Below are 144179 nucleotides of genomic sequence, written 5' to 3'. Positions count from 1 at the left end.
CTTTTAAGGCCTATTTTTGAAAAAAAAAAAAAAATTGATTCTGCCATCTGATCAAGCATATCATCTATTCTAGGTATGGGAAACCTATACTTGACGATAATTTTGTTAATTGTTCTATTCTTGATGCATGTTCTCCAAGTGTCATCTTTCTTGGGAGTGAGGAGGACAAGGAAGGCATATGGACTTATGTTTTCCTGAATAAACTCTTGTTCCCTTAGTTCATTCATTTTTTTCATCAACTCCTCATGTTTTCTCAAGTTCACTCTATGATGTGGTAAATTAGGTAGAGATGAACTAAGGACAAGGTTACGTTGAATATCTTTTATGGGAGCTAAGTCACTAAGTGGCTTAGAGATGACATCCTTAAATTTGGAAAGTATAAGTGATACTTCCAGTGGCGTTTCATGCTCAAGAAGGGGTGTCTTAGTCTCCCTACTAATAACCTCATACACTACCTGTGTATCTTGATTCTCCTGCTCAAATTGATTTTTTACTTATGATATTCAATGATTCTCTACTAGTTTTTGTCTTTTCCATCTTCTTTTTCTCACATTTTGGCTCTAGTGGACTCAAGACAATCTTTTTTCCCTTACACCTAAAGGTATAGGTGTTGTGTGACGCCCCCAAAATAAATCCATAATAAATATAAAAAATGACATCATCATTACGGGCACCTGTGACGCCCTGTGCAATATTCCATACAAAATCTCTGTATAAAATACACTATAGTAACCTGTGATGCCCAAAGTGGCACTAGGTACAAAAATCCTCAACCTATCATAATTTAATCAGCGGAAGCATCTAAATATATGTACATCCCAACTACAATACCAAAGTTCTTATATCTCCAAAATACATACACAATTCCCAAAAATCATGTCACATCCATAATCCCTTTCCAAAAACATCAAGTACGTCAATATACATCCCTGTGTCTCACTAGTACTCAACTAGGACAATGCAATCTAGTCCTGCCCTTGAACGCTCTAAGTCTTGTCCCCTGGATTCCCTGAAATGTTGAAAAATTAAGGGAGTGAGACACCTCTCAATAACATGAGTTTTAGTTTTCTAAATATACAATCATTATTCATCTCTTCCTTCATTGTGAAATCATTTAACACTATACTCACGTATATATTTCAAAATGCTTTGTTTTCTTTTCAAATCATACTCTGACATGTAAATAACTCTGTTTAAGTAAATACACATATATTCATAGAAGGCTGCCTTGGATGGATAAACAATCAACATCATGAATTCCCCCGCATTATCCGAGTTGTGTGGCCCGAAGGCGGGACTTAAGCATAGCTGGCTTAGCCAGTCTAAGTTTATCATATCTGTGTCTGTATCTATATCTATATCTATATCTATATCTGTAAGCCCGATTTGCCTACCCAACTGGTCTGGTCTCTAGGGTGTAACTCTACTCTTATATGGCTAAAACGACTATATACCACCAACACACTCACAGCAGTGTGACTGCACTGGTATTTGTGAAGCTACGATACCATTCTTAGCTATGGTCCATTAGGGTTCTTGAACCATATGATGCGATTTCAAAAACAATAAAGTAACATGATTTCATATTCACAATTCAGTGGAAAGCTATCATACTATAGTTTTGTATTTAAATCACTGTAATATTGTATCTCTATATAAAAGTACTATCATATTGTAGTTCTATATAGAACTCTATCATTCTATATTTCTGTATCAAAGATCGTCATACTGTAGTTCTATATAGAACGTTGTCATACTGTAAATCTGTATACAATCTCTATCATACTATAGTTCTATATAGAACGCTGTATCTTAGTATAAATTTGTATAAAAATACTGTCATAACATTATCCTATATTGCATCATCTTTCTGTCTATATATATATATCCATAGGAACTGACAAATTAATAATTTATAATATTCAACTTATGCCACTCGTTTTAAGTATTAAGCTATACTATAATATTCTGCTGAAAATATTGGTATAAAAATTTCTAGGGTTTTACTCAAACTCAATATACCAATTTTCTCAAAAAATACATATATTACTCATAAATCACATATTATAATTTAATCAGTAAAATTTCTGATAACGCCTGATGTAATCTATTCCCCTTTCCTGTAACCAGGAGAAATGCCAGTAAGGATCCTAAAACAATGCCCGTGACATTCGCACAATACCCTATATCCATATACCTTAATTTAATTAGCTCAACACTAGAATAATAACCATTTTAACATTCTGTAGGCCCACACATTCCCAATAATTTTTAGATCAAACTTTAAAAACATCTTCTTACCCTAGTTTTGAAGTGATTTTTGGAAAGCCTAAATCACAAAACCACTTCGGTTAAACTACAGAGAATTGACGCTAGGATCCCAAAATGTCATTTATCCTTCAATTTGGGCTTAAACTGAGTGAAAAATCGAAGAGAGAGAGAGAGAGAGAGAGAGAGAGAGAGAGAGAGAGAGAGAGAGAGAGAGAGGGAGGGAGAGAGAGAGAGGAATGAAATAAACCTTAAAAAATGACTTGAATCCCATTTATAGGTTTCTCACCCACAGCAAAACCGTCGATGGTTTCCTGAAACCATCAATGATTTGATTTTAACCAAACCTTTATCTTATTGTTTTACCCTTACCTGGCCACAATAACAAAACCTAAAACCAAAAACACTTACTTATAACTAATTACTCTACACTATACAAGTCAATAGTCAAAAACAACCATTTACCTTTACCTTTACTAGTTTAATGCAAGGCCCCGCTGAATAGGTGTGGATATTTCCGATGCATTTTATCCTTTAACTCCCATGAAGCTTCCTTAACTGCATGATTGTGCCAGAGTACTTTTACCAATGAGATCCTTTAGTGCGTAGTTCCTGTTCCTTTCGGTCCAGAATCTGAACGGGCACTTCTTCATATGACAAGGTATCTTTGAGTTCCAGTGATTCATAACTGATTACATGTGAAGGATCTGAGATGTACTTCCTCAACATAGATACGTGGAATATGTTGTGGATTCTAGATAGTACCGGGGGTAACGCCAACCTATAGGCAACTGGGCCAACGTTTTCTAATATTTCAAATGGTCCAATATACATAGGGCTTAGCTTACCCTTTTCCCTAAATCTTATAACTCCTTTCATTGGTGCAATTTTTAAAATCACGTTATCTCCTACACCAAACTCCAGCGCTCGTGAGCAGGTATCTCCATAACTTTTCTATTGACTCTGAGCTGTTTTGATTCTGTTTATGATGAATCTAATTTTCTCAAAAGTCTGTTGTACTATTTCTAGCCCAAAAATATGCTTTTCACTAATTTTATCCCAATATAATGAAGATTGACACCTCCGACCATACAACGCCTCATACGGTGCCATTCCAATACTAGCTAGGTAGGTGATGTTATAAGAAAATTCAACCAGTGAAAAATACTGGATCCAGCTACCTCCAAAATCTAACACACAAGCCCGCAGCATATCTTCCAATATTTGTATGGTCCTCTTTATCTGTCCATTGGTCTGAGGATGAAATGTTGTATTGAACGTGAACTAAGATCCCAAGGCTCCTTATAAGCTCTTCCATAATTGAGATGTGAACCATGGATCTCGATCAGAAACGATGGACACTGGTACTCTTTGACTATCTCCTATATATACAGCTCTGCCAATCAACCTAGGGAGTAGTTAAATTCTGATGGGAAGAAAATGGGCAATCTTCGTCAATCGGTCACCGACTACCCAAATGGCATCCTAACCATGAAGTGCCTACGGTAACCCTATGATGAAATCCATAGAAATGTATTCCCACTTCCATTCAGGGATGTGAAGTGGTTATAATGATCCTATCGATCTCTGATGCTACGCCTTTATTTGCTGCTAGGTCAAACACTACTTTACATATCGGGCAATTTCTCTTTTCATATTGCTCCACTAGAAGAATTCCCGCAAGTCTCTATACATTTTCGTACTTCTTGGATGTACCATATACAGGGAACGATGCGCCTCTTCCAAAATGGTCATTCTAATTTTAGTATCATTAGGTATGCATAACATGATACAAAACCTTAAAGCTCCATCATCTAAGATATTAAAATCTATCTCCAGCCCGCTCTGTACTTTATCCACAAGCTTTACTAATTCTGCATCTTTCATTTGAGCAGTCTTAATCCTTTCCAGTAAAGTGGGATGAAGTACCGTATTGGCAATAAATGCCTAGTGATTACTCTCTACTAGCTCCACACCAAGTTTTTCCAAGTCAATTCTGATCTGATATTATGCCACCACTACGGATATTTCCTAACTTTCGACTCAAGGCATCAACTACCACATTAGCCTTCCCTAGGTGGTAATTGATCGTACAATCATAATCTTTAATCAATTCCAACCACCTCCTCTATCTCATATTTAACTCCTTCTGCGTGAAGAAATATTTCAAAGTTTAATGGTCCGTAAAGATCTCACATTTCCCGTCGTACAAATAATGCCTCTGAATTTTTAATGCATACACTACTGCAGCCAACTCCAAATCATGGGTAGGGTAGTTCTTCTCATACTTAAGTTGCTGAGAAGCGTATGCCACAACTTTTCTCTGTTGCATCAGAACACACCCCAGCCCTTTCTATGACGCATCACTATAAATCATGAAACATCATTTCCTGATGGAATGGTCAAAACTAGGGCAGTGATGAGTAGTTGTTTCAGTTCTTGAAAACTTTATACGCAACCGTCATTCCACTTAAACTTTACACTTTTTTCTCTTCAACTGTGTCAGAGGACCCGTTAGTTTCGAAAATCCTTCCACAAACCATCGGTAGTACCCTGCCAGACCCAAGAAATTCATTACCTCTTGAACATTCCTTGGTCTTACCCAGTCCACTACTGCCTCTATCTTGCTCGGATCTACAAAGATACCATCTCCGGATATCACATGCCCAAGGAAAGTAACTTGTTCCAACCAGAACTCACACTTCTTGAATTTGGCATATAGCCTCGTTTCTTTGAGCACCTAAAGAACTATCCTTAAATGATTCTCATGATCCTCAGGACTCCTTGAAAAGACTAGAATATCATCAATGAAAACCACTACAAACTGGTCCAAGTACTGATGGAAGACCCTATTCATCAAGTCCATGAATGCAGTAGGAGCATTAGTTAGATCAAATGGCATAACCAAAAACTCATAATGGCCATACCGAGCTCGGAACACTGTCTTTGGATGCTCTGCCTTAACCTTCACTTGATGGTACCCAGATTGAAGATTAATCTTAGAATAGACCCATGTTCCTTGAAGCTGATCAAACAAATCATCAATATGAGTGAGAGGATACTTATTTTTAGCTGTCACTTTATTTATTTCCATGTAGTTGATACACATCCTTACCGTCCTGTCCTTCTTTTTTACGAATAGAACTGGCACTCCCTAGGGTGATACACTAGGTTTGATAAATGCCTATCTAGTCATTCCTACAACTACTTCTTTAATTCTTTCAACTCTGCTGGAGCCATTCTACAGGGACCTTTAGAAATTGGCGCCTGAATAACAAAATAAGTAAACCCTGCAATCATCCAATTGAATAACAATTTTAACTTTAAATGTAAACCCAAGCAAGAATACACTCTAAATAAAAACACCAACTTTAATAATAAAAACATCCAAGGAAGATAATTAAATACCTATAAAAACTTTAAACAAGAAGACAAATTCAAATTAACAATAATAATATTCAAACAAGAATTTAAATGCAAAAGAGAGAGAGAGAGAGAGAGAGAGATTTAAACAGAAATTTATTTAGTGAAAAGGAAGTTCGTAAATTAAACAAACTATTTTTAAACAAAAATTAATCCAAACTTTGAATAAATAAAAAAATTAACAATAATATTAATTTTAACAAAATTGAGTTCAAAGGAAGAGAGAGATGAGAGAGTAAGGGAGAAAAGAGAAGAGAGAAGAGAGAGAGAGAGAGAGAGAGAGAGAGAGAGAGAGAGAGAGAGATGAGAGAGCTGGCTGTGGGAGAGAGGGGCTGCTGTGCAGCTGCTACTACCAAAAACTAAAAAAAAAAAAAACTACAAAAAGCTACCCTCAAAGAAAACCCTAAAAGCCTATATATAACCCCCTCCAAAAAGCAAGCCTCCAATTTTGACTTTTTCCTTTTCTTTATATCTCAATTTAGTATATGGTGCCTTTGTGATTTCTCCAATGCCCAGTACTTTAAGGAACGGACCCGGCTGCATGGCCGGATCAAACCAACTTATTTTATTATTATTTTTCTTCTTTCTTCCTTTTGTTAACACATAATCAGTTCTAAACTTTCAAGGCCAATTATGAACTAGTAAATGTCTGTATATCTCAAAGCTTGAAACATGAAAGTTGTAGATATTTTTCTTAGATTTCCTTATAATTTTGAATAGTCTTGATTAGAGCTCAGATAAGGAAGTTACACCCAAATTACGAAGTAATGTTGAAATAGTTCATAAAACAGCGTATGGTAATTTCATATCCAATTTTAACCTTGATGCAACCAGTATTTCTCAAAATGCAAAACATGAAAACATTAGAGTTTTCTTATCTTTCTATAGCATTCTGAATCATCTAAATCGGAGGTCGGATGACAGAGTTACGCACATATTATGAAGTACCATTAGTTTTTAGTTTCCAACAGTCGCTCTGCAATAAAAAAAATACCAAAAATTCATAAATTATTCAATAAAACCCAAATATTATAAATATGACACAATGTTAAATATTGAGAGTAATTCGGCATTTAATTCAAAATATAATTCATAATGTATGAATTAAAGCACCTAATTACGCAATTTAAGCGCGTAATCACAGCCCCCCAACTAAAGTTTTGCTAGTCCCTAGAAAAAAAAAAAAACAAAGAAAGCTACCAAATCCTATCTACCTCCTCTTTCACGGGAAACACGGTTGCATTTATTGAATGTTACAAGGCTTTAAACCCCTACATTGATCCTAGTGGATGAGTTGTAGTCTTGTGAGGGTTTCCAGGGTGACACCCACAAACACCAATTCTAATGAATATTAAATGAATGTACATTCAATACGAATATACCATTTCACGTACATGAATATCACCATATTACACAAAAGCTTATACACAATTCATGCAATTCCGAAGCAAGTCATTCATGCAAGTTTCATCATTATATAAACGTTAAGAACAGTATACTCACATAAAGTTAACTAGTAATTACAATTCAGAGTTAATGTAGCCATATAAATTCAAGTATAAATAGGCGAAATCTCGAGGTATATGTAATGTGTATAACTCATTACACCCCGGATACCAGTGGACACCTACAGAACGGTTATTTTGTTTCGGCCTAATTGGTATACCCTTAAAAACACTCAAAAAGGACGGGTTCACTCGTCATATGTGAGGAGGAGTGTCACGATCAAACATCCCACATATTGTAAGGAACAAATGCTAAATGTATGGAGTGGACTAGTTTGAAAAGGATCTAGCCTATTTGTGAGGTGTTGGGTCCTTCACCCTAGCATCTTCTCACCTACTCGCCATATCCAACCAAGACCACCCTAGATCAACTTATTCACAAACCAGGCATGAGTACATCTAAAGCATTAAGCGGTTGAAGAGTCTTCATATGTGGAGAACATGTGTCGTGTCCCTGACGTTTTATGGTAGTTGTGTGGAGCAGGTATTAAATTTTTTTTTCTCATTCTGGTGCAATTTTATTTCTCTTTTTATTTCCTCTGCTCATTCTTCAGTTTCTTTCTTTTCATGGTGAATTAGGACAATCATTACACTTCTTTTGCTATCTTCATACCACCCATGTGAATTAAGCTCAAACAGTAGTCCATGAACTAAGTCTATTTCTAGGGGTGGCTCAGTCTTCACATTTGAGTAGGCTACAAGACCTAGGTTTCTATCTCCCCATTAGATGTCACCTCTAGGCTAGCAAGTCAAAAACATAGACTGGTGTACAAATAATATCTAGAAAAAAAAAAAAGCAAAATTTGAGTTTCATGAACTCTAAGCTGACGTCAAAAACTCAAACGAACGATAAATGGCTCAATAATACCTCACAATGTGTCAGAGTCGTCACGAGCGCTCTCTCAGTGCCCATAAGGAACCCTAAGTGCTACAAGTCACGTGAATATGTATTTTTAGTCTCATGAGATACCCTGTAAATACAAGAGTTTATATAGCCAAATTAACACGAATGAACTACTAGTCAACCTACATAGAGTTACAATTCTTAGATTAATCATATAAAGAAAAACTACACATAAATAACCCACTATATAGCTTACGCGTGTAACTCCTAGGTTATATGCAAGTATGTGAAGAGTATAAGTCAGTATTAATCATGGCCTAATCATCTATATTCAACTTTTTTTTTCAATGTAATTTCTCAACCCACCCCCCCCCCCCCCCCAACTAAAGTGGAACATTGTCCTTAATGTGAAAGCATAGGGGAAGCAGAGCGTACTTGGGTGGAGAAGTAAGGGAAAAGAAAAACTGAAACTAAGGGAAAATGTACCTAAAAATTAACTAAAAATAAAATAAGGTAAAACAAAATGAAAATAAAGGAAAGAAAAACATCACAGTTTGTCTAGTGCAAGCTCTCAAGGAATTTCATCTGGTGGGTGCAAGTCTATAAATTGAACAGGCGAGTCTCCAAATTTGAGTCGCCACAATGAATCTATCTTGTTACCTGCACAAAAGTTAGCCTCAAATAAATTAATACACTCTAAGGTGTCAGACAAAACATGTGCAAACTACCTTCTTTGTTTTAACAAGAAAGGATTTTATTTAGCATATTTTTCAGGAAATTTACTTCTTTAAGAACCGGTTTTTAAGGCAAAGTTGTTAGAGCAGTTATCTTTGGTTCTTCAGAAGCATCAACATTAAGATTTTTACCTAGTTCCTTGAAAATTAAATGTTCACCATTCTACTCACCCTCTTTATCGGGTGTACCCATCACCGTACCACTACGAGGATTTGCTTCAGTGTTGCACTCCATGACATTTACTCTAGTAGGGAGTGATGGTTCCACAACTGTCAATCTCTAAGGGTAAGGTGCCACAGGTTGGTACTCCTCACTGGTCATGGTCTCCACATTAACTGACTTCTTAAATTCTGGGCTCGCTTGCTTTGATTTTTCTTTGACCTCATCTATCTCAATTGTAACTTCAGGTACCAGGACAATTGTTTTTCTGTTGATGATTATCTCAGGTTGGGAAACTTCTTTTCCACTTCTCGAAGTAATAACGACCTCTACTATATCAAGAGAAACATTATTTATTTATTGCTGTTGGTGATGGTATTCTTGAGGATTAGGCTCAAGTTCTATAAAAAAATTCCTTTTTTTCTAATATTTTCAACTGCGTGCTCATCTCATTAATGGTGTCCCACAATTCATTTATGGCCTAAGTTTACTGATTATTTATAGTGGCTTGAATTTGTATGAACAAATGAAAGGCATCCTCAAGAGACTTCTCCAGTGGAGTAGGTGCTGCATTAGATTGAAATCCTGAAGGTGTATAACTCTGCGAGATCTGTTGTGGCTGGTACTAATACTGAAAGACATCCTAATGATATGACGACTGATAAAGGGGTGCATAGGATTGGGAAGGTTGATTCCAAAGTTGCTCTGTACTATTCTCCTTGTCCATCTCTATAGCCTCCACTCTTCTGGTGAGTTTAGCTAGACATGCCTCACCATCAAAATCATCTTTCAATTCATACCACTATCCACCATGTATTGCTCTCAATGGCTGAGCTGCAATTGGTCTTCTGTCAATCCTAATGTTCCACTACTGAGCATAGTCAGCTAAATGATCCAAAAAATCCAAAGCCTCATCAGGCTCCTTATTGAAGACATATCCCAAACACTTAGTATGAACAAACTATTTCGATTCAAGAGTCAACACAGTGTAAAAATAGTTGACCAGGCGCATGATTCAAATCCATGGTGTGGACCCATGTTAATCAGATCTCTAAATCTCTTTGTTAGCTTTATCATGAACCCAAGAGAGGGAGTGAATTGGTATTTTCAAAAATTAATGCCCTAGGTAAATCCCCTAACAACAGTATTACATTTTATGGTCAATCTAATGCAGATAAATTATATCAATTTAAATATGCAGGGGATATTAAATTACACAATAAAATTAATTAAGCATGCACCAGAAAGCAGTAAATAAGAGATGACACCCAGAAATGTTATCGAGGTTCGGCAAACTACCTACGTCCCCACCTTAGCTAACAACCATAAGAATTACCACTATAAGGTTCACTTAACGGGTGGAGTGACACCTAAACAACCAGCTCAATTAGCACAAGACTGGCCTCAACCTTTACAGACAATCCTTACCTAGCTAAATTACCACCCCCTCAGGCCATGCTTGGAATACAATAATATTTTCTCAATATGACAAGGTACAGTGATTATGCTTCTCAGTAAAGTAGATATGTACCAAAAGTAATCAATCACAAGCACATCAATAGTATAGAATATGTAAGCTCAGTGATGTGAATATTTGTGCAAATAACACTCAACAAGATATGATCACCAAAATGTTCAAGAGTGTTCTAATCAAACTATATTTTTGAAACAAGTTATATCAAATATCAATAACAAATCATGGTCTCAAAGATGCTAATCAGATAATCAAACTAGCTCAAAAGATTTTCCTTCAATATAATAAGCACAAGAGTAGTTTGAAAAGTATTATAGCTTGTAGGAAATATTTTTTGCACAACAAAAACAAAGCTATAATAATCTTGCAATGACAAAGCAAAGATCCTTAAGCTTGCTAGTTTATCCCAACACAAGATTTATAAAATTCAAATCTGCGAGATAAACCTGAGCCAAACTCTCCAAAATAAATATCAAATAATCAATCAATACTATGGGAGTATTAGCAATATCTAGTAATCACAAGCACAGTCAATAAGCTCTCACACTACTAAGATGTTTCAAAAGAATGAGGATTTGAGAGTATTTGGGCAAGGTAGGATTTTGAAAAATAAAGAGAATTTTTGCTAATGATTTTCTTAATTAATTGCTAATCCACACAAATGAACCTATATATATAAACTAAGGTCAAATTATGATAGTTTAGGACATGTAGGGTATTATTAAGAAAGTTTTAAAACACATTGGGACATTTAACCTGGTTTAACCTTTTTAACCTCCGTAAATAATTACATAACCCGAGAAGATTCGGGTGGCTAAACTTTAGTTCAGTCGCCCGAATAGACTTAGCTAAAAAAGGCTTTGTAAATGCTTCGAGTACCTGAAATTAAACTCAGTTGGCTAAACTAAAGAAAAAAAGTTTTGGCGCACGATTCGGGTGCCTGAAAATACGTTCGGTTAACCAAACAGAGGGATTCGGTCGCCCGAGGCCTGTTTTGAACTGAAAAGTTAAGTAGTCTGAGTTGGTGAAAAGTCATTTTCTAAGGGTTCGGTCGCCCGATCGCCCGGGGAAGATAGGGTCATTTTAGGTTCAGTCACCCAAAGCCTAGTGAAATCGTTAACATCCAAAAGGTTCAGGCACCCAAGGTGTTTTAAACACTTGGGGCTCGGTTGCCCGACCTCTCTCATTTTAAGCCTATTATGTTCAATCCATTTCAATTTGATCCCTTGATTGAGCAAGTTATTATAGGGAATGATTGTGCATTTTTGTTGGGACCTAAGGTCTCACTAGGGTCATACTAAGCTTACAGTATATCCTATATGCGTGACATGCAGGTAATTATTATAGACCTTATATCTTATTTACTATTACAGACCCATATTACATAAAATGAATTTACAACATGAAACTAATCTTCAGGGTCTTCATGCTTTGCTTTCATGTGCCATTACTTGATCTGCTAAAATGAACCTGCACATACACTTGAAAGCCATCAAATACCCGAGCATTCGTCATTATCAAAATTGGGTGTGACCAATAAGGTCATCATTCTCCCCCCTTTTGATGATGACAAATACACCCGTGCAAAAAATGGGTATAGCCTTAGAAGGCTCCCCCTAAAAATATGCATAATGTAAAAATTTTTCAATGCAAATAATTTTTCATTTAAGTTCAATTCAACCCAATTTTTGCCCTCTCTTATATATCTCCCCACTTTGGCAACAGCAAAAAGGGCTATGAAATTAATAGCCTTAGGCATTGGGTATAAAACATTAGTATACAAGAGAAGTTTGGGAATTTTAAAAATTTCAGCAACATGTCATTTAAAAATAAGACATTTCCCAAAAATTCTTGTATAAAAATGACCTGTTTTGAGTTTTAAGATTTAACAGTTTATCCACAACTACTCAACTCAAACAGTTCCAATATGATCAATACATAAAACATAAATACAATCATCATCATGCAGTAGATAAAACATAGCCAATTATATAAATTCCAAGCCAATGAAAGATACCAATCAATTGTGATATTAATTGTTAGACTTTGAAATTATTAGAAAGCTCCCCCTAAGTTTATGCAAACTATGAAATGTCTAGGAAGCATCTCTACTATGCATAAGACCTAGTTCACGTCTAATTTGTATGAACCTGTCTTCTAGAAGTGGTTTAGTGAAAATGTCAACTCGTTGTTTATTTGTGCATACAAACTTAAGTGCCACATCCCCTATCTACACATGATCATGAAGAAAATGATGTCTAATCTCAATGTGTTTAGTTCGTGAATGTGAGATAGGATTTTTTGAAATATTGATTGCACTAGTATTATCACATCTAATCGGTACTGTATCGTAGTGCAACCCAAAATCCATCATTTGTTGGTTCATATAAAGAGTTTGAGCACAATAACTTCTAGCCGCTATATATTCTGCTTCGGCTGTAGATAGGGCAACTAAATTTTGTTTCTTGGAGAACTAAGAAATGAGAGATTGTCCTAAATAGTGACAGGTTCCGCTAGTACTCTTCCTATCAACCTTACTACTGGCAAAGTCAGCATCAATATAACTCACAATCTCAAAAGTAGTGTGCTTAGGATACCATAACCCTAACTCTACAGTTCCAACTAGATACCTAAGGATTTGTTTTATTACCAATAGATGAGATTCCTTAGGAGTGGCCTGAAACCTAGCACATAAGCACACACTAAACATAATATCAGGCCTACTAGCTGTAAGATATAGAAGATTCTCAATCATGCCACGATACAATTTCACATCAACAGGGATTCCTTGCTCATCTTTTTCAAGTTTGATGGAAGAACTCATAGGAGTACCAAGAATTTTACTATCTTCCATATTAAATTTCTTTAGCAAGTCCTAACATATTTAGATTGGCATATGAAAATTCCATATTTAGCTTGTTTAATTTGCAACCCTAAAAAGAAACTAAGTTCACCCATCATGCTTATTTCAAATTCACTTTGCATTCATTTGGAAAACTCATTACACAACTCATCATTAGTGGCTCTCCAAAAATGACGTCATCAACATAAATTTGAACGATAAGTATATCATCATTTTTGGATTTGCTGAAAAGTGTAGTGTCAATCTTGCCATAAGTAAACTCATTTTCTAGTAGAAACCCACTATGTCTCTCATACCAAGCTCTAGGAGCTTGCTTCAATTCATACAGGGCCTTAGACAACCGATATACACTAGATATTTGTGATTTTCAAAACCGGGAGGTTGTTCTACATACACTTCTTCATTAATATAGCCATTAAGAAAAATGCTTTTAACATCCATTCGAAACAATTTAAAATTTTTAAAAGCGGCATAAGCAAGTAGCATACGAATGACTTCCATCCTAGCAACGGGAGCATAGGTTTCATCAAAATCAATCCCCTCTTCCTAATTATAACCTTGGGCAACTAGTCCTAGTTACTACCCCATTCTCATCTTTCTTATTTCTATACACCCATTTGGTTCCAATAATTGTATGATCACTTGGATTAGGAACTAGGGTCCACACTTTGTTTCTTTCAAATTGATTAAGTTCTTCTTGCATGGACATCACCCAAGACTCATCCTCTATGGTTTCTTTAATATTTTTAGGTTCTTCTTGGGACAAGAAGGCGAAATGACACACTAGATTTTTCAAGGAAGATCTTATAGCTACACCACGGGAAGGTTCACCTATGATTTGATCCAGAGGATGGTTTCTAATAAATTTCCAATCTTTAGGCAACTCCTGAACTTCATTTTCATTGTCATTATCTTCAGATGATTTATCATTTATTTCTGAATTTTCACTTGTATTATTTTCAACAGAAAACTTCTCTAAGCATTTTCTAATGTCAATGTCATCTTCATCATCTTTCTTAGAAAATGGATTAGATTCATCAAATACAACATGGATAGATTCAATAATAGTCAATGTTCTTTTATTGAAAACTCTATATACTTTACTATTAAGAGCATAGCCTAAGAAAATGCCTTTCTTTAGATTTACAATCAAATTTCCCTAGATGTTCATTATCCTTAAGCATAAAGCATTTACAACCAAAAACATGAAAATAGGAAATATTAGGTCTATGGTTGTTCCACAATTCATAAGGGGTTTTATTAAGTGACGGTCTAATCAACACCCTATTCATGACATAACATGCAGTATTTATGGCCTCAGCCCAAAATTATTTAGGTAGTTTATGCTCATTCAACATGGTCCTACCTATTTTTTCTAATGACTTATTCTTTCTTTCTACCACACCATTTTGTTGAGGGGTCTTAGGTATAGAGAAGTTATGTGAGAAACCCTCTAAGTCACAATAATCTTCTATGTCTTCATTTTTAAGTTCAATGCCTCTATAACTTCTTATGTGAGTTATCTTATAGCCTTTTTCATTTTGAATTCTCCTGCAAAGCTTAGTAAAATGTTCACATGATTCATTTTTATGTGAGAGAAATAGCACCCATGTGAACCTAGAAAAGTCATCAACAATGACAAAAGCATATGATTTTCCACCAAGACTTTGCACAGAATTAGGACCAAACAAATCCAAGTGAAGCATTTCAAGTGGTCTAGTGGTAGATATAAATTTCTTATTCTTAGAGCTAGATTTTGTTTGCTTACCCATTTGACATGCATCACAGATTTTATTTTTCACAAATGGTGTTTTAGGTAAGCTTTTTAATAAATCTTTTCTTACTAGTTTTGACAATATATCCATGCTAGCGTGTCCTAATCGCCTATGCCATAACCAAATAGCTTCATTTATTGTAGAAAAATAAGTTACTTGTTGTGAGGCTAAATTGTCAAAAGTAGTAGTATATACATTTTCATGTCGATCTGCAGTGAAAAGAATTTCATGAGCTGATTTATTTTTAACTATGCATTTGTCATTTTCAAATGAAACCTTATATCCTTTATCACCCAATTGACTAATGCTCAACAAATTATGCTTCAAGCCATCAACTAACATAACATTATCAATAATTAGAGAAGGATCCTTACCGACCTTACCTATGCCAATGATGTGTCCCTTTGCATTGTCGCCAAATGTCACGTACCCTCCATCCTTGGGAGTGATTGAAGTGAACTTTGCCTTGTTGTCGGTCATATGCCGTGAGCGCCCGCTATCCAGGTACCACTTGTCCTTGGAGGAGGATGATTTCAAACACACCTACAAGATGGACTAAGTAACTGACATTGGTTCCCAAATTTTGTTGGGTCCACGGGGGTTAGTGACTGGATCACCTTTAACTACCCACACCTTTCAAATTTTTACACGTCTATTTCTAAGTGGGCAATCAAATTGAATGTGACCGATTTATTTGCATTTAAAACATTTCATTCTACACTTAGGATCTTTAGGTGGGATTTGAGATTTTGATTCACGAGTGAAATGTCCCAAGTAAAGATTAGGTTGTCTAACATTCTCAACGCCATTAAAACCAAGACCCTCTTTACTAAGAGAATTTCTTTGGGCTCCAAGTAGTTTTTCAAAATTACATTGGTCCTCGATGAATTTTAAAAAAAATTTGGAGCTATCCTCCAATTTTTTCTCAAGCTCAGCAATAGTCAAATTTTTTTTCTTTCAAAATCGAAACATAAGAGATTTTTGCAATTTCAAACAATTTTGACCAATTTTCACATTTTTTTTTCAAATCATTATTTTATTTGGTCATTTTATTCAACAATTTAGAGACACAAATATATTCAAATTGCAATTCTCTAAAAGTAGGTATGCTATCAGATTCACAATCATTAAAAGAATAATATGAAGACAAAGAAAAAGAAGACGATACCTCATCATCATGTGCCATCAAGCACAGATTAGAAACCTCTGAGTCACTATGATCCCAATTTGAGTCACTACTACCTAGTTTATCCTATAAAGTGCCTACTTTCATAGCTTTCTTCTTTTTCCTAGCATCCTATTTCAGTAGCGGGAAATCTAGCTTGATATGCCAAACCTTGTTGCAGTTATAACATGTATGAGCATTTGACTTATCCTTTCTTTTACTCGACCCTCCCTTATCAGATGCAGATTCCTTATATATTTTGTATGGTTTTCTATTCTTCCTTAAGAATCTGCTGAATTTTCTAGTTAGCATTGCCATATCATCCTCAGAGTCAGGTTCGCTACATTCACTAGACGTTTAAGTGGAAGTTTTTGATGCAGTCACCTTTTTCGCCTTATTATGTTCATTGAGTCTCTCATTTATGGCTAATTCATAGGTAATCGGGGAACCTATTAATTCATCTAGAGTCATGGCCTTAAGGTCTCTACCCTCAGAAATGGTCATAGCCTTTACTTCCCAAACAGGAGGCAAACCTCTAAGGATCTTCCTAATCATCTCATATGTAGGGTAGGTCTAATGCATGCAGTGAGTTTATAATGTGTGTGAATCTAGTGTACATGCTCTAAATGGACTCACCTACATTCACCCTAAAGACCTCATATTCACTAGTCAACATATCTATCCTAGTATCTTTTACATCCCTAGTACCTTCATATGTGACTTCTAATTTATCCCAGATTTCTTTTGCAGTAGTACATGTCATTACTCTATTAAATCCATTCACATCAAGACCACAATACAGATTATTCATAGCAGTGGCATTTAAACTAACAGCTTTCATGTCATCATCATTATATTCTTCCTCAGTTTTAGGAACTCTAGTTGTACCCTCTGTTTTCATAGGAACATAATTTCCCTTAGAGACAACCCTCCACACCTTCCAAACTATATTTTGAAGGTAGATGCGAATCCTCTATTTCCAAAAGGTGTAATTAACACCACTAAAAATTGGAGGTCATGTGGAAGATGGTCTCTTAGGGAAAGGGGCCACAATACTATGAGTCATCTAAGATCTTTTGCAAATTAACTATTAAGTCTATACTACGTGGCTCTGATCCCAATTGTCAGCTTTACCGTGAACCCAAGAGGGGGGAGTGAATTGGTATTTTCAAAAATTAATGCCTTACCTAAATCTCCTAACAGCAGCATTACACAACCTTATGGTCAATCTAATGCAAATAAATTAAATCAATTTAAATATGAAGGGGATATTAAATTGCACAATAAAATTAATTAAGCATGCACCAGAAAGCGGTAAATAAGAAATGACACCGAGAAATGTTATCGAGGTTCAGCAAGCTACCTACGTCCCCGCCTTGGCTAGCAAGCACAAGGATTACCACTATAAGGCTCACTTAATGGGTGGGGCCTGTAACTTCCTGCTTATATACTCATATAAGAAAAGAAAAATAAATAAAACAGTCAACCCGAACTAGTGGGTAGCGGGGACACCTATCATACACAGCGGAACCTAGGCAGTAGTAAATGTAAATCATCAACCTCATTACCACAAAATACAAAATACCAGAGTTAACTGTAATCCCAAAGCACAATATTTATATACAGTCTCCAAAAATTTCCAAACATACACTTATGTCTAGGGACCTACAATATGAATTTCCCGCCTTTAGATCAGAACTTACCCTCCTAACGGGGTAGTACCACTCTATCTCAACGGCGGCCTCGATCTGCCGGTCTTTCTGGGTTCCCTGAAAATAATTTAATGTTTGGGGGTGAGATACTTCTCAGTAAGGGAAAATAAACTAAGTATAGCTGTATGACAACATGAATACTTAATGATAATATAGATATAAAGTACAAACTTCATACCAGAAAACATTCATCATTTAATAATTGCAAAAACATATACTTTCATATTTCTTATACATCATACTAATCATAACTGTCTAGTATAGCTAATAATACAAAAAATATACTCAGGATGAATAACTAGTTGATGTCATGTATTACCCCCCATGAAGGGTTGTGCAGCTCGAAGACGGGACCCGAAAATGGCTGGCCGACCACTGTAGAGTCAAAAATGTCTGTAAGTACGATGGGTCTGCCACACCCTGGTCTGGACTTCCATGTGGACGTCTACAACTCTACACTGAAAGCCACACCGACTATCCATCTCCCACCCCCTCGTGAGGTGGTTAGTACCAATCTGAACATAGATATCTGATCTATAAGTTACGGTACTGTTGACTTGATTGGTCTCACCCAGTTTTGATTATGACAAATACTCTTGGTACTAATGGTTGTACTAAGAATTGTATGCAGGATCACCTTGTGCGCGCTTCGGGACTAAAAGACTTATTATGATGGCGTGCGGTGTTCGTGCCGATGAATGAAGAATCTTGTGATACATTTGTATTTATTTTTCAGTTTCTTCATTCTAGGATGTAATTTTATTATGGATTGTGCACTCATATAGCTTGTAATAATTTGCATCATGCATGATAGGTAGGTATGCTCAAATTGACCTTAGATTGACCATAGGACCTCCAAATAACATGAAAAACTTTTGTCATAAAATGCCTAACTTATACAAAGGTTTTTCAATGGTTTTAAAGTTAAAAGAAGGCAAAAACTAAAATTTTCAAAGGGGTCGGTCAACCGGCTAGTCAACCAAATGTTAGAAATGAACAATTTTCTTACTCAATTGGACGTCATATCAAATCATGTTCAAAATGAAAATTGTGTAATTTTACCATAGCTTGATTTTGATACCAAGAACGTCCAAATTGGAGTTACATAGAAAAAGTTATGGCCAAAACACTGAAACGTGTCCGTAAGAGAAAAACTCCCTTCATGTTTCTTCCGTCTCATTGATGGACATTTTTCTCAATTCCAAAGTCATTTTCTTAAAATTTGTTCAACATAAAAGTTGTGGAATTTTCTCTTACCTTTCCATTTGTATTAAGAACATTCAATTTAGAGTTGTATAAGAAAAGTTATGGCCAAAACACTGAACAGTGTCTGTGTAGAAAAGTAGAGGCCGGTTGACCGAGCCTTCACCACGGTCGACCGAAACTCGTTGATTTCAGCCCCGGTCGACCGAGCCTTCACTACGGTCGACCGAACCTTCACTACGGTCGACCAAAACTCCTTTTTTTCAACATTTTAACTACCCAGTCGACCAATACTTGTAGTTCAAAAGGCCCTGGTCGACCGAAACCCTCCTAGGTCAACAGTTGACCATTCGGTCGACCGAGAGCTTTTGAACTACAACTACCTGGTTGATCGGAAGGTACTCGGGAGAATTTTCAGTGGTCTGGTCGATCGAACCAGGTAGTTCAAAATGCCCTGGTCGACCGAAACTCGGAAAATTGGGAAATTGCCCTCTCCGATCGACCGAGCCTTTCAGTTCAAAAGTCCCCTGGTCGACCGAGCCATTTGAGTCCTGGTCGACCGAACCATTTCAGGTCGACCGGACCTCTCGGGTTGCCGTGATTTTTTACCGCAGTTAATATTTTTTAAACAGGGTTAAAATGCTTTAAACATCATTAATCTTTCTTAATAATACCCAATAGGTCCCAAACGGTCAAAAATACCTCCTTGCCTATATATACCCATTCATTTATCATTATTAGCTAGGATTAGAAAACTTGATTAGGGCAAAACTCTCTCAACTCTTAAAACCCTATATTAGCCAAAAACTTCTTGCAAACACTCACATACTCTTCAATCTTTATTTCTCCAAGCATTGTGAGTATTTCTATAAGGCTATAGTGCGTAATCTTTCTAGCTAATACTCTCTTTTGGTATAAAGGTTGATTGATTTTATTTGAGAGTATAGCCTAAAGTTCTTCCACGGATTTCATTTGATAAATCTTGTGTGGGAAGACTTTGAGGGTTGTGGTTCTTGCATTGTTGTTGCAAGATACCTAAACCTAGATTTTGTGTGCAAAAATCCTTTTGTGAAAAGCTAATCTTTCAAACAACTCCATTGTGCTTTAGAAATTGAAATATCATATTGAGTTTGTTTGATCTATCTTGCTTAGCATATTTGAAACCCTGATCTAATTTTGTGATATTCGAATATTGTGTTTCAAATCTTTCTTAGATACACACTTTAGATCTTGATTGATTATCATACTTGATTGAGTATTTAGCACACATTAGAGCACTGAGCATATCTACATATCATTCGTGCTTGCTTTATTGATTGAGCTGTATTAGTGCACACATCTGCTTTTCTAGAAGCATATTTCCGTGTACAAATTTTATACACATTTGTTGTATTTCTAGGAACGGGCCTGAAGAGGGAGACTAGCCCTGGAATAGTCCCGGATTGGCTTAGACCCAGTTAGGAAAGCTAGGTGCGTCGTCCTGTTAAGGCGTGTAGGTTGAGGTCAGCCCCGCTAATTAACCTGGTTAAGGTTGAGGTCAGCCCTGTGTTAATTTGACCTGGTTGTAAACGGTGCCGCTCCACCCTTAAGTGAGCTATTAGTGGAATCCTCTTGCTTGCGATCTAGAGGCGAGGTAGGCACAGTTGGCCAAACCCCGATAACATATCATGCGTGTTCTTTACATTTCCGCAATTTACTTACTGCACGTGTATGTTATATTGTAAATGATTAGATTTACATTTGCATAGACAGACCCTAGGTTAAGTAATACTGCTTATCTGGTTTAACTTAGGTGATAAATTTTAAATACCCAATTCACCCCCCCCCCTCTTGGGATTGCATCAAAGCTAACAGGTACCGTGCTTCTGAAATTGAACTAAACTGACATCCGGGTTCTGATAACATATAGTACATGATAATATAACATTTAACATAAATAGATTGATAAAATTTCGATAATTTCATAAATACGGCCTCGCGCCGAACATTTCATAAATACGGCCTCGTGCCAAAATCATATGTAAAACACGGCCTCGCACCGGCTATCAATCACGGCCTTGTGCCAAATATCTCATACATATCATTCGGAATAAAATAAATCATTTATTGTGTACTTTAAAATCATAATGTATATTATTCTTTCATTATCTCTAAAAAACATACTTCATCCATAGCATTGTCATATCATAATACTTTCACGTAAAGTAATATTCATGCCACACATTTGCTGTATAAAACCATACATTATATTCTAAAATCATAATTTCTGGCATCTCATACATATATATACATTTCAACATAATAGCAGTATTTCCCCAAATGTGCATTTCCTTCATAATATATAGATATAATACATGCTTTCCTGAAAATAAATTTACTGATAAATAATAATAATTTGTATGGAAAATAATTGCTTTAGTTTATTCCCTTACCTGACACTGAAAGAAACCCCCTAAAATTTCCGGTCTTGCATTCGTAGGGTTCCCCATTCAACTCCCTGAAAACAATAACTTGCAGAACTAAACTTCGGTATTTTAGCGTGAACATCATTTTCTATAACTAGAGTAAGGCCAAACATGGCATAAAAATCCTTACCTCAACTTAGGGATGAATTTATACTAGCTAGCTTCCACCAATGATCTGCTCCGACAGATTTGAAGAGAACTTCCTAAGGAGCGTCATAGTGACCTCAGATCGTCAATCTGGCGAATGATGGAGCCGAAATCGAAGAGAGAGGTGAGAGAAACCAAAGGGAGAGAGAGAGAGAGAGAGAGTGAGTGAGTGAGTGATTTTTCTTAATTTTTGCGTTTAAATGCGGGATTTGGGTTATTTGTAGGGCTAGATTTGTCGACAAGGCACGTCACCTCGTCGATGAGTCCTGTAGTAAGTTCGTCGACGAACCTGCACCTTCGTCAATGAATTTAAGATTTCCCCAAAATCCTCTCTCGGTATCTTCTCGTCGTTGAAATTTGTCTTTGTCGATGAGGCCCTCTTATACCCTCGTTGACGAATCCCCTGTGTTCGTCGACGAGGACCTAATAAATTTCCTCAGTTATTACTCCCAAAGTGCAATGTCATTGACAAACACAAAGCGTTCGTCGACGAAGTCTGCTGCCTCCTTTTGTTTCTATTTTCATTTCCCTCCCTCTCTATTATTTAAATATCATTATTCTTTGAGTCATTACAGGGCCGCACCTAAACAACCAGGTCAATTCGTACAAGGCTGACCTCAACTTTTATAGACAATCCTTATTGGACTGAATTACTGCCTCCTCAGGCCACGCCTGGAATACAACAGTATTTTCTTAATACAACAAGGTACGGTGATTATGCTTCTCAGTAAAGTACATATGTACCAAACGTAATCAATCACAAGCACATCAACCGTATAGAATATGTAAGCTCGGAGATGTGAATATTTGTACAAATAACACTCAACAAGATATGATCACTAAAATGTTCAAGAGTGTTCTAATCAAACTATATCTTTGAAACAAGTTATATCAAATATCAATAACAAATCAGGGTTTCAAAGATGCTAATCAGATAATCAAACTAGTTCAAAAGATTTTCCTTCAATATAATGAGCATAAGAGTAGTTTGAAAAGTATTATAGCTTGTAGGAAATATTTTTTGCACAAAAAAAACAAAGCTATAGGAATCTTGCAATGACAATGCAAAGATCCTTAAGCTTGCTAGTTTATCCCAACACAAAATTTATAAAATTCATATATGTGAGATAAACCTTAGCCAAACTTCCCAAAATCAATATCAAATAATCAATAAATACTATGGGAGTATTAGCAATATCAAGTAATCACAAGCACAATCAATAAGCTCTTGCACTACTAAGATGTATCAAAGGAATAAGGATTTGAGAGTATTTGGGCAAGGTAGGATTTTGAAAAATAGAGAGAATTTTTACTAATGATTTTCTTAATTAATTGCTAATCCACACAAATGAACCTATATATATAGACCAAGGTCAAATTATAATCGTTTAGGACATGTAATGTATTATTAGGAAAGTTTTAAAACACATTAGGAAATTTAACTCAATTTAACCTTTTTAACCTCGGTTAATAATTAAGTAACTCAAGAAGATTCGAGTGGTTGAACTTCAATTCGGTTGCCCGAATAGACTTAGTTAAAAAAGGCTTTGTAAATGCTTCGGGTGCCCGAAATTAAACTAAGTTGGTTGAACTAAGGACAAAAAATTTTGGTGCATGGTTCAGGTGCCCAATAATAAGTTCGGTTAACCGAACAAAGGGATTTGGTCGCCCAAGGCCTATTTTGAACTGAAAAGTTTGGCAGTTTGAGTTGGTGAAAAGTCACTTTCTAAGGATTCAGTTGCCTGGGGAAGATAAGTTCATTTTAGGTTCGGTCGCCTGAAGCTTGGTCAAACCGTTGACATCCCAACGGTTCAGGCGCCTAAGGTGTTTTAAACACCTTGGGTTTGGTCGCCCAACCTCTCTCATTTTAAGCCTATTATGTTCAATCCATTTCAATTTGATCCCCTGATTGAGCAAGTTATTATGGGGAGTGATTGTGCATTTGTGTTGGGACCTAAGGTCTCACTAGGGTCTTACTGAGCTTACAGAGTATCCTATATGCGTAACATGTAGGTAATTATTACAGGCCTTATATCCTAATTACTATTACAGACTCATATTACATAAAATGAATTTACAACATGAAACTAATCTTCAGGGTCTTCATGGTTTGCTTTCATGCGCCATTACTTGATCTGCTAAAATGAACCTACACATACACTTGAAAGCCATCAAATACCTAAGTATTTGGAATTATTAAAATCGAGTGTGACCAATAAGCTCAACACTCTCCTATCTTTCATGAAATGTCTCATCACATGAATTGACTGATCTGTTCTTACAAAAATTGAGTTCTCTGTAAAGGAAAAAATCTATGTAGAAATTGGTTTTGCATATTAGCCCAACTAGAGATAGAATTAGGCCTAAGAGAATTAAACCACGTCTTAGTTTTGTCTTTCAATGAAAAAGGAAATAGACTCAATCTAATTGCCTGATTAGTAGTAGCTCCATCTATGAATATAACACATGTAAGCTCAAAATCAGTTAAATGCTGATATGGATTTTCACACTTCATCCCATAAAATTGAGGTATCACAGATATCATTCTAGGCTTAATGTTAAAGTTATGTGCATTCTCAGGCAATATGATGCAAGATGGTTGTGTGGTTCGTGTGGGCTACAAAAAATATATAAGTGTGTGTGGTGCAGGTGCAGCCATATTTTTTCAAAACTCAAATTTTTTTTCTTTTTTATTTTTTTTATTTTTCATGAGAAAAATTAAAATAATGAGAAAAACACTAGTTTGAAACTAAAACTGACATTCCTCGGCAACGGCACCAAAAACTTGACTCACTCAAAAAATGAGTAGCTCGGAAGCTATCCCAAGTATAAGAGTTCAATCGTGTAATAATTAGCTCAAGGGTCAGATCGTCTTCTCAAGGAATGCATTTTAATTCCAAACTCATATAATTCCAAAAGAAATTAAGAAAATAAAAATTTACTGAACACAGTTCAGATTTGGTTTCCTGGGATTTTTGAGATTTTGCAATGAAATTTAAGCCTTAACTAAAAATTAAACACGCGCAAAATAACTATCTAAATATTAGATTTAAATACCGAAATAATGAAATAAGTAAACCTTGCAATCATCCAACTAAATAAAAATATTAACTTTAAACGTAAACCCAAGCAAGAATACACTCTAAATAAGAACATCAACTTTAATAATAAAAACACTCAAAGAAGATAATTAAATCCCTATAAAAACTTTAAATAAGAAGACAAATTGAAATTAACATTAATAATGCTCAAACAAGAATTTAAATGCAAGAGACAGAGAGAGAGATGAGAGACGAGAGAGCTAGCCATGGGAGAGAGCGGCTGCTGTGTGGCTGCTACTACCAAAAACTAAAAAAAAAAAAAAAAACTACAAAAAGCTACTCTCAAAGAAAACCCTAAAAGCCTATATATAACCCCCTCCAAAAAGCAAGCCCTCTAATTTTGACTTTTTCCTTCCTTTTCTTTATATCTCAATTTAATATATGGTGCCATTGTGATTTCTCCAGCGCCCAGTGCTTTAAGGAACGGACCCGACTACATGGCGGGTCAAATCAACTTATTTTATTATTTTTTTTCTTCTTTCTTCCTTTTGTTAACACATAATCGGTTCTGAACCATCAAGGCCGATTTTGACTTAGTAAACATTCTTATCTCTCAAATCTTGAAACATAAAAGTTGTAAAGCTCTTTCTCAGCTTTTCCTATAATTTTGAATTGTCTCGATTGGAGCTTGGATGAGAAAGTTACGCCTAGATTATGAAGTAATGTCGAAATAGTCCATAAAACAGTGTATGATAACTTCACGTCCGATTTTGACCTTGATGCAACCAGTATTTGTCAAAACATGAAAATTTTAGAGTGTTTTCTTATCATTCTGCAGCATCCTGAATCATATGAATCAGAGGTCGGATGAGAGAGTTATGCACATATTACGAAGTATCGTTGGTTTTTAGCTTCCAATAGTCGCCCTGCTATCAAAAGTTCATAAATTACTCAATAAAACCCAAATATTATAAATAGGACACAATGTTAAAATATTAAGAGTAATGCATGAATTAAAGCACCTAATTATGCAATTTAAGCACGTAATCAGCGTCGTCCCTAAGAGTAGATCAATAGTAAATTCAATCTCATGGTCGGGAGGCAACCTAGGTAAATCCTCTAGAAACACATTAGATAATTCTTGAGTGCTTTCTTAACACAAGCTAAATACCCATGGCATCCCTCCAGTAGTAGTCTCCTCGTTTGAATAGCTGACAATAACTGTGTGAGGAGCGCACACATGACCCCATAAATCTATACTACTGCTCCCCAAGAGGTCTGAATACCACCTCTTTCTAATGACAATTGATGCCAGCATAGTTGGCGGCTAGCCAATCCATTCCCATAATTACATCAAACCCATGCATATCGAGTACCACCAAATTAGAAGATAGTGACCTTCCTTGAATATTGATTAGACAATCTCTAAGTATTTTCCTACACACCATTACGGTTCCTGTTGGCGTAGCCACTAATAAACCTACATCCAATGGCTAAGCTTCTATTTCACATCTCTTGTCAAAATCTTGGGCTATGAATTAGTGAGTCACCCCTAAATCAAACAAAATGACAACTTTATGTGACAAAATATAAATGATACGTGTCACCACATCGCCTGCCGCCTCTACGTCTCCTGGTGTAAATGCATAAACTAGCGTCAGGGCGGTGTTCCTCTGCTGATTGCCCTAGGGTGCTTGGTTGTTTCCCTGGTAACGATTAGGATTGGGTGCATTAGCTAGTGGTGCTCGACAGTCTCTCATAACATGGCCGGGCTAAACACACCGATAGCAGGCATTCGACCCAATTTGGCATTCCCCTTAATGCCTCCAATCACACCTTGTAGGGATGCTGGAATACCCAGAAGGACTCGATGTCCCGCTGCCTGCCGCTAACCCACATTATATCTCCTCCACTGCCCCTGACTAGTACTCATCTAAAATCCAGGAGGTGTGGGTCTCTTCCTCTGACTTTATATTCCTGTGCCCCTCTACAAACTTGCCTCAACTATAATGGCTTTATCCACCAACTCTGAAAAATCCAGTACCTGCAGAACTGCCACTTACTCATATATATATATATATATATATATATTCCTGTCTCAGCCCTATCTCGAACCTCTATGCCTTTATGAACTTATTTGGGATTATCAATGGGGTGAAACGGGACAACTCCATGAACCCAGTGACATACTGTGGCACTGTTAGATGACCTTGGGTCAGATTCAGAAACTCCTCCAATTTAGCATTCCTAACAAAGGCGAGGAAGCAGAGGTCGAAGAAGATCTCCTTAAAATGTCCCTAGGTCAGTGTCACTAGTATAGGCCTCTGCTCCTCCAGGAGCTTCACTACTGACCACCATCGCTTAGCCTCTCTTATCAGCTTAAATGTTGCATACAAAATTTTCTGCTCTTTAGTGCAATGCAGTACTGCTAGGATCTTCTCAATTTCTTGCATCCAGTTTTTTGCCATAATCGGGTCGGTACTTCCTAGAAAAACCATGGGATTCATCTGGGTGAACTACTCTATAGTGCAGCCTTGGTCTACTAGCGGACAACCCTACTTCCTGGAACTCTGTACTATCTCCGCCATAACCTGCTGAGCAATGCTACGCAGGACTTGATCAGAGTCACAGGCACTTGAGCTGGAAGCCCCTGCATAGCCACTACCTCCAACATTCGCGTTATTATTCCCGAGGCCCATCCTAAAAGAGGACAAACACATTCTTAGAATTCTAATATCTTAATGTGGCGGGTACTATTATGTAACTAAGAATACAATTAACCATTTCAAGGACCAAACCTCAAATCCATAGAAATCCCAATCCATCCAACCAACTAACGTTCAAATTCTAGTTTCTCTGTTCAAAAACAAAGACCATTAATGGTTTGCCGAAATTTTCCTGAAACCGTCATCACAGGAAAATCACAGAAGACCATCAATGGATTCCTGCTTCTAGGCTTCGAAACCAAAACCCAAGATTTTATCTTAACTCCCAATAATGATTGACTAAATTCCTAGTCTACCCATCTCCTACTGTGCTGCTCTATTTCTTTCTTTTTTTTTTCAACCAATTAGCTCGGATACCATAATAATGCTAATAATAAATACAATCGAGTCAACCTGGAGCCAAAATGGGGTACTTGGAATACATCTGTCCACACACATACTTGATCTATATAGCAGAAAAACATAACACATTTCAACTTTATTTATAACACCCGAGTACTACATGTCTCCAAAATATAAACATAACCCCTAAAATAAGTCAACCACTAATTCAAGGTTTATGCACCCATAATCGTGTTTTTCAAAATAAACCTACATACCCTGCACTATAGGGCGATGTATCCTTTATCTCGAAGCTCACTCCGCCTGATGTTTCAAATTTCTTGAAATATTTAAGATCTATGGGGTGAGACAGCTCTCAGTAAGTGGGAATAAATTATTATTAGTGTGTGGCTGTGAGTTTCAGTGTATTATATCATCTTTAAAAAAATATTAATTTAACTGCATATCATAGGAATTTATACTCATATCCATAACATATATGCATATTTGCAACCATATACTTTTTTTGAAAATATAATCATGCTCAATAAATATTTCAGTATACAAAGTATCATATAGGTCAAAGTAATATCATATGAGTGTATCGCGTTAGTAATAAGGAGACCCATTCATATCATCGTCATGTAATAACCCCACATGATTGGGTTGTGCGGCCCGAAGGTGGGACTTAACCCTGGTTGGCCTACCAGGCTAAGTCAAAATACCTAGTTTGTAGTATGATTGACCCACCGCAGCCTGGCCCGGACCCAGGGGCAATCAACATCTCTCCAAAGACCCAATCGACTTCTAATTCCTACACGCTCCCCGAGATGTGTGGTTGTACTAATTTAATCACTAACAATGGTACCGTACTCTCATATCTTTAACCAATCGGGTTCTTATTTCGATCACTCATTACACATAAAAATCTATTTCCCAAAAACTTTCAATTCTCCTAAACATGTTCATGTTCATAAGTATCCATGTGTAACATATCTCGTCTGTAACTCATGGCGTTCAAGCTCATGAGTATCCATGTGTAGGTAACACATCTCATCTGTAACTCATGGTCATTCATCATATTAGTAATTATAAAACTACCGCATCTGTGTATATCTCAAATCATCACATCATATCTTATAAGAATCAAGTTTGTTTAAATCTTATATCGACATAACTTTTTAAAACATATCTGTTCATATCTCATAATAAACCCCATTCATCATATAAAATATTCACAGATTCATTTTTCAGTAATCACAATCATTTCTCATGCCACACAGATTTTCAATAATATTTAACCATATAATAATTTATCCAGTAATACGTTGGATATTTCCAAAATTACCATTTCATATATATTTATACCTAATAAGTCAGAAAAATCACACAAACACACACACACACACACACACACACACACACACACACATATATATATATATATTATATTCACATCATATTTTAATTTAATCAATTAATTTTCAGAAATTCCTAACATAATTTAATTCCCTTTACCTGACTTACTAAGAGGCTTGCTAAAATACCTAATCCCACGCCCATGGAGTTCGAAACTCAAAACTCTTAAATTCACATTTTCCTCAAACCAATCAATTCAAATCTCCAGAATAATAATTATTTTAATATTTCCTAAGCTCACACACTCCCAATAGCAATTAAACTTTAAAAATAATTAACGAATATAATTCCACTATCCTCACCCTAGCCTAGGAGTGGTGCCTAGGAAATCCAAATTAAAAATATGCTCTGGCTAACATGACTAAGATCGAACCTAGGACCCTATGGTGGTGTCTGATCATTGATTTCGCTAGAGATTTAAGGAAAAATTGAGGAGAGAGTGAGAGGCTACTTTACCCTAGGAGTGGTGCCTATGTCGCTCCTACGACAAATCTACTCCGGTTAAAATGTTGGTGGCAGAGAATGGAACACAAAGGTATCTTCCGATTTTTGATCGGCGCCTGTTTGGTCGAGGAAATCAAGGAGAGAGAGAGAGAGAGAGAGAGAGAGAGAGAGAGATAAGATGAGGAGAGAGACGGAGAGTTGGCGTTTGGGGGCGTTACACCTACACTCCTCAAGATCCATTCCTATACTCTTGTATTACTGTTTGTTGTTTGCTAAAGTCTACAGAACCTAGCAACCTAGACTCTGATACAAAACTTTGTGACACCCCCAAAATAAATCCATAATAATATAAAAATGACATCATCATTATGGGGACCTGTGACGCCTTGTGCAATATTCCATACAAATTTTTTGTATAAAATACACTATAGTAACCTGTGATGCCCAAAGTGGCACCAGGTACAACAATCCTCATTAATCAGCAGAAGCATCTAAATATATACATCCCAACTACAATACCAAAGTACTTCTATCTCCAAAATGCATACACAATTACCCAAAATCATGTCACATCCATAATCCTTTTCCAAAAACATCAAGTACATCCATATACATCCCTGTGTCTCACTAGTACTCACCCTGGACAATGCAATCTAGTCTTGCCCTGGAACGCTCTAAGTTTGGTCCCCTGGATTCCCTGAAATGTTGGAAAATTAAAGGAGTGAGACACCTCTCAATAAGAAAGAATAAATTATTATCAATGTGTGGAAATATGAGTTTTAGTGTTCTAAATATACAATCATTATTCATCTTTTCTTTCATTGTGAAATCATGTAACACTATATATATATATATATATATATATAAAATTCAAAATGCTTACTTTTCTTTTCAAATCATACTCTGACATGTAAATGACTCTGTATAAGTAAATACACATATATGCATAAAAGACTACCCCAGATGGATAAACAATTAACGTCATGAATTAACCCCGCATGATCCAGGTTGTGCGGCCCGAAGGCAGGACTTAAACAAGGCTGGTTTAGCCAATCAAAGTCAGCTATATATATGTCTATATCTGTATCTGTATTTGTAAGCCCGATTGGCCTACCCAACTGGTCCGAACTCTAGGGGTTAACTTTGCTCTTCTATGGCTAAATCGGCTATATACCACCAACATACTCATAGCAGTGTGGCTGCACTGGTATCTGTGAAGCTATGGTACCGTGCTTAGCTATGGTCCATCAGGGTTCTTAAACCATATGATGCGATTTCAAAAACAATAAAGTAACATGATTTCATATTCACAATTCAGTGGAAAGCTATCATACTATAGTTCTGTATTTAAATCATTGTAATATTGTATCTCTGTATAAAAATACTATCATACTGTAGTTCTATATAAAACGCTGTCATTCTGTATTTCTGTATCAAATACCATCATACTTTAATTCTATATAGAACATTGTCGTACTATAAATCAGTATACAGTCTCTACCATACTATAGTTCTATATAGAACGTTGTGTCTCAGTATAAATCTATATAAAAATACTATGACAACATTATCCTGTATTACATTATATCTTCATCTATATATATTTCCATAAGAACTAATAAATTAATAATGCATAATATTCAACTCATGCCATACGTTTTAAGTATTAAGCTATATTATAATATTCTACTAAAAATATTTGTATAAACATTTCTAGGGTTTTACTCAAACTCAATATCCCAATTTTCTCAAAACATACATAACTTATTCAAAAATCACATATTATAATTTAATCAGTTAAATTTATGATCATTCCTGACAAAATATATTCCCCTTACCTTTTTCTTGGAGAAATGCCTATAGGGATCCTAAAAAAATGTCTGCGGCGTTCACACAAAACCCTATATCCATATACCCTAATTTAATCAGCTAACCCCAGAATAATAACCATTTTAACATTCCCTAAGCCCACACATTCCCAATAACTGATTAAACTTTAAAAAAATCTTCCTTAACCCAGTTTTGGAGTGGTGCATAGAAAGCCTAAATCACAAAATCACTCCTGTTAAACTGAGTAGAATCGACGTCGAGATCCCAAAATGTCATTTATCCTTCGATTTCAGCTTAAATCGGGAAAAAAATCAAAGAGAGAGAGAGAGGAATGAAATAAACCTTTAAAAAAATGACTTGGGTCGCATTTATAGGTTTCCCTTACCTGGCTGTGGTAACTCTAAACCGTCGACGATTTTCTCTGAGCTTACAAAAACATCGATGGTTTGGCTTGTGCCAAACCAAATTTCCTCTTTTCTTTATTATTTCATTATTTATTATTATTTTCCTTTTTCAAGTCTCTACATGTTGGCACGACCATTGTGTTAAACATCAAGGTCATAAAGCCAAGGTCTTCTTAAAAGAATATGAGCAACATCCTTAGGAAGAAAATCACACCAAATATTGTCCTCATAATCACCAATATTAATGGGGACTAGACATCTATGGCTCATGGGCATGGTAGTGGCATCAACCCAAGCTACCTTATGTGGCTGTGGGTGCAGCTTAACTTTCAAATTCAACTTTTTAGCTACATATTGAGACACAACATTCATACAAATTCCACCATCAATGATCATTTTGCAACTTTTATTCCCACACTTGATGTAAGTATGGCAAATAGAAGTGCAGTACCAATTCTCTTGTTCTCAAGGAGTCACCATGATGCATCTCATCAAACTCAGCCTAGCACTCTCATTTAGTTCACTTGATAACTCATATATTGAGGTATCTCTCTCAACATCAATCCCACAAACTAGATAAGGATTCCCAACTTGAGTAGACATCTTAAGGCTTGGGGAAGGAATCAGACAATACTAGGGAAACACTTGGATGGTTTTTGGTCACACAAAGTAGGGTCAAGTGTAAACCTAACCAAACTAAGTTCCAAATAGCCAAAACTCAAGAATCTGCACAAGATGTACAGGGCCAATTCGTCAACTATTTTTTGAAACTGTCGACAGTTTCAGACAATACTGAAATCCTCTAAGTTGCTAATGGATGGGTAATTTCACCCGCGAACGCCCTCTAGTATTTGGGGCATAACCTTTTTTTAGAAAATTCCAAATAGGGTGATCTTGGTATCAAAAGAAAACTAAGAGAATTTCCCACAACTTTTATTTTTTACCTTTTTGAATATGGGAAGTTTTTTATTCAGAAAATTACACATCAATTCGACAATAGAAAAAATGAAGATGTTGGGACTTAGAGGGTTCGCCTAATTCGACCTAGGCTCTGATACCAAGATGAAGTTGGACGAGATGGATCAACCGAATCCTATGGTTCAATACTAGTACAAGAACATATACTCAAAATACTTTAAATTAAGAATTTAATTATCTGAACATAAACACCATAAATCATGCTATATTTGACATGTTGTTGGAATTTTGAGAAGGTGTATGATGCTGTTCTGAAATAAGTCCCAATTGGTCTTTCACAAAGGAATCAAGTTACCAAGATAATTGTTTGGATGACTTGATGTTTGTTCAACACAAGTTAGACCACGCGGAGGTCCTTCAAACAAGCGTTGAAGTACCAAGACAAACGCAGCAATGTAATGAAGGGAAGGTGGTCCTGGGGTGTATTTTGTGGTGGTCGTGTGGATGTGTTGGAGGGGAGACCATGTGGGTTAGAGAGGAGAGGTGGAGATGGAGTCACTAGATAGAATAGTGGTCTCTCACCACCTGATCTCCAGAGAGAACGCATTGCCTCACACTACCCAATCAAATTATGGACAAAGCTTTCAAGCTTTAGCAAAGGAAATTTCTTTCAATATTCATCAAATCTTAGCTATATTTTCAAGTATTACAATGGAGATATATAAGCTAACATGGGGGGGAGGGGGAAGACAAGACATTAACTTAGCTAATAATTCCCACACAAGCATGGGAGACATGGCTAAATAATACACACAACTTACTAACAAATTAAATACTAACACAACTTACTAAACTCATACATTAAACACTCTCACATGCAAGCTAAGCTTAAGTGTCTTGCAATATTACAAATTAAAATATAGAGGCACAAGTCAAAAGGGAGGCCCAATCTGTGTGGGGCCTACATGGGTCTTGAACTCAAACTTGCTTCAATACTTCATTTGGGGTCTTCAAGTACCTAATTAGTCTTGAAATAGCATATCCAAGAAAAATGTCAAATCCAAACTATCTAAGCAAATACAAATCATCATAATAATAAAGTCTTCAAGTAGATGCATAATAATAAAGTCTTCCATCCAAATAGTAGATGGTCTTCAAATCAAAAGTCTCCAAATCATCCCACAGGAAACTAAAAAACAGGTTTAATGATAGTAGACACCTGGAAGTCATCCACGTGTCACAATATCTGCAAAAGAAATGGGTTGATCCCTATCAATTATAGTATTATTGGGTCCCTATTCTCTTTGGGCTAGGGATTGAGATTTGTCTGTGGGACAATTCCTTGTCATAAAAGTAACTAAATTAAAAAATAAATAAAAATGTGTCAGTTTGGTTAGGCATCTAAGAGGGAGAGTGAAGGGTGACTTTAAACTTCTACTTTTTATTGCAAATTGTATGATATGTACAAAATTTAATTTTACTTTTAGATGAATGAGTACAATAAGATATTCAATGAAATATTCAATTTATGCAATAATTGAGATGGTTAAAAAAAATGACTAACATAAAGTACACAACCAAAACGTAAAGTAAAGGAGAGATAAGAGTGGCATGCAAAATTTATAGTGGTTTGGTTGTTGACCTATCTCCACTCCCCATGGTTTGAGCTCTCCAATAATAATTTTGATATTACAATTTTTAGGACAACCGTCCTACCATTGTTGGATTCAACAACCAACAACTATGACATAACACCAGGGACAACAAAACCCTTTGCAGTCAACATAGCCCCAACTATATGGCCTTTGGCCAACCACAATGCCATAGAACTCTAGGACACACCAACCCCACTAGGATTATACCCAAACAATTGATTGTTGCAACACTCCAAGACACATGTCCGCCGAGATTACACCCAATCAACATAGTGCTGTAACACTTTGGGACACAGGTCCCATCGGGATTACACCCAATCAGCACAATGTCATAGCAATCTAAGACACGTGTATCTTATCAAGATTACACCTAATCAATGACGTGCCTTAGCATTTTGGGACTCATCCATCCCATCGATATCACACCCTAATAAAGAACAAAAATAAGAATAGGAAAAACCTACAAAGTATTTTTCTAGTTTGCACAAATATGTTTTGGAATTTAGAATCTCTAAGATTAAAAAAACTTAATAAAGTCCCAACCTGTTAGGAAGATATTCAATGAATGCACTATGAATCATATTTAAGAAAACAGTTAGCTCAACCAAGACAGTAGTGAAGGCTCCTTCAAGATGTGTATTTCGATTAATTTTCTTCAAGTTGGTTGTGCTCAATTTATAGATTGCATTAGGTCCTTAGCTTTGACTCAACCATAATTGTCTAATGATTAGGAAGTTACATGCAAAAGGAATGAATTTTGATCCCTAACTAATATGGAAACTTCAACTCATTAAATCATTCTTCTTGGTTTCTTCATTTAAAATATGAACTTGAATATTCTTGTCAAGGAGCAATGACAAAATCTATTTTAGATCACAAATAATATTATAGAAAATATTTCAAGTGGATCAGTAAGTTGTAGTACAGCATCTCCTAGTGCATCCATAGATGAATATATAATTACGTCTATGATTTTGTGTATAAGTGCATCTTTGACTACATATGTAAGTCAAACTAGTTTTAATTTTGAATTTCCATCTCCAACAGATGAAATTCTTCAAGATATGAAATTAGAGCTCAATAAATTCCAAGGATTTAATCTTCTATAGATATGACAATTCTAATAAAGTTAAGTCAAACAAAAATTTGAATTTGAATTGTATCCATTAAAACTCTTGTCATTAGCTTAATAAGAAACCTAATTAACATCATATTGAAGCTATAATATAGGAAATATATTAAATAAAAATAGTTCAGTGAGTTGTTAATCAAGTCTCATAATTGTCTTTTGTTTGCGGTGTATCTATAAATGAGTCTATGAATGTCATGTTGACACATTAATATAGGGAAAGTAATAGTGCGACTGATTTTCTTACTAAAGAAGGAGAAATGAGAAATAATGTAATTTACGAAAAATAACACCGTTTATCACGTTATCTGAAAGGTATTCTTCGGATGGATAGATGGGATCTCACTTCGTTCATCATTAGTTCAAATATCGAGTTTTGTTTGGTGAATTTTGATTTCTCTATGTTTGTTTGTGTTTTTATCTTCTTTGTTAGCTTTATTTAATTTTGTTGTCCTGATTTGGTTGGTTGCTTGTGTTGTTTCTGGGAGGGTTTTATTTTATTTTTCTATTATCTCCCTTTTGCTTATCTTGTAACCACGGTTTTTTTCCGTCAAAAGTGAGGATTTATTAATAAATAATTGGAGGTACCGTCCTCTTTTAATAAAAAAAAAAAAAAAAAAAAGTTTGTAAATGCATATGTAAAGTTTATAAATGAGTCTGTAAATGCATATGTAAAATTTATAAATGAGTCTATGACTCATATATATTTATCACATAATTAGAGCATATCACACTATATGTGTATATCACATGATCAATACATCTCTCTCTCTCCCTCTCTCTCTCTCTCTCTCTCTCTCTCTCTCTCTCTCTCACACATCATCATCATCATCATCATCATCAAACATATCACATGGTCATGAATAAGGTTTGTTACTCATCAAAATTTAACTTCTATAGTGCTAGATGTTTGGACTTTTATTACAAATTTTAAAAATTGTAATGCTTTCAAGTGTGAATACTTCATTATCTTTAACACAATATTTGCCCATTTAAATGAGGTAATGTATAAATTCGTTGCAAATAGCCTCTAATATACAATAAAATTACTAAAAATATGCAAGTAGGAAATATGAAAATTTCTTTTTAGAACTTGTGTAGAAATATTATAATATATTTGACTGAGAAAAGAAAAGAGAGAGTAAAACAATATTTTTTAAAAAATATTTTCATTGTGTTCAAATGCATATTAAGATCCTTCATTTGTAGAAGTTGAAATATTATCAATAACATATTTTAAGCAAATAATGCTGTTTAATTTGAATTTAAGTTGGCAATTTTTTAAAAAAGTTATGAAGTCTTAATTATACAAGTGGCAAGCACCAAGCCTCGGCCAAGTTGGTCCAAATCTTTGTTCCTTAGTTTGGGACAAAATGTTTAAAATCTAAAAGTTATTTTGGGATTGAAAGAGATGAAGGATGAGAAATAGTCTATCTACCATTATATAACATTGATCTACTTGGCCTCTAATGAATCTAAAGAAAAAAAAAAAAAAAGTTGGGCTAAATCCATCCCAAGATAAGTTGGTCCAACAAAGAATTGGTCTTAGTACGGTACAATTTATGTGCAAATAGTTATCTTAGGCAAGCCTACCCATTCAAATTATATGAGTAGCAAGATGAATTTGGGCCAATTCACATGCCTCTCATTTTGTGTAGCTAACTCTAACCAATGATGTTGCCAAGATGAGAGTTTGTGAAACCTAAAACATATAAGAGGCTTGTCAATCTAGAAAATGTATATGTTGTGACAGTATTGTGTCTCTTTTATTAATATCGAGTTGTACAAAAAATGTAACCTGGACATAATTCTATACTACATGGTTTTTGTGAATTGATAGGGCATCACAGAATGCCTGTTTAATTGTGAAAAATAATTTTTTACTTTTTTTTATAAAAAATTCAACTTATTTTCTAATTTTCTAAAATTCATATTAGAAAGGTAGAAAATACATGTTTTCTTTGGTTGTTCAAAACTATTTTCATTTTTTTTTGTTTTTGATTTCAAAATAATGTAAAAAAAACAACTTGTTTTTAAATTTTCTGAATATTATAAACAATAGTGCTTAGGAACATAAATCTTGACGCTTAAATTTGGATTTGTGTGGATTTGAAAGAAAGTCAACATAATTTTATATTATATTTTTATATAAATCTAAATAAGTCCAAATTTAAGAATCGAATTCCATGTTCCCAAAATGCGAGGTGAGATATTAGAAATGCAGAAATTTAAAAAAAAAATTAAAAAAAAAAGGTGAAATTTTTGTAATTATTTGAAAAATAGAAGTGAAAAATAAAATTATTTACACAAGTGAATACTGCCAGCATTTTTATTATTTTTCATATTTTATTCAAATATTATAAAACTAAAAATTTAACTAATTTATAATTTTTTTGAAAACTAAAAGTAAAAATTGAAGACTGTTTCCACAATTAAACAGACCCAATTTTTTTCTCATTAATATTTCTAAAATGGGATGAACTCAAATCAATTGATTATCCCTAATCTTCACCCATGCAAGATTCTTTGATTTGTCTAATTTTGTGTATTGAGCACATCACCACTTTCCATTCGTAAGTTACAAACATACAACAAGTTAAAAGGTTCCACCGAACTTAGTGCTTGAGATCTATCAAACAGATAGTGGTAATGTGTTTACCTCTCTGCATTGAAAGATAATTTCAGTTATTTGAACTTTTAACCTTTTAATTTGGATGTAATAACCTTATTCTTAGGTGACTGCCCCACTTCATATGATATTTAAATAGTACCTTGAGATACCAATATATATACAAGATGAGATGTCCATCAAGCTTTAATTCTAATTTTGAAAAGGGGAAAAGAAATTAAACCTATATTTAGAGAGGTCTTAGATTTGAATTTATATTGGATTCAAATAAGATGTAATATAAAACTATATTAAAATTTGTTCAAATCTACTTAAATCCAAATTTAAGGTTCAAAAATTCTACTTTCAAACATATTGTAAGGGAATAGGAGATAAGCTGACTACATGTACCCTCATTGTTTGGCTTAGACTCAATTAACAATCCTCCAACCTTTTTGTTTTAAACTATGAAGCGTATTTTAAAATACACAAAATTTTGAAGCTTTTCTAATGAAGTTGTCCGATGCAATATATGAATTTGGGTTTAAAGAGAAACATGGCAATGCACCATATATATAATCACCAAAGTTAAAGAAAATTACCTTCAAGTTTGGATTTATATGAATATGGATAAAATGTATTATAAAATTATTGCAAATACTCGAATCCTGAAAATAAAAGAAATAAATAAGAAAAAAAGAAAAGGGAAATTTTAAAAGGGCAAGCAGTAGGACTCATCAACGAATACCCTATTTTTGTCAACGACTGCCCTTTTGTGTCTCGTTGACAAAGTTTAGGCATCGTCAACGAAGAAATCCCGAACGACAGGAAATTTTAGGTTTAAGGTTCGTTGACGAACCCCTCTTTTCGTCGACAAACGTCCTTCTACAACTCGTCGACGAAGGCTCCATTTCATCGACGAAGTTGGTTGAGTTAACAACCTATAAATAGATTTTTAAGTTACTTCTTCATTAAGAAATCACATATTTCTCTCTCTTTAAACCGCGCCCCACCCCTTCTCTCTACAATTTCTCGCTGTTCGTCGCCCGAATCGACGATCGGGAGTTACCACGAGGATCTAGGGGCATTTCTCTATAAGTCTAGCGAAGTGGATTTTTGAACTAGGTCTTTCCAAGCATCACTCCAAAATTGAGGTAAGGGTAAAAATGGACTATCTGTCTAGCATGTAATTAGTTAAATGGGGTGTATGGACTTGGGGATGTTTAATGGTAGCTAATCTAGGCTTTGAGTTCATTAAGTTGGGGAAAATGTGTTTTCAAGGTTTTTGAACTTCGTATCGCCGTAGGATGGGCTATAGGAGCGTTGTAGGAACTCTTTTAGTACACAGGTAAGGAGATTAAGTTAAGTTAGCTTTTTAGCGAGTTTAGACCGATTGAAATGTTTTTAGTGTAAGTATATTTATGTTTTTAGTTGTTACTTTGAAAATCGACCATTCTCAAATGGACCTTTTTCAAACCTAGGATATATGATATGGTATTCTGAGTAAAAATGAATGGTGGAAAGTTTGGTTTGACCTTATAAATTAAATATAATGTGTTTCTTGGTTGCCTATGGGTTATGTTCAAAATACTAAAATCATGTGGCAAGTGAATATTTTTTTGGAGGTTATTGTATAACCGAGTTTGTGAATGTTTGGGAAATATTGGAACTGTTTGTGAAAAGTACAAGGATTTGATAGGACGACTATAGGCTGGGTTTTATTTGACGACCAGCGGCTGAGTTCTATTTGATGGTCGGGGGCTGGGGTTTTGTTTAGCGGTTGTGAGCCGAGTGATACATGACGGCGGGGGTCCAAGGTTTTTTTTAGCGCCTGTGAGCCAAGATGTATATGACGATTGGGGGGCAGGTTTTATAATATGATAGGTTTTAATATGAAATGAGTTTGAACTATAGTTTTTATTACTTAAATTGCCTGATATGCTTTAGGAACCCTAAAGACCAGTTGTATTAGGAGCACGGTACTGTTGTTAGGGATTCAATATTTGGTCATGTGTACCTACACTGTTCTGGATAGAAGTGTAGGGTGGTTTTAGCTGATTAGCCTACGAAGAGATGGTACCTTCCCTGGAAGTCTGGACTAGGAAGTGGTAAGGCAATCAGATCTGTAACTGGGTTGCAGATGCCTGCAGGTGTATTAGTATATGAATGTTTTGACTTAGTCTGGGTTGATCCCCCAGGGCTAAGTCCAGCCTTCGGACCGCACAACCCGTACCATGGGAGAAGTAAATGGTGTTTAGTCTCAGGGAGTGTCTTTTATGCATATTTGTAGATTTTTGTAAATTATGTTACTTATTTTTATACTATGGAAACGAGATGAGTATTTTCAACTGGGTAAAGTGAGTACAATGTAAAATAGCTATTTTCGGTTAAATGGAGGATGAATGTTTTCTATAAACACTAAATGCATGCTAACCACACACTAATATTAACTTAATCTACCTTACTGAAAAGTGTCTCACCTTAATATACAAATTATCTTTTCAGGACCATCTCGAGGTTGAGTATAGTGAACCCCAGGTTTAGTGATAGCCAGTTAGTTTTTGTGAATGCCTGTAAGAACTCTACTGTATTTAAGTTTCAGGGAAGTTTTCTGGATAAGTAATATGGTTGTACAATCGGAGTTAGTCTCTTTATTTTGGTTGGAATGTAATATGATCGGAAGACTTTTATATATGATATGTGATGACCCAAAAATATATATACGATTAAAGCATAATAATAATAATAATAATAATAATAATAATAATAATAAAAATGGTCATTAAGTTAATATCAACACAGAAGTACTTTTCTATAGGATCATTGATTCTATGTTTGATGTCTAAGAAAAACCTTGTCTTAGCGAGTGTTCCGAGACCATTGCAGTTCAGTCACTCTCTCGAGGTCAGCTTGATCAAAATGGAATTTCATAGGATAAACAGGTTAGACATTGTTTGTACACATAAATAAATACATATACATAAAATAGTGTTTTGACAAACATAATTTGTAGAAATAAATAGTATAATAATAATAATAATAATAATAATAATATAGGTATCTTATATGGGGCCCACAAGACTTTGTAGGGTCCACTTGAGTCCCAAAGTCGTGTATGAGTCTTGAAACTATGTAGGGTATATAAAATCGTGAGCACTATTAGACTTACGTAGGACCCACTTAGGTCACGAAATTGTGTGGGGTTCACATGAGTTTTTGAAATTCGAACCTAATTCTTCTTCAAAAAAAAAAATTACTAAAATATAACTTAAAAATAATAACAATGATAATAATAATGATGATTTTTAAAAAAAATTAAATTAATTAATTAAGTAATTAATTAAAAATTAATTAAATGGAAGTGTTGGCAAGCACTCTCATTTCTCCCACATGACCTCCATCCCCATTGCATACCCAACTCATACCTAACTCATCCATACCCATTCCATAATTTTAAAAAAATTATAATTTCACCCCTCTCCTATACTTTTACAAATTCATTTTTCTTCTCCAAAATTTTCTTATAAATAGGAAGCTCTCAATATTCATTTTTCACAAAAAATTTCCAAAAAAAGAGAAGGATTAGTGAGTGAAAGAATTAGTGGTGGATGGAGAATTTTTACTATAATTAAAATTTTCACTCACCCACTCTTTCCAATCTCATTTTTTAAAGATATTCGTTGTAATCGTAGCACAAGATTAAGTAAGAGGCAAATAAATTTGATTATGTTAGACTTTTATTAAAATTCATACCCGAGTTTATTTGTAAGTAAATTTGATTATATTATATTTTTATTTAAAATTTATACCCGAATTTATTTTTAAGTAAATTTTGATTCGTTAGTTATTTTCATAAAATTCTTCCGAATTTATTTTTACGCATATTTAATTATATCAATTGTATCTTTAATATACTCGCATTTATTTTTAAGTCAAGAAATGTTCCAAACCCTCGGGTATTTTACAGCATTAATTTTTATTTAAGAAAATATTTTTAACACGAAAATTGTGTGGCATTAATTTACTTTTACGTTACATATTTCACGAAAATATGAGTAAAAATGACATGAGTTAATTTTTACGTTGCGTATTTCACGAAAATATGAGTAAAAATGAAATTTTTATGATATTATTGTAATTTTATAAATTCTATAATAAGATATTTTCAAAACCTTTTATGGCACAGACGATATAGAGAATTACGAATGTTTGGTACTGCAGCTTAAAATTTAAACGGATCAGAGTGCACCCACGCTATTGCATAGTAGTTTTTTATAGTAGTGGATTTCTCCTCAGTGCACGCCTAGGTCGGACCAAGGTTTAATAGGAAAAATCTCACTTAATGATGATGTACGTTGATTTAGTTTGGACGGCCAACCAACTAAGTCCAGTCTTCGAACCGCATAACTCAGTCATTGGGGTAAACATGACTTACGATTAATAGGCTTAAAGGTGATTTTTACAGTATATATATATATATATATATATATATATATATATATATACATATTTAATTACGTGTACAGAATTATTCATGATTTGAAGGTAAAGTATAAGTTTATATGAACAATGTCATTTTTGTACCTAAATGATGATCTAAAAGAAATGTATAAGGAAAAGTACATATATGTATATAATTAAAAATTATAATTACAGTTTTTAAAGTTAAAAGTTTAATGTAACAATTATAGTATATGATTATAAAATTTTACTGTTATAGTTAATGGCAAAAGTTTTTATGCAAAAATTTTTAAATTTACATTTATTTTAAAAGTATTTTTGAAATTATAGTATTAAATATTATTTTACAAAATTATGAAAGCTCATTTTGGTCACACACTAATAATAATAATCTTATTTACTTACTGAGCGTCGTCTCACCCCAATCATTATTTTACATTTCAGATCATTTTGAAGAGTATACTAGAAATCTAGCGTATCAAGTGCATGGGTGGGAATAGAAGGAATAGAGTAGAATAAAAATTTAGGATAATATAATTTAGAATATGTTTGTGTATTTTAAAATTTTAGAAATTTGCTTTTTAATAATTGAGACATATATTTGTAATAAAGCTAATTAGTGTTCTACTAATAAAAATAATTTAAATTTATTTGCATCTACTGAAAAATTTATATGTAGGAACTCACTTGGGTTCGGGTCCTTACAATCGATATAAGAGAATAGGATATAGGTTCTGCATACTCTAACATATAGATTTTACTAGAACTTAAGCATGAAACATGATTTGAGTAGGATTTGGTAGTTTAGAATATTTATTTAGTTTATTATATTATTATACATTAATAATAAATTTATGATTTTAAAATAACATTTGATCATTGTTTAATAATGGATCCTAAAGATAGTAACATTGGAGGAAATGACATTAACGTGAAGGTCCATAAGGACAGGTAACAATCTTATATTCTCTAAAAAAAAAAAAATGGTAGTATTATTAAAGACAAGTTAATTAAGTTAAATATACTATTTATGTTTGTAGAAACACGTACACATATTGATAACTCATAATTAATTGTTAGATCATATGCATTAATAATTTAAATTTTTCATATATATAAATTTAATAATATAATAATATCCAAGATTTATTTATTTTTCACTGTTATTATTTTCACTAAAAATATAAGAAGTGGCACATTAGACCCTACTGGGTTTGGAGGTGCTACACATAAATAGATATGAACAAATGGTTTATTCTGAAATCTGAATTTATCCAAAATTTCTTTGCATGTGCAAGTTGGATATGAATATGTATTTTTACATTGCATATTCATTTCTTATCAAAACATTCAAGCTTAATTTAGGAATATATATTTTGAAAAAATTTAATTTTATATTAGTTTATAAAGAATTAAATACAATTTAAATGTTACTATATTATATTTAAATTCAAAAAAAAAATCTCTTAGCATATATATATATATATATATATATATATATATATACATTGAATATTCAATTTCTATCAAGTATCTAAGTTTGATTTAGGAATACAAATTTTGACGGAATCTTTATTTTTTATTTTGTATAAATTTATAAAAGTTAATACAACTTAAATTTTACTATATTATAAAATAAAATAAACTTTATATAGTAAAAAATATATATTAATGAAAGCAATATAAAAATTAACTAATCTTCTTCAAATAACTAACCAATGTCAAAGCATTGATCGGTCAAACATACCCAACATATATTTGATCTAATAATAATAATAATAATAATAATAATAATAATAATAATAATAATATTGGAATATATATATATAAGGGGTACTCTCGTAGTAAAAAAAAAATAGCTTTATGGGTGGAAATCATTGGCTATAGCTCACTTACCCCTGAAGTAAGGTCAGGGCATGAGACTACTTGGGCATAATGGGGATTCAAACACACAATCACATGGATGCACGGGTGGTTCCTTACTATTAGGTCACCCACCCAAGTGGTGACCTAAGGATGAGATTAATTATAGTTAAAGCATTAATAAAGATGTAGAAACATGAACAGAACCTTGAATCCGCAAATTTTGCAATACGTGTTGCTCACTCGATTTCTGCAACACGCATCACTCTCTCTCGATTTCCACGACACATATCGCACTCCCTCGATTTTTGAAAAATGCGTCACTCGAGGCACGCGTCGCTCTCTCTCGATCTTTCACGACACACATCGTTCTCCCTCGATTTTTTCAAAATGCGTCGCTCGATATCGGTCACACGCGTCGCTCTCTCTCGATTCTCGTGGCGCACGTCACTCTCCCTTGATTTTTGCAAAACACGTTGCTCGATATCTGAAACACGAGTTGCTATCTCTCGATTTTCGCGGCACACGTCGCTCTCTCTCAATTTCCACACCACACAGCCATTCCCCTATAAAAAGGGTATGCCCTCCTCGAACTCTAAGCATCACAGCTTTCTACCATCTTAAACAATCACATTTTTTGTTTCCAAAGATTAGTCCTTCCTAACTTTTCTATTGGTTGTCTCATTACTCGAAAATGTTTCCAAATCACCCAACGCCCCAAGTTGCTGAGAGTAGCACTAGATCGCCAATCCAAAGATGGAAACCCAGCAAGGCACAACTAAAGATTTTAGAGGAGGCCTTCCGCAGCAGTCAAGGGGAGCTCCCTTCTCTAGAGTGAGCTATCTTGCTTGCAGCACGATTCCGACGATATGGTCCAATCAAGCCGAGAAATGTACGTTTTTGGTTTGAGAACCATAGGCATAAGTGGGGATCAGTTGAAGAAACCATTATTCCAACTACTGTCCCACCAATTATCCATCTTACCTCATCCACCACTACTGCCCCGAGCAGTGCCCCTACCATTTTCCCAACCACTTGTACCCTCATTCATATCAACAATATTCCGTCTATGAAACTTACAACTAACATCACACCAATGAGTCATACCCCTTAAAATGGCAGCATAGCAGTCACCACACTAAGGGTTTGTGATAATGCTGGCCTACTCCACCATTGCCAAGGAATCCAAAACGCGTCGAGACTCATGTACGGGCCACCGATGGCTCGTTATGAGCATCCCCACCAAAGGCCACAAGGGGAAGAGGGTAGCTCTTCATCCCTTGTTGAACAAATGGGCGTTCTCTTCTTTTTTCCGACCCAAGCTGGCGACATTACAAGAGGTCAACTCTACCAAGAAAGAACCCAAGCAGTTAGCAGTGACACCGCTAGCACTTCGATAGATGTTGATGTTGAGCTACGATTCTAAAGGCCAGATTTCATTTCATTTTATTGTATATATATATAATTATCCTTTTCCACATTTTCTGAATTTTTTTTCCATTTCAACCCCTACTAGACCGACGATTTACACCTCTGTTCCCAAAATAAAATATTTCGCCAAATTGACCTTCAATCTATTCCAAGACTTAGCCACATCGTTCATCAATTTACTCTTTCAAATAACGCAACTAATTATACAGTACTCATTTTAAATTAGCAAATTTTGATGACGAAATTTTTATAAGGAGGGGAGAATGTGATTACCCAAAAATATATATACGATTAAAGCATAATAATAATAATAATAATAATAATAATAATAATGGTCATTAAGTTAATATCAATACAGAAGTATTTTTCTGTAAGATCTTTAATTCCATATTTGATGGCTAAGAAAGAACTTGTCTTAGCGAGTGCTTCGAGACCATTGCGGTTCAGTTGCTCCCTAGAGGTCGGCCTGATCAAAATGGAATTTCATAGGATAAATAGGATAGATACTGTTTGTACACGTAAATAAGTACATATACATAAAATAGTATTTTGACAAACATAATTTGTAAAAATAAATGGTATAATAATAATAATAATAATAATAATAATAATAATAATAATAATAATAATATAGGTATCTTATGTAGGGCCCACATGAGTCCCGAAGTTGTGTGGGTCCACATGAGTCCCAAATTTATGTAAGGCTCATCAAATCGTGTGAGAACTATTGGAGTTATGTATGACCTACTTAGGTCTCGAAATTGTGTGGGGCCCACATGAGTTTTCAAAATTTGAACTTAATTTTTTTAAAAATATATATATATTAAAACATAACTTAAAAATAATAACAATGGTAATAATAATAATAATAATTTTTAAAAAAATTTAATTAATTAATTAAGTATTAATTAAAAATTAATTAAATGAGAGTGTCGGCAAGTACTCACATTTCTCCTACATGACCTCCATCCTCATCCTATACCCAACTCACATCTAATACATCCATACTCATTCCTTAATTTTAAAAAAAATTATAATTTCACCCCTCTCCCTAAACTTTTACAAATTTAATTTTTTTTTCCAAAATTTTTCTATAAATAGGAAGCTCTTGACATTCATTTTTCACAAAAAAAAAAAAAAATCCAAACAAAGAGAAAGATTAGTGAGTGAAAGAATTAGTGGAGGAGAAACAATTTTTACTATAATTAAAATTCTCACTCACCCACTCTTTCCGAACTCATTTTTTAAAGATATTCGTTGTGATTGCAACACAAGGTTAAGTAAGAGGTAAGTAAATTTGATTATGTTAGACTTTTTTAAAATTCATACTCGAATTTATTTGTAAGTAAATTAGGTTATGTTATATTTTTATTTAAAATTTATACTCGAGTTTATTTGTAAATAAATTTTGATTATATTAGTTATTTTTATAAAATTCTTCCGAGTTTATTTTTACAGATATTTAATTATACCAATTGTATCTTTAATACACTTGCATTTATTTTTGAGTCAAGAAATGTTCTAAACCCTCGAGTATTTTAAAATATTAATTTTTATTCAAAAAAATATTTTTAATACGAAAATTGTGTGGCGTGAGTTTATTTTTACGTTGCATATTTCATAAAAATATGAATAAAAATGACATGAGTTGATTTTTACATTGCATATTTCACGAAAATATTAGTAAAAATGAGATTTTCATGATATTATTGTAATTTTATAAATTCTATAATAAGATGTTTTCAAACCCCTTATGGCACAGACGATACAAAAAATTACGAATGCTCAGTACCGCAATTTATTGTTTAAACATATCAGAGTGCACCCACGCTTTTTGTAGAGTGGTTTTAGATGGTAGTAGATTTCTTCTGAGTGCACACTTAGGTCAAACCAGGGTTTAATAGGGAAAATCTCACTTAATGATGATGTACGTTGATTTAATTTGGCCAGCCAGCTAGTTAAGTCCAGTCTTTGGACCGCACAATCCAGTCATGGGGGTAAACATAACTTACGATTAACAGGCCTAAGGGTGATTTTTATAGTATATGTATATACATATTTAATTACGTGTACAGAGTTATTCATGATTTGAAGGTAAAGTATAAGTTTATATAAACAAGGTCATTCTTGTGCCTAAATGATGATCTAAAATAAACGTATAAGGAAAAGTATATATATGTTTATAATTAAAAATTATAATTACAGTTTTTAAAGTTAAAAGTTTAATTTAATAGTTATAGTATATGATTATAAAATTTTACTGTTGTAGTTAATGGTAAAAGTTTTTATGCAGAAATTTTTAAATTTACATTTATTTTAAAAGTATTTTTGAAGCTATAGTATTAAATATTATTTTACGAAATTATGAAAGCTCATTTTGGTCACACACTAATAATATTCTTATTTACTTACTGAGCGTCGTTTCACCCTAATCATTATTTTACATTTCAGATCATTTTGAAAAGTATACCAAAAATCTGGCGTAACAAGTGCATGGGCGGGAATAGAAAGAGTAAAGTAGAATACAAATTTAACATAAGACAATTTAGAATTTTAAAAATTTGCATTTTAATAGTTGAGACATATATTTGTAATAAAACTAATTAGTACTCTGATAATAAAAATAATTTAGATTTGTTTGCGTCCGCGGAAAAATTTATATGTAAGAACCCACTCAGGTTCGGGTCCTTACAAGATAGCAATTTAGAACTTTGGTAATGGATTTTGGAGAATTTTTTATTTACTTCCGCTACATTTATATAATGAATATGGTATTAGGTACATAGAAGTCACTAAAAGTAGCACCCCGAGCCCACGTGGCGGGTTGAGGTGTTACAGGTGGTATCAGAGCCTAGGTTTGCTAGGTTCTACAAACTTGGATGATTAAAGATCACCGTAGTATAAGTTGAGATAGGATAAGAGTGGGTAGATTAAGCGAGTCTTGGTTTGGAAGCTTAGAGATGGTGATCTTTCGACGATCTTTTGTGTTTTTCTTGGAATGACGATTTCAGGAAAACCATGGTAAATCCATCGATGATTTCATTTCTGGGTTGAGAGACTGAAACTTGGAAACTTAAGGGGGAACGTTAGGTCGGATGAGTATCTGCGTAGTTTCAGTGTTAAACTTAGAGGCCAGTACCTTGACAGTTTTGTGGCAGGATTGTGTAAATGATTTCTGTTATCTACAAATTCATATGTCATTCCATACTTGCATCAACCGTGATAAATGTGGAATTTCTAAGTCGACTTTTATCCTATCTTCAGGATGGATCCCAAGGGAAAGGACATCGTAACTGGAGGGGATAATCATGTGGATACTTCTAATGAGGATGATGTTGATGCCTTGGTAGTGTTACGAAGTATAGCGCGACAGGCTAGGAAAGAGAACTTGAGGGATTCTAGGAAGCAGGATCAGCCACTGATTGGTCGGGGCTGTACTTTTCAGAAGTTTACTCAGGTAAATCCTTCGGCATTTGCAGGAGGGGCGAATCCGATCATAGCTGAAGACTGGGTTCAGAAGATTGAGGAATTACTAGGTGTGCTGGAGCGCACAGAGGAGCAAAAGGTGTTGTATGTCACCTTTAAACTAGTGAGGGAAGCAAAGAGGTGGTGAAGATCGGCAAAGCTGGTGGAGGAACAACGGCTAGGACCTGCAGCTATCACCTAAAGCCATTTCAGGGAGGTTTTCTTCGATAGATAGTTCCCTACTACCACCCGAGAGGCTAAAGCAGAGGAGTTCCTGAATCTAACTCAGGGACACTTGACCGTATAGCAGTATGCGGCAATGTTTATGGAGTTATCCCACTTCATTCCATATATGATCCCAGATGAGCAAAAGAAGGCTCGAAAGTTTGAGAAGGGCTTGAGGCAGGAGATACGCGCACAGGTGGTGGCGTTGTTGATGCAGGGTTTTTCTGAGTTAGTAGATAAGGCCATGGTAGTTGAGGCCAGTATTTAGGAAGGTAAGAGAGTAGTAAACCAGAAGAAGAGGCCCTTACCTCAGGGGTTTCAGACCAGCACCAGCCAAAGTTCATGGTAGTGGCCTGAAAACTTTACGGGCCAGTGACAAGAGATGAGATCTCGAGCCCCTCAGGGGAATTCTCAGTGTTCTACCTGTCCCAAATGCCATAAGAGGCATTGGGGCAAGTGTAGGGCTAGATCAGCTGTGAAAACTAAAGTGTATTCCCAAAAGGGGGTGAATTAGATTTAGAAATTTCTTTTACTTCTTTTTAATGTATTCTTGACTTCTTGTTGATTTACCAAATACACAAACAATACTTAAAATAATATCCAATCCACAACCATATACCAATAAAGTACTTAAACAATCAAGTAATCAATCAATCAACCAAACCAATCAATTTTTCCAATCAACCACAATATCCGATCAAGATGGTTATTTTGTTTGCAACCCTTCGTATATGAATTTGTAAGTCCTACAAAGAATGTAATTTGTTTCTCAATTTAATATTCAACCAAAACATTCATACTCTTCCCAAAATTCAGAATTCAAATAAACTCTTAGTTAATTTATCTTTGGGATGTTAACCAATTAACGTACTCCCTTATGGTTTCCGCAAAGTATGGTTTAACCAACATACTCCCTTTCGATTTTTGCAATCCAAATCAAAATTAGACTTAAAGTTTACTTGATTTTCAAATATACGTAGTATATATGATTAAAAATTAAATCACCCACGCAATTTATATGTGCTGAAAATAAATAGTAACAGAAAGAGAGAGTGAGACCGTTGTTTTTACGAGGTTCGACTTATACCTAACCTATGTCCTCGCCTTTAGAAAACTGCCAAAGGATTCATTAAAACCAATTCATTTTCCGAGCGAAACAACACCGTTTACACACTCCTTCAGTAGGATAGTGCCTGCCTTTCCAAACAATATACCCTCGTTCGATCACTCCTTCAATTAGGCTAAAGCAGCACCTCTCTAAGCAATATCTCATCGCTTAGCCAACGATCTAAACACCTCAAATCGTCCAAGAACTACACAAGATATGAAGAAAATACTGCGTACAAAAGCACTCTCAAAACAGAGTAGATTAGTACAATTTCAGCACTAGGTACTTTAACAATTTAAATACCAATAAGAAATAGAATTGAAACTCAAGAGTAGAATTCACCAAGGGTTCCTTTGTGATTTGAGAAAACTCAATATAAGAACCTTAGGTTGGTGTTTCAGCAGCAATTCAGATGATTTCTCTTCAGCAAGAGTTTGAGCAATATGGAGTTTTGAGAGAGATTGAGAGATTTGATGCAAGTATGATGTGTGATTGCTTGTGTATTTGAATTCTTGGGATTAAAGGCGAATTTATAGGCATTTTAGGTTTAGTTTCCTTGTTTCCCAAGTAACTTGGAGTGTCCACCAAGTTTTTATAACGTTCATATTTGAAAAACCAATTTTTGAAATTTTTCCGTTGGAATTTTAAAAGGTCAAAACCCATGGCATCAGTCGGCTAGACAGGTGGCTAACACCCTTTTGTCTCCCAAAAATTAAATTAAGAAATAGTCAATCGGCTGGCATGACACAGTTCATTTTGGGTCAGTCAGCTGGGTACTTTCAGTTTATTGAGTCAGTCAGCTGGACAGTTGATTTTTCTATTGTTTCTCTATCAGTCGGCTGACTGAACCAGAGTGTTTCTGGTCAGTCAGCTGGGCAAACCCTTTACTGATTTTTCCTTTTTGGTTTTTCAAATTTAGTTTTGCTCATATGTTTTGATCTTTCATAAAACATTTCCCCAGTTTTAAAAATAGGTCTCTAAGTCCATAAATATCCCCTAAAGAGTTTCAACAATACTTCAAAAGATATTTAAATATTAAAGCACTTACATAAAAACTTCTAAGCTATTTGTCATTCTTGAACACTTTAAGTCTTCATGCTTTGGTCTTTTTCTCGTCTTCAAGCTTTAAGATACTTTGAGCTTTTCATTGAGTTCTCTTTAATAGACATGCTCTCATTATCTTCAAGCCTTAGTCTTTTGATGCTTAACTACTTAGAGAAGCTTTCACTTGACTTGTCTTTGATTTCTGGTTTTCATCCATGACAAATGTTAGTGTTGAGTTAAGTATTCTTGAAATAAATTCATTCAACAGCACATGTTAAAACATCTTCATTTGTTATCATCAAAACAAGATTGAAAAGCCTAGTTACGCCAAGAAGCTGGCTGTTACTGGTGCGATGAGGCAAGACATTTGGCGCGGGACTGTCACGCGACATTGAGCTATGCACCTCCATAGTATCAGTATAGAGGAGGTAACCAGGCACCCCGAGGTGGTCACCATAGGGGCATCGCCCAGGCACGGGTGTACTCACTAATGCCGAGAGATATGGAGGATGCTGGCAATGTGGTGACAGGTATGATTCCATTATGTCAAATAGTGCTATTGTGTCTCGGGGATTCATTAGATTGTGCAGGGTAAAGACACAGTCATTAGATGCCGAGTTAGGTGTGGTCACGCTGATAGGGTCGGTTATTGTATACAGTAAGGTGATTAAAGACTACCTAATAAAGATTCAGGGGAGAAGGCTGCCTGCAAGTCTAATCATTTTTAATATGTATGGATTCGACATTATTCTGGGAATGGATTGACTAGCATCCAGTTATGCTAGTATCGACTGCTACAGGAAGGAGGTAACGTTCAAACTCCTACGGGAGCAGGAATTCAAATTCGTCGGGTCGTGTGTGTGCTCTCCACCGTAGATCCTTTCAGTGATGCAGGCAAGAAGGTTACTTCTGGAGGTTTGCCAGGGGTACCTGGCATGAGTGAAAGAAGCACCGAAGGAGGGACCTAAACTGGAGAATATCCCATTGATAAGGGAGTTCTGGGATGTGTTTCCAGAGGACTTATTGGGATTGCCTCTTGATTGCAAGGTGGAGTTTGCCATTATCTTAGTGTAATGACCCAGAAAATTAAAATTATTAAAATAATTAGGAAGTATAATGAATAAAATGGATTAACGGATAATAAGGGGAAAAAGGAAGAAAGAATTTTAGAAGGAACAGCAGGCCTCGTCGACAAATGTCCTTTCTTCGTCAATGAGTGTCCTTCTAGGGATCGTTGGCGAATTATGTTCCTCGTCGATGAAGGAATCCCAAGAGAGTATACTTGAAACTTTCAATTTTGTCGACGAATGTATCTTCTCGTCGATGAAGTTTCATCAGTGCCTCATCGATGAACCCACATGTCTCGTCAGCAAAGCCCTGCCTATAAATAGAGTTTTTTTCATTTCAGCGAGGGAATTCATGAACCTTCTTCCCTCTCTCTCTCTCTCCAAAACAATTTTCTAGCCTTCTCTCTTCAATTTCGGGCTAGATTTGACCCAGTTTGACGATCCGGAACCACCATGAGGTTCATAGGATCATTCTCTGTAAGGCTATTGGAGTTGATCGTTGGTTTGAGAGATTTAGGAATCATCCCAAAATCAGGGTAAGTGAGTTATTTTGGGATTTCCTTAACGAATATTGTTATTTAGAGCCTAAGAAGTATTAAATAAGCATTTTTCTTAAGGTTTGAGTCAGTTGGAGTTTATTTTAATTAAACTAAGATTTTTGGATTCAAGGTCCAAGTGAACGCTACGAATATCAGTTTGAGGATCCTACCAACGTAGTTTAAAAGTTACGTAAGGGGAAATGATATATTAAATCAGGTTTTTATGTATTAAATAAAATGGACCATGTTATATATGTGACGACCTGCTATTTATTCAACATTTTTTTTTCTGAATATAATAAATGTCACCTGTCTGAATGCTGATAATAACATCTCAGCCCCAAAGAGCACTGAGGAAACTCTGTCTGTCATACATCACTAAATAGTAGTACACAAAACTAGGAAATGCTATATACAATACAATACCAAGAAACTATAGAGTTCTGAAATATAATCACAATACAAAATACCCAGTGACAACATCCCAAAACAATCTACCCCAAATCACTAGCATAAAAAATAATACACCTACCCTTCCTACTAGGGTAGCTCAAGACAATCTCTAACCACGAGTCTGATCTGTTCGTTTAGTGGGGTCTCCTGAAAAATAATAAGTCACTAGGATGAGACAATGCTCAATAAGTGGAAATATGCTATTACTAGTGTGTGCCGGCTGAGTTAAATAGTTAAAATACTGAAATAATACTGCAATTTGAGAAAACTGATAAACTGTACAAAATATATATATTTATCATGTAATCTTTAAAATATGATTGTGTCTCTGAGTTTGCTATCTAGAGGAACTGCTAGTATAATAATATAAATTGTTGTTGTGTGATATATTTGTATATAGGAACTTCTGCTATACCCTAAGATCTGTATATCATGATATATCCCCTCATGATAGGGTTGTGCGGCCCGTAGGTTGGACTTACTTTGGTCGGCCCTCCAGGTAAGTCAATCTCTATCATCCGCCAATCTGTAATGATCTATGAAGATCCTAGCCCACTGCAATCTCTCTGAGCTGTATCAAACATCTATCATCATCTAACCGGCTACCTCAACCCAGCGTACTGGGGAGACTGCAATCTCTCCTAGCATGGTTAGACGGAATCTACATGCTATCTGAGTCATGTGGTTGCACGTGTCTGTAATGGTACCGTGCTCTGCTATATATCTATCTGTCTGTAATTTCCACAGGATTCTGTAACTGTGTAATACTGGATACATATATAAAGATATAATAATCTTGCTGCTTTTAACATGATTTAAAAAACAACCATAACACTATATTTCTGAGCTATATTATCTAAGATATCTGACTAAAATATATATATTATCTATCTGTATCATATGTGCTTTGTAATATCTGTATAAAATATCTATATATAATATATGTATACTTTGTATATAATATCTGTATTCTCTGTATATAATATCTGTATGCTCTGTATATCTGCTGTAGCATTTTGATTCTATCACTGTATAATCTGTCTAAATAAACTGTCTGAGTGTTATGGTTTAGAAATCATGTTTTCTAAAAGATACCGTAAGTCTCATTCAGTTCTAATATTATGAAATATCTGAATATCTATATATTTGTAATACTGTAAAATCTATATGTATTGTACTGTAATAAACATATGCCACACATTTGAATAAACGTAATCTCATGCTCAATTTCTGTAATTCTACAATAAAAATAATATTCATAATTCTCTAGGAAATAGTTTGATATACATGCTTGTAAATACACTTTCATGATCTTCTTTATACATATTAAAAATTGCTAGCATAGCATATTTCCCTTACCTTAAATCTGAAAAGCGCCTATAAAATTCTAGCTCCATACCCGCAGGGTTCCTAACTCAACATCCTGAAAACAATATCCCCCATAACAAAACATCAGTATTTTCTTACCTACAACATTTCTTACAACTACAAGGAAGGCATAATCTGAATAAAATGTCTTATCCTAGATTTAGCATGGATTTCAAATCAACTTTCCCCACGATCTAATCCGACAGACTTGTAGAGAACTTCGCCAGGAGCGTCGTGGCGCCTTAGATCTTCAATCCAGTAAGAAATGGGGCCAAGATTGAAGAGAAAAGGGATGGGGGTTGTAGGAGAGAGAGAGAGAGAGAGAGAGAGAGAGAGAGAGGAGGGTTCTACGCTAAATATTTTGGTTAAAAATCCGAGTTCAGCTATTTATATGACTTGATTCGTCGACGAGACACGTCACCTCGTCGACGAGTTCTTAAGTAATTTCGTCGACAAACCCTACCTCCTTGTCAACGAAATTCAGACTACCTAAAGACGCTCTCTCAGTATCTTCTCGTCGACGAGGCATGGCTTCATCAACGAGGCCTACTTATGCACTCGTCGATGAACTCCCTGTGTTCGTCAACGAGGCCTTGTGTAAAAATTTTTGAGTCATTATATTCAAAGTGCAATGTCGTCGACGAAACCTGCTGCCTCCTTCTGTTTCTATTTCCATTTCCCTCTCTCTTTATTATTTAAATACCATTATTCTTCGGGTTGTTACAATATATATGTATATGGGTTTTCATTTGGGTATAAAATTCCAATCATGTAAATTATGTTTTCTGAGCTTAGGATTGCTTATATAGCTATGTATATGTGAAAATGAACCATTGAAAGTGAATAATGTTTTCATGTTTATTATGTAAGAAATGAAAGGTATATTTTCAGTATATGAACACTAAAAGTTGATTGACCTATTTTTCAAGAATATGTATAAACTATACTGTTAAATTGTGTGGCATAAGTAAATGTAAATTTTATGCAAATATATGTTAAATGTATAAGACGCAAGCTAAGTAAATAAAGCATTAAGAATAAAATATGTTATGGACTATGTTGCTTGTGTATGTTAATGCAACCATGTAAATGTAAGACAGTTGAAAAGAGTCATGTTAGCAGATCTAGCACATTTCTATGTAGACTAACTGATGACAGCTAAAAGGAGCTGTTGACTAACTGATGATGGCTAAAAACTAGCTATAGTACGAAGGAAAGAAAGGAAAATGCAATGTAATGGCAATAAAATGATAAAGAAATGAAATGTGAAATGTGAACGATATAAATGTAAAAAGTCACTGAAAGTGAAATATAATGTTATGTTTAATCTATGAACATCAATGGATATGAATGATTGAATAACGACAGAAAGAATAATGTATTATGATATTGACAGTATGTAGTGACCCAAAGAATAATAGCATTTTAATAATAATTAGAGGAAGAGAAATAGAAACTGAAACAGAAGTAGGTTGTAGACTTCGTCGATGAACGCTCCACGTTCGTCGATGACATTGCATTTTGGAGAATAAAATAAATTCAATGAATTGTCAGGACTCGTCGTCGAATACAGGGCTTCGTCGACGGGTGGTTAAGGAATTTCGTCGACGAACACAAGGCTTCGTCGAAGAGAAAATATACCGAGCGGGGTTTTTGGCTACACTAAATTTCGTCGACGAATACAGGGCTTCTTCGACGAATTTAATGAAGGACTTGTCAACTAGGTGACGTGTCTCGTCGACGAATCTGGCCCTATAAATAGATAAAAATCGAATTTTTATTCATTTCTCGCACCGCTCTCTCTCTCCTCCCTCTCTCCTACGTCTCTCTCTCCTTTCTCTCTCCGATTTTGGCCCCGTTAGTCGCCGGATCGACGATCTGAAGCCACCACAACACTCCTAACAGAATTCTTTTCAAGTTTGCTAGGATGGATCATCAGTGGGATTGAGTGGGATTTCATCCCAAATTTAGGGTAAGGCCTTTTAGCCTGTTTTCGGTCTTATGACAGTTATAGGAAATGTTATAGGCAAGAAAATACTGATATTTTGTTCTGTCAAATATTATTTTTAGGGTATTTTGTAGGAGGCCCTGCGGGTGTTAGGCTAGTATTCCCTAGGGGCTTTCTAGTAATCAGGTAAGGGAAATACGCCATGCTAAGAACTTTTGAAATATTATATAGTCTATTTAATCATGAAAATTATGTATTACACTATCGTGTGGCTTGTGAATACGAATTTAGTATGGAGATATGTTTTATGATATTTCAGTATCTTGATTTTACGATATTTCAGTATCTCGATTATACGATATTTCAGTACCATGATTTTATGAATTTCAGTACCATGATTTCATGAATATTAATATTATGATTATGCAGTTTCAATATTATGATTATGCAGTTCTCCGTATTACGTATGAACTACAGTTACAGTTTATGCAGCATAATGGTTATTTCAGTACTTCGGAATCATGGTAAATCAGATAGATATATATATATATATATATATGTATAGAAATATATTATATGATATCAGACCCTGTTGGACTTGCAGCTATAGAGCACGGTACCATTGCTACAGATACTATGTTACTTTATGAGTGCAACCACTTATTTAGATAATACGTGGCAAGGTCGATCACCTAGGCCCTTGAAGAGGTTAGGCCCCCCATCCACATATGGGTTGAGGTGGGCAGATCAACCGACGAAGTATAGTGATTTATTCCTGGTTGGCCAGTCAGGGTAAATCCAGCCTACGGGCCGCACAACCCTGTCATGAGGGGGTAAGTCATGACACACAGATAGCTACAGGGAACATTTTCAGTTACTATTACATATGTACAGATTTACAGAAACAGGGAATATACCTATGTATAATAGAAGTATTTTGATTAGTAACCTATGATACTGTTATGTTAAGCAACATGGGAAAGGGGGGTGTACTTTATCACTTGTGTTTTATTTATATACTCAGTTATACATGTTTCATTGGAACAAATTTTCATGATACAGTAGCTCATTTGCCACGCACTAGTAATAGCATATTTCGTCTTACTGAGCGTTGGCTCATCCCCGTGTTCAATTATTTTTTAGGAAATCCAGGTAGGCGAGCGGACCAGGCTTGTAGATAGAGGGATTTCTGTAGTGCCCTGTCAAAGAGTGAGTACATTTTTGGGAATGATTTTGTATACCCTAACTAGTAGAGGGTATTTTGGGGAACAGTGATATGTATATATTTTAGGAATCATGTTAGTACTCTGGTATTGGAATTGTGTGGTAATGGTGTTGTATTGTATATATTTTCATATGGTTATGTCTATGTAATTTATGCTTCTCGCTGCTTAGGTTGGTGATTGATTTACTCCCAATATGGTATCAGAGTATATTCAGTATTATGGTATATATATATATATAAAAAATCAGTTTATTAAGCAGGTCGTTACAGTTTGATATCAGAGCCTAGGTTTGCTAGGTTCTGTAGACTTTAGAGTGCAGCAGAAGCAATACCATAGTATAGGAAAAAGATTTGGGTTTGTTCTGTGTTTGGGTACAAGATTACCGTAGTGGTTTCTGTGCTTTTCCTGGGATGATGATTTCAGGAAAACCATAGTAAACTATTGTCGAGTCGTGTGTCTAGGTGACAGAACTAGATATTGGTTAAGGTCAGGGAAGGTAGTTAATTGTGAGTTAGTATAGGATAAGCTCGTATAAGAGATAAAGTACTTAAGTATATTTCTTGTTTTCAAGATGGACCCAGGAAGCAGTGGCACGAATGTTGGGGAGGATAGGCCAGGACCTTCCAGCATAGGTGGAGGAGATATTGATGCTGTGCTGCGCAGTGTCACTCAACAGGTGATGGCTGAGATGGCCCGGAGTTCTAGGGAGTGTGGCTGTTCGAATGAACAGTTTATACATATGAAGCTCCCATCTTTTGCCGGAGGAGATGACCCGATTCTAGCTGAGAATTGGGTCCAGGATATCGAGGAGACGTTGGCAGTGTTTCCATGTACTGTTGAGCAGAAGGTAACATTTTCCACATTCAAGTTAACAAGGGAGGCGAAGCGCTGGTGGAGAGCAGCGTGTCTGATAGAGGAGCAGAGGCCGGTTCCAGTTCCAGGACGTGGGACCGATTCAAGGATATGTTCTTCGAGCGGTATTTCCCTGCTATCGTTCGGAGTGCAAAAGCAGCAGAGTTCCTGCATTTGGTACAGGGGCAGTTGACTATATCCCAGTATGCGGTTCAGTTTGTCGAGTTGTCGCATTTTGCTTCACATCTAGCACCTGATGAAGAGAAAAAGACTAGGAAGTTTAAAGAGGGGCTGAGGCAGAATATGTTTGAGCAAGTGATTGGTTTCAGGGCTCAGACATTCACAGAGGTTGTAGATGAGTTGCGATTATCGAGAGTGGTATTCAAAGGGGTGTGGCAGCTCAGAGTCAGAGGAAGAGGCCGGTGCCTCAAGGTTTTCAGCTGGTTCCAGTAGGGGACCATGGAGAGGAGGTCATGATAGGGGTGACTAGAGGCAGATGGCGGGACCTCGTGGGAACCAAGGTGCACAGACTTACCAGGTGTGTCAGACGTGCGGGAGATATCATTTAGGGGAATGTCGGGTAGGCAACGGCATATGTTATCGTTGTGGGAGACCCGATCACGTGATGCGTGAGTGCCCAGATCAGCAGGACCAGGTCCCAGCTCCCAGCTCCCAGGCCCTATCAAGGAGGACAGCAGGTAGCTCGGGGAGGATACCAGGGACCTCGAGGTGGCCAGCAGAGGAATGTGGCCCCAGCACGGGTATACGCTTTGTTAGAATTGGTGTGATCCCAAGAGGGGGGGTGAATTGGGTTTTAAAAACTTTTTGGCTAATTTTAACAATTTGACAATCCACCACAGTATCATATCCCATTCAACATGTATACGTGTATGTAAAGCGAGTTTAACAATAAAAACAAACATACACATGTGCGGTATCTTATTTAAATCAAATGTGTGCATAAGAATAACTTTGACATTAAATAAACATTCATACACATGTTGAAATTAAAGTGCAAGAATTTAAATAAGATAGAAAGAGCGACACCAGATTTGTTATCGAGGTTTAGCCAAACCAGCCTACATCCCCGCCTTAAGCTTACCCCCAAGGATTCCACTATACCTGCTCACTTAACCGAGTGAAGCAAAAGCCTTTTATATCCTCTCCTTACGGGGCGAGGAAAATCTCAGCTCAATTGCTAGGCTGAGCCAAACTAGTCTCACTTACGAGGCTGAGACTCCCCAATTTAATTTCGGGCTAAACCGAATTGGTCCCACTTGCGGGGCTGAGATTCCCCAGTTCAATTAACGAGCTAAACCGAACCGTTACATGAAAATCATTTTGTACATAAAATATGCTTCTAAACTAAGTAGGGATATACAACATTAAAATCTAATATGCATTCTTATATGATTTTAAAATGAAGCTCATGTAGAGTATGGGCATTCTGTCAAAATATTTTTCAAGTAAAACTTGAGAGTTTGGAAAATAATTTTCTTTTCTAAAATGATTGACCTTTATAAAATAAAAGGAGAAGCCTTTCAAGCAAGTATATATATTAAATTGATATATGCTCAAGGCTCCCTTTTGTATAACCCAAAGAAATTCTCCAACAAATGTATTTCAAGATAAGAGTAGGAGAATATTAGGGTTTTCTTCAAAATGATTGACCTTAGAAAAATTAATCCCAAGAAGGCATTCAAGCAAAATATATAAGCAAGAATATTAGCCCAAGCCTTCAAGACATTATTCACAAAAAATTTCTCCAAAAAATATTTTTCCAAATAAAAAAATATGGGAGAAATTTAATCTTTGAAAACATGAAAAATAGAAAGGCATTCAAGCAATATACATATAGAGAATGTTATATGCTCGAGCCTCTTCAAATATAACCCCAAAAATATTTTCCCTAAAAATGGTTTTCAAAAGAAGAGAATATGAGACATTTTAATCTTTGAAAATATATCACAAATGAAAGAAGAAGACCATCAAGCAATATATATGTATATGATATATGCTTCAAGCCTCTTCATATAAAACCCCTAAGAATATTTTCTCCCAAAATGATTTTCAAATAAAAGAATAGTATGAGAAAAATGAGAATTTAAAGAACAAATGAGGTATAGAAGTGTGGGAGAATCAAAGAATGATAAACTAAATTAACAAAGGGATTCTCCAATAATTTTCAAGTGTTTTGAGGTTGTATTTATATGCAAAAACCCCTTGTGACCGTTATATAGCCGTTGGGACCTTAAAATATATTTTAATTTTAAAAACTAGTTTTTCAGTCGTTGGGACATTTTCTCAAGAAGTTCGGTTGACCATGCTCAAGGTACGGTCGACCGAGGCTTGAAATCCATGAGTTTCGATCGACCGTAGTGAAGGTTCGGTCGACCAGCCTCGACTTTTCTACGCAGACACTGTTAAGGGTTTTGGACATTGTTAAGGGTTTTGGCCATAACTTTTTCTATAAAATTCAAAATTGGATATTCTTGATATCAATAGAAAGGTAAGAGAAAATCACACAACTTTCATGTTGAACATTTAAAATAATGAAATTTGGATTGAGAAAAATGCCCATCAATGAGATGGAAGAAACATGAAGGGAGTTTTTCTCTTACGGACACGTTTCAGTGTTTTGGCCATAACGTTTTCTGTGTAACTCCAATTCGGACGTTCTTAGTATCAAACGCAAGCTATGGGAAAATGCCACAATTTTCATGTTGAACATGGTTTGAGATGAGATTGAATTAAGTGATAAAATTGCTTATTTCTAACATTCGGTCGACTGGCCGGTTGACCGACCCCTTTGAAAAATTTAGTTTTTGTCTTTTTTAACTTTAAAACCATTTAAAAACCTTTGTATAAGTTAGACATCTTATGAAAAGAGTTTTTCATATTATTTGGAGGTCCTATGGTCAATCTAAGGTCAGGTATAGCTTCAATTTTAAATCATGTAAGATGTATGCACATTCAACCCTAATTACTATTACAACCTAGAAAATAAATAAAGTCTTCGTGTCTTCTGCTCCTCAATGCTCCATGGAATATGTCAATTGGTGTTCTTTTCAGTGCTCTTTACGACTTCCATTTTGCATTCATCACTTGTACTTATAGAAATATAAACCTGTTCACACTCAGTTACACAAGTCGGATATTGTGGTTTGTCATTATCAAAACAGGGATCGGACTCAAAAAATCAACACGCTTTGACGCCAGGAAATGCAGAGGCTGCTACGGATGTGGTGACAGGTACATTCACTGTTTCATCAGACCCAGTTATTGTTCTTTTTGACTCGGGTGTTACTCATTCTTTCATTTCTATATCTTATGTTAAACTATCTGAGAGTGAGACCCAGTCATTACATATATTGCTGTCGGTAGCTACATCATCAGGGTCAGTAATCAGATGTCAGAGAGTACTTAAAGGCTATTCGATAGAAATTTAGGGAAAAGTATTACCAGTAGATCTTATTATGTTTGATATGTGTGGGTTCGATATAACACTGGGTATGGACTGGTTGGCTGTCACTTACGCCAGCATTGATTGTTTCCGGAAAGAAGTAATTTTTAGACCTCTTGGAGAGCAGGAATTCAGATTCGTTGGTTCGCAGGTACGTGCTCCAACGCAGTTAGTGTCAGCCATGCAGGCGAGTAGATTACTCTTGGACGAAGGTCAAGGGTTTATAGCCTTTGTGAACGAAGCATTTGTAAATAAGTTGAAGATTGACAGCATTCCAGTAGTATGAGAATTTTTAAATGTATTTCCAGAGGAACTACTAGGGTTGCCTCCTGTGCGCGAGGTAGATTTTCCTATAGATTTACCTCCAGAGACTACGCCGATCTCTAAGGTTCCGTATCATATGGCTCTAACTGAATTGGGGGAATTAAAGGAGCAATTGCAGGATTTGTTAAACAAGGGATTTATACAACCTAGTGTATTGCCATTAGGAGCTCCAGTGTTGTTCGTAAAGAAGAAAGACGGGTCCATGAGGATGTGCATTAATTACAGGGAGATAAACAAGATTACTATTAAGAATAAATATCCTCTACCCCGTATAGACGATTTGTTTGATCAGCTCCAGGGTACGCGGGTATATTCCAAGATTAACCTCAGATCCGGGTATCATCAAGTTAGAGAAAAAGTGGAAGACGTCGCGAAGACAGCCTTCAGGACCACGTACGGGCACTATGAATTTCTCGTTATGCCGTTTGGTCTGACGAATGTCCCGGCTGTGTTCACGGACTTTATGAATAGAATTTTTCACCAGTATCTAGATCAGTTTGTAGTAGTTTTTATCGATGATAGACTGGTGTACTCGAAGAGTTTTGAGGAGCACGAGGTGCATCTGAGGCAGGTGTTGCAGACTCTCAGGGAGGAGAAGTTTTATGCTAAGTTTAACAAGTGTGAGTTCTGGATTGAGAAAGTGACATTTGTAGGTCATGTGATCTTAGGAGACGGTATAGCAATGAATCCCAGCAAGATTGATGCGGTGGTAAATTGGGTTAGGCCGAGAAATGTGCAGGAAGTTAGAAGCTTCTTAGGACTGGCAGGTTATTACCATCTTTTGTTGAGGGGTTTTCAGCCTTGTCAGGTCCTCTCACGCGGTTGACTAGGAAAAATGTCAGATTTGTGTGGGATGAAGAGTGTGAGCAGAGCTTCCAGGAATTAAAGCAGCGACTCATTACTGCACCGATTCTGACCATTCCATCGGCAGGCGATGGTTATGTTATCTACAGTGACACGTCCTTGAAAGGGCTCGGTTATGTGTTGATGCAGCAGGATAGGGTGGTAACGTATGCGTCCAGAAAGCTGAAAGAATATGAAAAGAACTACCCTACTCACGATCTAGAATTTGCTACGGTGGTACATGCACTGAAGATTTGGAGACATTACTTTTATGGTGAGAGGTGGGAGATATTCTCTGATTATAAAAGCCTAAAGTATATCTTTACACAAAAAGAATTGAATATGCAACAGAAGAGGTGGTCGGAACTCATTAAGGATTACGACTGCACCATCAGTTACCACCCAAGTAAAGCAAATGTGGTAGCTGATGCGCTGAGCCGTAAGTCAGGAGATACAGCACAGTTAGTAGCAGTAATTCAGCATCCGATTCAGATGGACTTAGAAAGACTCGGTGTGGAGTTAGTAAAGATGATTCTCAGACGCTTATTGCCAGTTTAGTTATACAACCCACATTATATGAGAAGATTACAGTTGCTCAAAGAGATGATCCAGAGTTAGTGGAAGTGATAGCCAAAGTTCAGGATGGTCAGGGGGAGAAGTTCAGTATTTCTGATGATGGGGCTCTAAGATTTCACATCAGATTGTGTGTGTCTGCAGATAACAGCATCAGGAGGACGATTTTAGAGGAAGCACACAGATCTCTATACACTGTTCATCTTGGCAAGTACGAAAATGTATAGGGATTTGCGAGATTCTTTATGGTGCAGTGGCATGAAGAGGGAGATAGCAGAGTTTGTACGGTAGTGTTTGATGTGCCAGCAGGTTAAGCTTGAGCACTAGAGGCTGGCTAAGCAGTTACAGCCACTTTTCATTCCTAAGTGGAAGTGGGACCATGTATCCATGGATTTGGTTACTAGGCAACCGCCAGTGTTGCATGGTCAGAATGTCATCTGGGTGATAGTTGATAGATTGATGAAGACAACACATTTTTTGCCTATTAAGATCAGCTACCCTATGAACCGGTTAGCAGAGATTTATATACAGGAGATAGTTCAATCCCATGGAGTGCCAGTATCCATAGTCTCGGACCGTGATCCACGTTTTATAATGCGGTTCTGGAGGAGTTTGTAGGAGGCACTAAAGACTCAGCTAGCGTTCAGCACAGCTTTTCACCCTCAGATCGATGGACAGACAAAGAGAACCATCCAGGTATTGGAAGATATGCTGCGTGCCTGTGTGCTAGATTTCGGAGGTAGTTGGATTCAGTTTTTTTCGCTAGTTAAATTTATTATAATAACAGTTATCAGCATCGGCATGGCACCCTATGAGGCATTATATGGTAGGAGATGTAGATCTCCTTTCTTCTGGGATGAAGTAGGCGAAAGGCGAGTTTTGGGTCCAGAGATAATTCAGCAAGCATGTGATAAAGTCCGACTTATTCGAGATAGGATCAGTGCAGCGCAGAGTCGGCAGAAAAGTTATGCAGACACTCGTTGTCGAGAACTGGAATTTTGAGTAGGTGATCATGTTTTTCTTGAAGATAACTCCACTGAAGGGGATCTTGAGATTTGGGAAGAAGAGGAAGTTGAGCCCTAGGTTTATTGGCCCTTTTGAGATACTTGAAAAGATTGGGTCAGTGGCCTATCGGCTAGCTTTATCGCCATCTTTATTTCAAGTTCATGACGTATTTCATGTTTCTATGTTGAGGAAATACATCCCAGATCCTTCCCATATCATCAATCATGCAGAATTAGAAATCAGTGAGGCTTTAGTGTATGAAGAAGCTCCAGTACAGATTTTGGACACGAAGGTTCAGATTTTACGTACTAAAGAAATACAGTTAGTTAAATTTTTATGGAGGAATCATACTATAGAGGAAGCTTCTTGGGAACTTGAGGAGCAGATTAGACAGAGATACCCGCAAGTATTCCAAAAGGTATAGAGGTATTTAGGTAAAGTATAATAGTTAGATAAGTTTTTCTTGCAGGTACATGTATTATTTTTAGTTAGTAGATAGTTTTTAGTTTATATATATGTGTAATCTCCCATGACGTAAATGTAACCACAGTATTCCTCCGCCATAAGTGAGGGCAGGTAATAAAATAAGTACATTATTTTGCCTTATGGAATGATAGAAAGGAATACAGACAGTAAATTTCGAGAACGAAATTTTATAAGGAGGGGCGAATGTAGTGACCCAAAGAATAATAGCATTTTAATAATAATAAAGGGGAGAGAAATAGAAACAGAAGGAGGTCGTAGACTTCGTCGACGAACGCTCCACGCTCGTCGACGACATTGCATTTTGGAGAATAAAATAAATTCAAGGAATTGCCAGGACTCGTCAACGAATACAGGGCTTCGTCGACGAGTGGCTAAGGAATTTCGTCGACGAATACAGGGCTTCGTCGATGAGAAAATACCGAGCGGGGTTTTTGGCTACACTAAATTTCGTCGACAAATACAGGGTTTCGTCGACGAATTTAATGAAGGACTCGTCGACGAGGTGACGTGTCTCATCGATGAATCTGGACCTATAAATAGATAAAAACTGAATTTTTATTCATTTCTTGCGCCGCTCTCTCTCTCTCCTCCCTCTCTCCTACGTCTCTCTCTCCCTTCTCTCTTCGATTCTAACCCCGTTAGTCGCCGGATCGATGATTTGAAGCCACCATGATGCTCCTGCCTGAATTCTCTTCAAGTTTGCTAGGACGGATCGTCAGTGGGATTGAGTGGGATTTCATCCCAAATTTAGGGTAAGGCCTTTTTAGCCTGTTTTCGATCTTATGAAAGTTATAGGAAATGTTATAGGCAAGAAAATACTAATATTTTGTTCTGTCAAATATTATTTTCAGGGTGTTTTGTAGGAGGCCCTACGGGTGTTAGGCTAGTATTCCCTAGGGGCTTTCTAGTAGTCAGGTAAGGGAAATATGTTATGCTAGGAACTTTTGAAATATTATAGTCTATTTAATCATGAAAATTATGTATTACATTATCGTGTGGCTTGTGAGAATTTAGTACGGAGATATGTTTTACGATATTTCAGTATCTTGATTTTACGATATTTCAGTATTTCGATTATACGATATTTCAGTACCATGATTTTATGAATCTCAGTACCATAATTTCATGAATATTAGTACTATGATTATGCAGTTTCAGTATTATGATTATGCAGTTATCAGTATTACATATGAACTACAGTTATAGTTTATGCAGCATAATGGTTATTTCAGTACTTTAGAATCATGGTAAATCAGATATATATATATATATATATATATTATATGATATCAGACCCTGTTGGACTTGCAGTTACAGAGCATGGTACCGTTGCTACAGATAGCCACAGGGAACATTTTCAATTACTATTACATATGTACAGATTTACAGAAACAGAGAATATACCTATGTATAATAGAAGTATTTTGATTAGTAACCTATGATACTGTTATGTTAAGCAACATGGGAAAGGGGGGTGTACTTTATCACTTGTGCTTTATTTATATACTCAGTTATACATGTTTAATTGGAACAAATTTTCATGATACAGTAGCTCATTTGCCACGCACTAGTAATAGCATATTTCGTCTTACTGAGCGTTGGCTTATCCCAGTGTTGAATTATTTTTCAGGAGATCCAGGTAGGCGAGCGGACCAGACTTGTAGATAGAGGGATTTCTGTAGTGCCCTGTCAAAGAGTGAGTACATTTTTGGGAATGATTTTGTATACCCTAACTAGTATAGGGTATTTTGGGGAACAGTGATATGTATATATTTTAGGAATCATGTTAGTACTCTGGTATTGGTATTGTGTGGTAATGGTGTTGTATTGTATATATTTTCATATGGTTATGTCTATGTAATTTATGCTTCTCGCTACTTAAGTTGGTGATTGATTTACTCCCAGTATGGTATCAGAGTATGTTCAGTATTATGGTATATATATAAAAAAAAATCAATTTATTAAGCGTACCGTTACAAAGTATCTATGTATATAGAACATGTTACGACTGGACGAGGCATACTCTTTGCCTGAGAGCTTGCTGAGTAAAGTAAGTGCGCTAGTTATTTCAGATGTGACAGTAGCTCCATAACGAACTAAAGCAAAGAAAACCTACTTGTGTGAGCAGATAGATTTCCTTATCCTTGGGGCCTTTGTTGGTAAACTTTTGTTGAACTGTGTGAGTATGAGGTTAATTGAATACTTGAGGGCTTACTGAGTAAGGTGAGTGCCCTAGTATGCTTCAGTAATGACCCTAGGGTTGCCTAAGTATCAGAACAGAGGGGTGCTACTTGTATGGGCGGCTAATCACCCCTATCTTCTGGTAATCTCGTGGGTTAAATCTTTACATGTGATTGATTAGGTTCAGAAAATGATTTCAATATTTATGATAATGTTTTGAAAATGTTATTAAAATGATATTTATGAATCTCATGTTAGTCACACGCTGCTTTTAATATATTGATACTTCCTTTACTGAGATGTGTCTTACCCGAATATGATTATTTCTTTTTCAGGACATCCTCGAGATCGGGCTTAGGGAGCTCGAGGGTTTATAGTATTTTGAGAATTGTAAACATGAAGGGTATATTTTTTATATACTATGGGGTTGTATAAAGTTTAAGTTTAAGCATATGTTTTACGTTTTATGTCATTATGTTTTAAGTCTGTTAGGGAAGGAATGATTGTGAATACTGAAATGTTTTTGGAGATATGTGTACATATGAAAATGCAGGTGAATAATGGATGATATGGATTATAGAAAGGAATTAGTAAACTCTCGTATTATGTTATTATATGAATGGTGATTATGTTTATGTTTTTCGCTGCGTATATGCTGATTTATGGATTATCAAGATTTTATTAGGTATAACGCACCGGACCCGGTATTAAGGGTTTGGGGCATTACACTTAGCTCCAAGGATGGCACGATTTCTAAGGCACCTTAAAAAATGGCTCCAGTTGAACTAAAGGAGCTAAAGAAACAGTTACAGGAACTCCAAGACAAAGGTTTTATCAGACAGAGCGTATCACCTTGGAGAGCACCGATGTTGTTCATAAAGAAGAAGGATGGGTCGATGAGGATGTGTGTTGACCTTATAGATCACACCCAGTTTTGATAATGAAAAATACTTAGGTATTTGATGGTTGTCAAGTATTTGTGCAGGCTTAAATGAGCATCAAAAGGAATGACATTTGAAGCAACAAGAAGACCCTGAAGACTGTAATTTGTATTGTCAATTCAATTATTGTAATATGGGTATGTAATAGTAACCTAGGATATGGTCTGTATTTTCTTACCTGCATATCATGCATGTAGGATATATGGTAAGCTCAGTAAGACCATAGTAAGAATTTAGGTCCCAACACTCGCACATAACATACAAAATACAAGGGTGTTGAAAATGCGCTTAAATTGAATATTATTAGGAAAATTGAGAGAACTCGAGCGACCGAACCCCAGGAGTTCAAAACTCTTTGAGCGCCCGAACTGTTGAGAAGTCAACAGTTGAATTAGGCTCTCGGGCGAACAAACCATTTTGTGCACACTATCCTTGGGCACCCGAACCCTTCGAAAGGGACATTCCACCAACTTGGGCTACCAAGTGATATAGTTCAAACAGAGCCCTAAGCAACCAAACACACGAGTTCGGGCCACAGAACATATGACTGGGCACCCAAATTTACGAACAGAGGCTACTGACTTTTGTTCAGGTTTCCGAAGCATGACATGGGTGACCAAATTTATTTAAATGACTTTTATCATTGTGTCTCTTCGGGTGACCAAACCACAGTTCAGCCACCCGAACCTCTACGGGTTAAAATTAATTTAATTGCATTAAAAATGGGTTAAGTTGGATTAATGGTGTTTTAACTATTTGAATTTTTCTAATAATTCCCAACAAGTCCCAAACGGTTATATTTTTTACCTTGCCTATAAATATAGGCTCATTAGTGAGAATTAGTAAGAATTAGCAAGTTGATTAGCCAAAAAATTCTCTCTTTTCAAAATACACTCTTTGTCCAAATACTCTCAAATCTTCACTTCCTTGATATATTCTGAGTTTGTGAGAGCATATTTAGAGTGCTTGTGCTTGCTACACCTTGCTAGAAACTCCCATTTGATTGATTGATTTTAATATTATTTTTGGGGAGTTTAGCTTAGGTTTATCCCACAGATTTTGATATTATAAATCTTGTGCTGGGATAAACTAAGTAAGCTTAGGATATTTGTATTATTATTGCAAGTGTCTAATAGCTCGGATTTTTGTTGTGCAAAGATTTTTCAAATAAGCAAAATATTTTCAAACTAGTATTGTGCTCATTTCATTGAGAAAAATCTTCTTGAACTAGTTTGATTATCTGATACATATCTTTGAAATATTGATTTGCTACTAAACTGTGTTTTGTTTAGATTCCAAGATATTGCTTGTATTGAACACTCTTGAACATCTCACTGATTATACTATATTGAGTGTTGATAGCACAACTATTTGCATCACTGAGCTTACAATATATCTATATCATTGATGTGTATGTGACTACACGTATTGGGTACATATCTGTTTTACATGAAAGCATAATCATTGTACCATTTGATTGAGAGAATACTGTTATATTTCCAGCCGTGACCTAAGGGGGCGGTAATTCAATCCGGTAAGGATTGTGTAAAGGTTGAGGTCAGCCTTGTGCTGATGGACCTGGTTTGTTTAGGTGTCGTTTCACCCGTTTAAGTGAGCATTATAATGGTAATCCTTGTGCTTGTTAGCCAAGGCGAAGATGTAGGCAATTTTTCGAACCTCGATAACACTTCTACGTGTCACTTCTCTTTATTGTTTTTCTAGTGCATGCTTAGTTAATTAAATTGCGTTATTTAATTTCTGGTACATATACAATTGATTTACTTTACTTGCACTAGATTTACTTTAGGGTCGTGAATATACTGCTGTTAGGATACTGACCTAGGGCATTAATTTTAAAAACACCAATTCACCCCCCTCTTGTGATTACGGTAAAACTAACAATTGGTATCAGAGCCACATAGCATAGACTAATAGTTATTTGCAAAAGATCTTATATGGCTCATCTTCCACACGACCTCCGATTTTTAGTGGTATTAATTACACCTTCTGGAAACAGAAGATGCGTATCTACCTTCAAAATACAGATTAGAAGGTGTGAAGGATCGTCTATTAAAGGAAATTATGTTCCTATGAAAACAGAGGGTACAACTAGAATTCCTAAAACTGAGGAAGAATATGATGATGATGATGATGATATTAAAGTTGTTAGTTTGAATGTCACTGCTATGAACATTTTGTATTGTAGTCTTGACGTAAATGAATTTAATAGAATAATGACATGTGCTACTGCAAAGGAAATCTGGGATAAGTTAGAAGTCACATATAAGGGTACTAGGGATGTGAAAGATAGTAGAATAGATATGCTGACTAGTGAATATGAGGCATTTAGGATGAATGTAGGTGAGTCCATTCAGAGCATGTACACTAAATTCACACACATTATAAACTCACTGCATGCATTAGGTAATACCTATCCGACATATGAGATGATTAGGAAAATTCTTAGAGGCATACCTCCTGTTTGGGAAGCTAAGGCTATGACCATTTCTAATGGTAGAGACCGTAAGGCCATGACTCTAGATGAATTGATAGGTTCCCTGATCACCTATGAATTAGCCATAAATGAGAGAATCAATGAACATAATAGGGCGAAGAAGGTGACAACATTGAAAACCTCTACTAATACATCTAGTGAATGCAGTGAACCTGACAATGATGATGATATGGCCATGCTAACTAGAAAATTTAGCAGATTCCTCAGGAAGAATAGAAAGTCATATAAAAGATATAGGGAGTCTGTATTTGAGAAGGGAGAGTCTATAAAAATAAAAGAAAAATCAAATGCTCTCACATGTTACAATTGCAACAAAGTTGGGCACATCAAGCCGGACTGCCCACTACTAAAAAAGGAGGATAAGAAAAAGAAGAAAGCCATGAAGGCAGGCACTTCATGCGATAAATTAAGCAGCAGTGACTCAGAATCAGATCGCAGCAACTCAGAGGTTGCTAATCTATGTTCGATGGCACACGGTGATGAGGTATCGTCCTCTTGTTCTTTATCTTCATATTATCCATCTGATGATTGTGATTCTGATTGCATGCCTACGTTTAGAGAATTACAACTTGAATTTATTCATGTATCTAAACTATTGAATAAAATGACCAAAGAAAATGATGATTTGAAAAAAAAAATGCGAAAATTGGTCAAAATTATTTGGAATTGCAAAAACCTCTCATGCTTCTATTTTGAAAGAAAAAGATGTGATTATTGCGGAACTTGAGAGGAAATTTGAGGATAGCTCCAAAGTTGTTTTTAAATTCACTAAGGGCAAATGCAACTTTCAAAAACTATTTGGTACCCAAAGAAATTCTTTAAGTAAAGAGAGTCTAGGTTTCAATGGTATTGAAAATATTAGACAACCTAATCTTTACTTGGGACATTTCACGTGTGAATCAAAATATCAAGTCCCTCCTAAAGATCCTAAGTGTAGAATGAAGTGTTTTAAATGCAAACAAATTGGCCATATTCAATTCGATTGTCCACTTAGGAATAAGCATGTGAAAATTAGAAAAGTACGGGTGATCCAACTACTAACCCCCGTGGACCCAACAAAATTTGGGAACCAGCATCAATCACTTAGTCTATTTTGTAGGTACGTTTGAGATAGTCCTCCTCCAAGGACAGGTGGTACCTGGATAGCTGGTGCTCACGACACATGACCGGTGACAGGGCAAAATTCGCGTCAATCATTCCCAAGGATGGAAGTTGTGTGACATTCGATGACAACGCAAAGTGACGCATCATCAGCATAGGTAAGGTCGGTAAGGATCCTTCCCTTGTAATTGATAATGTTTTATTAGTTGATGGGCTTAAGCATAATTTGTTGAGCATAAATCAATTGTGTGATAAATAATATAAGGTATCATTTGAAAATGATAAATGCATAGTTGAAAGTAAAACAGATCATAAAGTGCTCTTTACTGCAGATCGCCATGAAAATGTGTACACTACCACTTTTGATAACTTAGCTTCACAACAAGTAACTTGTTTTTCTGCAATAAATGAAACTAGTTGGTTATGGCATAGGCGCTTAGGACACACTAGCATGGACTTATTATCAAAACTAGTAAGAAAAGAATTAGTAAAAGGCTTGCCTAAAATGTCATTTGTAAAAGATAAAATTTGTAATGCATGTCAAATAGGTAAGCAAATAAAATCTAGTTTTAAGAAAAAGAAATTTATATCTACCACTAGACCACTTGAAATGCTTCACTTAGATTTGTTTGGTCCTAATTCTATGCAAAATCTTGCTGGTAAATCATATGCTTTTGTCATTATTGATGATTTTTCTAGGTTTACATGGGTGTTATTTCTCTCACATAAAAAATGAATCATGTGAACAATTTACCAAACTTTGTAGGAGAATTCAAAATGAAAAATGGCTATAAAATAACTCATATAAGAAGTGATAGAGGCACAAAATTTAAAAATGAAGGCATAGAAAATTATTGTGACCTAGAGGGCATATCACATAACTTTTCTGCACCTAAGACCTCTCAACAAGCCGGTATGGTAGAAAGAAAGATTAAGTCATTACAAGAAATGAGTAGAACTATGCTGAATGAACATAACTTACCTAAATATTTTTGGGTCGAGGCCATAAATACTGCTTGTTATGTCATGAATAGGGTGTTAATTAGACCATCACTTGACAAAATCCCGTATGAATTGTGGAACAACCATAAACCTAATATTTCCTATTTTCATATTTTTGGTTGTAAATGCTTTGTACTTATGGATAATAAACACCTAGGAAAATTTGACTCTAAATCTAATGAAAGTATTTTCCTAGGCTATGCTCTTAATAGTAAAGCATATAGGGTTTTCAATAAAAGAACATTGACTGTCATTGAATCTATTCATGTTGTGTTTGATGAATCTAATCCATTTTCTAAGAAAGATGATGAAAATGATATTGATATTAGAAAATGCTTAGATAAATTATCTATTGAAAACAACGCAAATGAAAATTCAAAAGTAAATGATAAATCATCTGAACATAATGAAAATGAAAATGAAATTCAAGAGTTACCTAGAGATTGGAAATTCATTAGAAACCATCATGTAGATCAAATCATAGGTGAACCATCCCGTGGTGTAGCCACAAGATCTTTCTTGAAGAACCTAGTGAGTCATTCTGCTTTCTTATCCCAAGAAGAACCTAAAAATATTAAAGAAGCAATAGAGGATGAGTTTTGGGTGATGTTCATACAAGAAGAACTTAATTAATTTGAAAGAAGCAGAGTGTGGACCCTAGTTCCTAGGCCTAATGATCATACCATTATTGGAACTAAATGGGTATATAGAAATAAGAAAGATGAGAATAGGGTACTAAGAATAAGGCTAGACTAACTACCCAAGGTTATAATCAGGAAGAGGGGATAGTGACAACAAAAGGCAATTGGCTCACTCTAAAAATGAGCAGTTCGGAAGCTATCCCAAGTATAAGAGTTTAGTCATGTAATAATTAGCCCAAAAGCTAAATCGCCACCTCAGGGAATGCAGTTTAGTTCCAAAATTTGTGTGTAATCCCAAAAGAAAATAAGAAAAGAAAAGTTTACTTAACACAGTTCAGATTCGGTTTCTTGGGATGTTTGAGATTTTGTGACGAAATTAAAACAACATAAGATTTAATTTATGAACCTAAAATTAAAACATAAAATAAGAACCAAATACGCATAAAATAACAAGAAACAAACGATGGTAATTAAATCCTATTCTAACAATAAATAAATCCTTCGTATAAAATTTCGGACAACGTCTAAAAAATGAAAACTTTATCACGTAACTGAAACATTTAACCTTAAAAATCTTTAATCAACCACTAACTCAACCAAAACTAAATTTTTAACACCACAATCAAGAACTTAACAAAGCATGAACTAAAATATGAACTTTAATAATAACCAAATAGAAATTAAAAATTCCAAGACTTAAACTAAAACGCAGCTCAAATAGGCAAGATTAACTTAAACAATTATTTAAAAAAAAAAAAAAAAAGAGAATGAGAGTAAACTTTAACAATATAATTAACCCAACAAGTATTCAAAGTGCAATAAACCTTAAGTAAAACAAAACTAAACTAACAATGACAAGAACTTAAAGAGTATTTAAAATGCCAATAAGAGAAGAGAGAGAGAGAGAGAGAGAGAGAGAGAGAGAGAGAGAGTAGTCGTGTAGTTTGGAGAAGATGAGGGGGAACAGTTCTCGAGTTGGAGCAACACAGCACAACAGGCAGCTCTCGGGTTCCCCTGCGGCGCTTCAGCCCCTCGACCAGTAGACCCCCCCTCCAAGACAGTGTGCATAGCCTCCTTTAAATAATAGCCTCCCCTTTTTGTTTTGGTAGCCCTAAAGCCAACTCAAGAATATGACAAGCCCCAAGAATGACCCAATCGCATGCCTCCCAAAGACGTGGTCACATCAAGCATTTTTGTGGCCCTCCTTTTTGCTTTTGCTCACCGACCTTCCCATGCTTTGTCAAGCCCAGCGTCCTCTTTCTTTAAAGTCCAAGCCTGAGACTCTCCAATTGAGCTCATGGCCCAGTTTCTTAGGTCTTCTCATGCACGCCCACCTTTAGCAATTCAATCCCAATGAATTTTGCATGCTACAACTTCTTTTATTTCTTGCTTGGCCTTATTTTAATGTTATTGCTCCCGGCTTCACCGCATGCATTGTTTATATGGTGCTATTCTTTCCTCCAAGTTGCCTCACGACCATATGGCCAATCCAAATTTCCTACGTAGCTCGGATTTTGGCTTGTGTTGCACGATCTTTCATGAAAATGCCGAAAGCTTTCATGTGCAGTTTAATTTCGACTTTAATTTCCAAAAATTATCCTACAATAATAAAACATGAATATCCGTAAATTTACGAAAAAATAGGATAATTATCTAAAAATTATCAAATGAGCTCAATGTTACAATAGTAGACATAATTAGGCATTTAATTAAAATTATATTCTTTAATGCATGAATTTAAATGCCTAATTGCGCAACTTTGACGCGTAATCACACCCCCCCCCAAAACTAACATTTTGCTAGTCTCTAGAAAATAACGTGAATGCAATCAGACCGAAAGAGCAGCAACTAAAATTCCAACACTCATGAAAATCACATGCCATGAAATATGCTTAATAAGATTAGGAATACAGGAAACAGATTGACCCAAGTTAAGTATCAACTGAAAGATTTATACATCATTTAGTAAAACAATCAAGATAATGGAGTATAACAAGCTCACATGTACAAGAGAGGATTAGAATTCCATGATTGACCACCAACAAACATTAACGGTTTCAAACACGCCAATTAATCTCAGACAACCGCATAGTCTTACTCTAATTCAAAACCATTATATTGGCGGCTTTCACACTATTACACTTTAAAAAGCACCAACTTTTTTGATTAGTTAGGACTTTGGTAGTACGTAGTTGTTTCCAGTGCATGAATGTACAAAGGTGGCTTTCACGCTATTACACTTTAAAAGACACCCACTTTCTTGATTAGTTAGGACGTCGATAATAGGTAACTCTTTCCAATACACAATTGTTTCCCTCTTTTGATTTTTTTTTTCTTCTCTCTCTTTTTCTTCTTGCAATCGATCCCTGACCCTTTTCTTATTTTCATTTGTTTCAAACCATTTTTTTTTTCTTTCTTTTCTTTTTTTAAGCCATTAGGATATGGTTCATTAGAGTCCCAAACAACTGAAGTGTATATCAATCAGAAATGATCTAAGATAGTCTTTCTAGGTCTTCTAACTTGTGTAGTGTGTGTAGCAAGACTTTCAACATCCTTCCCTTGGTTGAAGCTAAGTGAAATGGATAAAATTCTCTTTTAATTCAAACTCTGATTTGCACTACATCCTACATGTTCCATATCCACAAAAAGAGAAAGAAGAAAAAAAATTGGCATATAACGTTCACAAATAAGGAATTTAGCATGTTCTGAGCTCAATACCAGTATTTCTCAAAAGGTGGACTTAACCAACATGCAAACATCATATGTAATTTTCACATTAAAATTCTATCACATGGAAGCACACATTTGCACATGCAAATTATCTCTCCCCCTACCCCAAAACTAAAATGAAACATTGTCCATAATGTGAAAGCATAAGGAGGGAAGTAGAGCCATACTTGGGTGGAGAAGTAAGGGAAAAGAAAAACTTAAACTACGAAAAAATGTACCTGAAAATAAACTAAAAATAAAACAAGGTAAAACAAAATGAAAAGAAAGGAAAGAAAAATATCACTGTAACGCCCCAACCTGGGTTTGCCAGGGAGCACTGCATCTCTCCTCCTCCACCTGGACCACGCAATAGGGGCATGGGCCTTATCAGACTAATGACTAGCCCCATAGACCAACACGTGTCCTTTTTAGTGTGTTTTCTCCTCACTCACACACTTCCTAGGAAAACTTCCCAAAAGGTCACACATCCCAAGATTACTCCAAGCCAAGCACGTTTAATCGTGGAGTTCTTACGGGAAGGCTTCCGAAAAGAAAGGTGCACCTTGTTGATATGGGTAGTAACATCTAATCCTTTTAACCCTTTCTTTCATGGAGTATCACAATCACAGTCTGTCTGATGAAGGCTTTGGAGGAATTTTATCTGGTGGGTGCGGGTCTATAAATTGAACTGGCGAGTCTCCAAATTTGAGTCGCTACAATGAATCAGTCTTATTACTTGCACAAAAGTTAGCCTCAAATAAATCAATACGTTCTAAGGTACCAAACAAAATATGTGCAGACTGCCTTCTTTGTTTTAACAAGAAAGGATTTTTATTCAATATATTTTCCAAAGAATTCACTTTTTTAAGAACCAATCTTTGAGGAGCAGATGTTGGAAAAGTTACCTTCGGTGCTTGAGAAACATTAACATCAACATTTTTACCTGGTTCCTTGAAAGTTGAACTCTTACCATTTTGCTCAACCTCCCTATCTAGTGTACTAGTCACCTTACCACTGTGGAGATTTGTTTCAGCATTTCAATCCCTGACATTTACTTTAGTAGAGGATGACGGCTCCATGATTGCAGACTGCACTTGAGTATTTGGCTAGGCTTGAAATAGGGATTCATCTATCTCTAATGCACTCAATTTTGTGTTCAGCCTAGTCAAATCAGTCCTAATCTCGTTGATGGCTTGAGGAGTTTGCGTATTGGTTATAGCCAGATTCTGCATACATTGCTGAAGTGTATCCTCAAGAGACTTCTTTGGTGGAGCAGGCGCTACATTAGATTGAAATTCTAGAGGTGCATAACTTTGAGAGATCTGTTGTGGCTAATACTGATGTTGAGGAATAACCGGATGATATATCGGTTGATAAAGGGATGCATAGGACTGGAAATGTTGATTCCAAAATTGCTCTATACTATTCTCCTTTTTCATCATAGCATCCAAACTTCTGGTGAGTTTAACCTAACATGCCTTAACATCAAAATCATCTTTCAGTTCATACCAGTCTCCACTATGCATTGCTCCCAATGGTTAAGCTGCTATTGGTCTTCTTTCAATCCTAGTATTCCACTGTCAAGCATAGTTAGCTAAATGATCCAGAAAATCTAATGCCTCATCAGGCTCCTTATCGAAGAAATTTCTTGAACACACAGTATGGATGAAATGTTTCAAGTCAGGAGTCAACGCAGTGTAGAAGTAGTTGACCAGGCGCCATGATTCAAATCCATGGTAGGGACACATATTAACTAGATCTTCAAATCGCTCCCAGCTTTCATGAAATTTTTTGCCAGCTTTCTACTTGAATTAACTGATATGTTCTTGCAAAAATTGAGTTATCTGTGAGAGAGAAAATTCATACATAAATTCACGTTCCATATCAGCCCAATTAGAGACAGAATGAGGCATCAAAAAATTAAACCACATCTTCGCTCTATTCTTCAAAGAAGAAGTAAATAAACGAAGTCTAATAAATTCATCAATTCTAGCACTAGAAAAAAAAAGTATTGCAAGTCAACTCAAACTCCATCAGGTGCCGATAAGGACACTCGGATTCCATCCTGTAGAACTGAGGTATCAATGACGTCCTCCCATGCTGAATCATGAAATTAAGTGCATTATTAGGTAAAGCAGTGTAAGATGGTGCAGTGGTGTGTATATAGGCTACAAAAAATCCATAAGATTGTATGGTGCAGGTACAACCATATTTTCTTCAAAACTCTTTTTTTTTTCTTTTTTTTTTCTTTTTCATGAGAAAAATTAAAATAACGGGAAAAATACTAGTTTGAAACTAAAACTAACATTCTCCGGCAACGGCGCCAAAAACTTGACTCACTCTAAAAATGAGCAGCTCAAAAGTTATCCTAAGTATAGGAGTTCAGTCATGTAATAATTAGTCTAAGGGTCATATCACCTCCTCAGGGAATGCAATTTAGTTCCAAAATTAATGTAATCCCAAAAGAATATAAGAAAAGAAAAGTTTATTGAACACAGTTCAAAGTTCAAATTCAATTTTCTGGGATGTTCGAGATTTTGTGACGAAATTAAAACAACGTGAAATTTAATTTATACACCTAAAATTAAAACATAAAATAAAAACCTAATATGCATAAAATAACAAGAAACAAATGATGACAATTAAATCCTATTCAGACAATAAATAAATTCTACGTATGAAATTTCGGACAACACCTAAAAAATGAAAACTTTATCACATAACTGAAACATTCAACCTTAAAAATCTTCAATCAACCACTAACACAACCAAAACTAAATTTTTAACACCAAAATCAAGAACTTAAAAAAACACAAACTAAAATCTGAACTATAATAATAACCAAATGGAAATTAAAAATTTCAAGACTTAAATTAAAACACAACTCAAATAGGCAAGATTAACTTAAACAGTTATTTAAAAGAAGAGAGAGAGAGAGAGAGAGAGAGAGAGAAGAGAGACAAGCCCAACAATGACTAAAAAAAATTGAACTTTAACAATATAATTAACCCAACAAGTATTCAAAGTCCAATAAATCTTAAGTAAAACAAAACTAAACTAACAATGACAAGAACATAAAGAGTATTTAAAATGCCAAGAAGAGAAAAAGAGAGAGAGAGAGAGAGAGAGAGAGAGAGAGAGAGAGAGAGAGTAGCCGTGTAGTTTGGAGAAGAGGAGGGAGAACAGTTCTCGGGTTGGAGCAGCCCAGCAGCAAGCACAACACAATAGGCAGCTCTCGGGTTCCCTTGCGGTGCTCCAGCCCCTCGGCCAGCAGACCCCCCTCCAAGATAGTGTGCATCACCTCCTTTAAATAATAGCCTTCCCTTTTTGTTTTAGCAGCCCTAAAGCCAGCTCAAGAATACGGCAAGCTTTAAGAATGACCCAGTCGCATGCCTCCCAAAGGCGTAGTCACATCAAGCATTTTTGTGGCCCTCCTTTTTTCTTTTGCTCACCAGCCTTCCCATGCTTTGTCAAGCCCAACGGCCTCTTTCTTCAAAGCCCAAACCCAAGACTCTCCAATTGAGCTCACGGTCCAGTTACTTAGGTCTTCTCATGCACGCCCACCTTTAGCAATTCAAGCCTAAGGAATTTTGCATGCTACAACTTCTTTTATTTCTTGCTTGGCCTTCTTTTAATGTTATTGCTCCTGGCTTCACCACATGCATTGTTTATTAGGTGTTATTCTTTCCTCCAAGTTGCCTAACGACCATATGGCTAGTCCAAATTTCCTAGGTAGCTCGGATTTTGACTTGTGTTGCATGGTCTTTCATGAAAATGCCGAGAGCTTTCATGTGCACTTTAATTTTGAATTTAATTTCCAAAAATTATCCTACAATAATAAAACATGAATATCTATAAATTTACGGCAAAAATAGGATAATTATCTAAAAATTATCGAATGAGCTCAATGTTACAACATTAGACATAATTAGGCATTTAATTAAAATTATATTCTTTAATGCATGATTTTAAACGTCTAATTACGCAACTTTAACGCGTAATCAGCAATACACAAGTACAACTGTAATTGATGCATCCCCTAATAGAAAATAGAGAGAATGAATTATGATTTATAAAATAAGGCAACGACCAGCGCTGGTGTAATCAATAGATACCCAGTATCAACTTTGAATTGCTAAAGAAGGAAGGTTCACACACCCCAAAGATGGGACTAAACAACCAACACTAGCAAACTCAACATATAATAGAAATTGGATAGAATTTTCAAAATAATTAAATTTAATAATGAATTAAATTGGGGATTAACAGTGTTTGATTAATTAATTATGCAGGGGAATTATTGAGGGTAATGGTTTTCGTATTCACTTATGGGAAGGCATTTCATTGGGTGATTTACTATTTTTCCTCTCACTTCCTAATGTATATTGCTTTCTCTTGATACATAATGATGTCATTTCCTCATTTTTGATACCTAACAGGATAGTATCTCTTGAGATTTCCATTTTTGTAGGTCTCTTAATGGAGGAGGTCTCCTTATTGTTGTTGCTAGAGGGTTGTCATCCTTCCAACAATAGGGACATCCAGTCATGGGTTTTAGACACATCAGGGGTTTTTGCTCTTCTTCTTTTTTTTCATGTATTTGATTCTTGATAACTCCTTTTCTACTTCATCACAGTATTTGGAAGGCCCAAGCCCCCTCTAAAATTGTCAAGTCCCCACTAAAATTAAGGCTTTTATTTGGTTGGTTGTTCTTAATAGATTGCAAAGTAGGAGACCTTCAAAGGCTTGATCTCTGAATGTATGTAATTTATGTTTTTGGCAAATCAAAATCAGCTTATCCTTTTTTTCAGCCTAAGATTGGGTGAAACTCTCAGCAAGTAAAACAGAATATAATTTAGAGAACCAATTGCGAGAGGCTTGCTTAAGGCCATAAAGTGATTTCTACAGATGACAAACATGAGTCTCCCCCTGTGGACAATAACCTGGTGGAGGGGTCATATAAACCTCCTCATCGAGGTCACCATGGAGAAAAGCATTGTTGACGTCCAATTGAAGAGATGTCAATTCCGAGTTGCAGTCATTGTAAGAACACACCTAACAGTAACTAGTTTAGCAACAGGAGCAAAAGAGTCATGATAATCCAAACCTGCTACTTAAATATAGCCCTTGGCCACCAAGTAAGCTTTGTGTCACTTTATGGATCCATTAGCTCGAATTTTTGTTTTGAACACCCACTTACAACCAATTGGTTTTTTTCCAAATGGAAGGGGTTGAAGAATCCAAGTATGATTGGCTTCTAAGGCTTAGATTTCAGTAGTCATAGCATCACGCCAATGTGGGTGGTGCACATTTTGAGAATATGAAGTGGGGTGGGGATGTTGGGATATAACAGAAATAAAAGCCAAATGATGATTAGAAAAGTGATGATAAGATAAAAAAATAGGAGAGACAATTAACCCTACCTGAGGAAGATCTTGAAACTTGTGAAGTCGTGGAGGACTTTGGTAAAAGAGGACAGATATAACCGCCTAAGTAAGAGGGATGTGTGACAACTCATTTTGGCTGTGAAGAGATGGGTGGAGGGAGTGGTGGGGAAGAGGGTGAGGGTGTCGATGAGGATAGCAAGGGAGAAATAGGAAGAGATGAGGGACTAGGGATAGGTCTGTTTGGTTGGGTAGGTAAAGTGTAGAAAGGGTGGATATCAGGAATAGGAAGGGGAAGGACTAGAGAAGATAGGATTTGGAGGTATGAGATGATAGGGAAAAATATTTTCTTCAAAAGTGACATCACAAGAGATGAAATTTTTTTTATTTTCAAGATCGTATACATAATAAGCCTTATGATAGGCAAGTTAGCCTAAAAAAAACACATCGAAAAGCACCGAGGAGAAAATTAATCGCAATATTGGCGAGCGGTTTGGGCACAGCACAAACACCCAAACACTCACAAGTGTGTATACGATGGTGGTTTTTGAAAAAGAAGTTCATAAGGTGACTTATGAGGGAGGCTAGGTGAAGGAGTACAGTTAATGAAATAAGGGGCTGTGAGAATGCATTCACCTCAAAAAGAGATGGAAACATTGGCTTGAAAACGTAAACACCGAGCCATATTAAGAAGATGGCGATGTTTAGGCTCAACAACGTCATTCTGTTGAGGTGTATCCACACATGTGCGTTCATGAATAATGCCTTGGTCGTAAAAAAGGTTTGAAGTTGATTGGATAGAAATTCTTTACTATTATCAGTGCGCATATGTTTAATAGTGCAATTGAATTGATTTTTAATCATGGAGCAAAAATTTTTAAGGCAAGTAAAAGTATCAGATTTCATGTGCATAAGATAGAACCATGTAGTACGCAAGTAGTCATCCACGATTATTAAAAAATAATGTGCACCAGAATGTGAAGTTGTAGGATAACCACCCCATATGTCACAATAAATCCGATTAAAACAAATTGTGCTCTTATTTGCATTCAAAGAAAAAAATAAGCGAGTGTGCTTTGCTCTAACACAAACATCATAAGCCAAATGAGAACAAAAAATATTTAAAGTTTTAGGAATACATGAAATAGAAGGGTGACCAAGACATTGATGCCAAAGAGTAAGGTCAGGAACACGCTGAGAGTAAAAAACTGAGGCGGAGAAAGGTTTATAGTGGTAAAGTTCATCTCATACTTCACCTGTTCCAATCAACCTCCTCGTTGATAGGTCTTGAAAAACACAAAAGGTAGGAAAAAATATAACAACACAATTGAGATTAATGGTAAGTTTTCTGATGGACAATAAATTAAATTTAAATAAAGGCACATAAAAGAACATTAGAAAGTGAGAGATTAGGAGAAAAACGCAAAGTCAATATGAGTTATAGGAACAATGTCACCATTTAGAAGCTTAATGGGGCATAGCTGATTAAGAAGTTGAATATTATCATAAGAAGACAAATTGGAAGTCATATGATTTGAGGCACTTGAATCAACAATCCATTCAGTATTAGAAAAAGAAGCAGAACGACAAGAGGCAAGGTTATCGTCAAAATTGGCAAAGTTAGTGTTTTAGGGTGATAAAAGTCCAAGAGTTGACGGTATTGTTCGCTGGTGAGGCCAGGGATAGCAATCTCAGAAGAAGTTGAAGAACCTGTGATAGTGTTTGCAGCCATTGAAGAACTAAATTTTCGATCAGGTGTTCCACGAGATTGAGACTTGTTGTTGGGATAACCATGCAGCTTATAATAGTGGGCTTTCCAATGACCATCATGGCCACAGTGGTCACATTTTGTACGACCACGCCCTCGTTCCTTGCTATTAGGAGAATGAGAAAAATTATAAGGAACCGCCATGACGGCAGATTTTGTTGGAACACTAGAAATATGAAGAAGGCGCTGCTTCTCTTCCTGATGCAAATTGAATAGACCTTGATAATAGGAGGTAAAGGATCCATAGCCAAAATTTGGCTATGGATTCAAGCATATGAGTCATGTAACCTCATCAAAAACTGAAAAACGCACTCAGTGTCTTGCATTCGGATTATTTCTTTTAAGACACCACAAGTGCATTGTGGTGTGGAGGCAAGCATGACGAGTTCATCCCAATGACCTTTAAGTGTTGTAAAATACACAAAGATGGTCATGGAGCCTTGGGTAAGAGTGGCAATGTCACGCTTCAATTTGAAAATTCTAGGATTGTTGCTTTGAGAGAAATGATCCTCAAGATCCAGTCATACATCACAGGGGCTTTCATGATAGATCAGACTGTGAACAATGGATTTATCAATGGAGTTGAGGATTCATGATAAGACCATATCACTACAACGTTCCCACAATTGAGTTTCTACTAAGAAGGATGTTGGTTTGAAAAGGGTACCATTAACGAAACCAAACTTATTTTTGGCATTCAAGGCCATTTTCATAGCCCTCTTCCGAGTAGGATAATTGTCTCCATTGAAAAGAGTGGAGACTAGGATGGCACCTGAGTGATCAGCAGAATGGAGAAAATATGGAGAAGACACATCCAAAATTGATGAGGATGTTGGATTGGAGGAGGAGATCTTTGGAGATGTGATTTTAGACATGATTGCAGAAAAAAAAAAAATCAAACGGTGTTGAAAAAATATAGGCAGAGAACCTGCTCTGATACCATGTTAGAGAACTCATCATCAAAACCTAGGTGTCAAGGAGAGAGAGCTAAGAGGATCTTATACTGGCATTGAAACTGCTCACAGAGACAATGTGGGACTGGACGCACACTAATACTCCCTCTCGAACCCATAAGGGAAAAGAGGCGAGGAAAAGTCCAACCCACGAAGGAGCCAAGCAACCCAAGCCCCAGCTCTGATACCATGTTAAAATTGAAGAAAGACTTTCTTCTATATTTCAATATTCAACGTATAATACATGAGAAAGGGAACAAGATAGTAAGATTACTCTTAAATATCTGTTCTAATAATTGTACAATAATTGATAGATAGAAAGTAATGCCTAAATATTTGCTCTAATAACTATACAATAATTTATAGATGGAAGGTGTAGATATTCCTCTAATACTTCACTTGGAGGATTTGGGGCAAATTGTTTCTTTTATTTGGAGATAATTAGGTTTGGTTAGAATCAGTGGCAGATTTGGTGGTTATTTCCTGAACAGGGTTTGGTAGGAGTAACGATATCTAAGCATTGTATAGATGTGGGATTTCTTTAATATTGTAAGGAATTTGATTGGAACAGGATGCATGTACCTTTACAGGGAATAAGATTTTTTGGATAGGATTCATTATACGGCTTCACTTTTTGTCTTCTGCAATTGATTACTTTAAAGGGTTGTGCTTTTTGGATTTACAGAGAGATCGTTAGTGTGAGAGTAGCAGTTTTTCTTTATTTTTCATAGTCTTCTCTTCATACATTTTTCCTTTTTTAATGAAGTTTTTTTCTCATTGTGTTGAAAACAAATCGTTTGTTCCATAAACAAACCTCTATAGTGACTAGACCATTATATGGAGCTTACGCTTTATAGAAGAAACATATCACACAATCACTATGCTTGTCAAGAGTCTTAAACAGGAAATTAGGAGAAATGTTTGAGTTGTATTCTCCTTATAAACTCAGTCTGTTCACAAGCACATTGGCAATGATCTTATACACACAAGTAACCAAATTAGTCGGCTGAAAACTTGCAACATTAAACTTAGGAACCAAAAGTAGGTTAATTTAATATTCTTCCCCCCAAAACTCTATTAAAGTAAAATGCCTTTAAAATCTGCATTAAATCCACTCCAACCATATCCAACATTAAAAAAAAAAAAGTATAGTTCTAACTCACTTGGTCCCACCCACTAAAATTTCTTTTTTTGCCTCAAACTCCTCCCTAAAAATGCCCTTTTCTAACTCGGTTTTTAGACCCACTCTCTTAAACTCCACCTTTTGAAACCACTCCCCATCTATCTTATACAACTCCAAATCTCACAAAATGCCATCCTTTAAAAAATATATTGTCTCCATAAACTTCAATATTATTCCATTTCTTCACTACTTCCTTCAACTTTTTGAGCCTTCATATCAACCCTAAACCCTCCCAACGTCTCTCAGCTTCCTCATTCCACGTGTTCATAACCAAATGGAGAAAAGACTTTAGATAAACTCTAACAATACCCTCTTTAAGTTTTCTGAATATGGCACTCCACCCCACTTTTTAAAAACAATATATATATATATATATATACACCTTGAGATTTGATTATGTGGGTATAAAAAGCCTTTTGTTAGTGAACAGTTATTCAACTATTAAGTTCAAGTGAAAAAAAAAATATATATGAATTTTATAATTTTTATCATATTAAAATGACATTTTTACCCTGATAAGATGAATCAAGTAATGACATCAATTTAATGATTTAAGTTGAAAAAATTAATCAATTAAATACAATATTTTAAAAATCAAACTAGTAAAGGAATCATTATCAATTTTCAGGGTTAATTGGTCCAAGTGGTCCTTATTTGAGTTAAGATAACAACATAATTATATCATTATTTTAAAATATATGAAAAGAAAAAATAAATAAAGAATTCTAAAAAATCATAAAAACAGACTTATATAAATATAATGCTCCAAACAATTTTAGACCATAGTTAATAGCTAGATATGGATGAGGGGCCATCTGGCTCTTTTTGAAGTTTTAATCATTATATTTGCCTCTCTTTACTGTTAGGTCAAGGAACAAAAATGTTATATTTTACAGTAATTAATTGGGCTAGTCCTAGTGGATATCACTAATTCCCTCATTTCTTGAACATAATTATCCCAAATTCAAAATACTAACAGATTTTCTCAACTTAATTTACTCTTTGAACTTATGCACATGCTTATGAATTCCATCAATTTACTCTTTGAACGTAATGGCAGTGTTTTTTTTTTTTTTTTTTTTTTTCAGAATAATAGCTCCTCAAATAGCCCATAAACACCCAAAAAGAAAAAGGCATGTATATTTAATAAGAAAATAAAATAATATAATGATCTCCAAACACTAGAAAGAGAGATTTGAAAATTAAAGTGACTAGTAAATTAAACTTCATCTACCACCACCAGCACCACTACTCTCTTCTCTCTCATGCCCAGGAGCTATTGCAATTCATTACAGAGCAGAGGAAGTTGTGGATTTGTGCATGTCGGAGGGAGGTGGCATGGAAGAAGAAGAAACCGCCGCGTGGTAAGATGAGGAGGCAAGTTGGGCTAGCGCTGGAACAGCACCCCCTGTTGCAACCCAAAGCAAGCAATCACTCAGTTTTAAAACTTAGACCGCCACCAGAGACAAAAATGTCCCTAGGTAGGAAAGCACGTGTTTTGTTTCCATCACAGGGTCTTGGTTCGCATATCAAAACTATCAAAGCCTTTTACACATTAATAATAAATATTAGCAGGGCATCGTCGGCACTGGGCTACATTTTCTCTGAGATGACCATTTAAACAGCCTACACAAACTTATCTTCGGATGAAAAATGAAAACCCCAAGGTTTCACAATACAACTACGTTTCCAATCAGTTCTCCATGGATGTCTGCTTTGGGTCAAAATTAACATTGAATTCAGGAGCATATGAAAATGAGGAACAGCTACAAAGACAATTGAAACTGCACCATAACAAACAGAATTTGGACAATACAACCTTTCTGCTTTTTTTTGTTTTGTAGCATTTAAACAGACCCATCTCAAAACTATAGTGTCACGACCTCCCAGACCTGGCCCAGAGAACCAATCTCTGGTTAAAAATGGGTTCGGCTTGCAAACTGGAAAAAATGAATGTGTATTATAAAAATATGATTTTCCGTGAAAAATATATGTGAAGGAGTCGCCACTAACCTTTTGAAGTGTGGTTAGAACACTTGATTACTATCCCATTAAGGGTAGAATCGGTCCGCGTCACCAAAGTCGGGCTCGAGAGTACGGTTACGCAAGGGTAAGGTATTAAAACCCCCTATGCACCCGTTCTTACGAACAGTACCAGATTAATCAAAAATTATCCCTGAAATAAACTTGATAAATCTATCAAAACTACTCTTTTTCAAAAATCAAAAAAATGAAAATACCTCATAAGTATTCCCTCATAACCCGGACAATCTAATACTCTAAAGAATCAATGCCCTTGATTGCAATCATCGAGAAGAAAAATCAAAAATAGGATACAAAATACGCTCTCGGGGGTTTTGAAATCTATAGGTTTTTCTAAGTAGGAAAAATACTATTTCGGGAGGTTTTTGAAATTTGTTCGGAATTGAAATGATTTCTGTGCCTAAAAAGATATTTTTGTGATTTTTCCTAAGTGTGAAAATGATTTTTGTGATTTTTTCCGAATTTTCAAAATAACACAAATAAAATCAGTTGAAATCAAAATATGAAAATATTTTTTGGATTTTTGAAAATTTTGTGATTTTTGTAAATTTTCTGGATATAATAATAGTACGCAAGCGAAATGGAGAAAAGTCGTGGTGAACCGATCCGGGAATGGTGAACCAGTCAAACATTGACCAGTTTGGGGGAAAACCAGTTTAAGATCTTGATCGAGACCATTGATTTTTTGGGATTTTCCAATGTTCTTCCGAATATAACAGAATTTGATGCAACAACCATGAAAGTCATAGTTTTAAAGATATGACTTTAAAACGTATTTTTGAAAATTGTGAATGTAAGGAAACAAATCTAACTTTTGCAAAATACGTTGGAAATTTTCTTAAATTTTCTTCAAATATTTTCAAATGTAAACAAGTTTCAAGGCCTTAAAAATTTTTGAATTTTTTTGAGAATTTTTCTGAATTTTTGTGTCTTTTATGAAATTTTTTTTTTTTATATTTTTTTATGGATTAAAAGGAAGTTATTTAAAATAAAAATCGAAATAAAATCAAATAAACCGGTAGAAATCGGTTCGGGAAAGGGGGCAAAGATGTAACATAGGAAGAAAAAGTTCATTAGTTTTACCACTCGTCGTCTTCTCCTCCAATCTTCCTTTCCTGTCTATGAATCTGCAGGGGTTAGTCTACAGCGTCTTCCCGATAGTTCGTGAGTTCTAACTCAAGGCACTACAGAGCGCTTTCTTCAAATAGGGTGACCCAACCCAGTAGGAAACAGGATCGGTTATTCATTTGATCTTCTAAGAGAATGAAACGTAACCTCACTCCTTATCCACAAAGAAGAAAAAACAAAACTCCACAAACTCATAATATAAGACTTCAATATTCGAAATCTTCTCCTACCATTAAGAAAAACCTCCTTTTTGTGCTTGGAATGAGAAGGCTATTTATAAACTTAACTTGGCGCAAGCATGGGAAAGAAGACATAAGGGAGTACTTATAAGAGAACAAAGCATAGGGTGAAGAATGATGAAAGGAATATAGCATGGGATAAATGATAAAAAAAGGAACAAAGCATGTGGTGAGTGATAATGGAGGGAACAAAGTATAAGGTGAAGAATGATGAAGAGAATATAGAATGGGAAGAATGATAAAGAGAGGAAACAAAGCATGTGGTGAATAATGATGGGGGGAACAAAGTATGGGGTGAAAAATGATGAAAGAAATATAGCATAGGAAGAATGATAAAGGGAGGAAACATGACATGTTGTGAGTGATGATAGGAGGAACAAAGTATGGGGTGAAGAATAATTAAGGGAATATAACATGGGATGAATGATAAAGAGAGGAACAAAGCATGTAATAAGTGATGATGAGGGAACAAAGCATACTTGCATTTGAAAAATTAAATAATAATAATAATAATAATAATATAATAACCGTAAAATAATAATATGAGGGTCCTAAAAGTTATGCGGAGCCCAACGGAGATGTGTGGGGCCCACGAGCCATGTGGGGTCCAATAGTCGTTTGAAGGTTATAGGAACCCGAGCTAGCGTATCAAATGAGATAACGTATACCGAATGTAGGAATCTGAACTAGCGTACTAGGAGATGTGGACCCAAAAATCATGTAGTGGCCAATGGAGATATGTGGGGTCCACGAGCCATTTGAGGGTTATAGGAACCCGAGCTAACGGCGCAAGCATGCCAAAGGAGGTAACATGTATTGGATGTAGGAATCCGAGCTAGCGTACCAGAGGGGATAACGTGCACCTGATGTAGGAATTCAAGTTAGCATACCAAAAGTGATAACGTGCACCGGATGTAGGAATACGAGCTAACGTACCAAAAGGAGTAACGTGCACCGGATGTAGAAATCCAAGCTAGCATACCAAGAGATATGGGCCTACAAACCATGTAGGACCCAATGGAGATATGTGGGGCCCACAAGCCATGTGGGATTCATAAGCCATTTAAGGGTTATAGGAACCCGAGCTAGTAGGCGCAAGTATGCCAAAGGAGGTAATGTGCATCGAATGTAGGAATCAGAGCTAGCGTACCAGAGGGGGTAATGTGCATCGGATGTAGGAATCCAAGCTAGCGTACCAAAAGTGATAATGTGCACCGGATGTAGGAATCCGAGCTAGCGTACCAGGAGGGGTAACGTGCACCGAATGTAGGAATCCGAACTAGCGTACCAGAAGATGTGAGCCTATAAACCATGTGGGGCCCAATGGAGATATGTGGGGCCCACAAGCCATGTGGGGTCCATAAGCCATTTGAGGGTCGTAAAAAATCAAGCCAGCAGGCACAAGCATGCTAAAGGAGGTAACGTGCATCGGATATAGGAATCCGAGCTAGCGTACCAAAGGGAGTAACGTCCACCGGATGTACGAATCCGAGCTAGCGTACCACGAGATGTGGGGCCCACAAACCATGTGGGGTCCACAAGTAGAGTAGGACCTACAAAGATGTGTGGGGTCCACAAGTAGCGTGGGACCTACAAGGATGTGTGGGGGTCCACAAGCAGTATGGAACCTACAAAGATGTGTGGGGTCCACAAACAGTGTGGGACCTACAAATAAGTGTGGGGTCCACAAGCAGTGGGCGAAGGTTTGACACGAGGTCTCCTCGGAAAGGTCGAGTTAAAATTGGGGTGTCTACTGCAGCTCCTCTTTATAGGTCTTGTTACTTTGCGGTAACAGTAGGAACTATCATATGTTATCTATAGCAACAGACCTATAAAGATAAAAGACAACTATTTTAGTCAGGCCATGCAACTGACCACGTGTTGTCTTCTAAGTAAGGTTATATGCCGACCAGAAAAAGGGAAGATGGAGGGTGACCCGGATCGAAGACGTGACATGATCTGGTCCGTCCTGGGAAACATAGATCGAATGACTAACAAGAGACTACGTAGCATATAACCGTGTGTAGGAGGGCGTTCCACGTGTTAGTGGGTGGTCAAATGTGACCCAAATCTAAGCGTGGTACAATCCTGACCGTTCTTAGAGAACACAAAGTCAACGGTGATCAGGGTGGCCACGCAGGACTCTTCGTGTGTTGGGGAAAATGAGTCACCCGTCAGTGACCCGATTGGTGGGTGTATGCAGGTGCGGATTGATGACGTGGCTTAATCCAAGCCGTTCTTGGAAAAGCGGGATTCAACAGTGGAGATGAGACACGCTCGGATTGCTAATGTGGAGAGATTCTCACCATCCCAAGAAAAGACACATCGAACGGTGAGCAGCAAGTGGTACTCAGATTTCCAGCATGGAGCGATCCAAGCCATTCCCAGAAGACACTGATCGAGTGGTTGAGGAGGGGGCGCAAATTTCTGATGCTGTCGTGGAGTGATTTGTACCATTGGTGCTCTGTAGGGATCCATATGGATTTGACACGCACGGATCTCCTATCGTGGCATGATCTGATCCTTCCAATGGAGGGATGATCCAATGGCTTGTGGAGATGGCTCACGGGCTTCTATGCGCATTAATGATGAGGGCGACGTACTTGCCATGTGTAACCTGGCGAGTGGAGAATCGTGCCGACACTCATAATGGCTTCCTCTTTGAACAAGGCGATCCTGACCGTTGTTGATCCGCAAGAATCAGACGGCTATCCAGAGTACTAACAGAGTGAGACCAAAACCGTTGATGGGGAATAGAAACAGACGGATGCAAGGGAACCACGTGTTTTCTTCGATCGAACGGATGATGGAATGCCACGTGGTTGAATCTTGTGGCTCCGGAGCTTTAGATATTTAAACCTAATTTTTTCGTTTTGTTCATTTTTTCATGTTTCATTCTCTCGAATGCCCTCTCTCTCCTCTCTTCTCTCTTCTCTCTTCTCTCACCCTCTCTGTTCTTCTTTTTCAGTCTATCTTCTTTCCCCTTCCTTACTCTTATTCGCTGCAAACCTGAAACCCTAGCCCCTTTGTAATTCTTTTTCCACTCCCGCTTGCCTCCAAACTCTCTCTCTTTGCCTTTCTTCACCATTTTAGCATTTGATTCCTAACTCTCAACTGTCTCTATCTTTGATCTTATTTCAGAGCCTAGACCTTTCTTTAGAACCTTAGATCCTTACAAACCTAAAATCCTAAACATCACGCAATTCTTTAGAGGTGACCTAGCTCCGACCGACCTCCTGTTCTGTCTTCGCGGCTAGATCTAGAGAGATTTGGTGAAGCCCAAAAGAACAATGATCACTGGGAGTGCCTCGGTAGGGAAGATCGGCATAGATGCACGGGGAGTTCTTTCGCACTTCCAAAGAAGATAAGCTCTTTATATATATATATATATATATATATATATATATATATATATATATATATATTCAATTTTGTGTATGCTTGATTACTCGTTGTTATTTACGTGGCAATTTAGGGCTTGAGGTATTAAGGTTTCTGGTTTAGAAGTTAAGGTTAGGGTTTCGAACGTTAGGGTTTCAGGTTAGTTGGTGAGGTTGAGAATGAGTCAACTCGTCTTCGACTCGAGTGAGTTAAGTGAATTCAGAGGATCACGAGCGAGCCACATGAGCTCTATCACGTGTTTAGGTCACGTGTGAACTTTGGGACTCATGAGAACGGGCTTGAGTGAATCGGGCCTGAAGTTGTTTTCGAAAAATAGGCTTTGATTGAGTTTTAAAACGGGTCGGCTCGCTTCAGAAAAAATAAGGCCCAGGTCATTTTTAAAACGGGCCGACCCACTTTTCCTTTTTAAAAAAAATAAGGTTCGAATTTATTTAAATGGTTAGGCTTGGATTGAGTGTTAAAACGGGCTAGCCCAATTCAAAAAAAAAAAAAAATAGGGCCAGATCATTTTTAAAACGAGCCGGCTCAATTTAGAAAAAAATAGGGCTCGGGTCATTTTTAAAACGGGCCGGCCCACTTTCCCTTAAAAAAAATAAGGCTCGGGTTTATTTAAATGGTCGAATTTTGTGCAAAACAATTGGCTTCGGGTTCTTTTAAAGCCGGCCCCAGGAAAAAATGTGCCCCCCCTTTTTTTTTTCTTTTTTTTTTCTCAAATTTAAATATTACAACGGCTCAATGTCTTTCAAAATCTGTCTCAGAATTTTTTTTTTCGCTACCTCGTGAACATATTCCTCCACTAACAGTTGAGGGGACTTCACAACTCCCACAGCTTATCCTTGCTCACAGTCCTTAGAGGCTTCTCGATACACATCGACTCTCTTTTCCTCCTGTCAGACACACACTTTAAGACATATACAACAATCATTTTTGTTCTATTTAAACACACTTAAACACTACAAGCAAACTCTACGTGTGACTGCAACCCATTTTTGGTCACCCTCTGTTATGGAAACCACACCTTAACCAATTCAAATCTCTCAAAACTCTCATGAAAAAGGCTTCATCTTCCAAACAGGTTTCTGATTTGAATGTAGCACTAGAGGTGTCATCCTATTCTAGTGTTCTCAGCTCCTTCCTGCACTCTCCTCAATTCCAAAAAAAATGCGGAGGAATGAGACAGTACTGGCCACGATGTCCGATGTCGGCATAGTCAACCAAGCACTCTACCACAATGCCCAAGCAATGTTCTCGACATCTCATCTAGCCCGTCGTCTGCAGAAACAGAACGAAACCATGACCCTCCTCGGGAATGAAACCTACCTCTTACGGACGAAATACCAAGAGAAGCAGCAAAAAATGAGGGACTTAGAGGCAAGAAAATAAGATGTTAAAACGGGAGATCGAGGATTTGAGAAGAATGGTGGCTGTTTACTCTAACGACCTTGGGCCTAAAATAGCCGAGTTGGAGAAAATTCAGAAGGACATCCAGCGGGAGCATAAACGGCTCAAAACCATATTGCAAGGAAAAGGCCAGACTTCTCGTTCCTCAGCCTGAAAAGGGAAGTAGAGAAGTATGAAAAGTCGTGATGTTATGTGTTTATGTTGTCATACGTGGCTTGTAAATGTACACCCAACCCCCCCCCCTTTTTTTTTTCTTTTGGTTTTGGGAGAGTTTTGTTTTAGTTATTGTAATCTCCCAGAACCGTAACTGTAACTACGGTATTCTTTCGCCATAAGTGAGGGTAATTAATAAAATTTATTTTTTTTTTCTCGAACATAGTTGTCCCACTAAAGATGATCAATCAGAAAAGAAATGTTGAGATTCCTTGTTGAAGAATAAGCTCATGTGCAGGATTCTAAGTACTAAAAAATTGCTCCATTAGGATGATCAATTGAGAATGAAATTTTGAGGTTCCTTGGCAATCTTTAGATTACCCACTTTGAGACTCAATATCCAATGCCTCAATTGATTCCTGGGGTCAACTGTCACAGTTTGAAAGTATGTCAATTTGTGCATGGGTCAGCTGCCCCAGTTTCAAAATCTATCCTAGTGTTAGGGGTCAACTGCCCTAGCTTCCAAGTAACTTTTTGTGTGTCTGGGGTCAGCTGCCCCTAGCTTTCAAAGATGTCAAGACAAAAATAGCTCGGTCAAGGATGCGAAAAAATTATTCAAAAGTTTATTCAACTAGGCAAGTATGAATAAATGGTGCTCTACTGTTATATATATGCATGTTACAAAATTGTGATGCTTGAATGCAGGGGCATGTTATATATACATGATGCCCGTTACATGATATGTCTGTATGTCGCTACCTATAATGGGAATGTCTTTCCCTAAATGCATGAAATGCATAAGGATGCATGAAGTGCATGCACGAAATGTACGAGGATGCAAAGCCTTTCTTCTCAATCCTGGATCTCAGCCACACTTTTAAGTTCTAGTCCGGCACAACGGCACCCGACTTCACCTTAATGGAACTCAACAACTGCCCCGGTTTCGTTCATTGGCTACTGGTCTTTACCGCGTTTCAAATTCCAAAAGGGTCTCGAAATCTGTCCCAGTGTTTTCTTGTCGCGACTCTAACCATTTTCAAATTTCCACAGGCACTCAAAATCTGCCCTAGTGTCTGACTGTCGATACTTTCCAGAAGATACCCAACATTTGTTATAGTATCTGGCTGTCAGTACTTTCTTCAAAATCCGAAATATGCTCAAATTCTGCCCCAGTGTCTGGCTGTTGGCACTTCAGATTTCAAAAAATACTCAAAATCTGCCCCAGTGTCTGACTGTCAGTACTTTCCATGATCTTCAAAACTCAAGGATTGTTCAAGATCTGTCCTGGTAGTTGATCACTAACGCTTCCAGTGATTCCCAAAACTTGAAGGAGTACTCTGAATCCAACCCGGTATTCTTTCATTACTGATGTTTAACACACTTCAAGTTCCCCATTGGTGCCTGAACACCCTCCTGGTGTATTGGGTTCCTGATTCTGGACCTCAATAAATGAGGGATTCCTAACAATGAGAATAATTATGCATTTATGTCATTAATGTGCTGAATCAAGACGTCAAAGCTACGTGAAATAATTGTTTTGTTACATTCAAAATTTATTCAGGAAAAAGATAAGTTTCACAACAACATTCTCTGTTCTTAAAGGCATTGACATTAATTTGTGAAAACTAAATCTCCTGTTCTTGTGACAACTGCCTCAGTTTCAACTAGAAGAAGACTGCCCTTTTGGTATTATAAGGTCGAATAGTGCCCTTAGTTCCATTGTTTGCTCAAGGCTCATTTTGGTGCTTTGCTTCACGTTTCAACCTTTGGACGGTCTTTAAGACTCGGGATGAAACATAGGCTCAAGGATTTAGATTTTCAAAAGAATAAGGAAACCAAAGCTCAAAAACTCATCCCATGGCAACAAAACCTGCCCCAGTTTGGGGTGAGACATTTTTGCAAGAGTTTGACTAAACTCGTCGTTTTGAACAAGCTGCTTACGTACCTTTTCAAGATCAGATCATTACATAGTTCAGACTCAACATTGAGTCTGACAAATCATTTGAGACAACAATGTATGCTAATCCGGTCAAGACTTTTATTTGGACCATAGCATAGGCTTCGGGTATTGGTTTTAGAAGAAAAGGATATAACAAGGCTCAAACTTTGTTTGATCTTAAAGGGGGTCATCCTCGATCAAAGATCACATCTCAAGCGTGTCCTCTTTTTTCTTTTTTTTTTCTTTTTTTTTTTTTTTCTTTTTACCTTTTTCTACATTTTCTTCTTTTTGCTTTCCCTTTTATGGGGGACTCTTTAATTCTATTTCTCCTTAAACTCCATTTGGGGACCAATTTTCTTTTAAAACTGTCCTAACATGGGGTGTGATCATTTGACGAGTTAGTCAAGAAATGAGAACTTTTAGGCTCAAAGGTGCTTGCAAAGGGGTTCCTTCGATCTTCTTTTTGGATAGTGGAAAAGATGGCTTGTCATCCCGATGGTAACCAATTGTCGTCTCGCATGATTTGCCAAACCCTTGAAAACTCCGACCCGATTTGATTTTTGGAAATGACTTTCTTGAAGAAGACAGCTTCGATTTTAAAGCACCAAAAGGTTCATCAAGTGATTAAAAACATTGGGTTCTTTAAGGGAGAACTGGTGGTCCAAAAATGGTCATCCGTCATTTAATCGAAGCAATGAGCAAAGAGAGATCACATGAAATAACACCGTGATCCTTTCATTAAATTCCTTTGGAGATGTATACAACCATCAGGTTTAATATTTCTTTACAGTATCAGAGTTAACAGGGTACAATAGGTCGGTTCCGTCCATATTTGCCAACAGTAGGGCGCCTTCTGAGAATGCCTTTTTTACCACGTAAGACCCTTCATAGTTTGGTGTCCACTTGCCGCGAGGGACCGTATGAATCGGTAAAATCTTTTTCAGTACTAGGTCCCCCTCCTAAAACTGTTGGGGCCACACTTTACTGTTGAACGCTCTTATCATCCTTCTTTGGTACAATTGTCCATGAGCTATGGCGGTCATCCTTTTCTCCTCGATCAAGTTTAATTAGTCATACCGGGAGTGTACCCACTCTGCCTCAGCCAACTCGACTTCTTTCAAAACTCTTAGAGATGGGATCTTAACTTCTACAGGGACCACTACCTCCATCCCGTACACCAAAGAGAAAGGAGTAGCGCCCGTGGAGGTTCTGACTATAGTCCTGTAAGCCATCAGGGCAAATGGAAGCTTGTCATGCCAATCTCTATAAGTTTTTTTCATCTTTTCCAAAATGTTTTTAATGTTTTTGTTGGCTGCTTCCACTGCCCCATTCATCTGTAGTCTATACGGCGCTGAATTGTAGTGCTTGACCTTGAACTAATTGCATAACTTGGTCATTACTGCATTGTTCAGGTTCTTGGCATTATCCGTGATTATTCTTTCAGGAACTCTGTACCGGAAAATCAACTCTCTTTTGACGAAATGACTTACCAAATTCTGTGTGACACTGGAGTACGAGGCGGCTTCTACCCATTTAGTAAAATAATCGATTGCCACAAACTTGGCACTTATGGCACTTTCGAGCATAGTCAATGCAATCTCTCTCCATGGTCATCCAATAATACCCGCCCCTAAGTATTTTTCGTGCCAATGAGTGGCCTCCATCATGGGAACTGCAGACTCCCTCGCGAGCCTCACGCATGACTTGTTGGGCCTCATGTGCCTCTACACACCGCAGGAGGGTTATGTCATGATTTCTTTTGTACAAAACTTCGCCATCTAAGAAGAAACCCATGGCCAACCTTCTAATAGTCCTCCGATCATTACTAGCTGCCCCTTCAGGATACTCATTTTTCTGGATATATGTTTTCATATCATAAAACCACGATTTTTCGTCGACCTCCTCTATCACCGTGTAGTGGACAGGTTCGGGTTGTACTCTGATCTGAATAGTTTCAATCCTCACCCCTTCTTCTACCTTGAATAAAGCTACCAGTGTGGCCAATGCATCAGGCATCACGTTGTTCTCTCTTGGCGTGTGAGAGAAACTGATATTGTCAAACCCTTCTATCATCTTTTGAATGTACACTCTTGATACGATACCAGCTTGGAATCTCGAGTTTCCCATTCTCCGGTTAGCTGGTAGATGACCAAGGCCGAGTCTCCTCTTACTATTAATCGCTTGACACCCCGATCCAAAGCGGTCTGCAAACCCAGTATACACGCGTCATACTTGGCTATGTTGTTAGTACAAGGGAAGATGAGCTTAGCTACCACCGAATAATGTTTCTCATCTGGTGATATGAGCACCGCACCTATTCCATGTCCCCAAACATTGACTGCCCCATCGAACAACATCATCCATTCTTCGGGGTCTTCTTCCCCTTAGGTTAGGGAGTCAATATCTTGGTCTGGGAATTCGAACTCCATACGTTGGTAATCCTCCACGGCCTTTCAGTTAGGTATTCCGCAATGACACTACCCTTAATAGCTTTCCTGGTGACATAAGAAATATCATACTCCGTCAACATCTGCCATCATGCTACTCGTCCAGTTACTGCGGGCTTTTCAAACACATACTTGATTGGGTCCATTTTGGAAATCAATCAGGTGGAGTAATACAATGTGTATTGCCTCAGCTTACTGACCGTCCATACCAAAAAGCAACATGTTTTTTTCTAGATCGGAGTACTTAGACTCATAATCTGTGAACTTCTTGCTAAGGTAATAAATGACCCTTTCTTTTCTCCTAGTCTCATAATGCTGGCCCAACATGCAACCCATGGAGTTTTCTGAAATCACCAGGTACAAGATTAACGGTCTTCCGGGCACTAGTGGCACCAGTACTAGAGGGGTTCAAGAGGTACTCCTTTACTTTTTCAAAGGCCACTAAGCACTCTTCGTTCCACTTTTCCTGATTGTTCTTTCTCAGCAACTTGAAGATGGGTTCGCAGGTGGTGGTTAATTGAGATATGAACCGAGCAATGTAGTTGAGCCTACCCAAAAAGCTTGGCACCTCCTTTTTGGACTTTGGGCTAGGCATCTCTCGAATGGCCTTGACCTTATCAGGGTCTACCTCAATCCCTTTCTCACACACTATAAACCCCAATAGCTTCCCGGATGTAACACCAAAGGTACATTTTTCGGAGTTTAACTTTAATTGGCACTTCTGGAGCCTCTCGAACAATTTTTCCAAGTTTAACGCATGGTTTTTCTCATTTCACGACTTAACGATCATATCGTCGACATAAACCTCAACCTCCTTATGCATTAAGTCATGAAAGAGGGTTACCATAGCCCTTTAGTAAGTGGCTCCGACGTTTTTTAGTCCAAATGGCTCGACTCTATCTCAAAAAGTCCCCCATAATGTGATGAAGGTCGTTTTTTCCTTGTCCTCAAGTGCCATCTTGATCTGGTTGTATCTCGAGAATCCGTCCATGAATGAAAATAAAGCATGCCCTGTGATATTGTCCACCAGCACATCGATGTGCGGGAGAGGGAAGTTGTCCTTAGGGCTTGCTTTATTTAAATCCTGGTAGTCGACACAAACTCGTACTTTACCATTCTTCTTAATTATTGGGACAACGTCGGCCATCCATTCAGGGTACTGGGCTACGTCCAAGAATCCTGCCTCAAGCTGTTTGTGTACCTCCTCCTTTATCTTGAGTAACATCTCCAGCCGCATTCTCCTCAGGAGCACGATGCGAATGCCAAAGTTCTTTGACAAAGACTGTTCAGAGCTGTAAAACCTTTAGGAGGGTCTTACGCAAAATGTTGGATGACAAGTCCATAGAAGTCGGCTCGATTCAAAAGAATGGGGAAGTTTCAACTCTGAGAGATAAAGAACAAGAACATCCCTCTTGCCCACACCAACCTTTCATACCCTTGGCAAAAAAGTCCAGCTACGTCCACAAGACCCCAACCCGTTTGGTTATCTCGGTACCTCGATCGTTCCCGTATCAGAATGACAAGACGGTGCCATGGAAGTACGATTGCCAAGCTCGAGGCGTGGAAGATACAAGCAATATCGCGGGTGTAACCCGTAGTGGCAGAGTATATGCACCGGCACACTCTGGGAAGCCGGATACAGTGAATCAAGCAAAAGCACTAAAAGGTTAGTTCAACCGCAGGAAGCTGAAGAATTTCTGAAGTTTATCAAACACAGCGAATATAGTGTGGTCGATTAGTTAAAAAAGATGTCAGCACATATCCGTTTTGTCTCTACTTTTAAACTCAGAGGTTCACAAAAAAGCACTGCTGAAACTGCTTAATCAGGTGTATATACCTCAAGACATCAGTGTAGAAAAATTCAGCCATATAATCGGAGGCTTGTCCGCGACCAACTACATTACCTTTAGTGATGAAGAAATCTCATCGAAAGGAAAAGGGCATAATCAAGCATTGCACATATCAGTCAAATGCAAGGACCACTCTTCATAAATTGTCGGTTGACCATTCGTATATCAAGCAGAATAATCTGGTAGTCAAGGCTGTCGATGGAACTCATAGGGAGTCCGTAAGGGCAATTGAGATTCCCATGTTGATTGGACCCATCATCTTCAACATCACATTTCAGGTAATGGACATTACACCTTCTTACAGCTACTTGTTGGGAAGGCCATGGATCCATAACACTGGGGCAGTCGCATCTTCACTACACCAGAGGTTGAAATTTGTAGTAGGGAACCAGCTGATCTATGTATATGGAGAAACCGACGTTATGATAACGAAGCCCACTTCCACTCCTTATGTAGAAGCCGCGAAAGAGGCATTTGAGGACTCATTCCAAGCCTTCGAGATCGTAAATGTCGCAACTATAGCAGAAGGATCTCCAATCCCACGCCCTCAGATCTCCACCGCAGTGCATATGATGGCGTCCGAAATGATCAGGCAAGGTTACCATCTGGAAAAAAAAGCTTAGAAAATACCTACAAGGGATCCAAAAGTCATTAATGCTTAAGGAAGCGAAAGACAGATACGGGCTTGGCTACATACCTACAGTAGCGGACCGAAAGAAGAAAGCTGAAGAGAAGAAGATGCGGATGGAGGAAAGACTCACCAACGAAACAAGCTCCAAGGGAGGACTAGTTGTCCCGTCCATCAGCCGGACCTTCGTGAAAAGCAACCAATCTAACCTGGAGGCAGAGTTGCGACAACTGAGCATATCAATGTTAGATGCTAAAGTCCCCCTAGGCACTGCTGCAGAGTGGATCCGTCATCTCCAGCCGGAAGCACAGCTTCAAAATTGGAGCTCCTTGGATTTATCGGATATCATCATGTAATTATCTTTATTCAGAATGTCTCATTTGGTTTTTCTATTGTATTCCCCCAACCACTGAAAATCGGAGAAGCTCCTTAATGAAAATGAATTATGCATTCCTTGCGACTTATGTGCATCTTAAAAATCAGTTGTCAAAATTTGTTTGTTAATTTCATGCAGGAATAAAGAAAATAACAACACCAGAATCCCTCGCCAAGTAATTGACATTAACTTTGAAAATATAATCCATGAAACCGAAGTTGAAGATCAAAAAATAAATTTATCCCCTGAAATGAAAGAAAGTTAAAATCCAATGAAAAATCAACTTTGACCAGTAGCGATCCCACCATTGTGATTAATCTTAGAACCGAGGAAAAACCCAAGCAGGTGAAAATCGGGGCACTACTAAAGGGTGAAGAAAATGACAAAATGATTTAATTACTAAGGGAACACCACGACGTGTTTTCCTGGTCATACCAAGACATGCCAAGTTTAGACACAGATTTAGTAACCCACAAGATCCATTTCACCCGGATTCAAAGCCAGTAAAGCAGAAACTGAGGAGAATGTAGTCAGAGATGTTACTCAAGATAAAGGAGGAGATATAGAAACAGCTTGAGGCAGAATTCTTAGAAATGGCCTAGCACCCTAAATGGATGGCCAATGTTGTCCCAATAATCAAGAAGAATGGTAAAGTACGAGTTTGTGTCGACTACCGGGATTTAAATAAAACAAGCCCTAAGGACAACTTCCCTCTCCCGCACATCAATGTGCTGGTGGACAATACCGCATGGCATGCTTTATTTTCATTCATGGACGAATTCTCGAGATAAAACCAGATCAAGATGGCACCTGAGGGCAAGGAAAAAACGACTTTCATCACATTATGGGAGACTTTTTGCTATAGGGTCATGCCATTCGGACTAAAAAATGCCGGAGCCACTTACTAGAGGGATATGGCAAGCCTCTTTCATGACTTAATGCACAAGGAGGTTGAGGTTTATATCAACGACATGATTATTAAGTCGCGAAATAAGAAAAACCATGTGTTAAACTTGGAAAAATTGTTCGAGAGGCTCCGGAAGTGCCAATTGAAGTTAAACCTCGAAAAATGTACCTTTAGTTCTACGTCCGGGAAGCTATTGGGGTTTATAGTGAATGAGAAAGGGATTGAGGTAGACCTTGACAAGATCAAGGCCATTCGAGAGATGCCTAACCCAAAGTCCGAAAAGGAGGTGCAAAGCTTCTTGAGTAGGCTCAACTACATTGCCCGGTTCATATGTCAATTAACCGCCACATGCGAACCCATCTTAAAGCTGCTGAGAAAGAACAACCCAGAAAAGTGGAACGAAGAGTGTCAAGTTGCCTTTGAAAAAGTAAAGGAGTACCTCTGGAACCCCCCAGTACTGGTGCCACCAGTGCCCAGAAGGCAGTTAATCTTGTACCTGGCGATTTTAGAAAACTCCATGGGTTGCGTGTTGGGCGAGCATGATGAGACGGGGAGAAAAGAAATGGTCATTTATTACCATAGCAAGAAGTTCACAAATTATGAATCTAAGTACTTCGATCTGGAAAAAACATGTTGCGCTTTGGTATGGCGGTCAGTAGGCTGAGGCAATACACATTGTATTACTCCACCTGATTGATCTCCAAAATTGACCCAATCAAGTATGTGTTTGAAAAGCCCGCAGTAACTGGACGAGTAGCACGATAGCAGATGTTGACAGAGTATGATATTTCTTATGTCACCAGGAAAGTTATCAAGGGTAGCGTTATTGCAGAATACCTAACTGAAAGAGTCGTGGAGGATTACCAACCTATGGAGTTCGAATTCCCAGACCAAAATATTGACTCCCTAACCCAAGGGGAAGAAGACCCTGAAGACTGGATGATGTTGTTCGATGGGGCAGTCAATGTTTGGGGACATGAAATAGGCACGGTGCTCATATCACCAGATGAGAAACATTATCCGGTGGTGGCTAAATTCATCTTCCCTTGTACTAACAACATAGCCGAATACGAGGCGTGTATACTGGGTTTGCAGACCGCTTTGGATTGGGGTGTCAAGCGATTAACAGTAAGAGAAGACTCGGCCTTGGTCATCCACCAGCTAATCGAAGAATGGGAAACTCGGGATTCCAAGCTGGTATCGTATCAAGAGTACATTCAAAAGATGATAGAAGGGTTTGACAATATCAGTTTCTCTCACACGCCAAGAGAGAACAACGTGATGCCTGATGCATTGACCACACTGGTAGCTTTATTCAAGGTAGAAGAAGGGGTGAAGATCGAAACTATTCAGATCAGAGTACAACCCGAACCTATCCACTACACGGTGATAGAGGAGGCCGACGGAAAACCTTGGTTTTATGATATCAAAACATACATCCAGAAAAATGAGTAGCCCGAAGAGGAGGTCAATAATGATCGAAAGACTATCAGAAGGTTGGCCATGAGTTTCTTCTTAGATGGCGAAGTTTTGTACAAAAAAAATCATGACATGACCCTCCTGTGGTGTGTAGAGGCACAGGAGGCCCGACAAGTCATGCGTGAGGTTCACAAGAGAGTCTGCGGTACCCATGCTAGAGGCCACTCATTGGCACGAAAAATACTTACGAGCGGGTATTATTCGATGACCATGGAGAGAGATTGCATTGACTATGCTCAAAAGTGCCATAAGTGTCATGTTTATGGTGATTGGATCCAAGTCCCACTGGCCCCGCTTCATGTTCTCTCCACACCTTGGCCCTTTTCAACCTGGGGCATGGATGTGATCGAGCCGATAAGCCCAAAGGCCAGTAACGGACATCGTTTCATCTTTGTGACAATCGATTATTTTACTAAATGGGTAGCAGCCACCTCGTACTCCAGTGTCACACAGAATGTGGTAAGTCGTTTCGTCAAAAGAGAGTTGATCTGCCAATATGGAGTCCCTGAAAGAATAATCATAGATAATACCAAGAACCTAAACAACGCATTAATGACCAAGCTATGCAATCAGTTCAAGGTCAAGCACCACAATTCAGCACCATATAGACCACAGATGAATGGGGCGGTGGAAGCAACCAACAAAAACATTAAGAACATTTTGGAGAAGATGATAGAAACTTATAGAGATTCGCATGACAAGCTTCCATTCGCCCTGATGGTTTACAGGACTATAGCCAGAACCTCCACGAATGCTACTCCCTTCTCTTTTGTGTACGGGATGGAGGCAGTGGTCCCTGTAGAAGTTGAGATCCCATCTCTAAGAGTTCTGAAAGAAGTCGAGTTGGCTGAGGCAAAGTGGGTACACTCCCGATATGACTAGTTAAACTTGATCGAGAAGAAAAGGATGATTGCCATAGCCCATGGACAATTGTACCAAAGAAGGATGATAAGAGCGTTCAACCGAAAAGTGTGGCCCCAACAGTTTTAGGAGGGGGACCTAGTACTAAAAAAGATTTTACCGATTCATACGATCCCTCGCGGCAAGTGGACACCAAACTATGAAGGGTCTTACGTGGTAAAAAAGGCATTCTCAGAAGGCGCCCTACTGTTGGCAAATATGGACGGAACCGACCTATTGCACCCTGTTAACTCTGATACTGTAAAGAAATATTAAACCTGATGGTTGTATACATCTCCAAAGGAATTTAATGAAAGGATCACGATGTTATTTCATGTGATCTCTCTTTGCTCATTGCTTCGATTAAATGACGGATGACCATTTTTGGACCACCAGTTCTCCCTTAAAGAACCCAATGTTTTTAATCACTTGATGAACCTTTTGGTGCTTTAAAATCGAAGCTGTCTTCTTCAAAAAAGTCATTTCCATAAATCAAACCGGGTCAGAGTTTTCAAGGGTTTGGCAAATCATGCAAGACGACAATTGGTTACCATCGGGATGACAAGCCATCTTTTCCACTACCTAAAAAGAAGATCGAAGGAACCCCTTTGTAAGCCCCTTTGAGCCTAAAAATTCTCATTTCTTGATTAACTCGTCAAATGATCACACCCCACGCTGAGACAGTTTTAAAAGAGAGTTGGTCCCCAAATGGAGTTTAAGCTAAAATAGAATTAAAGAGTCCCCCATAAAAGGGAAAACAAAAAGAAGAAAATGCAGAAAAAGATTAAAAAAAAAAAAGAGCTTATCTTATTTGGAAGTGCGAAAGAACTCCTCGTGCATCCATGCTGATCTTCCCTACCGAGGCACTCCCAGTGATCATCGTTCGTTTGGGCTTTTCCCCGGATCTCTCCAGATCTGACCGCGAAGATAGAATAGAAGGTTGGTCGGAGCTGGGTCACCTCTAAAGAATTGTTTGATGTTTAGGATTTTAGGTTTGCAAGGATCTAAAGTTTCTCAAGAATGGTCTAGGCTCCTGAAATAAGATCAAAAATAGGGACAGTTGAGAGTTAGGAACCAAATACTGAAATGGTGAAGAAAGGCAGAAATAGAGAGTTTGGAGGTAGGCGGGAGTGGGAAAGGAATTACAAAGGGGCTAGGGTTCCAGGTTTGCAGTGAATAAGAGCAGGGAAGGGGAAAGAAGAGAATAAGAGAGAGGTTGAGAGAAGAGAGACAAAGAGAAGAACAGAGAGGGTGAGAGAAGAGAGAGTGAGGGCATTCGAGAGAATGAAACATGGAAAAATGAATAGAACGAAAAAATTAGATTTAAGTATCTAAAGCCCCGGAGCCACAAGATTCAACCACGTGGCATTCCATCATCCATTCGATCGAAGAAAACGTGTGGCTCCCTTGCATCTGTCCATTTCTATTCCTCATCAACAGCCTTGATCTCACCATGTTAGTACTCTGGATAGGACTCCGATCCTCGCGGATTAGCAACAGTCAGGATTGCCTCGTTCAAAGAGGAAGTCATCACGAGTGTCGGCACGATTCTCCACTCGTCAAGTGACACATGGCAAGTACGTCGCCCTCATCATAAATGCGCATAAAAGCCCGTGAGCCATCTCCACAAGCCATTAGATCATCTTGATTCATCTGATGGATCAAATCATGCCACGATAGGAGATCCGTGCAGGTCAAATCCATATGAATCCCTACAGACCACCAACAGTACAAATCACTCCATGACAGCATCTGAAATTTGCGCCCCCTCCTCAACCGCACGATTTGTGTCTTCTAGGGACGGCTTGGATCGCTCCATGCTGGCAATCTGAGTACCACTTGCTACTCACCGTCCGATGTGTCTTTTCTTAGGACGGTGAGGATCTCTAAATGTTAGCAATCCAAGCGTGCCTCACCTCCACCGTTGAATCTCGTTTTTCCAAGGACGGCTTGGATTGAGCCACGTCATCAATCCGCACCTGCACACACCCACTAATCGAGCTACCGACACGTGGCTCATTTTCCCCAACACACGAAGAGTCCTACGTGGCCACCCTGATCACCGTTGGCTTTGTGTTCTCCAAGGACGGTCAAGATTGTGCCACGCCTAGATTCGGGTCACACTTGACCAACCACTCGGCCACTGACACGTGGCACGCCCTCCTACACACGGTCATATGCTACGTAGTTTCTTGTTAGCCATTCGATCTATGTTTCCTAGGACGAACCAGATCATGTCACGTCTTCGATCCGGGTCACCCTCCATCTTCCCTTTTCTGGTCAGCACATAATCTTACTCAGAAGACAACACGTGGTCAGTTGCATGGTCTAGCTAAAATAAGTGTCTTTTATCTTTATAAACCTGTTTCTATAGATAACATAGGAGAGTTCCTACTGTTACCCCAAAGCAACAAGACCTATAAAGAGGGACAGCAGTAGACACCCCAATTTTAACTAAGCCTTTCCAAGGAGACCTCATGTCAAACCTTCTCACACTATTTGTGGACCCCACACATCTTTGTTGCCCCCACGCTACTTGTGGACCCCCACACATCTTTGTAGGTCCCACACTGCTTGTGGACCTCACACATCTTTGTAGGTCCCACACTACTTGTGGACCCCCACACATCCTTGTAGGTCCCACTCTGCTTGTGGACCCCACACATCTTTGTAGGTCCCACGCTGTTTGTGAACCCCACATGGTTTGTGGGCCCCTCATCTCCTGATACGCTAACTCGGATTCCTACATTCGGTGCAAGTTACCCCCTCTGGTACGCTAGCTCGGATTCCTACATCTGATGCATGTTACCTCCTTTGGCATGCTTGTGCCTGCTGGCTCGGGTTTCTATAACCTTCAAATGGCTTATGGACCCCACATTGCTTGTGGGCCCCACATACCTCCATTGGGCCCCACATGGTTTGTAGGCCCACATCTCCTAATACGCTAGCTCGGATTCCTACATCCGGTGCACGTTACCCCTCTTGGTATACTAGTTCGGATTCCTACATCCGATGCATGTTATCACTTTTGGTACACTATTTCGGATTCCTACATCAGATGCATGTTACCCCCTCTAGTACGCTAGTTCGGATTCCTACATCCGATGCACATTACCTCCTTTGGCATGCTTGCGCCTAATAGTTCAGGTTCCTATAACCCTCAAATGACTCATGGACCCCACATGGCTTGTGGGCCCCACATGGTTTGTAGGCCCACATCTCCTGGTACGCTAGCTCGAATTCCTACATCTGGGGCACGTTACCCCCTTTGGTACGCTAACTCGAATCCCTATATCCAGTGCATGCTAGTTCAGGTTCCTATAACCCTCAAACGACTAGTGGACCCCACATGGCGCGTGGGCCCCACACATCTCCGTTAAGCTCCGCACAGCTTCTAAGACTCTCATATTATTATTATTATTATTATTATGTGCATCGAGAAGTCCCCAAGGATTGTGAGCAAGGATAAGTTGTGCAAGTCGTGAAGTCCCCTCAGCTATTAGTGGAGGATTATGTTCACGAGGTGGCGAAAAAAAAATCCTGAGACAGATTCTAAAAGACATTGAACCGTCGTAATATCTAAACCCAAGAAAAAAAAAAAGAAAAAAAAAGGGGGGGCACATTTATTTCTAGGGCCTACTTTAAAAGAACCCGAAGCCAATTGTTTTGCGCAAAGTCCAACCATTTAAATAAACCCGAACCTTATTTTTTTAAAGAGAAAGTGAGCCGGCTCGTTTTAAAAATGACTTGAACCCTATTTTTTTCTCGAATTGGGCCGGCCCATTTTAAAACTCAATCCAAGCCCTAACCATTTAAAAAAACCTGGACCTTATTTTTTTTTTAAATGGAAAGTGGGCCAGCCCGTTCTAAAAATGACATGGGCCCTATTTTTTCTGAAGCGGGCCAACGTGTTTTAAAACTCAATCAAAGCCCATTTTTCAAAAATAAACTCAGGCCCGATTCACTAAAGCTCGTTCTCATGAGCCCCAAAGCTCACACATGACCTAGACACGTGATAGAGCCCATGTGACTCGCTCGTGATCCTCTGAATTCACTCAACTCACTCGAGTCGAAGACGAGTTGACTCATCTTCAACCTCACCAACCAACCTTAAGTTCTAACGTTCGAAACTCTAACCCTAACTTCTAAACCAGAAACCTTAATACTTCAAACCCTAAATTGTCACACAAATAACAACCAACAATCAAGCATACACAAAATTGAAAATATATATGTCGTCACGTCCCGAACCCGACCCAGAGAACCAATCTCTAGTTAAAAATGGGTTCGGCTTGCGAACGGGGAAAAATGAATGTGTATTTTGAAAATGTAATTTTCAGTGAAAAACATGTGTGAAGGAGTCGTCACTAACCTTTTGAAGTGTGGTTAGAACACTTGATTGCTACCCCGTTAGGGGTAGAATCGGTCTGCGTCATCAGAGTTGGCTCGAGAGTACGGTTACGCAAGGGGAAGGTATTAGTACCCCCTACGCGCCCGTTCTTACGAACGGTATCAGATTAATCAAAAATTATCCCTGAAATAAACTTGATAAGCCTTTCAAAACTATTCCCTTTCAAAAATCAAAAGAATGAAAATACCTCATAGGTATTCCCTCAGAGCCGGGGCAATCCAATACTCTAAAGAGTTAATGCCCTTGGTTGCAATCATCGGGAAGAAAAATCGACAATATGATACAAAATACGCTCTCAAGGGTTTTGAAATCTATAGGTTTTTCTAAGTAGAAAAAATACTATTCCGGGAGATTTTTGAAATTTGTTCGGGATTGAAATGATTTTCTATGCCTAAAAAGATATTTTTGTGATTTTTTTTCAATTTTTGTTTTTGACTCTCTCAGTTGTTGGACCTTTTGATCAAGCGCCTTTTGAAGTCTCTGTTTCTCCTTTCTCAAAACTGCCGATGCTTTCTTTGACGGCGAGCTCTGAATCTTCGGTCGCTTGCTTGGCTTAGGTTGAGGATCTACTGGACCTAGTTTTGGCAACTGTTCTCTAGAGGTCTTTCTTTCAAACGGAAACATAGTTTCTCTCGGCCGTTTCTTGTCTGTCGGAGTTTTTCCCTCGCACAGGACCCGAGGGTTCACCCTGTCACGTTTCCATAGCTCATAACTCTCCTAGACTCCCGAGTTCTGACCGATTGCTTCGACTATGTGCACATGCCTCCATGATACAACAAACTCTCAGATCTTTCTTTGGCTATCATCATCCTCATATGAGAACCGAGTGTCTGCCAGTCCATGGGTCATGGGTACGAAATGTTTTGCGCCTACTTGCTTTCGGAACATAAGCGTTGCGTAGGATATTCCACCCCAGGGACCTAGCAATGAGACCCAAGGAAGGTTTCCGCATCTGCATATCACTTTGGGCTAGTTGATCCACGGTGCCTGTCCTCCCTTTATCATTATTCTCATGCTATATTCCCTTCATCATTCTTTACCCAATACTTTATTCCTCCCATCATCATTCACCACATGTTTTGTTTCCTCCCTTTATCATTCTTCCTAGATAGGATTGATATCAACACTCGATCCAATTCCCTAAAGGAGCTGAAAGACATTTGGAAGGGGTGGACGCCTCAGGGACGATTGACATTTTCTCAGACATACGGACACATCGGCTTTCTATTGCATGTTTTCGTGGACTCACACATGATTGAAGCATTAGTGGAATTCTGGAATTCGTTGTATTGCTGCTTTACTCTGGATGGGGTAGACCTGGCTCCCACCATAGAGGAATACATTTCACTATTGCATCTGGCCAAACTGTCGACGCCCTACAGAACGTATGCGCCCACTCGAACATCTGTCATCAAGGATTTGTTCAAGGCCACCAAGGTTAAGGTCCAGAATCTAGGAGACTCGAAGGTCACTTGGGAACACCTAAAAGAATTGATGAAGAAGGAGGGAAAGGAAGAAGCCTAGCTGCATCTACTAGCATTAGCCATCTACGGCCTGCTTATCTTCTCGAAGGAACTGGGAATCATCGATCATGCCATCATTGCCTTCGTAGCACAAGTAAGGGAAGGGGTGAATCCAGTCTACGGTATTCTAGCCGAGACGTTCCAATCTCTTAACGAATGCCGGACCAAGAGACATGCTCGATTGACCTGCTGTGTGTCATTGCTTTATGTGTGGATGATGAGCCATCTGTCATGCATCCAAGGATTCTTTCGCGCTTCTTTCTCAACGAACAGAATACCTTTAGCAGAGTTTGAGGTAGCTCGTTAGGAGGAACACGCCAACAGGAACGAATGGAAAGACAGACTACAGAATCTAGTCAGCAAGGGGATTATATGGCAAGCACCGGGGATCGACCAGCCCAAAGTGATATACAAATGCGGAAACCTTCCTTAGGTCCCACTGTTAGGTCCCTCGGGTGGAATATCCTACGCACCGCTTATGTTCCAAACGCAAGTAGGCGCAATACAGTTCGTACCCATAACCCATGGATTGGAAGACACTCAGTTCACATATGAGGATAATGATAGCCAAAGAAAGATCCGAGAGTTTGTTGTATCATGGAGGCATGTGCACATAGTCGAAACAATCAGTCAGAACTCGGGAGTTTAGGAGAGTCATGAGCTATGGAAACGTGACAGGGTGAACCCTCCGATCCTATGCAAGGGAAAAACTCTGACAAACAAGAAACGGCCGAGAGAAACCATGTTTCCGTATGATAAAAAGACCTCCAAAGAACAGTTGCCAAAACGAGGTTTCGTAGATCCTCAACCCAAGCCAAGCAAGCGACCAAAGATTCAGAGCTCGCCGTTTAAGAAAGCATCGGCAATTTTGAAAAAGGAGAAACAGAGACTTCAAAAGGTGCTTGATCAAAAGGTCTAACAGCTAGGAGAATCAAAAGCAAAAATTGAAGAAAAATCACAAAAAATATCATTTTAGGCACAGAAAATCATTTCAATCCCAAACAAATTTTAAAAACCTCCCGGAATAGTATTTTTCCTATTTAAAAAAACCTATAGATTTCAAAACCCCCGAGAGCGTATTTTGTATCCTATTTTCGATTTTCCTTCCCGATGATTGCAACCAAGGACATTGACTCCTTGGAGTATTGGATTGCCCCAGTTCTGAGGGAATATCTATGACGTATTTTCATTCTTTTGATTTTTTAAAGGGAATAGTTTTGAAAGGCTTATCAAGTTTATTTTAGGGATAATTTTTCATTAATCTGTTACCGTTCGTAAGAACGGATGCATAGGGAGTACTAATACCTCCCCTTGCGTAACCGTACTCCCGATCCCGACTCTGGTGACGCAGACTGATTCTACCCCTAACGGGGTAGCAATCAAGTGTTCTAACCACACTTCAAAAAGTTAGTGGCGACTCCTTCACACATGTTTTCCACGAAAAATCACATTTTCAAAATACACATTCATTTTTCCCAGTTCGCAAGCTGAACCCATTTTTAACTAGAGATTAGTTCTCTAGGCCGGGTCCGAGACGTCGCGACATATATATATTTTCAATTTTGTTATGCTTGATTGCTGATTGTTATTTGCGTAACAATTTAGGGCTTGAGGTATTAAGATTTTTGGTTTAGAAGTTAGGGTTAGGGTTTCGAACGTTAGGGTTTCAGGTTGGTTGGTGAGGTTGAAGATGAGTCAACTCGTCTTCAACTCGAGTGAGTTGAGTGAATTCAGAAAATCACGAGTGAGCCACATAGGCTCTATCACGTGTCTAGGTCATGTGTGAGCTTTGAGACTCATAAGAACAGGCTTGAGTGAATCGAGCCTGAGTTTGTTTTCGAAAAATGGGCTTTGATTGAATTTTAAAACGAGTCTGCCCGCTTCGAAAAAAATAGGGTCCATGTCATTTTTAGAACGAATCTGTCCACTTTCCCTTTTTAAAAAAAAATAAGGCTCGAGTTTATTTAAATGGTTAGACTTATATTGAGTTTTAAAACCGGTCAACCCAATTCAGGAAAAAAAAAAAATAGCGCCCATGTCATTTTTAAAACTGGCCGACTCACTTTCCCTTTAAAAAATAAGGCTCGGGTTTATTTAAATAGTTGGGCTTTGTGCAAAACAATTGGCTTCGGGTTCTTTTCAAGGGGGCCCCAGGAATAAATGCGCCCCCCCCCCTTTTTTTTCTTTTTTTTCCTCAGGTTCAGATATTATGACGGCTCAATATCTTTCAAAATCTGTCTCAGGATTTTTATTTCGCCGCCTCGTGAACATAATCTTCCACTAATAGCTGAGGAGACTTCACGACACCCACAGTTTACCCTTGCTCACAGTCCTTGGGGGCTTCTCGATGCACATAATAATAATAATAATAATAATAATAATAATAATAATAATATGAGGGTCTTAGAAGCTGTGTGGAGTCCAACAGATATGTGTAGGGCCCACGAGCCATGTGGGGCCCACTAGCCATTTGAGGGTTATAGGAACCCAAGCTAGCATGCACCGGATATAAGGATCCAAGCTAGCGTACCAAAGGGGGTAACGTGCACCGGATGTAAGAATCCGAGCTAGCGTACTAGAGGAGATAACTTGCACCGGATGTAGGAATCCAAGTTAGCGAACCACGAGATGTGGGGCCCACAAACCATGTGGGTCCACAAGCAACGTGAGACCTACAAAGATGTATGGGGTCCACAAGCAACGTGGGACCTACAAAAATGTGTGGCAGTCCACAAACAGTATGGAACCTACAAAGATGTGTGGGGTCCACAAGCAGTGGGCGAAGGTTTGACACGAGGTCTCCTCGGAAAGGCCTGGTTAAAACTGGGGTGTCTACTGCTGCCCCTCTTTATAAGTCTTGTTGCTTTGGAGTAACAGTAAGAACTCTCCTATGTTATCTATAGCTACAGGTCTATAAAGATAAAAGATACATATTTTAACCAGGTCATGCAATTAACCATGTGTTGTCTTCTGAGTAAGGTTATGTGCCGACCAGAAAAATGGAAGATGGAGGGTGACCCAAATCGAAGACGTGGCATAATCTGATTCGTCCTGGGAAACATAGATCAAATGGCTAACAAGAGACTACGTAGACCATATGTAGGAGGGCGTGCCACGTGTCAGTGGCTGGTCAAATGTGACCCGAATCTAGGCATGGCACAATCCTGACCGTCCTCGGAGAACACAAAACCAACGGTGATCAGGGTGGCCACGCAGGACTCTTCGTGTGTTGGGGAAAATGAGCCACGTATCGGTGGCCCGATTGGTGGGTGTGTGCGGGTGCGGATTGATGAAGTGGCTAAACCCAAGCCGTTCTTGGAAAAGCGATATTCAACGGTGGAGGTGAGGCACGCTCAGATTGCTAACGTGGAGAGATCCTCAACGTCCCAAGAAAAGACACATCGAACGGTGAGCAGCAAGTGGTACTCAGATTGCCAGCATTAAGCGATCCAAGCCATCCCTAGAAGACACAGATCGTGCGGTTGAGGAGGGGGCGCAAATTTCTGATGCTGTCGTGGAGTGATCTGTACCGTTGGTGCTCTGTAGGGATCCATATGGATTTGACCCGCACGAATCTCCTATCATGGCATAATCTGATCCATCCAATGGATCAAGATGATCTAACGGCTTGTGGAGATGGCTCACGGGCTTCTATGCGCATTAATGATGAGGGCGACGTACTTGTCATGTGTCACCTGGTAAGTGGAGAATCGTGCCGACACTCATGATGGCTTCCTCTTTGAATGAGGCAATCCTGACCGTTGCTGATCCGCGAGGATCGGACGGCTATCCAAAGTACTAACACGGTGAAATCAAGGCCGTTGATGAGGAATAGAAATAGATGGATGCAAGGGAGTCACGTGTTTTCTTCGATCGAACGGATGATGGAATGCCACATGGTTGAATCTTGTGGCTCTAAGGCTTTAGATACTTAAACCTAATTTTTTCGTTCTGTTCATTTTTCCATGTTTCATTCTCTCGAATACTCTCTCTCTCTTCTCTCTTCTCTCTTCTCTCTTCTCTCACCCTCTCTGTTCTTCTCTTTCAGTCTCTCGTCTCTCACCCTCTCTATTCTTCTCTTCTTTCCCCTTCCCTACTCTTATTCGTTGTGAACCTGAAACCCTAGCCCCTTTGTAATTCCTTTCTCACTCCCGCCTAAATCCAAACTCTCTCTCTCTCTCTGCCTTTCTTCACCATTTCAACATTTGGTTCCTAACTCTCAACTGTCTCTATCTTTGATCTTATTTCAAGAGCCTAGACCTTTCTTCAGAAATCTTAGATCCTTACAAACCTAAAATCCTAAACATCACACAATTCTTTAGAGGTGACCCAGCTCCGACCGACCTCCTATTCTGTCTTCGCAGCCAGATCTGAAGAGATCTGGTGAAGCCCAAACGAACGATGATCATTGGGAGTGCCTCAGTAGGGAAGATTAGCATGGATGCACGAGGAGTTCTTTCGCACTTCCAAAGAAGATAAGCTCTTTTTTTTTTTTTTTTTTTTACCTTTTTCTGCTTTTTCTTCTTTTTGCTTTCCCTTTTATGGGGAACTCTTTGATTCTATTTCAGCTTAAACTCCATTTAGGGACCAACCCTCTTTTAAAACTGAACCGGCGTGGGATGTGATCATTTGATGAGTTAGTTAAGAAATGAGAATTTTTAGGCTCAAAGGGACTTGCAAAGGGGTTCCTTCGATCTTCTTTTTGGGTAGTGGAAAAGATGGCTTGCCATCCCATTGGTAACCAATTGTCGTCTCGCATAATTTGCCAAACCCTTGAAAACTTTGACCTGATTTTATTTTTGGAAATGACTTTTTTGAAGAAGACGGCTTCAATTTTAAAGTTCACAAAGGTTCATCAAGTGATTAAAAACATTGGGTTCTTTACGGGAAAACTGGTGATCCAAAAATGGTCATCCGTCATTTAATTGAAGCAATGAGCAAAGAGAGATCACATGAAATAACACCGTGATCCTTTCATTAATTTCCTTTGGAGATGTATACAACCATCAGGCATAATATTTCTTTACAGCATCAGAGTTAACAGGGTGCAATAGGTCGGTTCCGTTCATATTTGCCAACAGTAAGGCACCTCCTGAGAATGTTTTCTTTACCACGTAAGGCCCTTCATAGTTTGGTGTCCACTTGCCGCGAGAGTTCGTATGAATCGATAAAATCTTTTTCAGTACTATGTCTTCCTCCTGAAATTGTCGGGGCCGCACTTTTTAATTGAACGCTCTTCTCATCCTTCTTGGGTACAATTGTCCATAGGCCATGGCGGTCATCCTTTTCTCCTCGATCAAGTTTAACTAGTCATACCGGGATTGTACCCACTCTGCCTCAGCCAACTCGACTTCTTTCAGAACTCTTAGAGATGGGATCTCAACTTCTACAGAGACCACTGCCTCCATCCCGTACACCAAAAAGAAGGGAGTAGCGCTCGTGGAGGTTCTGGCTATAGTCCTGTAAACCATCAGGGCGAATGGAAGCTTGTCATGCGAATCTCTATAAGTTTCTATCTTCTCCAAAATGTTCTTAATGTGGTCTATACGGCGCTGAATTGTGGTGCTTGATCTTGAACTGATTATATAACTTGGTCATTACTGCGTTGTTCAAGTTCTTGGCATTATCCGTGATTATTCTTTCAGAGACTCCATACCGGCAGATCAACTCTCTCGAATGGCATTGACCTTGTCACGGTCTACATCAATCCCTTTCTCACTCACTATAAACCCTAATAGCTTCCCGGACGTAGCACCAAAGATACATTTTTCAGGGTTTAACTTCAATTGGCACTTCCGAAGCCTCTCGAACAATTTTTTCAAGTTTAACGCATGGTCTTTCTCATTTTGCAACTTAATGATCATGTCATCGACATAAACCTCAACCTCCTTATGCATTAAGTCAAGAAAAAGGGTTACCATAGCAACAAAACCTATAATGAGGAGCAACTGTAGACACTCGAATTTTAACAAGGCCTTTCCGAGAAGACCCCATGTCAAACCTTCCCACACTGTTTGTGGACCCCGCACATTTTTGTAAGTCTCACACTGCTTGTGGACCCCCACACATCTTTGTAGGTCTCACACTACTTGTGGACCCCCACACATCCTTGTAGATCCCACACTACTTGTGGACCCCACACATCTTTGTAGGTCTCACGCTGCTTGTGGACCTCATATGTCTCCATTGAACCCCACATCTCCTAGTACGCTAGCTCGGAATTCTGCATGAAGATCGACCTTCTAAGGTGGGGTAATTGTGAGACAAAAGACTAAATCATCTATAAAGTAAAAATTCCACTTATGATTTTAATGCCCTAACAAACACAATAACATGCGCATATTATTAGGATTATATTATTAGTAGGAAGCCATAATATCATATTGGAAGGGACCAACAACATAAAGCTACCATGTCAATTTATAAATGGAGTAAACTCAATCGAAAGAATCAAGAGGTTAAGCAGAAACTGGAAAGTTACTGATCAAATTAACGCTTTTTCATTCCCAATTGCATGGCCGCCGCAGAGGGCGTGGAGAAATGAGTGGAAAGTTGTGATTCAAAGGTAAGGTTTCCAGGGAAACTTACGAAGCCCAATCAATTTTTAAAAATAATTTTTATATTTATACATCTAACCTTGAACTTTTCAAATTGCAAGGGGTCAATTAAAATATCTTTATTTATATGTATTTTTAAAAATAACAAATCCCCTTTTGTCCCTGTGTGTGGTACCAACCATGTGGGCATGGACTATATAAAGTAATAGATACTTGAATAACAAATTGGAATCATTTCTTACGCATACACTGTACCAAATAGTATACATAGCAGCACTTAATTCCCTCATCCCTTGAACCTACTTGCCCCAAGACCAAAAATATTGACTGATTTTCTCAACTTAATTTATTAAATTGATGTCATTCACTATTACAGTTGATTTTTTGGGAGGGGGGAGGGTTGACATTTTATTAATGACAGAATTCATTTTTTTTTTACATATAATTAACGGTAAACTAACTATTGACTAACAGAAGGTTCACTTCTTAAAAAAATTAAATCTCAAAGGGTCTTTTAGGTAGCTTTCAATAATTGAAGGAGTGGAGTGTTATATTCAAAAAACTGGCACTGCTGGATTTTACTCAAAAGACATGATCAAACAGCATATTTTAAAATCTAAAAGGAATAATAGGTCCCCACCTAATCTTTCCATAGTCGCCAAGGGCACACCTAGCATGCACCCAGGCGCAAGATGCAAAGGGGCAACAAAACTAGCACCTCAAAGGGTATGAGGCAAGTCAACCTTCATGATGTGCACTGAGGCAATGTGACGTGCAATGAGTTGAGAGGCGTGCCTCATTGACCATTTGCACCCACCATTTTTAAATTTTTTTTTTTTAAATATCTTTTACACACCCTCATTATTATTATTATTATTATAATTATTATTATTATTATTATTATTATTATACGTATGGCTAGCTTAGCTACAAACTTTGTCTAGGAAATGACAAAGGGATGCTGTCACAAAAAGGAACACATTTCAAGTACAAGACCTTTTCTAAATGTTTTCACTAAGTTCAACAATTCATCAAACTCCATGTAAACAAAGTGTGACAGGAAGTGTAAGCCAACACAAGTTATGCTTGAAGATAAATCTCTAACCTGCCAACCCTGCACAAGCTGAGGAGAATACTATCACAGGTGGTGCCTGCACCCACAAAATGAAATTTCAAGAAGAACCTTCATTTGAGAGAGAAAGATGACGGAAAAGTATAAACAGCAGGTGACCTTATTCGGCCTGGATTTGAATAATATATTCTTTTTATAATAAGACAAATCTATTAGAAAGAAAGATAAGAAATCCTCCAAGAAAAAATGCAACAATCTGAACCAAATAGATAGCAGCATCCAGGCCCAGCAAAAAGTATAAGGGAAAAAGAATCCAAACAGTGATACAAGAACAAGAATCTAGAAGTACAACTATAAACATGAGAATGAATCATATACACCAAAGAGGAATTAGAATTTCAGAATATTTTTCTGTGCTTCTACTCTTCTTAACAGACACTAGGTCCTGCCTTGTCTGACAGTTTTTTACTTCTACAGTTCTATGGCAGATGGCAGACTGGGGTTTTCCTACTAATTGCTAGATTTTTCTTTCTTCTTCTCCATCATTTTAGTTGAATGACATCATTGTTAGCAAAAGAAAACAAATAAATTTTAAAATAACATAAAATATCATATATTGCCTGCCTAAGAAATAAACAGAAGATTACATTCACTCGCAACAAATGTTGCTTCTATGGGCAGATACACAGGTTTCCATATGAAAATTACCAATTTAATGAATGCAAACAGTAAATCCAAAGAAAGTGAATGAGGTAGAACTCTTACACCAATAAGAAAATGTACCCGCATAGGTCCCTTTATCCACTTCTGGACAATTGGCATCACTGCATAGCAAAACAAGCAAATAAAGATCAATAAATGGACTCTGTTACTCAAATCAGTCCTAATTTTGGTTCCAAGAAAAAATGCATCAAATAGTTCAGGAAAGCCATTCTAGTTATGCCAGTAAGACAAAGTAGAACAATAAAAAATTAAAATTCAACCAAATAACAAAAAACCATAATATATCCATCATGTTAAAAGCCACCAATGGAGCTTCCTTCACAAAGACGGGCTACATGTTGAATGGTCAATGCATCCATAGCTGACAGCAAGATAAAATGCAAAATAGAATTTACAAGTAATATTTGAAATTTGATAATAAAATCCTTATTTAATGGCATAGTATAGTCATCCATCAGAAAATACATAACATGGATTCAGAATTCATGTTATGAACAAAAAGAATGGGAACAGCTTTGCACAAGAAGGTTCACGATGCTCTCCTCTAGACTCCTCCAAGACAGCGAGAATCTTCTCCTCTGTTTCTCCTAAATCCTACTCCATGAGACCTCCCTTCATTGATACCCAAACCCAAAAACCAAACCTAAATATCAACAAAACCATAGCCTTCATTTCTATTTCTCTTCTGCTTGCAAAAATTTCTTTTGGCCACCCGAAAACTTGAGCATCACTCACTCACATCTTCCATTGGCATGTCCTCCTTGGCAATCGTCGATAATTCGATTTTCACCTGGGACTTCCTTCAACACACTTATCAGTATTCTCGCCAAACACCATTCACCCTACGGACTCCAGAATATGTCAGAACCAGTGAAAGGGGATTCAGGTGGCAATTGAAGGAAGGCATTCACATGGGGAGGACATTCCTCTCCTAGCGTGGAATGAAAAGTCTTCTATGCAAATCACATTGAGACCTTGGACTTTTTCAGAGTTCGTCAGAAAAAAGTTTTCTCATTTTTTATTTAAGAAAGAGGAATTCCTCTAGATCATTAAGAGTCACTGGAGGTGACCAGCATAGGGAATTGAGGAGTCAATGAGCCAATCGAGGAGGATTGCATCTTAAAGGCAAACGCTCATAGGTATCAATCAAGCTGCATCCCAATGTTAAGGAGAGATTTCTCCAGCTAGAAAAGAAATCCGTAAGGGGAAAACGTTATGTTCTGTGCATCCCTGGGAGCAAGAACTGCAAAGATGGCTGGCAAAGACTTCACAATCAGATGCACAGAGTGTGGATCCTTGAACCTTATATGCCATGAAAGGCTGGCGATGAAGCAAAGCTGGGGTTCGAGACAGTGAAGCACACTTTTGCAGAGTTTTTCAGTAATGCACTGGCAATGGGGAAGAGAAAATCAAGAAGAAGCAATTAGGAATCTCATGATATCAGGATTTAACTTCCCTTCCTTGTTTTGTTTTTCAACCTGTTACAAAATATAATTTGGGCTTGGAGAGGGAGGTTTGGGCCTACCACTAGTGATCCTTTCAGAACAGTGAAATGGGCCACACCCAGCTCAACAGGGTAAGGGGCCTTCCACAGAAGAAAAGAACATAGGCTTGGTAACCCAGAGCCAATGAGTACCGGAGACTCTATAGATAAAGGTACTCAGTGCAGGAATTTGGTAGAGACTAGAGTGTCTTTAACGGAAGTTAGCTTTGAAGAAGGCAGTTTCAATGAAAAATACAAGAAGAATTTATTACAGAAATAAGATTGATCTTCTCAAAGATCATTTTTCGAAGATGGGGAGGAGAAAAGGTGATAAAGCTAAAGGGGCTAGAAAGTTCAGAGATGTAAACCTTCCGAAAAGGGACGGAAAATATTAACAGGAAATTAGCTTGACACAGCAGAAATATGGCACCACCCATTCGAAAGTTGACCCATGTAGCAGCAAGGGAGCAGAGAGTAGTCTCAATATTGGCCCAGTATCTAGCAGAAAATGGAAGAAACACAAGTGGAAGAGATTAGTGATGACAAGGAAAGCTCAGATTTATAAGATGACCTAAGCAGCTTTTGCGATTCTGATACAGCTTGCTAGTTGACCAGTTGAGAGGAGAGCTAGGTATGAAAGGATAACACAAATGGGAGAACTTTCAAGAGGTCTTTGTTTAAATGCAAGGGAGAAAGTTCAGCAAATAGGAGAAGAGAATTCTCTATTGTCCTCTGACACTAGGCAAGGGTTAGAAGAAACTATTAAGCACAATACAGACAAGAGTACAGCATTGATTGAAGAGGGGTCTTTGTCCCTTATTCCTGAGCCTATTCTTAATAAGGTGGAAGTTCTTGCTATTCCTTCCAAATTCCAATTTAGGGAAGGGTAATGATGAAGAGGTAGCAATTCTATTAGGCAATTTGAATTCTCCAGAACCTGGAAGGTATTCTTCCTCTTCTTGTTCAGTCCTATTTTCCTTTTGATGCTTTATAGAACAAGGAGGGATCTGCTGATGGTAGTGCTTCCAGTTTTGGTCTAGGGGCAGTGAGAGGGGCTATAGCGACCCAAACGAGCTCCTAATGACATGGGCTTGAAATTAGTGCATCCTGCTAGGGCTAAGGTTATGTTGGGGGTGAGTCCAAAAACTTATGAGTGGAAAAAGAAGAAGGTGCAAAATGAATTAAGGAATTTGGTTTCTTCCATCAATTATGGCGGTGGAAATGGTACCAAGAAAGGGAGAAAATGTGTTAGATTACAAAGATTATAAGTTGAAATTTTTGGGGTCTAAGGGATGTTAGGAAGAGAAGTTTGATTAGGGAGGTTTTTCTTAGGAATTCTCCCAATATTGCTTTGATAGGTGCCTGTTGTTGCCACGGCTATAAGCCCCAAAGAGAAAGTTACAATTGTGGTATCAGAGCAAAGAAAGATTTTTACAGAACAAGTAACAGAAAAAGTATTTATATATATATGAGAGATATTTTTACAAAGCAAGTAACAGAAAAAGTATACATATATATATATATTATATTTATACATATATATAAGTATTATAGCTACAGATTACAGTTAACAATTACAGTATACGGTTATAAATTTTACAAATATATTTTGATGGAAAATAATTTTATGCAGAAATTTGTAAATGCTTTACAGTTTAGTTTTTCAAAAATGCAGTTTTAAAGCTATAGTATTAGATGTTAATTGTTACAAAATTATGATATAATAAAGCTCATCATAGCTACACACTAATATAATCTCACTTACTGAGAAAAAATGAAATCCCAATCCTTACATCTACCCCCTCTCAAATACTCTTAACCACCCCCCCCCCTCTCTATCTAATTTAGTTTCCTCAAGTAAAACAAAATCAAAAGAATGTCTAATTAGTACTTCATGAATCAAGCCCTCTTCCTAACATCCCCTAAACCCTTAATATCCTAACAAAAAAGCTTCATAATTTAGCTCTCTTGCCCCCTCCCCCACCAAAATAATAAAAGGGCAGCCCGGTGCACAAAGTTCCCACGTATGCGGGGTCCGGGGAAGGGCCGGACCACAATGGGTCTACGGTACACAGTCTTACCTTACATTTTTGCAAGAGGTTGTTTCCATGCCTCGAACCCGTGACCTCCAGGTCACATGGCGACAACCTTACCGTTGCGCCTAAACTCTCCTTCCCCCCCACCAAAATAATAATAATAATAATTGTTAATAGAATATGCAAACTTATTGAGTTCCTTTTGAACCTCCTTTTCCCCTCTCAAAAGTGCTAGGACTCACCCCCACCTTCACCTTATGGCCTAAGGGACTCACTACCTTTAAACCCATATCCTCTAGCAATTTTTGTGGGTCTCGTCTCTCTCACCATCCCCACTCCAAAAGAACTAATAGCAATGCCTTCTCTCTTAAAGGAATCCCTTGCTTGGCATTCAACATTACTAGTAAAATTAGATTGATTGGGAATGGGAAGGATAATTTTTTTAGAATAAGAGTTTTGTAAAACACCCTCTCAATAACATGGAATCTCAAGGAATATCAATAGGATTAGGCTCAAGATCCAAAAACAATGGCCAAAGAATCCTCTTTGACCAAATCTATTACTCAATAAAACAAACAAACAGACAAACAAAACCAAGCCTTAGTCCCACTAAGTGGGGTCGGCTATATGAATCCTTTTCCGCCAATTTATGCGATCATGGACCATTTCTCAATAAAGAACTTTTTAAATTGGAACACTTGATTCTAGCATTTTTTTTTTCTTTAACCTACTTCACTTGGACGTTGGAGAGCAATGCATTATCTTCCAGCTTCTGAATCTTCTAACTGCAAGGAAAATCAAAACCTATTCTCTATATCCCAAAATCACATGCTTTTCCTTCCTTATTCTGACGGGCTTCAACACTTAAGATCCAAAGTGGACTTAACTTGATCCAGATCAAAAACCTTACTTCCTAATTTTTAGGGGCCACTACAATTGTATTGGACTTATCCACACCCAACTCCCTTATATCATCCAGACATGCATCATAATTGGACTTGGTTTGTCTTTTCTTCTCAACCCATCTCCTCACTACCCATCTCTTAACAAACCCAAAATCCTAAGGTCGACTTAAATTTAAATTTTAAACCAATATGAGTTAAATTTAAATTCAAAAAACCCCACCTACCAAATTTCTAAGAAGGTGCCAAAACCAAATCCCTATTGTTCAGGCCAAGCAATGGCATCATTTAAATTTAAATTCAAAAAACTCCACCTAACAAATCTCTAAAAAAAGGTACCAAAATCAAAATATCCCTATTTTTCAAGCCATGCTGTTTAGCGTCATTCAATTTAAATTCGAAAACCCCATCTACCAAATCTCGAAGACGGTGCTAAAAATAGAAAATCTCTCTTGTTCAAGACAAGCAACCTGGCGTCAGTGTTTGCAGGCTTTACCAGAGGAATTCTAAAAGCATTGATGTAAGAAATCCCTAGAGAGAGCCCCACGAAAACACAAACTTTCCCTCCCAAATCATTGCTTCTCCGAACATTGGCTGAACCACAATCAACACATTTCCATCCCAACTCACCAACAATCATTTCAAACTCTCAAATTTGTCAGAAGCAATCTCCTTCAAAGCATGAAAGAAAGCTTTCCAACCTAACGCTTCCACACGCTCATGAATACAAACAAAATGAGCACAACCCTACTAAATTTCTCCAAGAACAAAAGATTCCTTCCATTCGACAAGAGTTTCAACCTAAGTACAGCCACGACTAACCTAAAAGTATTTCCTCCAAGATGCTTAAAAAGCCATAAACCAAAACAAGATAAGCCCAACTTCCCTAAAATCCACTAAAATTCATCAAATTTCAACAATAAATACAACATGAACCTTCCTGCAAATTCAAAAATGCTAAAGGACAAATTATCCAAACATCAATGTTAAATCACTTTTTGATCAGCCTTAAAAGTTTGATGAACTCCCATAAAGATAATGTTATTCTATCCCCAACCATGTCATGGTTGGAATAGGCGAGTTAAACGAATGGAACTAGTCAACCTGTAGCATTGCACTGCTTAGAGTATGAAGATCTAACTTGGTTGTGTGCTAGTTTTATGCATATCAAGTTATTGATCTTAAAGAAGCCAAATATTGTTTAGTTCCTAAATGTAACGAAATATGCTTTTCCCCATTTTTAGCATTATTTTGATTGCCAAGATTTAATTAATAAATACAAAACAAGAAAATACAAACAAATAAATGAATACAGGTTTCCTAAGATTTGAGTATATCCAAGGTGTCTAGGCAATCCATGATTTTTTTTTCTTTTTGATAAAATGGAAAATCAATTATTACCCAACAATTTTATAATTAGATACAGAAAGTTTGCAGGAAAACAAACAATAAATAAGTAAAAGTCAAAAGAAACAAAGGAATTGAAAATAAGACAAGATACCATGGTTGAATCCATAGAATGCACTTGTAGTACCACCAACCGCAGAACCTATCTATAGCATAACAAGCAAATATAGACCAACTTATCTTAGGTCATAAATGAATGAAAAACTCACAAATATAATGCACATAAGAAGATAGAAATTACCATGGAGAAACTATCCCTAATAAGGGGTCGAACCGTCCAATCACTAGTTTCCTACAATCAATCAGTAAACGGATGCAAACTATTTAAGGGAGAACAAACAAAACAAGAAAAAGAAGAAGCAACTAAAAGCAGATACTGAACCAAATTCAGACAATAAAAGCGTTTCACAACAAAGAGATGGAGAAAAGGCATAGAATGCGAATTTGTAGATTTACCATCTCTTTGGAAAGAGGACCGGCACAGTGATGACATCTCAAACAAGTTCCACACTCCAATTTTGCCATCTCTCCCTCTCCAATCTCTCGCAACCCGCCACTCTCACTAATGGCGTATCCAAGAATCAATCTAGGGGAAGTACATGAATAAAAAATAAAAATAATAATAATAATAATAATAATAATAATAAATTAAAATTAAAATTTTATTGAGAATATTTTAGATGTTTGTGAAAAAATATTTCTTTTAATTTAAACAATGTTGTAACTCATAATTGATAATACTCTTTAGTCCACAGATCTTCATCTTTAAATATATGGCTCTCTCTCTCTCTCTCTCTCTCTCTCTCTCTCTCTCTCTCTCTCTCTCTCTCAGACATGGCTCCGACAGAAGTAGGCGATGAAAAATAAAATTTCAGATCGAAGGGAAGACCTTCAATCTGAGAATCGATAAGGTGGGAGAAATCCCTTACTTGTTCGTTCCCGAGAACAATATTTCTCGTAATGGATGGGTAAGATTCTCCAAAGAGGTCGTAAGTTGGTTTACTGGCTGTCGATTCGATGGGCTAAAGTAGGAAAATTTCTGGAGATAGGACTAGGGTGGAAAGGTAAAGCAGTACTCGTTATTCATCCCTAGCGGTGCTGAACGTGAAGGATGGCGAAGTTCTGCAAGGGTTTCGGCGAGATAGCTGAGGAATTTTGTACGAGTCTGACGGTAATCGTAAAGCAAGCCCTTCCGAGTTTTTTCCCCTTTTATTGCCCTTCCGAGTTTTTTCCCCTTTTATTATTTTATAATAAAATATAAAATAATACTCACGAAAAAATTTCCCAATTTAATCCTCCGAGATTTAAAGAGAGACGAATTATCGTGGTGATGAGTGACAACAAATCTCGTAAAATGGTCCTACGAGATTTGCCTGAGAAATGAAATGGCGTGTGATGTATGACAAATCTCGCAGGACCATCCTGCGAGATTTGTTTAATCTGGTCATTCCCCCTTCATTTCACTCGTGAACAGAGAGCAGGTCATCTGCAGAGGGAGCATTTACAGAGAGTAGATAATAGAGAAGAGGATGGCAGTAGTAGGAGGCGTACAAGCGCAGGTGACCATTCGGTGGACTTGAGCAAGTGACTGTTTGGGAGTGGATTAAGCAGGTGATCGTTTGAACGGCTAGGCGAGAAAAGCTATAAAAGGGAGAAAATTGGGTACATATTTTTCTTATCGTAAAACAAAATTAGTTTTATTGAGTTCTGATTCAGGATTAACCAAACATTTGAAGATTTGTTATTTTAGTTTCATAAATTAGTATAGTGTGGTTTTGATTTTTTGGTTGAAGACTGCATCCGGAAACCCCTAAGGTTAGGTTCCATTTCATTCGCATTTTTTCTTCCTGTTCTGTGGCTTTTGGGTTATAATGAGGTTTGAAGAAATGTATACTCTTAAGATTATATAATTATAATAGATTTTTATAATTAATTGTATAAAAAAGTTATTGATATTATAAAACAAATTGATAACAATGTGAATTTTTTTTATGAGTTCTTAATAAAAGTAAGGAATAACTGCTATAATATTTCATCATTGAAATGTTTTTTTATTTTTGGCTGCTTACATGTTGAATGAAATAATGAGAAGCATATATGGAATAATAACTGCTACCAACATTCACAAAAAAAAAAAAAAAACTATATTCCACAGTGAAATGTTATAATAATTTTTTACTGATGAATAGAATTTAATAATCCTTAGGGAGTGCTCAATCAAAATTAATAACATAGAAATAAATCTAAAACTTTAAATGTTTACATTTTTAAGTTGAAATTTTAATTTCTCTAAGAAAAAAATCAAATTTATAAATTCAATGTGTGATTGATTTATAAGCAAGTAATATGGATGGTATTGAGCTTGCTGTGAAATACATTGTGCTCTTGATTTTGTATCTGGATTTTTTCTCGTTTTGTTTCTCACATATTATGCCTAACTTCTCATTACGTTCTTTGTGAAGGATTCCATTAATTATTTCTTGTTAATTATATATTGAAATTGTGTATTGATTTGTAAATGAATTAGATTAGTTTGTTTCTTGAACTAAGATAATATTTTAGTTAGGTCAGTAAAAAATTTTGCATCAAATTCGTTAATGGGTTCTCTAATACCATTTTAATAAGCAAGTTAAATATCCGTTTAGCATTCTATAATTTAAAAGTAAGTCTTACTAATACAAGTGTCCAATTTTAAATAACAAAAAATAGTTAATATATGCTTCAAAGTATAACTGAACATCCTTTTATAGCATGTAGCATTAATACTTAGGTGCCTTATATTTTACTATAAGAAAATACTAAAATAAAAATTAAATTATTGTAATTATTTTACTTAGTTATTATATTTCAAATTCACTTTAGAAGAACAATCATATTGTACATGACACTTGAAAAATAGTAAAACTTTGTTAATGTTTTCCTATTGTTTAATTACTTATATATATCATTTCACAAAATTGTATTAATATATAGGATAGACATAGGTATAGATATATACATATAAAATTAGTTTATTTTATTCTGACCAAACAATAGTTTTTCTTTCTAATTCAAACAATAATTTTTAGACATTCTAAATATATTTTTTAATCTAATTTTGGTTTAATTTACTTTCTAAATATAGTATATAAATTTACTTCTTTTATAAATATTATGCACAAAATGATTTACACTATTCATAATTCTAAGTAGATGTTATGTCATGCGCTTATATATACAATTTTATTTTTCGTAGGTCTTTACTATTTCGTAGGGGTCGATCTCTAAATGTCAGGAAGCTTGAGCAGTGTTCTGGTGACGGTATTGTTGTATATGGGCGGAGTACGTGTTCGGCCCGTCAGCATCGTATCCGCCTTTGTCTAGAGCTGATATTGCGAGACCGTCCAGTAGACCGACTGACGCCCCTTCTGACTTTGCTGCCACCTCGTCGATGTCAATTTTATTGGACGACATTTTCGATGGGGAGGAGGTCGATGCACCCGTTATGCCACATCGTTCTCGTCCAGATACATCATATATATCAGTTCTCTCCCCGTTCTCTTCGCATGGATGATGATTACGTAATACCTCTTGTTAGCTTTGGTGCAATCCCAAGAGGGGGGTGAATTGAAGATTTAAAAAATTTATCCCTAAGTCAACTAGTCTAGCAGCAGTATTACACAACTTAGGGTCTGTCTATACAATCATAAATAAAACATACATGTGCGGTAATATAAAATGCGGAAGAATAATCAGCACACGCAATATGTTATCGAGGTTCGGCCAAAGTGTCTACGTCTCCGCCTTAGCTCACCAGCACAAGGATTCCACTATAAACTCACTTAACAGGTGGTGCGGCACCGGTCACAACTAGGTCAATTAGCGGGGTTGACCTCAACCTAACCAGACCTTACCAGGATGGTACACCTAACTTTCCTAACCGGGTCTAAGCTAATCCGGGACTATTCCACAGAGCTAGTCTCCCTCTTCAGGTCCACACTTGGAATACAACAAATGTATGAAAATTTATGTACACGGAAATATGCTTCTCAAACAAGCAGATATGTACCACAGTATAGCTCAAATAATAACGCAAGCACGAATGATAGTAAATATGCTCAGTGCTTAATAATGTGTGCTAAACACTCAATCTAGTATAACTAAGCAATCAAGATCTAGAGTGTATTTCTAAGCAAACTTTGAACCACAATATGAAATATCACAATATCAGTTTAGGGTTTCAAAATATGTTAGCAAGATGATTCAAACAACCTCAATAATATGTTCTCAATAAACTAAGCACAAGAGATGTTTGAATGCAAGCTTAAAAAATATTTTGCACACAAAAATAAATACGGGCTAAGCTATCTTGCAATGTCAATGCAAACACCCACAAGCCACTAAATTTTCCCACACAAGATTTATTAGATTAAATCAGTAGGAAAAACTTATGCTCAACTCTCAATATCAAAATCAATCAACAAGCACAACAAATGAGAGTATTAAGCAAGTGGAATGAAGCACAATCACTCTTAGCACACTCACAACACTTGGATAATCAAAGAGATTGAAGCTTTTGAGTGTATGAGAGTAGTATAAACCAAAATAAAATTTAGAATTTTGAGAGAATTTTTTTTTTAATGATCTTACTAATCCTTTCTAATTTTTGCAAATGAACTTGTATATATAGGTAAGGGCAATTTTATGACCGTTGGGGACTTAATGGGCATTATTAAAAAGATTTTAAACAAGTTTAATATTTTAACCCATTTTATCTCGGTAAAAAATAAAACCAACCCGAGAGTTTCGGGTGCCCGAGCCTAAGTTCAACCGACCGAACAGACACAGCAATAAAAGGCATTTTCATGGTTCGGGTGCCTAAAAAAATGTTCAATTTGTTGAATGAACGCCATCATGATGTAGTTTTTTGTTCAAATACATGCGTAGGATGAACTTGCATGCAAGCCTCAGTACAAACATTAGTACCAAATGTATTTGTCATTATCAAAACCGGGATATGACCAACTAGCTCAATAATTTCCCCCTTTTTGATGATGACAAATACTTATGCAAAAGTGGGTACAACCAAAAAAGGCTCCCCCTGACTATATGCATAAAGAGAATTAAAGCTCAATTTAATTTAAATTTAAATTTATCAATGTACTCAATTTTGCCTCTTCTCCCCCTTTTGGCAACATAAAAAAGGGTTAAGAATTATAGCATGAAGACAAAAATCATTTAGATACAAAAGATAAGTTGGGAAGATTTAAAAAAAATTCGACAGTATGCCATTTGAAAATTAAAGCATTTTCCCAAAATACATTTGTACCTAAGTGACCTATTTTGAGTTCGACAGTCAATATATAGCAATTTTCATCCAACAACTCAAACAATTCAGTATTGATCATGTCGAAGAAATAAAACGATCATTCAGCACAAAATGATACCACTTGTTAATTGTTACCACTTGTTAGAAAAATATGTATTCCCACAAGATATAAGGTAAAAAGAGATATAAGATGAATTTAATGTTTCAGAGCCGTATATATCAAGGTGAAGTGGCTCCCCCTAAGATTATGCATTCTCTTTAAACTTATACCTTGAACAAGATACACAAGTACTTTAAAGCTTTTAACTATACTTATCACACTAGATTAACTTTTAGGATCAGTTCAGCACATGTGATTTTTTAAAAAGATATCAATTGTTAGCTTTGGTGATACAGCTTACCAGAAAAATATAGTGAATTTCAGTTCAGCAAACAAAGTGAAGTGAACTAGAACCAGATCATATTAAAATTGTTCATGATGCACAAAGATAATGTTCTAGAAGCACAACCTAAGTTTTAAAATATTCAGTATTTATAAAAGTATAGGATATGTGTAGTGATTTTGAAAAATTTCGACAGCCTTTTGTCTAAAAATGTGACTTATCCCATAAACATCTGCCAATTTCAAAACCTTTAAATGTGTATGCACAAGCTTCAAATGATTGAAATTTAAATTTAGCTAAGTGCAGACATTTTGAAATCTAAACCAGAATTTACAAGCACATCCATTATCATTTTACAAAACGTTTGAATATTTCGGGAAAATGTCTACCAAAAATTCGGCAGCATGCCGTCTGTAAACGGGACATTTCCCATATTAACCTACACAAAAAGTTCTCAAGCAGACAATATATCACATAGTTTTGAGCACGCGAGAACCTAATATACCTACCAGCAGGCAATTTCACATCAACTGCATCCGCCATGCAGGAGGCTTTCAATCAGGCAATCATATACGTATATAAGCATGCAAGCCAATAAACATCAGATAAAAGTATAAGCAAAATGACAAACACCACAAGATAGTATCTATATGTAACTGTGTATACGTGTGTGGTGAGTGTGTATGGCCAAAAAACAAAATAAAAAGTTGTTTTAGGTATTACAAACTCAAATGTAAATGTATGTAAATAAAGCATAAAATAGATCAAATATAAAGCAGCTGAACTCCAAAGACTCCTTTAAGTCTCACCATCATCGTGCTCGTCGTCCTCATCTCCACTCACCTCCATTTGATCCTCACCAATGTCCTCATCATTCATCTCTCTCAGGTGCTCACCGAGGATATGGAAGTTCGCCTGCACATCGGACTGGAACTCTGTGAACTCGCCATAGAGAGCATCAACCCTAGCCTAGGAGGAGGACGCCTACTCTGTCATGGAGGTCTTAAACTCCTAAAATGATGCAGTGAGACTGGTGATGGCCGCCATGATCTTGGCGTTTGACGGCACATAGGGCCGCTCTTGTGGAGCCTTGTGAGCCCCTGGACCTCTTTCTGGAATATTAGGTAACCACATGTTACCAAGGAGCTCGTACCCCATCAACTTCAAAGTAGTGAAGGAGAAAATGTCGATGCTCTTGATCTTCTTTAATACTGTATATGGAGTCCTCGTGACTCTCTCTCTGACAAACATCCTAGATAGGATGCCTCCATATGGCAGTATGATCCTCTTCCCTATAGTCTTCACGAACATCCACCTGAAGATCAATCTAGGAAGATCCAGCTTCTTCCTCATGAATAAACACCACATGATGAAGTAGTCTAGGTACGAGACATGATCCTTGGATCCCGACTTCAGCAAGATATTATATAAAACCAAGTGGTGTACCACCTTTGCCTCCAAAGTCAATAATCTGTAACTAGGGGTGTGTGCAAAATCTACAACAGGATGAGACATCACAAGATTCACGAAAGTGCTCATGGTGAAGTCCTACTCATTGATCCAGGTCGAGGTGGAGTCAAGACAATCGAAGTCACCTCACTAGATATCAAACACCTCAGCTAGGTATGCATCATTGAACCAGATGTCCGTATCAAACACCCTAGAGTAGTAACCCTGGTTGTCTTGCCCAATGTTGGCATAGAACAGCCTAACGAGTATGGGGTAGATCCCTTTGGGCTGGAAGCTCACAAATTCAAACCATCCCTGGTATCTGAACATGTCTAACACATTATTAAAATACGTCTGCATAAATTGAATGTCCAGAACCTTACTGAGAATGGAATCCTTGAGCTGGAAGACCTTTGATTACGAGCCAAAACTGCATAATTAGGCATCTTAATCCGGGCATTATGACTTTTATTTTTAATTAAATGCTTAATTATGTCCCAAAATTTAATAAAGTGTCATATTTATAATTTTTGAGTTTTATTGAACAATTTATGAATTTTTTGCAATTTTTTATCGTGGGAAAATTCCCGAGAACCAAAACCGGCATATGTTCGTAATTCATGCATAACTTTTCCATCCAAACTCCAATCAAGACGATTCAAATTTTTAAAGAAAGAGGAAAGGATTATCTACAAATTCTATGTTTTGAGTTTTGAGCAAAACGAGCTCCAAGAAGATCAAACTTAGTCGTGATCTCAGAGAGCAAAAATGAGGAAAAAAGAAAAAAATAATATAAACTTAAGTTTTGATGTGACCCGACCATGCGGGCCGGGTCGGGTCGGTTCATGGATCATGCCATCTGGATCCTAGGGCTTCTTCCCCCTCCCTTATTTATTTCTTTCTTTCCCTTCTCCCCGGGTGTGCCTGCGCACCACTCTCCCTTTCCCTTCTCTTTTCCCTAAACTCCCTTTCTTTATTTTTTTTATTTGGCAGTGTCTTTTCGTCCTCTCTCTACCCCTCTATTTCTCTCTCTCTCTCTCTCTCTCCCTTTCTCCTTACCAACTCCTCTTCTCCAGCTCTGAAATTGCCGAAGCTCCCTACACTCTCCTATAGCAGCCCTGTGTTCTCCTCCAGCCACCACACAACACCTGCACATACCAGCTTGTTGCAACTCTCCATTAGACCAGCAGCAGATCAACCAAACCACCCTCCAACCACAGTAGCCCGACCACCTAGCCGAGCATTAACAGCAACACCAGTTCCAACAGCCCTCGATCTCCAGCATGCATAACCGAGCCATTAGGCCAGCCTCCAAACTCCAACCTCCAGCCACTACCTCGGGTCCCTCTGCAACTCCACCGATCTCCAGCAGCAACCAAGCAGCAGCCCCTCTCACAGCCTCCTGCAACTTCGTCTCTCTCTCTTTCTCTCTCTTTTTTTTCTCTTTCTTTCTTCATTAAGTTAATTAGTACTCTTGTTTTATTTATTGAAAAAGACTGGATTTTGAATGTTATTTTAATTTGTTTAGCATTATTATATTTCAATTAATTATTTGAATTCTCAAGTATTTTTCGCAGTAAATTTTATTCATATATTCAATTGTTTTAAGATCCGGTTTAGTTCTGAAATAAAATAAAATAAAAATACATAAAAAGGGGAAAGGTTTTGTCTTTAAGTAGGATAATTGTTTTTCAAAATTTAAAATTTCATCGAAGCTTGATTTAGTTTAGGTTCGGTTTTTATTATAGTTTGTGTTTTTATCGTGTTTTGCTATCATTAAGTCGTTAATGGTTTGATTGTGGTTCAAGTTTGTGTTGAAGGTTCGATTTTTGGTATGTATTTGCATTTGATTGAGTTTCATTGTATGATTTAATTCCGTGTTTAAGGTTATTATTTTTAATTAGTGCGTGTCCCGATTCTTGCCTGATTAGTTTTAAGGTTTCCATTTGTGCTCTTTAATTCGGTACTTGCTAGGTCTAGGGTTTTAATTTGTGTTTTCATTTAATTTGTCAAAAGTATATTTGAACCAATCTTGAAAACCCCGAATCTGAATGGAGTTCGGTACCCTTTTATTTTCGATTGGACGAACGGGAAATTTGAGATTAAAACGCATTCCTTGAGGAGACCATCTAGCCCTTGGGTTGAATATTACACGACGTAACTCCTATACTTAGGATAGCTTCCAAGCTGCTCATTTTTCGAGTGAGTCAACCTTATCACGCTTGATCCGTCTTTCAGGGATATGGAACCATTGATCAAGAGCAATGTCTGCCTTCGTGCGTCTTTGGTCTCTATACATGGTGGGAAGAAGTTTTTCTAAAAGGTACTAGGTTAGGAATGAAAATGGAGTAGCTGGAAGTGAGGAAAATCAGAGGAGCTCTCAAAAGTGGAGTGAAAATGAAGTTGTTTCTATGGGTAAATATATATATATATATATATACAACGTGGTTCGGGCACCTGAATAGGGATTCGGTTGCCTGAACTGTAATGATTACCCCAGACATTGAGTCTATTCAGCTGACCGAGCGCAACTTCAATTGCCTGAATTTCAAGTCTTTTCAGTTTTCCAATGCTTGGTAGCCTGAACCGAATTTGTTCATCATAGTTCAGTTGGCTGAACTGCTGATTCGGTTACTCGAATATAAGTTCGGTTACCCAAACAATTTTGAATCTAATAGTTTAGCAGCCCGAGTAAGATCAACATGCTGGTCAACATTCCAAGTTCAGTCGCCTGAAGAGAATAAGCTAAAATGGTTCAACCGACCGAACTATGTTGATTTCTCTTCCTTTGAATTTTTCTCAATATATATGACCCCCTATGATTTAGATAGAAGACCTAAGGTTTATGGAGTCTTCCTACTCTATTCAATTGGCACTTGGAATAGCTTTGAGTCAAGAAGGGATGGAATCAAATTTTTCTTTTACTCTCCACACTTGTTTCATTTTGACCCCTTTCCTTTTGAACGCACAATCAAACTTGGTATGTCCCTTCTTTTTACACAACACACAATAGATATGGGTATAAGGACTAGAGGAGGTATTAACATAACAATCAAATTCTCTCACAAAGTACCCCATATGCAGATTTTTCTTCTTTCTATTTCTAATTCCGTTGTATCCTATACCTTCCCTATCTAAGGTCATCTTCTGTGATCCTAGCAACTTATCAAAGTTGTCCTTCCCTCTAGTGAATGTATGGATGATCTTAGACTGGTCTTCTACTTTCTTTTCTAGTTCTTGCATTTTTAAGTTCTTAAGACCCTTGCAAACATCTTGTAATTTAATAAACTCTTTAGTCATGTTGTTTGCTTTCTGTTCAAATTCTGCAATAAGAAGATCTTTATTATTATCATTTGATGCTTGAGATCTTACTGCATTCAATTCTTTCTCTAAATTTTCATTCTTGTTTACTAATTGTTTAATCTTTAAATCACTTTCCCTTTCAACAAGAACTTTTGATTCACATTCTTTCATACATGCCTCATACTTGTTCTCCAAAACAGTATATTTCTTATTAGATTTAACAAGTAACTTATGAATTCTAACATATTCAATTTACAATTCTGCATAAGTAGGCATGCTTTCACTATCACTTGATTCAGAATAAGATACATTATTCAAATCATTACATGAATCATTTTCAAATTTATCTAATAAAATGGAAGGAGTTAAGACTACCTCATCACTAGTCAAAGCAACAAAGCACGAGTTACCTCCTTAAAGATCCGTAGAGCTTGAGTCACAAGGAGTGATCGCTTTATTTTGCATGGATGTTCCATATCTCCTTTCAAGTTCATCCCAAATCTCTTTAGCACTATTACATGCCATAACTTCACAAAGAATATCAGAATCTAAAGCATGCAGCAAGGTATTCATGACATCAAAATTCACTTACACTAAGTTCCTATCATTATCATTCAACTCAAATTCAAATTTAGGAACATCAGTACAATCAACGGTTTTTACAGGCACAATATCACCCTAATCCATAACTTTCCAGAACCTCCAGTTTAAAGCTTTCACAAATACAGTCATTCTAAATTTCCATACAACATAATTTTCACTACAAAATACTAGAGGGTGCGTAACTAACCTTCCCTCGCATGAAGGGGATGCACTAACACTAGCCATCATGATTTTTTACTAAGTAACGTTTAAGTCTAAGTGATGAGGCTCTGATACCAATTGTTACCTTTAGTGCAATCCCAAGAGGGGGGGGGGTGAATTGGAGATTTATAAAATTTATCCCTAGGTCAACTAGTCTAGCAATAGTATTACACAACCTAGGGTCTATCTATGCAATCATAAATAAAACATACACGTGCGGTAATATAAAATGTGGAAGAATAAACAGCACACGCGATATGTTATCGAGGTTCAGCCAAAGTGCCTACGTCCCCACCTTGGCTCAACAGCACAAGGATTCCACTATAAGCTCACTTAACGGGTGGAGTGGCACCGGTTACAACCAGGTCAATTAGCGGGGCTGACCTCAACCTAACCACACCTTATCAGGATAGTGCACCTAACTTTCCTAATTAGGTCTAAGCCAATCTAGGACTATTCCACATGGCTAGTCTCCTTCTTTAGGCCTATGCCTGGAATACAAAAAATGTATGAAAATTTACGTACACAGAAATATGCTTCTCAAACAAGCGGATATGTACCACAGTATAGCTCAAATAATAACACAAGTACGAATGATAGTAAATATGCTCAGTACTTAATAATGTGTGCTAAACACTCAATCTAGTATAACTAAGCAATCAAGATTTAGAGTGTATTTCTAAGCAAACTTTGAACCATAGTATGAAATATCACAATATCAGTTTAGGGTTTCAAAAGATGCTAGCAAGATGATTCAAACAACCTCAATAATATATTCTCAATAAACTAAGCACAAGAGATGTTTGAATGCAAGCTTAAAAAATATTTTGCACACAAAATAAAATATGGGCTAAGCTATCTTGCAATGTCAATGCAAACACCCATAAGCCACTAAGTTTTCCCACACAAGATTTATTAGATTAAATTAGTGGGAAAAACTTATGCTCAACTCTCAATATCAAAATCAATCAACAAGCACAACAAATGAGAGTATTAAGCAAGTGGAATGAAGCACAAGCACTCTTAGCACACTCACAATACTTGGATAATCAAAGAAATTGAAGCTTTCGAGTGTATGAGAGTAGTATAAGCAAAAATAAGATTTGGAATTTTAAGAGAATTTTTTCTTAATGATCTTGCTAATCTTTGCTAATTTTTGCAAATGAACTTGTATATATAGGCAAGGGCAATTTTATGACCGTTGGGGAGTTAATGGGCATTTTAACCCAGTTTAACCCCTTTTATCTCGGTTAAAAATAAAACCAACTTGAGAGTTTTGGGTGCCCGAGCCTAAGTTCAGCTGACCGAATAGACACAACAATAAAAGGCATTTTCATGGTTCGGGTGCCTGAAAAAATGTTCAGTTTGTGGAATGACGCGATTCCTAAAAAAAAAACCACGTTTTGGGTGTTCGATCTGAAGTTCAATATGCCGAACTCATAAGTTCAGTTTCCCGAGGGTAAAATGAATGAGATGTTCAGGTGCCTGAGTTGGTGGAAAAGGTCTTGGCACAGGTTCGGTCGCCCGTGGAAGATACATTCATTTTGGTTTGGTTTGCCAAACTCAGGTCAACTTTTGACCCATCCACGGTTCGGTCGACCAAGGCAATTTGAACTGCTAGGTTCAGTCATCTAACCACTCAAAAAATTTGGCCATTTCAGTCCAATTATACTCCAATTAATTCCCCTGATAAATTATGTGATATTGGGGACTTAGTGCACTATGTACTCCAATTAATTCCCCTGATAAATTATGTGATATTGGGGACTTAGTGCACTATGTGTAGGAACCTAAAGTCCAACTAAGGTCATGTTTGAGCATATCTACCTACCATGCATGATGTAGATTATTACAAGCCATATTGAGGTACATATCATAATTAAATTACAGCCCAGAATGAAGAATATAAAAATAATTACAAATACAACACAATTTTCTTCATTCTTCTACGTAATCACCATACGCCATCATGATGTAGCTTTATATTCAAATACACGCGTAGGGTGAACCTGCATGCAAGCCTCAGTACAAACATTAATACCAAATGTATTTGTCATTATCAAAACTATGATATGACCAACTACGTCAACACCTCTTGACGGAGATGATCCATAGACAGGACGACGACAGGACAAAACACCTAATGTAGATGACCAACAGGGAGAGGGCAGACGTAGACGGCAGCCACCCCGAGACTGGAGACGACTGCACTGTGGCACTGAGTAGTATATCATTATGTTTATTTCATTTGTATAGCATTGATTATTTTCATTTCATTTGTGTAGCATCGTTGTATTATTTATGTATAATTGGGAGTGTTTATTCATTTTCCCCAACATGTATATGTGAATGAAAGTTGTGCATGACAGTTTAAAATGAAACACAATGTTATCACGTATCATACGAGCAATTCTCCTATCATACAAGCAATTATACTCTTATAAAAATAAAAATAAAAACATAAACTGAGGAAAACCTTAAAATCAAACATTCACTTCTATTTTTTTAGAATAGTATTAAAAGCAAATTAAATGGTAAACGTAGAATTTACAATGAATTATCACTTCGCATGTTTTAAAATTGAGAAACATAACTTTGAAAAAGATATCAAGCACACGACTTAAATTGGGACCAACCGATTGTAAATAAGTTGTTGAATAGAGTGGGCGAAAATTTAAAAACCAAAATAAAAGCATGGGTTCCCATGTACACTCATATGTATTTTCACAATGCTCTCTCACCATAGCTGTAATTTTTTTTCAATTTAAAAAAAAAGAAAAAAATTCTTCAAAAGAGTGACACTGAAATTTAAGGTCAACATTTATGTCAACATTTAAGTCAACATTTAAAACTTTTATTTATATTAAAATAAATTTTATTTTTAGTAATATGGGATATGGTTTCTAAATTTATTATTCAAACAGATATTCCTATAAGGATGAAAAAGTGAAGTCCATTATATGTGCGTGTATATATTTCAAGACATTCAAATGGAATTTTAAAAAATCAAAACCAACAATGGGCGAACAAGCTGTTGTCCAAAAAAAATTTTCTCTCTTTTTCTTTTCTTGAAGATAAGGACAAAACCCGCACCTACCTCCAAAAATTTCCTAAACCCCTCCCCCCCTTTTATCCTTACACTTTCAAAAACTAGAAGGAAATAACAGACAGATCAAACCCTAGCCCGACAAGTGATGAACTATCGAACTCAAAACCTAGGTTCTTTCCATCTCTCTTTTTATTTACACACATAATATGTCACCATTTAAAAATAATTAAGAAAAACTCAATTCATCAAACTCCATGTACGTGTAGAAAACAAAAAGATTTGAACCAAACTATTTATTTTGAGATTCACTCTACATGCAAAGTTAATATATATTTTTAATCATAATCTAGTATAGTGAAATACAAAAGTTAGAAATAACATCCAAAAGTTGTCGTGCACGTATTCCTGAATTTGGTTAACACGTGGCAAATCTCGCTGTTTGGTGTTGCGAGATTTAAATGACCACAGCTATCAGGTTTTGACGCGTGGCAAATCTTACAGCTTGGTGCTGCGAGATTTAAACAAATCTCGCAAGATAAAGTAGCGAGATTACGTAGGCATTAAACTAAGAAATTTTTTTCCAAACAGTGTATTATTTTATATTTTATTATAAAATAATAATAAAACGAGAATGTTGACTTTACTATAATCCCAAGAGGGGGTGAATTGGATATTTAAAAATTTCTTTCCTAGGTCAACTAACCAGCAACAGTATTTCACAAACCTAAGTTCAATCTAGAACGCGTAAGAAGCAAGCCAATAAATATAACTATAATTAATTTGCTCTAAATAAATCAAACAACCATGCATAGTATAATAAAGCAAATAAAATAAGGATGACACCAGATGTGTTATTAAGGTTCGACAAAAGGGCTTACGTCCCCGCCTCTAACTCGTAAGCCCGATGATTCTACTAGAGCTCACTTAACGGGTGGAGCGGCACCGTATACAATTAGGTCAAATTATTAGGGCTGACCTCAACCTTTACACACAATCCTTTCAGGCTAGATTTTCACCCCTTCAAGTCACGCCTAGAATACAACAGATTCACAATATAAATTTCGTGTACAAAACACGTGCTTCTTTAATTAGTAGATTTGTACCAATATCAATAAATGCACGTCAACTAGATAAGAACTATAAGCTCAATGCAACAATGTGCAATAACACTTAATCTAATGTCAATAAGCAATTAATTGCAGGAGTGTATTCTCGATCTATCTTTGAAACAATAGATCAAAATATATCAATCACAAGTAGGGTTCCAAAGATTTCCAAAGAGTGTAATCAAAATACCTCAAAATGATTTTCTCAAAGTTTAAGCACAAGAGATATTAATAGTATAAGCTTGTCAAAACAATTTGTGCTTCACAATCACAAAACAAGCTTAGGAGTCTTGCAATACAAATGCCAAGACTCACAAGTTAAAAAGTTTCCCCACACAATGGATTTATTAATTAAATTGGGGAGAAAACTTTTGACTAAACTCTCTATAAAAAAAATTAATCAAACAATCAAGGCAATGATTTAGAATACTCTCACTCAAATAGATTTTGCAAGGAAATGATCAATGGAAGAGTATTTTAGCTCTAAGTATGAAGAAGAACTCTTAAAAATTTAGAGAAAATATTTACTAATCAAATCACTAATCTCTCCTTAATCTTGCAAATGAACTCATATTTATAGACACCCTTAAAATTTTAACCGTTAGGGATATAAGGGTAATATTTAAAATTGTTTTAAATCATCTTTAACCAAAATAACCCTGATTTACCCTTAATATTCACGGTAAAAAAATTGGTCAACCTGAGAGTTTCGGTCGCATGAACCTTGGGTTCGGTCACCCGAATAGACAGATGAAGAAAAGTGCATTTTTGATGTTCAGGGTGCCTGGTAGATGGTTCGGTTGGCTGGTCTAGGAGATTTTCCAAACTGATCAATGTTCGGTTGCTTGGTCAAAAGTTAAGTCTGCCAAACTTCAACATTCGGTCGCCCGAGGTTAAAATAAACATGAAGATCAGGCGCCCGGAGATGGTGGAAAAGTCCTTAACAAAAGTTAGGTCAACCGAGAACATTCAGTTCATTTTGGTTCAGTCACCTAACCTTTCGTCAACTTTTTGACTTTTCACACTTTTGGTCGACCGAGGTGTTTTCAACGTGCAAGTTTGCTCGCCTGAAACCTTTCCAATTTAGAACTTAAGTCATATTTTTACCCATGATTGCATAGATAATAGAGGGAAATTTCCTAAGTATTTGTGTAAGGACCTAGGGTCTCTCTGATGTCGTTTTGAGCTTGCAGTTCCTACCATACAAGACATGCATCAATTATTATAGTCCTTGTATAATTAATATTACAAACCTGAATGAATTGAAATATAAAATACAATAATAAACACTTTGGGTCTTCATTTCCCTTCAAGTCCATAAGCACCATATGATACTGCCAATTTGCTGGAATTGGTGTATTCCCAAGAGGGGGGTGAATTAGAAAATTAAAACTTTATCTCCTAGGTTAAACTATCCAGCAGTAGTATATACACAACCTAGGGTCTGTCTATGCAATTCCAAATGCCCAGATACATATAATGTGTAAAAATTAAATCATCTGTAGCATTCACAGACAATCAAGAAAAACATACATGTGCAGTAAATATAAAGTGCTGAAATGTAAAGTGCACACATGATATGTTATCGAGGTTCAGCCAATACTGCATACGTCCCCGCCTTGGCTCACAAGCACAAGGATTCCACTAAAGGCTCACTTCAAGGGTGGAGCGACACCGTATACAACAAGGTCAATTAACGGGGTTGACCTCAACCTATAATTACACCTTACCAAGATGGTGCACCTAACTTTCCTAACTGGGTCTAAGTCAATTTAGGACTTTTACCAAGGCAAATCTCCCTATTCAGGTCCACGCATGGAATACAACCAAATCACAATACAAGATGTATACAAAATATATGCTTCTCAACTAAGAAGATTTGTACCAGTATCAATCAATGCACATCAATAATATAAGAACTATAAGCTTAGTGCCAATAAGGTGTAATCACACTCAATCTAATGTCAATAGGCTATCAAGTGCAAGAGTGTATTTTTAAACTATAGGGACTTGAATCCGAAAAATAAATAAAGAAAAGAGAAGGGAAATTAAAAAGGATAAAACAGCAAAGCTCATCGACGAGGCTCCTTTTCTCGTCAACAAGGTCTCTTCTGTGGCTCGGCAACGAGACTCAGAGGTCTGTCAACGAGAAGATACCGAGGGATTTTTGAAAATTCTGAAATCTTGGGCTCGTCAACAAGGTCACTCTTGCGGCGACGAAGGCCCTTCTTCGGCTCATCGACGAGAACTCCAACTCATCAACGAGGTTGGCCGGGTCAACCTAGTTATAAATAGAATATTCATTACTTCATGGCTAAGTTATCTCAATTCTCTCTCTCTCTCTCTCTCTAAGATTTCATGTCGTCTACTGCTGGAATCAACGATCTGACGTCGCTATGTGGATTAGGAGGAGAATCTCTATAGTTATAGTGGATTAGATTTTCGTTCTGAGGATTTTCGATTTAATAAATAATTTCATGGATAATTTTGATTTAGTTTATTCCCTTACCTGGCTTACTAAGAAGTTTACAAAACCCATGATTCTTACATCTGCAATGTTCCTAGAACAACAACCTGAAAATAACATTTTCCCTAACAAAACTTTAGTATTTCCTTTCCTAACATATTATCCTCAATTCAGAAACACCAAATACCCAATAATACTGAAATTAAGTAACTTACCCAAATTTTGGGATAGTTCCCAAGTTAGCCTAACCAACAATCCACTCCAACAGATATAAAGAGAATCTTCCCAGGAGTAGTGTAGCAGCTTCGGATCATCGAACCGGCGAAAACCCAAGCGAAAACTTAGAGAGAAGGTAGAGGAGGGCGAAAATCTAGAGAGAGAAAGAGTTGCATGCAAATTTTCTACTCTGAAATCCGAATTTGGCATACTTATACACTTGTCTTCGTCGACAAGGTCAATAAAGGAGTTCATCGACGAACTTATAACCTTTGTCGAACGAATTTTAGGCCCTAAAATAGCCTTCTTGGTAATTCATCGTCAACGAGACACGTGTCCCTATCGATGATCTCAATAAGCTGCTTCGTCGACGAACGCGATCCTGCTGTGAACCCTTTTTATCCTTCTTTTATTATTTAATTTATATAGTTCTTTGGGTCTCTACATTATTTCTTCCTTATAAAAATTTCGTCCTCGAAATTTACTATTTCAGTAATTCACCATCCCTTAAAGAAAGTGGGCTACTTATTTTATTACTTACCCTCACTTATGAAGGAGGAATACCGTGGTTACATTCATGGTTCTAGGAGATTACAAATATACATAAAATAAAAGTCTCCCACAACCAAAATACTATCTACTATCAAAAAGACTATTACATGCACTGACTAACCTGCAAAAGAAACATTACATATCTACTTGTATCTCTTCCGGATTACTCTTATTCCTCGTT

The 144179-nt window shown here is 37.1% G+C and overlaps 1 protein-coding gene across 11 annotated transcripts; it reads right to left on the bottom strand.

Annotated features, from left to right (window-relative positions):
• Positions 1-53704: 53704 nt before the first annotated feature.
• Positions 53705-126580, bottom strand: LOC131146217 (uncharacterized). Of its 11 annotated transcripts, XR_009134274.1 has the most exons (8): positions 126291-126557; positions 125818-125947; positions 125603-125653; positions 125456-125507; positions 119576-119634; positions 118844-118889; positions 74154-74282; positions 72451-72896 (listed from the first exon to the last, which is right to left on the bottom strand). XR_009134274.1 is itself a non-coding variant. In XM_058095651.1 (7 exons), exons 2-7 carry the CDS (start codon positions 125884-125886, stop codon positions 53999-54001), a joined length of 315 nt encoding a protein of 104 aa, XP_057951634.1. In that variant the 5' UTR covers positions 125887-125947; positions 126291-126557; the 3' UTR covers positions 53705-53998. The 11 variants fall into 11 exon arrangements, 10 of the variants coding, with proteins under 10 accessions (XP_057951634.1, XP_057951635.1, XP_057951630.1 ...); XM_058095651.1 differs by lacking the exons at positions 72451-72896; positions 74154-74282 and adding an exon at positions 53705-54036; XM_058095652.1 differs by lacking the exons at positions 72451-72896; positions 74154-74282 and adding an exon at positions 53705-54036 and having other exon boundaries at positions 125818-125923.
• Positions 126581-144179: the final 17599 nt, after the last annotated feature.

The sequence above is a fragment of the Malania oleifera genome, chromosome 13 (genome assembly GCF_029873635.1).
Source record: "Malania oleifera isolate guangnan ecotype guangnan chromosome 13, ASM2987363v1, whole genome shotgun sequence".
Classification (NCBI taxonomy): Eukaryota; Viridiplantae; Streptophyta; class Magnoliopsida; order Santalales; family Ximeniaceae; genus Malania; species Malania oleifera.
This window is presented reverse-complemented; position numbering and strand designations above follow the sequence as displayed.

Bases quoted from the DNA above. Each gene is read 5' to 3' on its own strand.
- LOC131146217 (XM_058095642.1), bottom strand. From the start codon at position 125,886: ATGGCAAAATTGGAGTGTGGAACTTGTTTGAGATGTCATCACTGTGCC. The intron at 119,635-125,455 runs GTATCTTGTCTT...TTTGCTATGCAG, and splicing joins ATTCTATGGATTCAACCATG to TGATGCCAATTGTCCAGAAG. The intron at 87,764-118,843 runs GTTAGAGATTTA...GGGTTGCAACAG, and splicing joins AGCTTGTGCAGGGTTGGCAG to GGGGTGCTGTTCCAGCGCTA.